We start from the raw sequence: 144,179 nt of genomic DNA, 5'->3' as shown, positions 1-144,179 counted from the left end.
TCTGCTATTCTATGCATGCAAATAATATGATAGTTTATACAGTGCGTCCCAAAAAAAACTATACACTTTTGAAATGGCTGCCAAATAAAAAATGTACCACTTTGGGGGAAAAGACTTATAGATATGGAAAGCCTATAAAGTCAACTTTCAAATGACACCAAAAAGTTGGAAAACTATTCATGCTTGAGCGAGCACTGCCCACTGAAACAAAGGGTATGAAAATTAGGGTGGGCTGGAATTGGCCTTCCAATTTCTTTCAGGTTTTTTTGTTTGGTACTTGCAAAGTTGATGGTTATTTGGTGAATTAAAGATCAGTTGTGATCAGTTTGTTGTTTGTGAAAATTTAATGCGTTATTAAATTGAAATTTAATGCATGAGTGATCATGAATTGGGTGCAGCATTTTTGTCTTATCATGTGGATCTCAACAATGTGTTCACGATAGTCAGAAGAGGGGGTAATATGACTTAGGTAGGTGAAGTACGTTGATGGGATAAAGGTCAACAGAACATTTAGCAACCCCTCTCTCAATCTCAACCCCCCGCTTCTCTCCTCCTGAGAGACTAAGCTCAGCTCATGAGCTAGGCTGGGCAGGAATTAGCCTTACAGTTTTTTTGAGTGGTTAGTCCTTTGGAACTTGTTAAGCTAAATAAGTGAGTGAGATAAGTTTTGGTTTCTTAGGCAAATTTCATGAGTTACTAAATTGAAATTTAATGCATGAGTGAACAGGAATTGTAATTTTATTGTAGCATATTCATCTTGTGAACCTCAGAAGTGTCTTCGTGCATGAGAGTCAGAGTAATGTGATGGTACCCGTTACAAGCAAGAGGGCGAGATGTGCTAAGACTTGGTTAAAAGGGCATTCCTCTTCCTTTTTTTCCTTTTACAAATTAAAAGTCATATGTACCCTCCCCTCTCCACCTCCATTTCCCAGCCCCCCCCCCCCTCTCTGCCTCACTTCCTGCATTGTAGCCTATTCAAAACTTAACTGCCAAGTGACCGGTGGCTGATGGTCAGTTTTTTTTCAATGATTACCAAGAAATTTAATGATTATGATGATTAATGAAATAATTAATTGAAAAAAACTTAATGTTTGATTGATCACATTGCACATTGAATAAGTTGATTTACTGATAAATTGTTGATTAAATGATTGATAGGAAAAAGTTGATGTCCCAATTCAGAATTAATCATTAAATCAACATTCTGCTCTGGACTTTACGCGTACATGACAATAGCCATCAATCTCTCAACAGGAGGAGAGGGCGGGAAAGAGGGAGGGGCGGGGGCTGAATGTTCTGTTGACCCTTATTTCATCAACCTACTTCTCTCACTTAAGTCCTATCTCACCCCCTATTCTCCCGACTCCCATGAACACATCGCTGAGATCCACATGATAAATTTGAAATGCTGCCCAAAAAGAGATCCAAATGATTAAGGTGAAATGCTGACCAAAAAGTGTAATTTGTGTTCACTCATGCATTAAAGTTCAATTTAATAATTTATAAAATTTGCTTAAGCAACAAAAACTGGTCATGGTTGATCATTAATTTATCACATCGCCCTTAACTTTGCAAGTTCGAAAGGATTTGCCTCTCAAAAACGTACATAAATTGGAAGGCTAATTCCAGCCCACCCTAATTTTCATACCCTTTGTTTCAGTGGGCAGTGCTCGCTCAAGCATGAATAGTTTTCCAACTTTTTGGTGTCATTTGAAAGTTGACTTTATTGGCTTTCCATATATGTAAGTCTTTTTCCCCAAAGTGCTACATTTTTTTATTTGGCAGCCATTTCAAAAGTGTATAGTTTTTTTTGGGACGCACTGTATATGACACCTAGGTAGATCCTTGGCATTTGATTGGTTGTTTGATATCGATCATTCGGACCATTTTACAATGACGTCATCGACCGTGCAAATTAGGATCCATTCATCGTGCAATTTTGGATCCATATGATTTTGTCCATTGCACGCGGGCATTGTACACGACATACGCGACAATCAACAGTCCGAGCTCACTCTGCATGATCATATTTTGCATCGAATAAATTTCCTATTAAAATAATCTAGTTTTAAGTGTCATATAAACCAAATAATGAATGTTCCTTCATTCGTGCAATGGACAGAATACTTCATTCGGTGAATGATGAAATGAGTGATCCATTCAACTCGGCTACGCCTCGTTGAATGGATCTTTTCATCTTTCACCTCATGAAGTATTCTGTCCATTGCACTCATAAACATTCTTATTTGTATAATATAAACATTAAGGAACTTTTGATGAAGTTGCAGAGGGGCTTATAACTTTGTTTTACTTTATACCCACCTGTAAATCAAGGTAAATTTGGGTTAAATTTGATGTGCTTAGTTATAGCCAAATATGTATGTCTAGACTTGTCTAGATGTTGGGCACAAAAGAACTAAAAATATTTTTTTCCCGATATTACATCACCTAAATCACTGGTCATAATTCTTGAAGATTTTTTAGATTTCAAATAAATGTGCACGTATGATAGTTTGTTTATAACGGATTTTCAATACACCTCCATCAATTTTTTGATGAATATTGAATAACATTGAAATTATCATATTTGTCTTGCATTACATGTCTAGCAGTCAAACTTTGATTTTACATGTAATGTTTGCTTTTCCATTTCTCCTCTATGCAGAGGTAGTGTAGATGTCCTAAAACACAAATTAAAGCACCAGAGTATTCTGAATAGTCCTTGAAGATTTTCTGAAAGTAACATTGGAATTGACTTTTCAATTCACCTCCACCAGTTTGATGACTAATGAAAATATCACAATAGTCTGCATTCTCATTAACAAGAATGCAAAACATTGTGATGTTTTCATGGTGACTAGCAATTAAGTAGCAGTAAAAATGATGTATACAGGTGTAATCTGTATCTGCCTTCCTAATTCTCCTCTGTGCAGAGGCAGTGCAGATGTCCTGAAACGTCGTCTGAAGCACCACTATTCCAAGGAGTCCCTGAAGGTGGCAGGTCTGTCTACTGATGTACCAATCAGGTTTGACTACCTATGTGTGATTGATGTAGAAGCGACGTGTCTGGAGATCAACCCAGTAGATTACGTTCATGAGATTATTGAGTTCCCCATTGTTCTGCTCAACACAAAGACGTTACAAATTGTGAGTAGTATTAGTAATAATTTGTGGTAGGTCACCATCGTATGACTTATTGATATGATACCCTCGTTCTATTTCTCCAGTTTTATTTGAGTGCCCTGAGCTCCCACATGAAGTGGATACTGGAGCTCTCTAACAAATCTTCATCATGAGATTTGGAATAGATGACTTAAATGCAAGTGTTTAGAAAAATTGATTTTAATTAGTTACAGAAAAGGAGTTTTAAAATTTTGCAGTGACATGCTCTGACAAAAGTGCACATTATATACCCCCTGTTCTTCACGTTTATTTTTCTTTCTTTTTTTTTCACAGGAAGACACATTTGATGCATTTTGTAAGCCTGTTGTCAACCCTCAGCTCTCCAAGTTCTGTTCACAACTCACAAACATCTCACAGGTATATAAGCAAGTTTTGATAATGAATGTTGTCATACTCTTCTTTTTCTGGATTGACACTTAAATATTGCCACGATATGCACCATTTTTCCTTCTTTTTTTTCCTGTATATTTCAATCACGAAGTGTCTTTTTCATTTCCATAATTTTATTCTTCAAGAAGGGCATTTCTATGTTTGTCTGACCCCCCTTATAAGTGGGGGCATTCTTTGAAATGATTTCTCTCTGTTTTTCAATTCAAATGAATAGTAGTTATCATGGCCTGAGCACCTCCTTAAGTGAAGAATGGGGAAAAATTTGGGTCATACGTACAAATACATCGATTATTTCATGGAATTGCCCAGATTTGTTCTTGATATAGTGACATGAAACAAATGTTCATTTTCCTCAACATTGTGTTCTTATTAACACTGTCTCTTAATTCACTCTGTGTGATGTACAGATATTTCAGGTATTCCTAAATTAATGAAGAAAAAATATGTGTAGTGAATAAATGAATTTCCAATCATATTATTCAATATGACTGATATACTGTTTAAGTATATACTGCTTGATTAATTCTGAAAGCATTTTCACTTTCCCAGAAAATGGTTGACAAAGCCGATACATTTCCTGTCGTTTTGGAAAAAGCTGAGCGATGGATGAAACAGAAGGGCCTTGGAAGTAAACACTCATTTGCAATAGCCACAGACTGGTCAGTATCATACCCCATTGACATTGTAATAACAATGTATTTTAAATTGGGAACTGTCCACCATAAAGCTTAATCATACAGCAAATCTTCTTCAGTATGCCCTGTGCTTTAATATAGAATTGATAGATATGCCCCCTTATGAAACAGTTTGACATGTCTTGTGAATTTTTAGGACAATAACAAATCATGGCAGTATTCTGGTGCCAAAGCTTACACGTAGTTGTATGTTCAGGTAATGTGGGGCATCGTAAGAATCTTGCAATCAGTTGCAAATATATTGGGGGTCCCCAAACCAATCTTACAATGAAAAAAAAAATATTTGTGCACAATCCATTACCAGTATAAAAGGAGAAAATTACATGTGCTGGAAAAATCTAGAATTCATAACATTGATAATCATTCATGCATGACAGATCATAGTGCAGGGAATAATTTTTCTGGTATCGCATCGTAATTCGCTCCACATTATTAAAAGACTGCTATGCATAAAGTCTTGGTATAGCATATTTCTACATAGGACTGTACATTACTTAGTTCAGAGCTTTTCTTTTATGGCCAAAAATGCTATTCAAATTTGTAAAGCAAAATTATTCCCTGCAATGTGGAACTGGGTGAAAAAAAAACAATATCTTCTCTTTCCTATACGATTCATTAGATTTTATGATAACCAGGATAGGATTTCTTGATTTACAGCTTAGTTCATCTTCTCTTTTTACAATTACGGTGTTGATAGCGTACAAATAATTACTGTATGTCTTGCACAATTAATTGCAAATTTGCAATTCATTACTCATCTGCTTCTTTCAACAAGGAATGTCAACAACTTGATTTGCTACAGCTTAAATTGATCTATCAAATTGGATCAGAAATTGGCTACTATTAGTTGCAAATATTTTCTTACATCACACCTGACCTGAGGTGTTAATGCTGTAACTAACATATTTGTCAATCCCTATTTAGGGTCATACATACCAAATCTAATTGAGTGAACTTGCTGGTCCACTATATTTTTAAGTCCTGTATTCCTTTACAGTTCTTTGGACATGGACCTGTACCTGAAGCTGCAGTGTCTGGTCAGTGAGATCACCTACCCCCAGTATGCCAAGGAATGGGTGAATATCAGCAAGGTCTTTGCCAACCTCTACAAGACCAAACGGTTACCGCTGAGGGCCATGCTGGACAGTATTGGGCTGGCCTTCATAGGACAGCCCCATAGAGGGATAGACGATGCCAGAAACATTGCCAGGATTGCGTTGCAGCTGATCGAGGATGGTGCGGAGATGAAGTACAATGAAAAGCTGACACCGACATAGCAGAGGGCTTTTTGTTAGATATGAAGTAGAAAGAACTGTTCATCTGTCTTTGGTTACTGACAACTATGTAGCAAAGGGTTTTTGGAGAGTTGTGACATAGAAAGAATTGTTCATATGTCAAAGGCAGCTGGCACCTCTGCCCCGACAGTGGCCTCAGAGCACTTTGAAGACAGGAAAGATAGTAGAGTCAAGCTATTGTTTGTTATCCGTGGTTGTCCCTCCAATCCAGTGTGTACTATGAGTTGTCTGGTTGCATGAGGAGTTGTTATCAAAATGCAGCTTAAAAATCCAACGCAACTTGATTTTCAACCAATCTGATGTGCGTACTTGGGGATTTGCAATTGATTTTTAGTTGCTTTCAAATGCAACTCTTTCTGCAACAGACCCACTGGTGCTATTGTCACTACAGAAGTTGTTTTTCCCATTTCAAAAAAGGTACTTTGAAGAACAATGTCCAATCAAGGAACAAATGGATCTTGGTTTGGTATTTTTGTAATAGTATTATATTAAGGTAAATTGCCACTTGGTCTCCTATCACTCTGTCTGCATTCCTTTTGGTCTCATCCCACATGGTCTAATACTAGTTGGTCCACTTACCATTTGGTCTAATTGCCATTTACCATTTTCTTATATTTTGACTTTAGACTATACCCATATCATATGATATATATGGTATATGAACCAATTTTTCATTTGACAAACTTCAAAATAATTAGTAAACGAAGTAGAAAATAGACCATTCGGGCACTAGATTAAGACAATTAGACCAAGTTAGTGTTAGACCAAATGGTGGTTGGACCAAAAAATTATTAGACTAAATTGATAGTGGACCAAGTGCGTCAAGCCAGAATGGTACGAGACCCACTGAGAATCAGACCATCGGCTAGTATGCCAAGTGGATACTGTAAGAATATCTAGTTTTGAGTTACTTGTAGAAGAAAGAGCTGAAAGGCTTTAGATCAGTATGGCCCATAGATTGGAACACCTCCAGTAATGTGTACTGGAGCTTTTTTTCATAAAACTTGTATTTTTATTGCGATTTATTTTATCAATGTTGAAGATTACATAATGAAGTGTCATTAACTTACAATATCACTGGGCACTATAAAGAAAATTATTCAACTCACCATTTTAATTTTTTTTTTAAAGAGGTAAAGAGTGAAAGAGAGAGAAAGAGGAAGTGGCTTTGTGAGAGAGAGAGAGCATAGGCAAATTTTTTTACTACTACTAGGTTATATCAGTTCATGCTATAGTCAACATTATGAATAAGATGTTTGCACGTTGCAGATTAGTTTAAAGGTTTTAAGCAAGTTTATTTTCTAAACCAAAATAGTCTGAACTTTTCACTTTATTCAATTTTATGTGCATTTACAATGATCTTTTGTGCATTAGTTTTAGTGAGTGTAAACAGTATATTGTTGCCATCATGTTATTTGTTTGTATAATCTTAGTTACATGAGCAGCAATCAGTGACTCTGGAATTCTCTTGATCCACCCGTCTTTTTTATAATTAGTTATGCAAATGATTTTCATTCCAGAAGACCAGACTTTTATCGGTTTTCTCCTTTTATGTATTTTTTTCAATTGATCTATGTATTAGTATTTTCAAATATGCATTTTTAAACCGTTTCTAGTGTTGGAAGGAAAATCGTTCCCCTTGAACATGAAACATGTGCGAGATCGTTTCACTCGTGACTTCTCAGAGAATTACAAGAGATTTCTGAGAATGCACTAAAATCAAATTTATGCATGTTTTTGCATGATTTGATTTGGGTTAAGGGACACACTCATGGGATAGGTTTAACAGTTTCTAACATTCTCTGTATTGGTGAGTGGAGTCAACGTAGTTCAGTGGAACAAGGAATGTACGGAGACTGAAGCTTTTGGTACACTCATGGGAATGCCTTAAAAATTGTGACAAATTTGAAGAGTGAAAAATGAGAAGTAAACTTATTAATACCAGCAGCAATAATTTCAAAGGATTATTAGGATTCCAATAGTGCTAAGGATGAAAAGCTTTATGTGCCATTCTGTGTTTGCTTGGGAAATTATTATTATGAATGTGCTTCTCTTTTTCAATGTTTTTTTTTTAATGGTCGCAAAATAAATACTAAAGGAATATTTTCTCCTGCTTTTGAGGGAAATTTGAAACTATTAATGCATGTCAATCCCCGCACGACGGGTTGAATTGTATGATTAACAAATTGTCCCTTGGCTGGCTAAGAGTAAGTAGATTACAAGTGCCCTGTATTTTCAATTCAGAAGTTACAGGTAGATTTTCCTTAGAAGTTTAAATCATAATTTCTTAAGCATAGACTTCCACTTGGGCTCATTATAGAGAATTTTACCTTGACCATATTGTACACGTAGGTCCTAAGTTGGATGGCTACAAATAGTGAGATTCAGAGTGATATAAACTCAAATATCAAAATGTTTTACTGATATGCATTTATATGTTCAAGTATTGTCTTTTGAAATTGGATATCGTAATATTTTGTATGATGCATAGCATTCTTCCCAAAAAGGACTTAGCATGGCTAAGAATCCCCTAAGATCATCAATGTAAAGAAGAACAAGATGTATTTCATTGATAATATTTTGGTTGATAATATAATGTGACTTATATGACGTACAAAAAAAATAAAGCGCAATTATTTTTTATTGATAAATTAATCATTTTTGTTACTTTCATTTCTTTTTTAAGACATCTCATTTAAGTTTAAGGTGCATTGAAAGTTTATAAGTGGGCTGTGGTCCCGGAACACTCTGGGCTCCATAACTTAAAGCTTAGTGATTAATCATAGGGCTGATTCTACGATTGATTGCATTGATAACTTTGTGTGATCACTCCTTAAAAAAAATCAGCCTTAAAAACAAATGCCAAGCTATATGTTATGGGGCCTTCATTTTTTTTTTGAGAGTGGATGATGTTCCGTTACCATTGTAAGTGGGTATGAGCTATGTTGGTATACATGCTTGAAAATTCACTGCAGTCATCAGAACCAAGCCATTTTTAACATTGCAAGAAAAAATTTAAGTAAAACATGTTTGATCGGTTCTGTAAAATTCTTTCATTTTATGAGTAGCTTATGCATGAGAAGGGTGGATTCAACAAGATGTTTAAAAAAATTTTGTGTGCAGCTTTTTAAGTGACATTACAAGATATATATGAAAAATACAGAATCGTTTCGAAATGTAATTGTAATGTGATTGTGGATTTTGGGTCAGGGACAAATGTTGATGAAAATTTCCAGTTTTCAGAATATGAAAAAGTCAATAAAGCAATTTGAAAACATAGAATTAATTGAAAAACACAAATTTCAGGCCCAAAAGTGCATACATGGAAAATCTGCCCATCAAACCTATTCACAGTGTTGCTTGCATTGTAAACTGCAGTGAGTAAGCTTTATCATATTTATTTTTTAATACTATAACGCCAAAGAAAATGAAACTTGCATTTTAGAAAACAAAATACTAGGGACTTAAGCATTAAATTTCAGCATTTGTGAATAAGAGAAAGATGGCATATCAATATCAACTTTTGCATAATCTGCTTTTCAAAGAAAACAAATCTCAATGGTCAGATATTTCAAGACAATAAAATATTTATTCAAATTGTTTCATAAACAAAGGAATGAACTGTAACAAGCAAATTTACAATAAAACACTGCATTGTTTTAACAAGAATAAATCTCATAAATTTACAAGATATATACAGTACATTATCTATATGGATGCATATTTATTGATATGTGGAAAATTATATTTGATCACATTTATTATACATCTGTTTATTTTCGAACTGTTGAATATCCATGAATACATGGAAACACCAGCAATTCAGCATAACCAGTCTAGTCTCTTCAAGGCATACAGCTTCGATAGATGAAATTTACTACCTTGCTAAATTTGACTAAATCCTTGAATATATTGAACACAATTGACTTTGATTTTATAATAAAGGAATGTAATTCAATATAGAAATAAGGAATGCTTGCCACAAACACTATTCAACTTTTTCTATAGAAAATTGATTAAATCTGACAAGTTACACTAGTGGATGGATTATTTCAGCATAAAGTTAAATCTATTAAATTGTCTATCATCAAATTACATATTTTTCTTAGTTTGTTTATTCTGCCTGGTTTTACAGCATAAAATCTCTATATACATAAAAGGCCACAAATCTGATAAGACCGTTTTTTTTCATCAAGAACAAATGGCAATGGATGCAAATGACAAATTCAGCATTAGCGTGTATTACAATGTAGGATCCAAAGCTTCTCCAAACATGGCGGTTCTGGTGCATCATTACTTGAAATGTTAACAAGAAATTCATACTTCTAAATCCCTGCCAAACTATTCCATACTGCGATTTTTCATCTTTGGCAACATTTGTGAACTGTTGCCTATGCCCATGAAAACCATTTTGAAAAATCAATTGAAAAACTTCATCCTAATACCACTCAACTATATTCAACATCAGGGCCCTGTCTTACAAAGAGTTACAATTGATCCAATCAATCGTAACTCTATGTAAATACATCAATGTCATAATTCTTTTTACAAGAAATTTGCAAAATGTCCTTTGTAAACAAAGTAGAACACACCAAATTGTCAAGAAATCAATGAATTTATGAATATATATCTATTCTTTTAAACAAACATGCATTTTAGATGTTGTTTTTGCTGGCTTTCCATAGTTGCAATTGATTAGATCGATCTCAACTCTTTGTCAGACGGGGCCCTGGTAAATATTCCTGTTCATGACCTTACACTGAAACCATTTCCTCTTTAACAGATCACAAGCAGAAAAAGTCTAGTCTATTTCAAGACATTCTATATAATCAAATCCCATTAACCAATTTTACATCCAACCTTCATTCAGCTGTAAAACATCAGGGGAACATTTCATGAAACAAGAAGTCAGAATTTTCACCGACTATTCATTATAAGCAACCAAAATCCTTGATTCTGATTGGCTGAGAACAAATTAGTCGGTGAAAATCACTGACAAACTCTTCATCAAAGGTCAAGTCCACCTCAGAAAAATGTTGATGTGAATCAATAGAGAAAAATCAGACAAGCATAATGCTGAAAATTTCATCAAAATCGGATGTAAAATAAGATAAGATATTTCAAAGTTTCGCTATTTTTCACAAAACAGTTGTATGCACAACTCAGAGACATGCAAATGAGAGAGTCAATGATGTCCATCACTCACTATTTCTTTTGTTTTTTATTGTTTGAATTATACAATATTTCTATTTTTACAGATATGACATTAAGGACCAACTTGACTAAACCATAAAATGTTAATCAATGGTTATTCCACAAGTTCAGGGAGAAATAAAACTTTGTTTCACAGGACAAAGGAGAAAATAAGAATATTTCATTTTTCATATAATAAAGTACAAAAGAAATAGTGAGTGATGTCATCAGTTCCCTCATTTGCATACCAACCATATAACTGTGTTGTGAAATTAAGCGAAACTTTAAAATGTCGTAACTTTCTTATTTTACATCGGATTTTAATGAATGTTTGTTGGATTTTTCTCTTTTATTCAAATCAACTTTCTAGGGGTGGACTTGTCCTTTAAATGCACTTCTGAATGCTTTATTGCATCTTGGAGCAATTATGAGCACTTCAAGCACAGCCACAGCAAGTGTCCTCAATGTGTGTTATCCCACTTTTTCATTATCCAACTATAGAGGGCAGCATTGGCAATAATGAGTCCAAACAATCTTTCTTCTCATATCTGATATTCTGTGCAGCAAAAACATCATTCACACGCAGTAAAATAGTAATGACACTTCCAAACCCTAACCCCCAAAAAACAGTTAACACTTTGATCTGCTGACAGTCAGAAAGGTGTAGATTGATTATTCTTTACAAAGCAATTTTCAGCTACACCTTTCTGGCTGTTAGCAGATGATTTCATGGTCTCATGACTGTACTCTAACCGTGAAAGGACACTTTATTTCATCATTGTTTTACATTATCCATCCGACTTTAATCATCTTCTGTCAGGAATGCTCTGGTGCCACTATCTGGAGATTGGATCCTTTGTTGATGTCTTCTTAGTTTGACCTGCGTATGGTATAATATTAATGATGATGACGATGATGATCATTATTATTTTTTTATTATCATGATTATTATTATCACTATTATTATTAGTATTATTATCATTATCATTTATATTATTATTATTATTATCATCATTATTACTACTACTACTTCTATTATTATACTAAATTTTTTTTATGTAGCACAAAGTACAAGGAAGTCTCTAAGCACTCCAAGATAGAAAATAAGTGATTAGTATGAGAATAAAGAAAATAATCATACTTCTTTTCACTTACAATATTTCAAAAATAAATATGTAAACCAAATAGCAATTATACAAAGTGATAATTACACGTAGCTCAAGGGGTCATCAGACCTTCTGTCAATTGACCAATGGCCAATGTAACAAAATAGAACATGGAAAAATGTAAAATCAAGGGCACCATAACATGTACAGCTTAGTAGCGATTGATCATGTGACTGATATCTATGCTTAATTGCACTGGGTATTGCATATGATCAATTGTAAAATTCACCCCATAATCTATCACTAAGATTCATGTAAAGGGACCCAGACTGCATTAGACCAAATTGTTTAAAAGCATATTGACCAAATTGCAGCTTACCTGGAGTTGAAGTTTATTAGTGAAGAACATCTTCTTCCATCCCATTTCCTCAGCCAAAGACCTCATTTCATCTGTGACAGCTGTACCACAATGCGTCTCATAGATCTGCTCCCATAATGCCTCTGCACTACAGAGCTAAAGAGAGAGTGGGTAAAGAGGCAGACATTGAGAATGGGAAAAATGTTACTGTTAAAGGCTTATAGCTCTTTTCTGAAAGAAAGAAAGAAAGAAAGAAAGAAAAGGAGAATTACCTCATAAAAACTCTTGCAGGTCTGTGACAGTCTGGCAATATCTTCCAACTCTAGGAATGAGCACATGTAGAGCATCAAAGGTTTGGGAACCCTCATGATATAATCAAAACATCCCTTGGAAAGGAGCATTGTGTAGTTCAAAACACCTTCGCCAAATACTTTGCTAACATCAACTGAAATCAATCAAATACAAATTAAATATGAGTAACTCCTTATCACACACAATAATATCAATGTCATAAATATTCAGAAGAAATTTAAATATACTACTAAATTTAATTAGTTATGGTAACTAAATCGAAGAAAAGAAACACACATCATGAGGCTAGCATTGTCTGTTTTACACATTCAAATAAATTTGCAGCTAATATAGGTTTGATTGGTTGCTTTGAATAAAAAGTTTTTAATTCCATGAACTAAATCATTTTATAGTTAAAACTTAGTATAAAAATCAACAACTTATTACAATAATATACACATAAACAAAACCATGAATATGTGTAGTAAAACAGGCTTTATTGCATGACATGTATTATTAAGTATAAATTGAAATACCTAAACAGAACCTTGAAATATTTTAACACTGATTCAGCAAATTGAGAAAATAAAGAATGATACACCCTGATACCTGCCTTAAATTCTGTTTTAGTTTCACCACTATGATTTAAATACATTTAAAAATGCAAGCATAATGTCATACACCATCCAACTATAAACCAATATACAAAAGAAAATTTTTAATAGTGACATCACACAGCAAATTCAAATAAATTTACCACAGAAATATATCAGTATAGAGACATGTGATAAAGAGTTTATCACTTTGTATAAAATTAGATGAATTATACTAAATCGAAACAAAATATAAATTTCATACTAAATCCAAAACATAATATATCATTCATTAGCATACAGAGATTCTACACTTACACTGCATTCTTTCATCATGCTGGAAGTCTTCCAATGGTTCGATATTTTCACCTGGACTAAGCCTCTTAGCATCATTCCTCAGTGTAATCACCCATGTTCTCCATATCACCTGAACATCAGGGAGAGCAATGTGAGAAATAAATCAGAAATTATCAAGATAAACAGGATGGGGAAACAATTATAAGGCCTGTCATTTAAAGACACCCCACAGGAGCCGTAAACGATTAGAGATAGAAATAAAGTTGGATCAAGTCTCTCAACATAGAGTGTAATGAATGGATGAAAATAATCAGCGCGTGACACTGGCACTGGTCCGACGGTCCCAGACCAGTAAAAATTGCTGTCGGGCCAGTAGCTTTTCAGAAATAGCCAGATTTACTGGTCTGACATGACCAGTAAAAAACATATCAAACTAATATAAATGATATTTTCTCCTCTTTAGTATCTTAAAAAATGGCTTTCCAAAATTGAGAAATGGTTCTCATGAATTGCGTTGTGTTGTGTGTGTATGTGTGTACTGTTTGTTAGTACATTTTTTTTGGGGGGGGCAATAAAAGCAATAAAAGACAGCAAAATAAACAAGTCTTTTTCATGTTTTTCTTTTTTTGGGGGGTGACCAGTAAATTTTAGGTTTGAACCAGGAAAAAATGGAAAAACTGGGTATCTACTGAACTGACTTGAACAGGTTGGACCAGTAGAAAAAAAAGGGTTAGAGTGGAGCCCTGGATGAAATGCAGTCTTATGACTTAGGTGTTCAGGCTTGTCTTTGAGCCTGCAAATGAGCTTTTACTACGAAAAAAAAGATAATAAAGGAGTGATGCAGAGGACACAAGTTTGTTGAAGCACAATCAACAACAAAAACAACATTTTAATAGATAAAAAGAAAATGATAGAAAGGAAATTAAAAGAAAAAAAAAAGAAGAAAATCACAATTTTGACAAATAAAAGATGAAATGTAGACCTACAGAAAAAATAGCAAAAAAAGAATGAGAAAAAGATATAAAGAAAGGGAGAAAAGAAAAGAATATAAATGCAAATTTTCAAATTTAAATGTAAAATAATTTGTTGCCGATTTCAAAACATCGCATGCACCACTCACATGTATTGCGAGGTTAGTATTAGTATACTAACCTCGCACCACGAACCGCGTTTGGCAGTGGATTTCTAACTAGTGGGTCGCGCGTGCTGGGATCTCACTTCTTGGGTCCACAACACACGACTTCTATGGCTTAAATTTTCTGTGCGCGGCGGCATGTAATGAACCCTTGGGTGCGCATGCATGAGCTCAGACCCTTACGCATGCGCATGTAAAATTATTTATATGTGTGAGGAACTCCATTTTGGCTCTAAATCACCAATTTTGAGACTGATAGATCATAGTTTAGAAGCATGGAAAAGTGAAACAATGTGAAACTGAAAAGTAAGAATATTACACTCATTCAATGAACAAGGTTATGATATAACCTTGTTCTCAGTTACATCTCTATGTGTGGCAAAATAAGGTTGACAATGTTTGGCTTTTTTTCTCTTTTTCTTTGGGACAAATGCTTGATTTTTTACACTGACAGTTTCCATTACACCTATTCCTTATACAACTTGTCCCTTAAGTAAATTTGATTCTTTAAATTATTTTTTTCTTAATTAAAAATAGAGATTAAAAAATGAAAATTTTCTTGCCATATTACTTTCCACCAATAGAGGGCGTACACAAAAATATGCCCAAAATTCAAGTTTTTGAGCGCTCTAGTGAATACAAAAATTATTCCCAAGTTACTCATGAAAAACAAATTGCAACTGTAGTCTGTATGGAAATTAGTAATTTTGGTCACAAAAGTGATATTTTAATCATTTTTTAAAGTGTGTGCTCTGTACAGCATTGGCATGCCATAGCCCATAGTCCAACCTGTAGATTCCCCACAGGCAGGGTGGTTGCAGTGAACAAGTGGAATATTATTAATATTACTTTTTTTACTCAGTTGTTGTGTGTCCGGACAGGTTGTGTGTCCGGACGATCAGCTTTAGAAAGTCATTTGGAAAAATTTACAAGCGAAGTTTCATAAATGTTTAGTACAAAATGTTAGGAAATATTATAGAGAACAAAATAGAAGATGATTACAACTATTGAATTCATATTTTTAGTGTAGGCCTAGGCCTAATCCAAAGACAAAATAAAAAGAAGGCTTCAAAAATATAAAGTGTCCGGACACCCGACCCCCCATCCTACTAGTAGGCCTAGTTTTATTTAAAGATCATGATGTTGCATGAATTTTATATTTTCCCCCCATAAAATCCCACCTTTGTCACTTGGAGTATCAGAGCAAGTTTTTAGTCTCGAGTTTCGGGTAGGTGGAGCGTAGTGTAGCGGTAGTGAAGTGGAGTGGAGCCTGCACGAACATCGCTTGACTTGAGGTAACCGACCGTCGACTGGCTAAATAACACACATTGAACTCAATAATATGGGACTGAATAATACTGTTAAACGTGTAGCTCCCATTTACAATCATTTTCTACGCAAACTACGTATTTATATATAAGATATTTAATATCATGAATCTTACTTCAGTTGTGGTTATCTTGAATTCGTGAAAATTCTTTGAAGGTGGAGGAGCTTGGCCAGTAAGGTCAAGAAGGACACCGTCTTTTGGAAGAAGGGACGCCATTTCGCACCAGTCTATTTCTCTAAAATATTTGTAATTCATGACTTTGCACCAGTCTTTTTGCAGTTTAGTACTTTAAATCGGAAATAAAAAAAATAATATTCATGAAATTTAACTGGAATTGAAGATCTGAAATAATTACTTATGATAAAATTAATATAATAATTCATACGAATCAATCTTTTTCTAAAAATGCTATATTTTTCTGTTAAGAGACAGAATCGGTACAAATAGTTATAACATTGCCAATTTTAAATTACACTGTTGTCAGGGTACCTCTATGGGTACCATTATGCAGAGCAAAGTCGGTGTCCCTAATCAATCCTGGCCCTGTAGCTGTCCTGAAAAGACACACCCCTACCCATAGTCGCATAGAGACATATAAATGAAGTCTGCCATCAGTGGAGTACTACGGGGGGGAGGGGGCGGGGGCACAGTGGGCACGTGCCCCCCCCCCCCCCCCATCGGCTGGCAAAAAAAAGGAAAAGAGGGAGAAAGAAAGGGAAACGAATATTCATAATTGGGGAAAGAAGAAGAAGAAATTACATTATATTGTATTATATTATATTATATCATATTATATTATATTATATTACATTATATTATATTATATTGTATTATATTATATTATATTATATTATATTATATTATATTATATTATATTATATTATATTATATTATATTATATTATATTATATTATATTATATTATATTATATTATATTATATTATATTATATTATATTATATTATGTTATGTTATGTTATGTTATGTTATGTTATGTTATGTTATGTTATGTTATGTTATATTATATTACATTACAATACATCACATTGTATTATATTATATCATATGACATTATATTATATTTCATTATATTATATTTCATTATATTACATAAGAAATATTTTTTCATAACTTTATGAAACACAATTTGCTTAATGTGTCCAGGGGGGCGTTTCATGAAAGGACTTGTCGGACGTTTTATCCGACAAGTACTGTTTTATCCGACAGTTACTATGGTAACAGTGACTCTCAGCCAATCATTATCAAGGAAAGTTGTCAGATCTGACAACTTGTCGGACGAAAATGTTGATGAAACGCCCCCCTGGTGTTCGCATTGTCTGCTAATGAGATAAATAATCCTGTTCAATTGGATTAAAGGGGAAGTTCACCCTGACGAAAAGTTATTGTAATTTTAGCAAAAAAAATGATAAAAAATATTGCTGAAGGTTTGAGAAAAATCCAACAAAGAGTAAAAAAAGTTATTAGAATTTTAATTATTTGATTTGTGACGTCATATGCGAGCATCTTTCCTACATATCGAATGACAAAAAAATAAATGAAATGTCATTTTTTTCAGAAAATTGAAAATGGGTTTACGTACCCAACTTCACACCCGTTCCTAAAGAGAAAAAAATAAGTCATCATGCACGAACCATCAAAAATTTGAAATTTATGCATTTTATAATACATAATAATATATGGGGCAGCTGCTCGTTTATGACGTCACAAATCCAAAACTTGAAATTATAATAAATTTCTTGATCTTTAATGGATTTTCGTCAAACCTTCACCAATTTTTTTCTGTTTTTTTTTTACAACAAGGCTTTTCTTCAGGGTGAACATCCCCTTTAAATGGGGGGAGGATACTAAAACATCCCGTTTTCAAGTCAGTATATACACCAAATATATTTCCTCGCAATTTGAGCTTTTATAATTTCATGTAGTGACATAAGGCCTATATGCTTCTTTCAGTTTCATGACTATACTTACAGTGATTGCCCTTTTTAAGGTCTAGCTGAATATAAAACATTTTCAGTCAGTGCTTACGTTCGCATTAGTGGATTGAGATATGTTTGCTATTCTTTGTCCTCTTTTTTCTGGTCTGAATATCAACATTTTGCGCTCTCTCATCGTTTAGGTTTGAGAAATACGTATGGTCTTAATAAATTCCTATAAATAAGCCTAAGAATGTCCCTCTTCAGGTCATGATTTAAAAAATTGCTTATAATGTCCCTTTTTAGGTCTGAATATCAAAAACTTTCAGCTCGCGCGAATATTTAATTTAATTTCATTTAATTTATTTTTCATTTCCAACAATCATTTTACAATAAGTTTTGTTACATTCATCTTGATATAATTGTAATCAATAAAACAAGGAAACTTTATATGTATAATAATCAAGATAACCATTTATTAGGTCGGAAACGGGGAAGCTGCTAAAAAGCGAAGCTTGTATAGAATGCAGCCTCCTATAACATATTCGTATGAACAATGTAAACAGAACACAAATACAACTTTGTAGAAATTCGAGCATGAATCCAGTTGAACGTATAGTTTAAAAACGAAAGAAAGAAAGAAATAGAAAATGAAAAACCGAGATCAATAGTCTCCAGATTCTTGCCCCGGCACTTACAGCGAATCACTGGCGTAAATCCCGGGGGGATGGGGGGGGGGATACATCCCCCCCACTTTTCGAGGAGGGGGGATGGCCTGTACAAACATCCCCCCCCCCCCCCACTTTTTACGAAAGAAATGAAAAAAAAAAACATCACAAGTGATAATTGTTTTATTGGTGAAAATTCTTCCTGAAATACCGCTTAACAAATAAAACAATATTATTGAATCATAAAATGCAAATAAAGAGCCAGTTCACCATTTCCAAACGAAATACTTATGTCCTTATCATAACATTGAAGAGAAACTCCCGTTTCTTCCAATTCATCAATGTTGGGGTCTCTGGGAAGGGATTAAGATGGAATGTCAATTCTTTTTTAATGTAATCTCTAATAAAACCATTAAACCATCATGGGGTAAAAAAGATAATAATATTGGAGGGGTATTTGCCATATGGACATACAGTGGCGTAACTACAGGGGGGCATGGGGGGCACGTGCCCTCCCAATCGGCTGATCAAAAAAAAAAAAAACGGGGAAAAGGAGAAAAGAGGGAGAAAGGAAGAGAAGCGTATAGTGGGAAAGAAGAAAATATTATTCATTATAATGTTATATTATAATTATGTTATGTTACATTACATAAGAAATATTTTTATCATAACTTCATGAAACATAATTTGCCCAGGGCCTACGTCTTCATTGTTCCTGGTGCTTGTATTGTCTGTTAACGAGATATATAATCCTGTTGTACTGAAACATCCCGTTTTCAAGTCAATATAAACCAAATATATTTCCTAGCGCTTGAGTTATCATTGTTTAATGTAGTGACATATGCTTCTTTTTCATGACTCAAAAGGTGATTGCCCCATGTTAAGGTCTTCTTATATATGAAACATTTCCTGTCCGTGATTATGTTCGCATTAGTGGATTGGTGAGATATGTCTGCTCTTCATGAATTCCTAAAACCAGTCCTTAAAATGTCCCTTTTTCTGATCTGAATATCAAAAATTTTCAGCTCGCGCTTCGCGCTAGCATCATTTGGATATTGAATTACGTATGGTCCTAGTTAATTCCTACAAAGAAACCTTAGAATGCCCCACTTCAGGTCTGAATTATCTAAATTTTCAGCTCGCGCTTCGCGCTCGCAATATTTGATTAGTGAGATGCGTATGATAATCATGATTGCAATGACTACAAAAAGTGTTTCATGTGTTCAGATGTAATTCTTATAAACCAGCAAGTGCTTGGCACTCGCATTAGATGACTATGGTGAGATATGCATACTCTTAATGGATTCCTAAAATATATTCCTCAAAATCTCGCTGTTTGCCGGGTCAAAATATACGAAAACTTCAGCTCGCGCTTCGCGCTCGTATTGTTTAGCGAGACAGGTACCTATCATGATTACACAAATTTGATTATAATGTCTCTTTTTAGGTGAGAATATAAAAAAAATCAGCTCGCGCTTCGCGCTCGCATTATTTGATCAGTGAGATGCATATCCGTTTAATGGCATTGTCCAGAAAATGTCTCTATTAGGTCAGTATAACTGGCAACTGAGCGCGCTCACTCAGTGATTATACCGAGGTTTTTACCTGACTGCTAAGAAAGCACGAATGCCTGTGAGAAAGCAACCAGGGGACCAACGGCTTAAGGTCCTCTCCGAGGGACCTGGTAATGAGGATAAATGCCTTACCAAAGGGCACTAGCGCACCTCTTGGGAATCGAACCCGGGTCACCGGAATCCGAAACCCCCGCTCTACCGACTGAGCTATCGCGCCTCCTTGATTCAAACATTTTGCTGGTGCCCCCTCCCCAATGCCGTGACCCACGGTACGCCACTGTGGACATATCAATGACAATTCCTTGCATATCTAAAAACATGACTGCAAAAAAAAGCCAAAATATTTCAGTCATCCCCCCCACCCATCAACACGGATTTACGCCAGTGCAGCGAATATTACGGATCAACAGGAAAACGAAAAAAAAAACATTAGTCACGGTTCGTAATGCTGAGTAAAACAATTTGAAAAAATATAATGTATGAGTGATGAAGAGTTAAATAAACTAACGAGTATCTTGGAGAAACTTTTTTAACTTAAATTTAAAAGAATTTAGGCTTGGAGAATCTTTTATAGTAATATTAAGAGTGCCCCAAAGTCGAGGGCATTCGGAAGTAAAGATTGATTTGGCAAGAATTGTCCGGGGTAGAGGTAAATGAAATTCATCGGATTGACCTGTAGGGTATTTATGGATAGCTTTGTTTTTTTTAAATGAAGAATTAAAGATTGATGGTAGCATATGGATCTCCAAGACATATAAAAAAAATAACACGCAATGCCTTTTCTGTAAAAGTAACATTCTTTCTAGATATGATGTATGTGTATTTCCCCAGACAATTATCCCGTAGTTTAGATAGGGTAAAATTAATGTTGAATAAAGCATTTTTAGGGAGGAAGTTGGAAGAAAAAAACTTTACCTTATTAATAACACCAATATTACGTGAAATTGTACGGCATATAGAATCAATGTGTGTTTTCCAAGATAAATTGTTGTCTACTATCAGACCTAAAAAATTTTGTTGAAGCAACCACTTCAATGTCAGTATTGTCCAATTTGATATCGTATGGTAATTCATCTAAAGAATTGCTGAAAGCATACATTTTGTTTTTTGCACATTGACAACTTATTAGACCTCATATTAGATCTTATCCATTGTACTAGATTATATAGTGAGATACGTATCATGTTCATAATTACAATGACTATATACAAAAAGCGCTTCATGTGTTTAGGTGCATGTAAAAAAAAAAAAAAAATCAGCTCGCGCTTGGCGCTCACATTAGATGACTATGGTGAGATATTTTTCATAAATTCTTTAACAAATCATCCTTAAAATGACCTTGTTTGGGATCACTAAATACAAAAGTTTCAGCTCGCGCTCGCATTGTTTGTTTATAGTGAGACAGGAAAGTAATCATGATTACAAAAATGTGCTTCTCATGTCCCTTTTTTAGGTCTGAATATCAAAACTTTTCAACTCGCGCTTCGCGCTCGTGTTATTTTATCAGTGAGATACATATCCATTATGGTGGCACAGTCCCTTTGTTTTCTAAAAATTACTAGGCCAATTTCATTACTAAATGTCGACTATAAGATTTTAGCAAAAGCTCTCTTAATAAGAATAAAAAAATGTTTTGCATGAAATTATTTACATTTATCAGGTTGGATATATAAAAGACAGAAACATAGGAGAGGCAGTAAGGTTAATAGACCACATTATTTTTTCATAATAATATTCCGGGGTATTTAATGGCAATAGACTTTGAAAAGGCATTCGACTCTGTGTCCCAATCCTTTTAACATAATATTTTACGTCATTTCGGTTTTGGAGTATAGGTGTAGGTGGATTAAAACATTATATAATAAAGCCTCAAGCTGTGTTTTTAATGGAGGCATATCTATAGAATATTTCTGCGTTGAAAAAGGTGTAAGTAAGGGGAACCCCCTCTCTCCCCACTTATTTATATTATGTATCGAGGTCTTAGCTCATTCGATGATTCGATTCGTAAAAATTCCACCATACGTGTAATTAAATTTGGTGATTTTGAGGTTGAACAAATACTTTATGCAGACGACATGACCCTTTTTGTAAAAGACCCATTATCAATAGATAACATAGCACAAAAACTTTGAAAAGTTTGAAAAAAAATATCAGGTTTGTAAATAAATAAGGACAAAACTTTTATATGGCTATTAGGCCCCCTCTCAGAAGAAAAATTAGAATGCATTTTGGTAAAGTAGTCGTGTGGTCCAGTGGTTAGAGCATTGGACTCATAATCGCAAGGTTGTGAGTTCGAATCCCAACTCTGCCATTGTCTCCACTTTGATAAAAAGGCCCGAGAGTGATATCTGTCGTCTATAACGTCAGCCACTATTACTGATTAACCTAGACGTAAAATGTTTCCTAGGTAATTGGTTATATACCAGCTTGGCGTTTTCTCACTCTAATGGGAAAAATACAAATGTTGAGAACATTTGCACTCTCAAAAACGTCACTCACCCCAGTACCACCGAGGGGTTTTCATGATATTGAAACGTTAATGTTTTAATAGTTTATGGAATGGGAGAGACAAAATAAAAAGGAACGTTATGTGCATGAATTACGAAAAAGGAGGGCTTAGAATGACATGAATGATAGATTTTCACATATTTGTATTTGCACAAAGGATTATGTGCTTGAAGAGGCTCATACTAGGAGATTCGAAAATAGGATGGAGACGATTTTTTTTTAAATAAATAGGACACGTGACTATGGAGGTTTACTAATACTTTTTAGTAACATATCTTTAAATTTGTGCAGATTGTCCCTACCAAGCTTTTACAAAAACATGTTGGAAATATGGGGTGCTACGAAAGAAATATTGCTTAAAAAGGAAACGTCAAAAAGAAATGAGATATTCTCCAATAAGTTTACACATTCGGACTGACATATGTTATTTGAAGAAAGTTTATTTCTTAGAAATATTTATAAATTACATCATCTAGTTGATGACAAGTGTAATTTTAAAACATCTAGAGCCTGCATGAGGATGGGGTTAATAGAAGATGAGATAAGATATCTCCACACAATATATGAAAATATTCCAACAACATGGAAATGTCTCTTGAAGAAAACAAATACATGCATGGACACAGCTTTAAATTTTGAATTTATGTTTCATGGAAATATGAACGCACTAGCAAATATTACATCTAAGAAAATCTATAAAGCTTTGTTAAACATGGAATCTGAGAGGTCGTTCGCTGTTAAAAACATAAAAGGAACATGTATATGAATTTTCCGAAAAAAGAGACTGATACAATATATTTAAGACCCAGGATAGCTACCTGAAATAGAAAATTAAGGGAGTTTCAATTTAAATTGTTATACGAACTTGTATATACTAAAAATGTTTATTTAGATTTAAATTATCAACATATAATCTATGGTCGTTCTGTGGTAAATGTAAAGAGACATATCAACACATATTCTTCGCCTGTGAATACTTTTAGAACTTTGTGGACAGTGGAGAGACTGTGGTCATTTATTTAAATTACGCCAAATTGAAATTGTTAATTGGAAGGATATTCATATTGGAGTTAAGTTTTTTGATATAAAGGAAGGAACATATTACTAAATCATATTACCTTTCTAATTAAATTTATGATCTTTGAGCATAGTAAAGCTAAAAGAAGACCCCCGACCACTCAAGAGATTAGGGAAAAAATATTGGAAAATGAAAAGGAGGAGAAAAGAATAGCAGAGGCATGTGGAAAATTATCGGGTCACCTGAGGAAGTGAGATTTCTTTTTCACTTCATCTGTTCATGAAGACGAGGCATTCCGAATTCATCTATTTCTTAGACTAAACTTATGACATGCACTTATTTTCATGACAGCTGCCATGACACTTATGCGGACAGATGAAATACATTTGATCAGGGTGGATGTGTGTGTGTGCACTCGGGGGGGGGGGGTATTCGTGCGTGAATGTGTGTTGAATGTGGTGGGGGAAGGGGCTGTGACTGTGAGTGTGAGGGAGAGGCCCGAGGATTATGCATATTAAATCTTCTCTCATAAATCTTATTAGTTGTATTCTAATAATTTACAGGATTAAAGATTTGTGTGTGTGTGTGATTCAGAAATGGTAAATACTTTTGTTCGTTTTTAGGTTGTACTGCTTTATATTAAAAATATATATCATTTATGTGTATAAATGTAAGAGAAAAGAATATATATTCCTTGGAAAAAACCGCATACATTCGTAATTCCGAAGCTTCGTTATTCCGAAGGTTCGGTTATTCCGAAGGTTCGGTTATTCCGAAGGTTCGTATTTCCGAAGGTTCTTAATTCCGAAGGTTCGTTAGTCCGAAAACGAAATGAGGTTCGTAATTCCGAAGGTTCGTTAATCCGAAAACGAAATGAGGTTCGTAATTCCGAAGGTTCGTTAGTCCGAAAACGAAATGATTAACGAACCTTATTTCGTTTTCGGACTAACGAACCTTCGGAACAACGAACCGTATTTCGTTTTCGGAGTAACGAACCTTCAGAACAACGAACCTTATTTCGTTTTCGGATTATCGAACATTCGGAAAAACGAACCTTCGGAATAACGCCACAAATGTTCGGATAAACGAACCCTTTTACGTTTTTGGATTAACGAACATCGAGGTATAGGCAATTTACGTGTTTCAGAATTACGAACCTTCGGAATAAAGAACCTTCGGAATTACGAAGTGTAACCGAAAAAACAACAAAAATTAAGAATTTATTCATGACATTGTTTTACTTCATTTTCGTTAAGAATTGTCAAATGTATAGATGTGTTGATCAGAATAATTGTACGTTCAAACTAAGCATTGTAATTATGGTGTAATTTGATTTGATGCCGTTTTGAATTCATGATCATGAATGTAATATTTTACTATGTTCAAATTTGTTTGATGAGAGAAGAGAATAAAAGATTATAAAAAAAACAGTCCTTAAGATGTCTCTGTTAGGTCAGTTTACCTGGCTTTGCGCGCCCACTAAGCGACTCACAAATTTTGCTGGTGCCTGGTGCCCCCCATGCCGTGACCCACGGTACGCCACTGATGATTATGATGATAATGATGCTAGAAGTGATGATGATGATGATTAGGAGATCTAGGAGGAGAATTATTTATTTGATGATGAGGATAAAACAACAAGTAAACATTGCAAAACAATGAAGTGGTATATATACAGACATTGGATTAATGCAAGGGATCATTGTGATGATAAAGACAGACGGTGGTGGTGACGACGACGACAAAGATGATGATTATGATGACGACGACGACGACGATGATGATGATGATGATGATGATGATGATCATAATGATGATAATCATGCAGTGACAGGTGTGATGATGTGGATGGTATAAATGGGCATGATGATGACAATAATGGTGTGGATAACAGTGGGTGGTGACGATGGTGTAATCTATCCAATGGGTTGTGATGATGATGATGATGATGATAATGATAACAGGTGTGATGATGTGGATGGTAATAATGGGCATGATGATGACGATAATGATGTGGATAACAGTGGGTGGTGTAATCTATCCAATTGGTTAATTGTAATGATGATGATGGTGGTGGTGATGATGATGATGGTGGTGATGATGATGATGGTGGTGATGATGATGATGATGATGGTGGTGGTGATGATGATGATGGTGGTGATGATGATGATGATGGTGGTGGTGGTGATGATGATGATGATGATGGTGGTGGTGATGATGATGATGGTGGTGATGATGATGATGAGGATGATGCTGATGATGATGATGATGATGATGCCGATGATGATGATGATTTTTATAAAGAAAAAAATGATAATCAAGACATGGAAGTAATGAGGCAATGATGAAAATGATGAGGAAGATGAGCAGGGGCGGTATTCTGAAAACGTTCTTATCTTAATTTTGTTCTTATCTACGTCACGTTCTCAAATTGGTATTCTGAAAACGTTCTTATCTTTTTCTTATCTTTTGTTCTTATCTTTTTCTTATCTTGCTTTCCATCCTATGCTGAGCGCGTAAATTTGTTACACGCGCATAATACCAAAGCGCGCTAAAAAGATAAGAACAAAATAAAGATAAGTGGTATTCTGAAAACATTCTTATCTTTTATCTTTCTTATCTTTTACGATATTTATGATAATATTTAAGATAGCTAGAGGGTTATCATATCTCACGATGTTCGCGTTCTTTCTTGCTAAAAAAAGATGGCCACTGGTAATAACATGTATTCTTTCCATCCTTTCTTTTATTCACCCTTTATTTTGTTTTTCACCTTTTTTCTATCCTTTTGTCTTTCTTTATCTATTTTCAATTTTTCTTCCTTTCTATCTGTCTATCTTCCTTTCTTTCATTCTTCATTTATATCTTTTGCTTTATTCTTTTGAATTTTTTAATCTCTTCCTTATTCTTATTTTACTTTGTTTCATTTATTCTTCATCTTTCTTCCTTTTTATTTTTCCTTTTTCGTTCTTTTTCTTTCTTTCTTTGAATTAACCTTTCTTTCGATTTCTTTCTTTAGTCTTTATTTTTGCTTTAATTTCTCTTTCATTGTTTCATTTTCCTTTTTTCTCTCTTCCTTCACCTTTTACATTTTTTTGTTCCTTCTTTTTCTCTTTCTTTTTTTTTCTTTCACTCGTTTTTTCAGTTTTTTCAGTTTTTTATTCCTTCATTTTATCCTTTTAATCTTTTTTGGGTCCTTTTTCGTTTTTCCTTTAAGTTTCTTTCTTTCCTTTTCTTCATTTAAGTTATTTTTGCTTGCTTTCTTTCGTTTACTCTTTCATTATTTTCTGCTTTGTTCCTTTCATTTTTTTTTCTGCTTCATTCTGACCCTTTTCTGTCTCCTTTCTTACCTACTTACTTTCTTTCTTCCTGTTTTATTCTTTATTCGTACCTGCTTTATTTACTTTTTTTCTTTACTTCCTTTCTTTCTTCCTTCCTTCCTTCCTTCCTTCCTTCCTCCCTCCCTCCCTCCCTCCCTTTCTTTCTTTCTTTCTTTCCTTATTGTGCACGTGTCTCGAAATAATAATCAGTCATTTTTAATGCGTATAAAATGCCTATTTCGCGCAATGCGCCAGAAACAGTGTTCGCGCAGTGCCCATGATACTCTCTTGACATAAGGAACGCTTCTATTGGTTAAACTGACAATATAAAGCGCATTTTGATTGGTAATATCCTAAAAAATGGGCGTGTTGAAGATAAGAAGGAGGCAGTCCTTACAGAGATAAGAACGCGTTAAGAAGATTTTCAGAATACCGATTTGCAATGATTTTAGCGTCTTCTTATCTCAATGAGATAAGATAAAAGATAAGAACAAAGATAAGAACGTTTTCAGAATACCACCCCAGGAGAATTATGTTGGATCAATGCATTATAATTGACTTTCGGTGACGATGAAGGGGCGGCGGAACGTTTTTTTTTGGTCCGGGCCCTAGTACTATATGTCAAAATTAAGGGGCATTGGCAGCAATAGAGATATTTTTACCTTCACTTTATGTTTCTGCCTGCACATTGCAGAATAGTATACAGTGTACACAAAGTTCTGTATACAGAGAAGGGGAATTCTTCCCCTGGAAGTGATTTTGGTTGTTAAACAAAACAATTACCCCACGAATTGTATTGTTTTGTCGCTATCAAACATGTTGAAGTGAACCAGGACCCTGGGAACTATTCTTTTACTGGGGGGTGCTGATGTAAATATGACAAGCAAAAAACAAAGTTTTCACTACAAAATACAGGTTATTTTGCTAACATTTCTCCACTTTTTTTAAACACCTACCAGAATTCCAGGGAGTGCTGCTATAGGCCTACGCGCAGCACCCCCAAGGAAAATTTTGGGGATGCTTTCCAGGGCCATGAAATGAACATGAACACAGAGCAATGTTATCACAGAAAATGAATGAGAACGCGTTGCATGCCTTTTCTTTGAACAAAGTATTATTAAATTCTATGACGCGCCCCGTTAGAGGCAAAAATACATCACGTAATCAATTAGAAAATAACAGAACATAACCATCAGTGACGAATGTACCGAATGTGCATTATTTCAAATCAGGTTTCAAGGCACTCATTTTGGGTACATCAAACAGAAGAACTCAAAAATTTAGGGGATGTGGGGGTGAGGTGGAAAAACAAGAAGAGGTCTAGTTTCGAATGGATGGATCGAAAGATCAAAAATGGATCGAAACGTGGAGCGTTGTGGCCCAGTGGATTATAGTCTTCTGACTTTGAAACAGAGGGTCGTGGGTTCGAATCCCAGCCATGGCGTAGTTTCCTTCCGAGCAAGAAACTTATCCACATTGTGCTGCACTCAACCCAGGTGAGGTGAATGGGTACCCGGCCGGTATAGGAAGATATTCCTTGAATGCTTGAGCGCCTAGGCAGCTCAGCTAAAGCCGGGGTAAGGGGCCCGCTGGGAGAACAGTTCTCGGAACTGAAGTGGATACCCTGGGTAAATATACCTGGAGGAAATATTCTAACTTGATAGGAACAAAGGAAAGAGAATCAACTTCAGAAAGAAAAGAGTGGCACTTCACAGAGGGTATAATTCTGTGGGATATTTTAATGGGGGGCAGTTATAAGTCCCCCCTTGTACTCGGCCTCCCTGCCTTCGCCGCCCCTAGCAGCGAAACTGCAAATTAATTGTTGGTTGCCACCTGGAGGAGACATGAGTTTCACTGAATATAAAGATTGAAGTATTAGACCTATGGCTGTGTGTATTTAAAACAGAACTTAATTTTTTCCTCTGCAAAGTCTCAAATTAACCCAACAAAATGAGTGTTTTCTTTTTCTTTTTAATAAATGCAAAAACTCTAGTTACATATAAAAACATGCAAATAAAAAGATCCCCTTTTAAAGTTGCATTACTCATGACATGTTACTTCTCACTCCCCCCATCCCCCCCCCCCCCCCCAATTATCAACTATCTGAGTCTGACCAAGGAGATATCACTCTAGAGTGATATCTCCTTGGTCTGACTCATAGAGATGTATTACTAGTAGCGTTCCTCACCTGCTCCTCACCTGCTCCCGGTAAACTTTTGACCAATCGCAGACCCGGGTCGCAGACCTCGGTTATACCATGGACCTATTACATGGTTATACTAGGGAATTCGGTTCTTTAAGCCTAAATTGAACCCCAAACTACGTCCACTACAAATTTTTATAAGCCTAGCCTGTTATTTCATAATTAGCATTAATACATGTCTCCGACATCGCTACCCCCCCTTTTTTTTTTTACTTTCAGATTTTTCTCGGCCTCTGGCGGACCGGCGGGCTAGCCCGCCCGGGATCGACCGGCCGGACCGACCGGCAGCGCATCGCAGGCCAATTATTGCGCAATTGCCAGAGACTTTTTTGACCGAGCACGGAGACCTGATAAATCATCTTTTGGTTTTGGTATCGAAATGGCAGAACTTATTTCGATCAAGAGTGTGGAGGACTTTGGAAAAGAAGTAGAACAAACTGTTAGGTATGCATTCAGTTTCAGTTCTTTTGACAACCATTTGAAAAAAAAAAAATGCTTTCCTACTTCATCACCATGATCACGTTCATTGCCCCATGTGTTCATTTTCATGTCTTGTTCAAGTTGCGATTGTGTGTGACTTCTGAAGTTGTGACACCTGTTTAGTGTGTGCAATTGTGTACCCTCACTAACTTGACTGAAAGATAACTCAGGTGAGGGTAACAACACAAAATAAAATGTTCACATAATTGAGCAAGCCTAGCCCAGGCTTTTATTATACAGAATTATAAAACTGAGTGTCTATGATTGACATATGACTGAGATTGAGAACGATTTTTATTCTTACTAATTTTTCTTACTCTTAGTAAATCTTACACTGTCCAACGTACTTAGACTCTAAGTTTAATTATAAAATATCGCACACTTGATTAACCTTAACGTTTAGCATAATTGGACCGAAACAAAAATACAATCATTAAACCAAATACAAATCATGTGTATTTCTGTGGTACAGATGTTGAATATCAATGTCATAAAAAATAGAATTGAACAAAATATGGTGAATGGAAATTATTTACTTACTACCAGAACTTTGTTTTTTTGCCAAACATCGGACACAGTTTCCAATTAGATCTATCGGACATGTAAAAGTTAGGCGCTGCGATCATTTTTGGCAATTTTAATCATGCTCTAAACCCCAAAATAATTGCTTGATAAAACTTATTTCAGCTGCTCAAATTTATGCTGATTTTTATTATTACTCTCAATAATTTTGATATATCGGTAAATAATATTTATTTACTTACCAAATGGACCTCTTTCGGCTCTAAACATCAGACGCCTATGCTCAGCTGTGAGCTACTTTGTTCTAAAAAGCGAGTGCGTATGTGTTAAAAAACATTGATAATAATTACTTCTTATTAAGCGCTTTTTCAAAAGTTACAAAGTTAGCAAGGGTCATATTCTTTGGAAGTCAAAATCATGGATTTTACCCCTGGATTTAACCCCTGGAATATTTTTTTTGAGCAGCAACCTTGGTCTACTGTGTGTGTGTGTGCGACTTCAATAGAAAGTAAGTTCATGTATCACATGCATATTGCATGCAAGTCCAGTGCAGGACCCTGTAGTTGTGTGGAGGGAGTTGACGTAATTTTTGTCCGATATTTGGGCACTTAACTCCATCTCAATTCTCATCTTCCAAACAATTTTTCAGGAATTACATTTATTTTAGCATTAGTAAGTTACAAGGCCTAATCACTAATGTCAACAAATGTTAACACACCACAAAACACACCATAAACATTGTAACACACTAAGCCTCAAAGCCACTATTACATGTACTCGCCACAGCACAGGAGAGTCCCGATTTCAACTCCAAAATAGCCTTTGAAAATCAAATTTTGCTCTTGAAAATTAGAATCTGCACCATATCTCCAGTGCACATGGCGCTTAGCTCAGATTTAAAAAGTGTGATTGCTGAAAAATGCGCTAGAAATGAAGAAATTTGTGGTTTTTGTTTTAAGGTTGCCTTAAAGCCATTGTTACATGTACTCGCCTCAGCACAGGAGAGTCCTAATTTCAACTCCAAAATCGACCTTTGAAAATCAAATTTGGCTCTTGAAAATTAGAATCTGCACCATATTTCCAGTGCACATTGCGGCTTAGCTCAGATTAAAAAAGCGTGATTCCTGAAAAATACCTAGAAATGAAGAAATTGGTGGTTTTTGTTTCAAGGTTGCAAATGTTCTCACGAATTTAGGACTGAACAGTATGTTCAAAATGGCAAATCAAAATCAAAAGTCAACTGCATTGAATTTGCACCGAAGTAAATTCAGCTGCATACTAGCGTGTTGCCTTCAATCATCAGGGGCTCTGAGCGAAGGGCTGCTGTGACTTCCAGGTTGCATATCAAGTGCGGAGCCGCGTAATCCAGCGGCGCTTCCACACATCAACTTTTGATCGCTCGATGTGCCATGTCGAACAAAGGGCTGTTAGTGTTATCAACATTACTAGGTTTACAGTTAGGTTTAGGGTTAGTTTTTTTTCTATGAAAGCTTGAATCTGGCACTTTATTTTTTTCAACATGTCCGAGTTGCCTTAAGTGCTGAGTTGACCTTTATCCATTTGCAAAGCAACTCCAATATCGGAGATTGTCTCCCTCATTGGAGAGAGTCTTCAACAATCAACCATGTACCTCAGTCGCTGCAATCAAACAATGTATTGAAAACCATTTACTACCCGCAGATGGTAAAAAACTATAAGTAAACTTTTAATTTGATGATAATCATTCCGCATGTTCTGACAAAATGATTCTCAAAACCCAAATTTTTTTGGGAAATGCTCGATCAAATTTTTTCAGAAGTGCATTTAAAAAAGATGTGCTATTGTTTACTCTGCTATCTTTTATTTTGTCATGTAAAGTGATCGCCATTCAGGCAATTCAAAGCATGCAGTTTTTTTATTGCCTGGTTGAGTATCCGCCCATTGATATTGCTCAACTGCTTCCCATAAAAACAGAACAAAACAAAACGCCCCAACATTATCCTGTTGTGTTCAGAAGGAAAGTTCTTACATCTGGCAATTCTCTTCTGGGACAGAATTGTACAATTACCAAAATACTTTCAAATGATTGATGATGAAACCTATTATTTTTGTTGTTGTTCTCTGTCAGTGGTCTATTGGTGGTTCACTTCAGGGCGCAATGGGCCCCTCAGTGCCAGCAGATGAATGAGGTCATGCTTGAACTGGCCAAGGAACATCCACAGGTTCGCTTCTCAACGGTAAGTCTGCCTTTGTAACATCACCCTCTAGGGGGCCTTGGATCATCAATGGAGGGAGCTGTTTACAACTGGAAGGAAGGAAAGTGACACTGTCTACATTTATACATGAATCTAATGTCCTCAGTATTGAAACCCTGTAGGATGTGGTATCCAGATAAGGTGTAATTTGCCCAAATTGAATTTTAAGATTTTGAAAAAGCTCATCCACACAAATACTTGATTGATTGTAGAGGAATTTCATTGAGAGTTTCAAAAAAATACGGAGAAAACAACGTTTGAAGTTCAGGGCTCACTTAAGCATGAGATGTACACACTGCAATTTTGGTGAAACGTCCAAGCAGTCCTCAAAAAGTTGTGTTTATTGTTTCCTATTCATCTTAAAACTTGTAATTTGATAGTATAATGAAGGAGAATTAATCATATTGCATCAAAGTTTCAAAGCCATGATAATATCATTAGCTTTGTTCAAAAGAGATTTTTCCTACTGTGTTTTCAAACGAAACTTCACTAGTAAATAAAACATACCACAGATTATTATGAGTGGGACTGTAATACAGCCAAAGTGGTTATTGTTCGCTTATCTCAAGCATGTCTGAGGAACCTCCATGAGAGATATTTTTCTCTCTATTTTCATATTTCATTTATTTTTTAGGTTGAGGCTGAAGAACTTCCAGAAATTTCTAAAGAGTACAGCATCGCTGCAGTCCCCACGTTCATTTTAATCAAGGTGAGTCATACAACAAGTAATTGTTTGCATAATTCCACTCTAGCCCTCTTTCTCTCCTTTCCCTGTCCCTTTCTCTCTATTCCCCTTTCTCTTCCCCCTCTCCCGTTCTCTTCCCTTCCTTCCAATACCCCCCCCCCCAACACAATTTCCCATAATGGTCATTTAGGAAAACGGACCAACTCAAGTTTTAATGTTTGCTGCTAATATTGGTACAATTGTTCCACAGTTTCCTATCCCATATGTCATGACCACATCGTAACACGGTCACTGGTGCTGTCAAAGAGAAAGAATAATTAGTTGCGAATATGTATTGAAAGGCTCTATGGGCCATGTATTTGACTATATTATGTTACTGGCCTTGCAAGCTTGAATTTATGATTTTATTGCTCAGATTTCATTTTTAGTTTTTAGCCATTTGTTATTAGATTTATGGAGGAAACAAGATTCAGAATTGTCATTTTCATGGTTCTTTTAAAGTTTTTCACCATTTGCATTAGCATTGGAACAAGAGGGTGTTTCATAGTTATCATGACATTTGCTCTGGCGACAACTGCTCCGCTTTAAAATTCCACACACAAAAGAAATGACCAACTTTAACTCGGGGGGGGGGGGGGGGGCCAGTCAAATATATTGCTGTACACACGCGTGACCAAAAAACGCGTTTAAAGGGGTGTTTTTTTTCAGTTTTGGACGCGGTCCGCGCGTGGACTCGTTAAGGGTATCAAAAACACCGATTTAAAAAAAAAAGGGTGGTTTTGAAAGACTGGTCAATGGTCAATCGCGGGGTCAAACGTATTTAGGGTATGTTTTTTCCCTAAAGCTTTTTTTTTTAAAGACTAGCCAAACGTGTTTGGGTATGTTTTTTTCCCCAAGCTTTTTCAACGAGGTTATATTTTGGCGACAACTTGTTTAGGGGCCAAAATGTGTAAATAAACCCCGCGAAAAACTTGTGTAGGGGGTTATTTGCACACAGAGAAAAACTAGTTTAGGGGGTGTTTGGAAATTCCTTGGTCACGCGTGTGTACAGCAATATATTTGACTGGCCCCCCGGGCTTTAACCCTGGATTTAAGACTATACCCTATCCTAAACTTAGACCTAACATAAAACCTTATTGCAATCCTAACCCTAACCCTACATGTATATCATAGAAGAAATCAAGCCTGGAGCAATTGTTGGCAGAGCAAATGTGTCACCGTTGTAGTTTATGACAATCTTTGAGTGAAAATCACTGACTTTGTTTCATGAAATACTCCCCTGGATTTATTGCTTGCTGACAGGTTCTTGGTTCAAGATCTATGAATTTCATTATGATCTTTAAAGGACTAGTCCACCCCAACAAAAAGTGGATTTGAATAAAAAGAGAAAAGTCCAACAAACATAACACTGAAAATTTCGTCAAAATCGGATGTAAAATAAGAAAGTTATGGCCTTTTAAAGTTTCGCTTAATTTCACAAAACAGGTATATACACATCCTGGTTGGTATGCAAATGAGGGAACTGATGACGTCATCCACTCACTATTTCTTTTGTATTCTACTATATGAAATATGAAATATTTTTATTTTCTCCCCCTTGTCATGTGAAATCGAGTTTTATTCCCTGAACATGTGGAATTAACATTGTTTAACATTATGTGGTTCAGTCAAGTTCTACATTATTGTCAATTCTGTAAAATTTCAAATATTGTATAATTCAAACAATAAATAACAAAAGAAATAGTGAGTGATGGACATCATCGACTCTCTCATTTGCATATCACTGAGTTGTGCATATAACTGTTTTGAGAAAAATGAGCGAAACTTTAAAATGTCACAACTTTCTTATTTTACATCCGATTTCGATGAAATTTTCAGCATTATGCTTGTTACATTTTTCTCTATTGATTCAAATCAACATTTTTCTGGGGTGGACTTGACCTTTAAAGACTTCACCTTTTGCATCAGTATGGGAACTGGAAGTGTCATTGTCTTTCCATCATATGTGGCATATCAGCCTCGGCCCTGTTGAAGTTGCCATCATGGTAACTTTGCCGTCCAATGGTAACTTGCATAGAACCCTTGATTCTGATAGGCTGTTGATCAGCGTTACCCTGGTAGTTACCATTAGATAGCAAAGTTATCATGATAGTAACTTTTATGCAACGGGGTCCAGTAGTGTTCAATGTCATATTTATGGTTGCAAACGTTTCCGTAGTTCATGTAACTTTGAACTTCCAGTTGTAAACTTGATATGAGTGCTTGTTGGATTGCATTTTTATTTCTTATCATCTTTTACAGTTGATTTATGATTTTTTTTCCTTCTCTTCTATCAGGGAAAGAAAGAAGTAGACAGATTAGACGGAGCTAATGTACCGAAGCTTACCAAGATGGTCCAACACCATGCAGACCCCAATGCCAGTCCTGTCATGTTACCAACATCATCACAACCACCTCAAGAGGTTGGTCTTTAATGCCTTGTTTACATTTACTATGATCATCCCCGAATATTTGTTGCATCTTAAGTGGCTACAGGCTATTATTTTATGTGTTTACATTGAGTGCAGCCATTGTATGATTTCTTGTTATGGGCATCGAAGATGGCTAAGGATAAAGCCGAACAGAGGCCCTACAAAGATCGTACAATGTCTCTACGCTGTTTGTTCATTAAACCTATAATTTTTTAAAGGGTATGATCCTTCAATTTGAAAAAAAATTTATATAACTCAGAGATAAACAAAATTGTAGACCCTACAGTAACCGTGAATCTGTATGGAAATTGTACAGTAATCTTAAAATCATATGCCACCCTAAAGAGATGGTACGTTTAGCAGAGTATGATAACCGCATAATGAATCATGAATGTATACTCGATGTAAACGGGTCATTAGTGCTTTAAAGGGATGAGTTGATTTATCAAAAGTAGACAAATTTGCCTCTGACAGAATTAGAACTATGCTGTATGTTTTCTTGTGTATACTCAACAAAACTTGAACTTTTTAGAAGAAATGGAAGTCATTCATCTTCTAAAAATGCATCCAGTATCAATTAGGGTTCACTATTACCGTGCTCTGGATGCTTTAGACCAAGGAATAAAAAAAAAACCTATGTGATTTCATGCTAATGTTTTCATATCTGTAGCTGATGTTGTATCCTCAGATGATTTCATACTTTTCAGTCAAGTATGCACTATGCATATGACTACCTTCCATTTGTTGACTAATAACAAAAAAATTTCCGAACCATCTTTATGTGCAAAATATGTTCAATTTGACTCCTTAACGTTTTCTTTAAAGTCCAACAGATATTTGTGTCTCTACAGAATAATGATTCTAAAAAAATAACCCACAACGCTTATTTCTCCCTTCTGCGTAGGACCTTAACACAAAGTTAAAGAGACTCATAAATGCCGCCCCCTGTGTTGCGTTTGTGAAAGGATCTCAACAGGAGCCAAAATGTGGCTTTAGTCGGACACTGATGGGACTATTAGATGAACGTAAGATTGACTACAGTACGTTTGATATCCTGGGCGATGACGAAGTAAGGCAAGGTAAGAATTTAGTTAGATAGTTAATCTGTTAGTTAGTTGGTAGGTTAGCTAGATAGAAATTTAGTAAGTAACCAAGTAATTATTTAGTTAGTTCATTAGTTAGTTACATAATAATACCAGTAGTTACTTTGTTTGTTTGTTACTTAAATAATTTTTAGGGTAGTTCTAGGTAGTAAGTTTGTTTGTTGATTGGTATGTATTAGTTTCATTATTTCATTAGTTAATGATGTATAGGTGTATAATTTTGTTGGTTTATTTTGTCAATTTATTTGCATTTTTTTTTTCATCTTATTTTGCTTTATGTATTTTTTTTAATTGATATTCACTTTTTCCCACCTTTTTTGTCCTTTGAATGGTGAAGCTGCTTGTATGTGAATAAATAAAATTACAAGGTTAAAAAGTAATATCTTTGTTATTTTCTCATGGATTTTCACCATAGCTTTGTTAGTATTTTCCTTTTTATTTGTTTTACAACCCACCTTATGTCAGGGTAAAGTTCCCTTTTAATTTTCATTCATACATTTGTGTTTGCATTTGATTCCTCCACAGGATTAAAGAAGTATTCTGATTGGCCAACGTTTCCTCAGGTGTATGTAAACGGGGAGCTGATTGGTGGACTGGATATTATCAAGGAGCTAGATGCTAGCGGGGAACTTGACCAGACTCTTCCTAAGAAAACAAACTTAGAAGACAGGTTAGAAGACAGACCTGATTCTCTAGTCTCTCATTATTATGACTGAAAAAATACTTGCTTGAAAAAAAAGGTGACATGATACTAGTAATACATAAATGCAGCATGATAAAACATGTATACAGAATTGTGGCTGTACACCAAACAGATACAAGCTGTCACCGAAAAAAAAAATGTATGAAGAAACTTAGAATCTTCCCCTTTTTAAAAATTTGTTCGTCAAAATTGAATTTAAGGATTAAAAGTATGCAGGTATTACTAGGTTCGGATGGGTAAAAGACAAAGGTTTTTTTTTTTTCCTTCAGATTAATCATGATAATAACTATAATAATCCGTTTCTGTATAGCGCTTCATAAATCGGGTGTATTGTCTTTGTGCAATGGGCCTGTGCTGGTCAGAGTAATACAAGTGAAATATTCATAGCAGTAACGATAGCAACATTCACAATGCATATTACGTATCCTTATTCCATTCAACATAATGTTCTAGGTGCTTACCAATCATATTTATCGTGTGTCTTTACTCAGATTAAAGGGACTGATCAATCGATCGCCGGTAATTCTTTTCATGAAGGGACATCCTGGTGAACCTCGCTGTGGATTCAGTAGGACTATCACTGCAATCCTCAAAGACACAGGGTATGTATGCTAGGCCCGTTTCGGGTACACGTGTACACGTGTACACGCACGGTCAAGTCAGTGCACGTGTACTAAATTCCATCACCGTGTACACGGTAGCATCTGCATAAAGCTTGCATGGGACTACAAAATCAGTGAACAAGCTCACAGCCTCACATTAAATCATAGTTCTCAGACACTGCACATATTCTAATTACTAATATGTCAATATATTTCAATTAATCTAGAGTGAGTTCACTTCCAAAATCGCCGATTTAATCCACATACATTCTGGAGACTCAAGTTTTTGTACCACGAAATGGGTCTGCTCCGCCTCCGGTCTCGAAAGTTTTGCTCAATTACACTCATAGCCAATTTGAGAATCACCAATTGCAACAGCGATCATTGCTACAACTTACGTGTTATACGCTCGTACACATGTGCTACAAGCCTACAAACAAACGCTCCTCAAATTGGCAACAAAATAATGAAAATCAATCGATAACTTCAGTTACACTTCATTCTGCAGCGATCTGTGCATGCACGTACGGTACAGTATACAAAATGCGCATCCAACGAGCGTCGGCGCTAGCAGGGCCCTGCACTGATTTTCTTTTGCATTCTTTATTAATTTAATGCGCTGCTAAGCTGAGTAAACTTTTAATTTGCACCAATTTTTGTGGATTGATACTTCAAACTTCTCTGGTAAGCTTTAAAACCGTGACTTAGGCTATATAGACCCCCTTTTTAATGACATGTTGATGCAGGTCCGTGTCGACATGAAAACAACTCGCTCTCAGAGTGTTTACAACGTGTACACGTGTACACGACCGAAAAACACGCCGTGTACACGTGCATCAAAAATGGACTTTCAAAACGGGCCTAATGTATGCTAACACTTGGGGTTAGTTTCATAAAACTTGTTATAATAACAAATTTACAATAGCCGTTAAAAGCTTCTGAAATCCTTCAATCCGATTGGCTGATAGTAAGTTTGTTATAGAAATTGTGCATTTATTGTTATTATAGAATGGGTATCATGCATAAGTAATTATTATACAACACATGGATAGATCCTTGACAGCTGATTGGATGAAAGCGTGTCACGTGACATTCAGAGGAATCAGCTATAGCACGCTAAGATATGCTAGCCGTGCTATAGTCGACTATTGCACGCTCGTGCTATAGTCGACTATAGCACGCTGAAGTAAATGAGCCAGCACTGCAAGAACCCTGGGCACACTGAACCCATGGTCATGCCCCGTACACGTTAAGTGAATACGCGCATACGTAATCACGTTTTCGTATCTCTGACCGATGTACGTAGCACTGCGCATACACGTTGCTAAGCTGAACACAATGCGCGTACGTACGTTGCTAAGCAAATTATTCCCAGGGTACGGCTGCGTACCTTCTGGATTTCCTTCTGGGTTTTATGTAATTCGTTCACAAATTGGACTTCATGGATCTATGACTTTATGGATCTATGTTGAAAATACTTGACTCTCCTGGGATTACTGGAGTAAATCTACTGACGCTCAAAAGACAACATTGTAAGCAAAATAAGACCTAACGCGCGTTAGTCATAGACTAGACCTATAGATCTAGCCTATATAGATCTAGTCTAAAGTAGCTATCGGTGTTGTATAAAACAAATATTCAATGTTGTATTCGTGCGACGTTCCGAATATTACATTCGTTGCAAGTTGAAACAGTCTATTCAACTCCGCTTCGCGTCGTTGAATAGACTGTTTCAACTTGCACACTCATGCAATATTCGGAACGATCGCACTCATCAACATTGAATATTTGTATACCGATGCATGGCCAGCCATGCATACGGTAAATTTGCCATGCGTCCGGTAATTACTTATGCATGGCAAATTTACCGGATGCATGGCTAGCCATGCGTCGGTAATTACCAATGTATGGTTGTAAAAAAAATTGATTTTGAGCCCAAAAATTCAACCATTCTATAAAACAAATGATACACAGGTTTGTTTGTGCATCGGTAGGATCAGTGAGCATGCGGTAACTATGGAAACTAGTCTAAACCCACTCGGCTGCACCTTGTGGGTTTAACAGTTCCGTAGTTACCTTATGCTCACAAATCCTACCGATAAACTCAAATATGTGCATCATTTATATATAATGTTTTTATGTAACAGGACACTAGTTTTATCCCACTCTTTCTAATTTCTGTTTCTATTCATCCTGCATAGTCTAATCACATTTCATTTACTAATGTTTAAAAACATGTTTTCAGTTATGAACAATAGCCATTCAGACTTACAATAGAAAATTCAATTTTTTCCACTTCTCAAGAAACTGAAAGCACAAGTTACATTAATTATTAATAGTTTTACCCATTTTATATACATATTTTTTAATTTCTAGTTCAGCTATGCTCAATCGTGTCAAATACCCGCTTGGTCTGACACAACTTTCATAAGACTATGAGGGATGATGTTGAGCTTTATCCCATAATTTCTAAAAAATATGCTAATGTTGGTACCTCAGTCTTTTCAAGGAGTTTACTAGAAAGGAGGTTATACCCCAAAAGAAGATTATTAAGTTTCTCAAAGGAGAGAGTAGGGGGGGGGGAGAGGTTCTGTGTCTAAGAATTCTAAAACCTACCGTAGCCAGACATAACTCCAAAAGTATTTATCTTGATATTGCATTATATCATTTTTTTTTTCCATGCATGCTATATTCATGATCATGATGATGATGATGATCCACAGCAGTTATATTGCGCCATATATGTGTTAAAAACATTCATAGGCGCAGGCTCATCCAATAAGTTAATCACTACACATCTGCCGAAATGAGTGAGTTTTGAGAGACGGTTTAAAGAATTCTATGCTGTCAGTTTCACGAAGTGAAGAAGGGAGGGAGTTCCAAAGGCGTGGAGCAATAGAAGAAAAGGCACGGTCTCCAAATCCCCTTAGAAGAGTGACACCAGTACAAGAAGAGCACATGCCAGGACGTACACAGCGTTCTATAAGGGAGGTCACGTATCCTGGAGCTAAACCATGCACAGCCTATTCATGATTAAAATATTATCATTCTCAGTGCTTGTTCAATTTTGTTTATCTTGTAGGATCAAATATGATACATTCGACATCCTCCAAGACCAAGAAGTTAGACAGGGGTTAAAGACGTTTTCTAATTGGCCAACGTTTCCACAGCTTTATGTAAACGGTGAGCTGATTGGAGGATTAGATATTGTTAAGGTAAGCAATGCTGAATTTGGAATATGTTGAAAGTAGTGCTGTAGCTCGGATCACCTTCCGAACTGAATCCCGCCGAGTTGAGCTGGTTCGGTTCGGATATTACGAACCGGGCTACACTGCCAAGCTCTCTCAACCCGGAAAATTAACCCGAATGCTTTACAACTTGTTTCCGTCATCGCGATAAAAGTAAAAATCCATTTAATTGTTGAACATCGATCTATTCACCTGCAAAGTTAGAGGCAGACTCAAGCCAAGCCTTACCGCTCATTCATAACTTTAATAGGTAGTCCGGTCCGTCCATGCATGACGATTGGCCTAAGTACTTGGCTCTGTTTTTTTCAGCCCGTTATAATCCAGCATAAAGCAATCTTTGCAATCCATGCGCCCCTGCGCTGCCGGCCACCCTGGGCCTGCGCATATTCTGTGTACATGTGGCTGTGCGGCTATACTGTGCCGTTGTCACAATGTATGTATTATGTGTCCATATAGTGTACAGTGCACGTTCAATGCGTGTGTATGGAGTTATGTGATTGATCACCTGGTCAGGAATGGTTTCAATCACTTGCTTGATCGAGGGCCAGGTTGTCATGTTTACTTTAATTTTCTTGGTTTTGTGAGCTACATTTAACTGTCATCGGTGGTGGTCATAAAGAAGTCCGAATGAGAATTATGTTTCCTTCAAGATGATTGTGATGACAAATGACTTTTTTGTTTCCATGTTGTGCCCGAAACTACCCCCCCCCCCGCGTTACAATGGTATATTTACGGCGTCTGTTTATTTACAATTCAGTCACCGCAGTGTGATGTGGTGTGACGTGATTCAGCCAGTTATCAATTTCGTTGATGAAGAGAAGAGAGAAAGAAAACTCGAATGAATGAATGAATGAATGAAGGAAGGAAAAATTATTTGAAAATGACTGATATACAGTTTGGATGAAAATCATTTTAAACCACTTTTCCTTTTAGGCTCCCACACACTACGGTCTTGTATTAATTTCCCCAGACCCCAGCTATATAAAGTGTGACGGAGTGAAGTGAATGAAAGCATTGGATATTGAAATGATGCGATTGCAAAGTTTTAAAATTGGTACAAGAATGTTTTGAAAGAAACTGTAGAAGAAAGACCACTCAAGATTTCAAAAGAAATAAATTTTATTCCTTCTTATTTTATTTTGATATCGTGGACAATATTGCAACAAATAAATCTTACCTATACAAAAGAAAAAGAAATACATGTTGAAAATTAATGGGATTTTTTCTTTCTCCAGAGCGAAAGATGAAAAGGAAGTATGCAATATATCCCAATGCTCTTCCTCGTCTTATTTTTTTAAAACAATATTTTAATCATTTTGTGATTGGTTTAGTTTCATTGACTCATGAAAAAATCCCCCTTCCAATTTTCTGATCACTATTAGCTGTTAATAAAGTAATAAAGTATCCCAAAAGCCAAAACCCATTTCTAGTCAACTTTGGCTTCGTTCTACTGGAATTTTCATCGCCCTTGGTTATAATTTATTGTCAAAAACAATGTCTGGAGAGTATCTGGAATTAGGTCACCACGAAGAATAACTTCGACAGCCGGGTATAATAAACAATGTGGTTTCGGCTTTCGCACATTCCAAAGCATGTTGATCTTTCATTCAAGACCATGTGCTTACGGCCGGAGAGTGATTCCTGTAATTGACAGATGAATGAACCAATCACAGCTCACAAAGACTAAAGTTAACTGTTATTGGCTGGTTTGGATGTGTTGGTGCGATTATAGATGGGAGTGGTCGTATTTCTTGTTTAATTTACGCGTTGTACTACTGGCCTAGCGCTCAGCCAATGGCTGATGAACAGAGATGCGAGTCAACGTACACGTATGTTGCACTATTATAGCGAGGGCCAGGGCGGGAGCGGAGGTGCGCAGCGGATGAGGAAAAAGTCTGAATTGCATGTCCTCAAGCTACGAGTCGAGCGAGTACAGTGTTGACAGTAGAGAGTTTGGTGATAGATTAATTATAAAGACAAAGTATTGGCATGTGGCGTGTAAACAAAAGATAAGATTTTCGGGTGTGTGTCCTCTTTTGAGGACAAGGTCAGAGGGGTGATGTCAGTCACAGTAGTTACAGTCAAGTAGGTCAAAACATTACATTTTTTTGCACAACGCACATCAAATTAAACTGGTCCGGGTTACCGAGCCAAACCGAGACTTACTTTGATTCTAATAAAATTTCCGAGCCGATTTCGGGCCGAGTTGAAGGCTCCGAGCTACAGCTCTAGTTGAAAGTTGAATATATCTCACTGCATGAATGTGGGTGGTACGTTTCAGTATTGGGATTATTTCAATGGTCACATCCCCTTGGTCATAAACAGAGGTATATTCTCCAGTACCTATTACAATTTCCTTTTCCTTCTTCCACTCTTAACCATATTTGCTTTTGCAAAGATTGACCATTTGAAAATTTGATTTGGATTTCAAATATTGAGTCTATTTTGAATTATTAGATATATAGATTTATTTTTTACATTTAGACTCTTATAGACAAAATTTTCATGTTTCAAAATTAGATGTATAGTAAATCTAATTAAATGTTCACCTGCCAGTCACTTTGATAATTATATTACACACAAAACTCGTATTTTTTAAAAATCTGCCCCCCTTACACTTCTCTAACCACATTACCCCACTTTGTCTTTTTCAAACACGCACATACCTTTCTCTCTCTCTCATGATATTACCATTCTATTTACCTTCATCTCTCTTTCTCTTTCTTCCTCTCTTACTTTCTCCCCCTCTTGTTCTCAAACTCTTTATTATTATCTTTTTTTTATTTCAGGAACTGCAAGAGTCAGGAGAATTGGTGAATATATTACAAGGGTGAATCATGTTCTCTTCCTGTTTTGGTAATTAAAGCCATCTGTTAAAACTCTGGTGGTTCTGCTATTTCCATCTTTGTCTGTCTCGTCATAGCCACCATATGTAAATACCATCCCATCAAAAGGAGAAGTTAACAAACAGGTATTAAGGTTCCAACTTTTGGAAAGTATTTTGTAAAACCTGCTTTTAATATTTAAAAGATCTTTTGAATGACTAGAGTATGGCAAGCCAAGTGTATTTACTTGTTACTTTTAAAGGTCAAGTCTACTCCAGACAAATGTTGATTTGAATAAATAGAGAAAAATCTAACGAGCATAATGCTGAAAAATTCATCAAAATTGGATGTAAAATAAGAAAGTTATGACATTTTAAAGTTTCGCATATTTTTCTCAAAACAGTTATATGCACAACTCAGTGATATGCAAATGCGAGAGTCTATGATGTCCATAACTCACTATTTCTTTTGTTTTTTATTGTTTGAATTATACAATATTTCAATTTATACAGAATTGACAATAATTCAGGGAAGAATAAAGCTCGATTTCAAATGACATGGGTGAGAAAATCAGAATATTTCGTATTTCAGATAATAAAATACAAAAGAAATAGTGAGTGCGTGATGTCATCAGTCCCCTCATTTGCATACTGGCCAGGATGTGCATATAACTGTTGTGTGAAACTATAAGCGAAACTTTAAAATGTCATAACTTTCTTATTTTACATCCTATTTTGATGGAATTTTCAGTGTTATGATTGTTGGATTTTTCTCTTTTTATTCAAATCAACTTTTTGTCGGGGTGGACTTGTCCTTTAAGTATGATAGCAATAGTTTTTTATGTTGACTCTGACAGACAAACAAACAAACGAGCATACATTTTGTTGTAAAGTTTATATTTCAATCAATGTTAGATTTCTGTTGGAAGTTTACACTTTACAGATCGATTCTGGCTGTAGCAAATTAGTTTACAGTTCCTTGTTATAAGAAGCAGATCAGCTATTATTTGCAAGATATAAATATACGATCGATAACAATTTTTTTTTGCAACACCCCATTAGTGTCTCTTGACACGCAGTTATTGTGAAACCAAAATTACAATTATGATTGCAATTACCAACAGGAGAATGCCTCCTCAGTCACTTCAATGTCATTCATTTGCATACTCTACAAAGAGGAAGTCTATACAATCACGCACCAAGGTCTGACAGATAGAGGAAGATTTGAGGGTAGGGTGAAAAATCAACCATTCCCCAGAACATGAAATAATGTTCTCCAATGAAAGTCATGATGATAATAGATATTCAGTTCATAGTTAAAGAAAAAAAAAAGTACTGTATACAGGATTTAACATGTTTTTTTTTTACAGCACTCTTGACTTGAACAGGATTTCTTTGAAATAATTTGAAAGAATTCAATTATTCATGTTGATATATGTTATATGTTCTTCCAGTCGATACTTTGATGTTTAGACTTGTTTTAATTCTTATAATATTAATTGCAGTCTTATTAGGCAGTTTTAAGTGAATTAAAACGCAGTGTAAAAGACCACAATTGTTCTGATTTAATCAAAATATTGCCCTATTCATTTCTAAGAATGTTAATGTTCTTGTTGTGTTGTCTGTATTTTTTGCATATCCGTTGTCTTAAATTGTTGGGGGGGGGGAGTGGGGGAGAGTGAAGTATAGAGAGAGAGGGCCACACATCTGCCAAGTATTCTGATTTATTCAGAATTTTATCCTGTTTAAATAGTCTAAATCATTTAGATTCATGGGTCCGTATTCTGAAGTCGGGTTTAACTTAAACTCAGGTTTAAAGTTGTGGTTTAAGTATGGAAAGCCAATTGTTCCATAAATCACTAACAGTAGAGATATCATACTTCAGCTCATTTGGCTCACAAATCATTCATAATTGTCTAGGAAGTATAAAAAGATTATTTCTTTACCATCGATGAATCAGGAAAGAGGACAGTAAACATAAGAAACATACAACTTAATAAATAATTTTGATACTTTTGGCTTCCCATACTTAAAACACAACTTTAAACCTGAGTTTAAGTTAAACCTGACTTCAGAATACGGGCCTTTGTGTTTCTAGTGCATTTGCATATTTCTTTGACTATCTCATATGTGCAAAATTCAAAGCGGTATTTTGCTTGAAAAGTGAAATATACCATGGGCCCGTTGACTTTTGCCATAAAAAAAACTCTGAATAAACAAAAACTCTGGCAAACAAAATTATGCCATTGAAAATTACACATTAAAAAACTCTGTCAAAAAAATTGCCAGAGTTTTTTATGGCAAAAGTTTTATGCAACGGGCTCCATGTGTCAACATGATTTATTAATGTCCTGCTAATGTTTGTGTAAAATACATTTCTGCTGGTACAGCATAATATTGCATACATTGTTATTCTTGTTTGATAGTACCAAAGGTTAGTACTCCACTGGGAGGGAGGGAGGAAGAGAGAGGGAGAGAGCAAGATGGGAGGGAGGAATGGGAGAAAAAGTGAGAGGGAGGGATAGAAACAAGAGAAAGGAGGTAGTGGGAGGGAGCAATCTAGATGGAGAGAAGGGGGAAATGAGCAAGAGAATGGGGAGAAATTAAGGAGCAAGCAAGAGAGAGAGAGGAATGTCAATATTGAAGAGAAAGGAGGAATGCAGAGAGAGAGAGAGGTGGGGGAAAGGCGAGAGTCATATTTGAGATGGAAATAGTGATAATAGTAATAATCATTATTATGATAATACTAATTTTAATAATGCTATATTGACCCAGGGGAGCCCCTTCTGTTCCAAAACTATTCTCAAAGTGGGGCCTGTTTACAGGGAGGGAGGAGGATTGCTGCTGTGCAACACCTTGGGGCACAACCAATAGCATGCATAAACCTTTAGTTTTCTTTCCAAATGCCCCTGCTTAACAATTCCTCCCCCAATATTTTCTCTTGAACCTGCCCCCCCCCCCTGTCACAGTCACTCTTCAGACAGGTACATGTGTATATTGAATTAGACAGCGGTAAGAATACTATCAATTACATATTTGAGATGCCATAAATGTTTGTTGACAAGTCACCCACACTATTTATAAACATACAAGTAGATGCAGATATGCCTCAGCAGGGTTTGTTGATGTATAGCTAGGGAATGCCCCTGGCTAGCTCATTGAATCTTAATGAGCTGCCTCAATTCACTCTCTACACTCTACACCCCCCCCTCCCCTCAATCTCTGAATTTTTGTATTTTCCTCTTTCTCTCCACCTCTGTATCCCCACTTTTATTTTGATATATATTTATTCACGACCACCCTGAAATCATACTATCACTATTTTATTTTTCTCTGAGAAATATCAAAGAAAATGATGATGGTATACACTACTGAAGGTGCCAAATCATGAAAAATGTGCCCCTCAAAATATGAAAGGGTCATTTCTGGAGAAAAGGGTGCCCATTATTAGTTGGTTTACTTTTTGAAAAAAATTATGAGAAATGTGGTATTGTGCAATCTTGCCATATCAGGATGAAGAGTTCTTAATTATCAAATTGAGTACTCTATTTCTTGAGGTTTAGAAATATGTTATATCTCATCTCCTGTGTTTTAGGATATTGGAAGTATTCTCCCCCTTTCCACGTCTTAGAACACTGAATAAAATCTAAATTTAGATATCCTCTGCTTATGACCATTATTTAAACCACAGTATTCTCAACGAGAAATGTCTAAATCATCCCTCTTCAATCATTTATCACCATGACAACTGTATCTCTGTACTCCACAAGTACCACAAATTGTACATTTCATGAAATAAAAACCATCTCTACATGTAGCTATTAAACATCAAGGATTTCCTTGAGTGCTTATTTAAATAACATTCTTCACAAAAACACCCTTTTCCTGCAGGGCTTATCCAGGATTGATAAAATATGGGGTACAAAATTATTTTCAGTTTGAATCATCCAACAAGTAATTTTTTTTTTGCTTAATTGGAAGCAATCGCTCCCCGAAAAGATGAAAATAAAAAAGGGATCTCTTCATAGAAATGGGGCACTTCTTGTGAGTGCACAATATGAGACAATTATGGGCAAAAGGGGGACACATGCCCTAACCCCCCCCCCCCCCATGGATACACCACAGCCATTTTCCCATCTCATCTGCAGACTTCACAGGTAATAATGATGGTTGCTTAGCAACAGGTTATGGAATGACTGAAGGCCTCATCAATCTCACTTTGCCAATCTGGATTTTTCATCATCTAACCATTACTATCTTCACAAGGATGCATTCACACCACTCCAATCAGAAAAAAAAAGTATATACCTCATTCAGGCCATCACCCATGCCCCATCTTACAGAGGGCCCGGTACCAGACATAATATTCAAACTCAAATTATGATTGAACTAAATTTGTGTAGTCGAGAGATAGGAATTTTAGATTGATGACCATCTAAATTTTATTGAATCGATCCAAACTCCTTATCATACTGGGAATTCCTTTTGCACCTTCACACCTGCCTGGGTAAAGTTTTCTTGTGAGCTTGCATCAAGACTGTCTTCTGCATTGACATGGCAAATTGTGCCATTCTTCATTTGCCTAGCATTAAAAGTGCTCCTTTACATATATGCTTTTACATTTCAATTTCTATGCCATCTGGGAGAAATCCATATTAAAAAGCACCTTCTTATCAACAGGTATTTTCATTTGGGGGATATTACCAATATGTTCCATTTATAAACTGGCAAGACACCAAGTTATCCAACATTTATTTGATGATTTGGGTAGAATTCTTGGTAAAAAAAAAAAACTTGGTATTTTGTCTGATTTAGGGGTTATGAATGCATCCACTGTCTGGCATACAAAGGAGGGCTTCTTCAAACCAGCCACCATCAGGACCAATTGGTATAAATGCATTAGTTAGGAATTGATCATATTCAGATTAAATGGTGCAAATATTCCATGAAATGTACCTCTGCCTTGTAACATTATAACATAAATTGTCCAATTCTTTGTAGTGTATTAAGCTGATAGTAAATTATATGTAGTTAAACCAAGGAGATATCTCCTTGGTTAAACATCAATTTTAACTATTGATTACAAGGGCTTCAGTTGGGGCATTCCTCCCATATTGGGCATGTAGTGTAGTGTAGTGTAGGGAGCGCATACATTCGTAATTCCGAAGCTTCGTTATTCCCAAGGTTCGGATATTCCGAAGGTTCGTAATTCCGAAGGTTCGTTAGTCCGAAAACGAAGTGAGGTTCGTAATTCCGAAGGTTCGTTAATCCGAAAACGAAATGAGGTCCGTATTTCCGAAGGTTCGTTAGTCCGAAAACGAAACGATTAACGAATCTTATTTCGTTTTCGGACTAACGAACCTTCGGAACAACGAACCTTATTTCGTTTTCGGATAAACGAACCATCAGAACAACGAACCTTATTTCGTTTTCGGATTAACAAACCTTCGGAACATCGAATCTTATTTCTTTTTCGGATTATCGAACCTTCAGAAAAACGAAGCTTCGGAATAACGCCACAAATGTTCGGATTAACGAACATCGAGGTATATGCAATTTATGTGTTTTGGAATTACGAACCATCGGATTAAAGAACCTTCGGAATTACGAACCTTCGGAATTACGAAGTGTAACCGTAGGGAGAACAGCAGACCCACCCACTCCCATTCCCATCCTCTTGATCCTACACACTGACAGAAAATATACATGTAACTATTATTCAATATTTTGTGATCAGGAGAGCATTTCATCAGTATTTGTAGTTCAACAAGTTGCCAGGGCCCTGTCTTACAAAGAGTTACAATTGATCCAATCAATCTCAACTGTATAGAAATCCATCCATACCACAATTTTTTCTACAGGAAATTTGCACAATCTCCTTAGTAAACAAAGAGAATCACACTGAATCTTCAAGAGAACGATGAAAGTATGAATACATAATCAGTTGGAAAATATTTTGAACAAACGTGCATAATAGATGTTGACGTTGCTGACCATCCATAGTTGTGATTGATTGGATTAATTGTAACTCTCTGTAAGACGGGGCCCAGATCTGACACTTTTCCTTGATTTTGATTAGCTTAGAAGCACAGCTGAGCTCCTGAGGTAACTGTTGGACAAAAGTTGTTGGATGAAACATCTGACAAAGTCCTTTAATGAAACGTTCCCGGGGGACACACGCCCCCTCCGCTCGCACCCCCAACACACAAACATACTCTTTCTCCGTAGATTTCAAGATTTTTCAAAAGAACCAAACATCTAAAGTGAACCACAATTATCCAATTATTTAGTCTCACAAGGTTTGTACACAAGCAAAAGTGAAACATTTTATTGCAATTAAATCAATTTCAAAACACAACTTCAAATGCACTGAATTAAAGGTAATCATGATTGAGTTGTACATACAGAGTGCAATCGTTGAATATTACAGATAATAACAATCATTTCATACATAGAGATGTCAAAACCATCTCTACACTGAAAACTAAGCATTTGATATATTTCAAATTTCATCAGCAAAAAATCAATAATGCTTTGTTGACTAGACGGAACCATGCATTCAAAGTTCTCTTCATTCTTTCCCAAATATTTACTAAATACCTGTCCTAATATGATATTTTCACCCAATTTCATTTGAATTTGGTGGCAAGTGTACAGATAACAGTGAGTATATTGTGACAATTTGATGATCGGATTGATCAATGTCCTGTTTCATTAGAGTGGCATTTCACAAGCTGAAGCTTTATATTAAGCAACTGAAATCCGGAAATTTGATTGGCCAACTTCAAATTTGTCATCCAGTGACAGGTTTCATGAAACAGGGCCTAATAATGAGTGGTGCTAAACGAGCAGAATTTATATGAATACAACACTATTCTTCTTTATCTTTGACGACAAAATGAGGTGTAAAATACATAGAACACGTAAAGGAGAATGAAACCCTTGAAACCAGCTGATTCCATATCAAAGAGAAAAATCAAAGAAACATATTGTTGAAAGTTTGAGGAAGATTGAATGAATAATAAGAAAGTTATGAGCATTTGAATATTGAGATCACTAATGCCATGTAGATCCTCCTATTGGCAATGCGACCAAGATCTGTGATGTCACACACGTACAACTCCCTCATTACTTTAGTACTTATTTCACTTAAATTCTCACTTTTATAGAGTCTATCACAAGGTGAGGTGTTCTCTTTATGAGAGGACAAGTACAGAGGTTTCACAACACTATATCATTGATGAATCGTTTGTCATATGATTAGAATGAGCAAAAAGAGATGTTTTGGGGTATATTTTCAGTGTCCAAAAGGGGAGAGTTGTTCATCTGTGACATCATAGATATTGGTCGCATTGCCAATGGGAGGATCTCCATAGCATTAGTGATCTCGACATTCAAATGCTCATAACTCTTCTATTGCTAGTCCTATTTTACTCAAAATTTTGTTGATCTTATTCTTTGATTTTTCTGCTTTCACAAAAGCTAACTTGCTCCAAGAGTTTCATTCTCCTTTAATACAATCAGAAATTTATAACATAAAGCTTAGTGATTGATCGTGTGACTGATTTTACGATTAATCATACACAATAATGAATGCAATCAATTGTATAAATCAGCCTATGATCAATAGCAACACTTTATATAACAGGGTCTGGGCACCGTCTTACAAAGAGTTACAATTAATCCAATCATCGTAACTCTATGAAAATCCATCAGTGTCATAATTTTTTCTACAGGAAATTTGCAAAATGTCCGTTGTAAACAAATGAGATCACACCAAATTGTCAAGATATCAGTGAATTTATGGATATACATTCATATCTAGATTTTTCTTAAAATAAACATGCATTTTATATATTGACTTTGCTGGCTTTCCGTAGTTGTGATTGATTGGATCAATTGCATTTCTTTGTAAGCCCGTGCCCTGGTTTGATCATCATTAATACATGCTCTTTGGAGTTCCTTTTAAGCCAAGCTTTCAAACTTAAATACATTTTTACACTTTAATTGCACGAACAAAAAGAAATAAATTATTTTGAAAAGCTTTTTTAATTGCTCTGTCTACATGTACAATGAGTATGTTGTGATAGCACTACATTGATGTACAGTCTGCTGTCTTCACTATCAACATTAAGTAAATACAATCTATATCACCTCAAACAATAGATAATATAATATAGGTAAATATAATCACTTATTGTCTAATGATCAAAGGAGGGCATTTGAAAATAAAATGTGAGATACAACCTGTTTCTCACCAAACTGCAGTAGAAGGAGGCGCTACATGTACAATAAAGGACATGGTAACTAATGTACATGAATACTTATTTTAAAAAGGTAATAAATCCACTTTTACAACTTTGATTTGAGATGATGAAGATTAACACACTGGTTGTGTGTGTACATACACTGTATGTGTGGAAAATGCCACATATTGTTTGTTGTGAAAGTGCATTTAAGATTTTTTTAAATCTACATACACAAACAAGACATTGGGTGTCCTACATCTTGAATTCCTAACAGGATTGAAAACAAACAATTGAATGAAAAACTCAGCCAGTTAAACTTCAAAGCCTTTAATAACCAGATGCCAAAATATATCAAAGATAGCCTTGCTTCCCATAGACCAACTCGCCCTAATCTCCGTTCATCTAAAGACCCACATTTGCTTGCCATACCCAAAACTCGTACAAAAACAGGTGATCGCACATTTAGTGTTACTGCTTCTAAAGAATGGAACAACATCCCCACTTTCATTAAATCATCAAACTCTTCAGATCAATTTAAGAAACTTCTAAAAACATACCTCTTTTCCGATTAATTTCTTTTGCGTGTATTTGTATTGTAATTAATATGTACTTTTGTTTTAAATCGTTTGTAAACGCTGTGATATAGTTAACTATGGAGAGCGTACTAAATGCTAGTTATTATTATTATTAATGCAACAAAGACGCGTTATGTCGTGTCCAAGCATGTACCTCAAGATTCTGTTCAAGGATTCCATGTATACATACTGTACACAATGTTGTAGACTTCCAAAGTTCAGGTTTAAAGAACCATGGATAAAATGAAGTGGAAGAGGAGAACTACTAATGTAGGGAGACAATGACAATGAAGGGAGGGTGAGGAGGAAAGATTCAAAGGAAGAGGAGGGGGGCACGGAATAAAAGAGAGGAAGGAAAATAGGGGGAGAAAGAAAGGGAGGGGGAAACGAGGAAAGAATAGGGAGGAGATGGGGAGAGGGAGGAGGGGAGAGGGAGGAGAGAGGGGGAAGAAAAGGGAGGAGATAAGGAGAAGGAAGAAGACAAAGAGGGGAAGAATAATTTAAAAAGAGGCAGACTTGACCATTAAATATTTTCTTTTGTACAATCCAGAATCGAAATACAAAGGTTGTTGATATGAAACCCTGTCATTATCTTCCTACTAAAGGGTCATTACACTTTGTGGATATAAGTAGATAACAATGTGATTAAACAATCATTAATTATCAACATATCTATAAATGCTAACAACCGTCTACAATGGTATGAAGGTTTTAAAGGAGACCTGTGCATAAACTGATGTATATGTATATATAGAAATTCTCAAAGTACATGTAAAAGTTGAAGAATATTAATGGAAACCATTCTCACTGAGAATGACTAAGAATGATCATAGGTCATTCAAACTTGAATGACAAACCTGTTTCAAATTGTTCAGAGAAAGATTCTATATTAAGAGTTGTTGTTTCCTCAGCTAAATGAGCTAATATCAATTTTACAATTCATTTTAAGATGATGTTAACACCTCCATGTCAAACTATTTTTCCTTTGTATGAATGGAACTAGCAGACAAGGATATTCCTCGTCTATGGATGCACGTAAAATGGTATTAGAAGATGCTTGAGCTCTCAAGCGTAAACTGTAATGACACACTTGCATGTCTTTAAACATAAATATGCACAATATAATGTGTTTGTAAATGTATAAGAAGCGGTGCAGTAAAAAATATCAAACATTCACAGCTGAGCAGCTTAGGAGAAATGATTGAATATTTTCAAGCCAAATTGTTGTCTCTAAAAAAATTTGAAGAATTAACAGACTTAACTATGGCAGAGTTGCCAATATTTCTATGCAAGTATTGCATGGCCTGTCTCTAACTTCCTAAAACTGCAACTGTGGTGCAATACCCAGGTATCTCTTGGTACCCAGGGGCCGGGACGACTACTATTGACATTAGGGCCGTCTGCACCATCCAGAGTTTTCAAATTAGCGCGCTATTTCTGATCCGGCAAATTATCCCGATCTGAACAATCTCGAGATTATTTGCAATGGAGACGCAGTTATTGCGCTAGTTCGTAGGATTAATCTCGAGATTGCAATCCCAAGTCAACTTGGGATTATTTGCAAAATAGCACGCTATTTTACAAATTATCGCGCTAATTCGTAGGTGCAGACGTAATCGGGATTATTTATTCATGGCGTCAGACCATATTGCATCGATGCCTCGCTTGAGCAGGAATCGCTCTTCTTGCGATGGTGGAGACGGGGTTTCTGGAATCTCGAGATTAATCGCGAAGAGGGCCGATCGGGCAAAAATCTCATAAAGCGCTTCACAGATTTATTACCCTATTAATCAGATTCTGTCTTGCACACATTATATTCCCTTTCTCCACTCCCTGGGGAATATCCAAATATTCCAACATTTGACACCTGGGTGGAGAGTGGCAAAGTGTGGATTAGTGCAAATTGCCTGATAATGCAAGGCTGCACAAGAGTCAGAACCACTAATACGCTAAATAACGCTTCCACCGTGCGGCTCTTGATAATGAAAACACACCCATGGTTTGTCTCCGCTACATATCCTGCCGTTTATATACCACTTCACAGCTGACACTTCACAGATGTACGGGAGCTGCCTCATCTGGTTAACTCATCTCATCCAATTACATTGCTCAGCTAATAGAGACAAATGGCTAAAACAAATATCATTGATTATTTCTCAGCAAAGCTCTGATCACTTGCCTCAACTGACCCAATTATGAAGTGTCACCCAGTTGGATGTACAGTACATGTTTAATAAGGACAATCACATGTGTACAGTCAAATGAGATAGAGTGATATCTCCTTGGTACAATTGAGCCTTGAAGTTAAACGGGAAGTTCACCCTGACAAACTTTATTATAAAAACAGCAAAAAAAAAATTAACAAAAACATTGGTGAATGTTTGAAGAAAATCCATCAAAGCTATAAAAAAATATTGATTTTTTAATTTATGACATCACATAAGAGCAGCTTTCCATGAATCATATATTTAAAAAATCAAGTGTCATTTTCTCAGAAAAATGAAAAATTATGGGGTCTATTGTACCTTCAGTGTATCAATACTACATGTATTAACAGTAACAGTATCATGAACCAAAAAAAGATTTGAAATTTAATCTATATGCATTTTATATGTTTATATGACATAACATATGGGACAGCTGCTCACATATATGATGTCACTAATCAAAACCTTGAAACTCAAATAACTTTCTAAATCTTGAATAGATTCTCCTCAAACCTCCACCAATATTTAAAAAAAAAAAATTTCTTGTATTTTTAGAGTAAACATTTCGTTAGGGTTAACTTCCCCTTTAAGGTACTGAGTCACACCTGGTCCCTGTTGCATAAAAATTACTATTATGGTAACTTTGCTATCCAATGGTAACTACCATGGCAACAATGCTCATCAGCTGATCAAAATCAAGGAATCAATCAAAGTTTACAACTGGCTGACAAAGTTAGCATAATTATAGTATAGATTATGCAACAGGTCCCATGTTATGCCAATGTGTGGCCAGTCCTTTTCTAAATCCTATTTCACTGATGATTCCATTCTTGATATATGTTTAACGACACAAGTTTTTAAGAAATGTCGGAAGAATTCTCGGTAGTAAGAAATAGTAAAGGAAATGGCTAGATATACATGTAGCCTACAAGTATGACCGTCAGCATACACTGGCTAAAACAATCAAGTGTGTCAGCCTCTTTTCTACAAAACAATCTAAAATCTTGAATGCTGTTTAGTTTATAAACTGTTTACACAAAGTAGGTACAATATTCCCAACACTAAACAGTAATCAAAACAAGAATATAATACAGAATATACAATTTTGTACTGATTCAAAATTTGTAATTGGTGGTGGCAGTGGTTAGGGGAGAGATACTGTACATGTGTATGTACATGTACTGGTCCTTATTCTGAACTCTGGTACATATACCATGGACCTACATGTAGGTACATGCTAAAACCATGGTCTGAATCCGTGGTTTACATGAAGCTACGTGTATGGATAGCCACATTGATCTTGATGTTCAATGCATCAGCACATTTTATTCTCTCAGCAACTGAAAATTCTCTCTGGCAATAACAATGCAATACTATTTTTCTTCATATTTAAAGCAGAAAAAAAATAGTCATAGATTTGAGAAAGACACATTTTAAATAGGGTGTAACAGCTGGACGTTAGGACGTTTTTGCCAGCATGCTGACCCACTGTACTGTATGTATGGCATGCTGCTCGGTCATTAATCAAATTTCTTGATGTACCCAAGAAATTATTAGTGAAATTAACAGATAAATTTTAACGAATGGCAATTCTTGATATAAAGAATTCTATTCATTGATATTCAGCATCAAGAATTGTACTTATATCAATTTGAATTCATCAAGATACTCCTTCCTGATATCAAGAAATCATCTAAACTAATTTGTTAGTTAAACTAACAAATGGAAATTCTTGATATCAAAGATTTACCAAGAAATAGGATTAAATGATGAAATGGCTTGCAATGTACATGCATACATCAGTTACGTTCAAATGTGACAACCTCTCAAAGGCTTGATGGCTTTTATGCTTTTGGCTCCAGTTTATAGCAAAGATCTCTAAAACCAGAATTTAAAATATGGGCCATTGTAATCACGAATGACTTTTCTTTTGAGAGCTTTTTTTGACCAATGACTATTCATTTCAATACCTATCCATGCTCTTATCCATTCAAAGTCCTAAAATAAAACAAATTAAGGTGAATTTGACAGCTAGTTTGAAGTACATAAAAGTTCGTCGACATGACAGAAATTTTGACAGCGGAAATGAACAAAACAAATATTAATATGACCGTTACATTAGGCTAATTTACACTTAAACCATACATGTATGCCACTACATCAAGTGCTCTTTAGTCCTCCCCAATATGATTGTGCATACTCGTTACTTGTGATGGGCAATGAAGTGCTGCAGCAGCTGCACGCATCTTTTTTTTAAAAATAATAATACCTGATGACCTTGAAAGCATGAAATAACATTGTATACAGTGTACGCAAAGTTGAATTTGGTATCAAATGTTATCAAGGGTCATCTTCAAATTGGAAAACTGAACAATATAGGTCTGTGGATAATCAGTCTGAATTAAATGTATAGGCCTACACAAATTCTATTACACTCTCCTTTTTTAAATACATGTACATAAAGGCTCTACATACATGTAGGCCTACTACATGTAGCCCAACATGCAAATGTCAACAGTACTATTATACAGTAAAATGAATCAGGACCAATGCATGTACAAAGTACATGATATACATGTACATAATCTTATTTCTCAACAAAAATATACATGTATGATTTGTTAAATACATGTACGAACATAAAAAAAAAATTTGCACAATAAAACCAACCCCATGTTCAGACCAAAGCGATATGTTACTTTATAGGCAAGGCTCCACACTAACTCTTTATCTTGGTGGCCCGATCGGTCCACCAAAATCATAAATTTCATATTCTTGGTGGCCCAAAAAGCAAATTTGGTGGCACTACAACAATAGAGAACATTACAATTTATCAAAACTTTGGTAGCCTGACTGGGCCACCAATTGCAGGCTTTTAAAGAATGTTGGTGGCCCGACTCTCATTTTTGGTTGCCCCGGGCCACTGCTAGTGTCGAGCCCTGTTATGGGCCAGACCAATCAAGGCTATCATCATCAATCGTTTTGGAGTCCAATTCATGACTGTACATACATGTAGCTACATGTAGCATTGATTAGCCATCACCAGGAATGAAATGTGATAATGCCACTTTAAAGTGAATGAGTGACATGCCATGAGTGATATGAACTATAATAACATAACCTACATTGTAAGCAATGTCTTCCTTCCTCATTTTCATTCTTCCTGTTATGGACCATTTTTCAAACATACCACCTCATCGATGTACACATGTTTTGCACGGGATTGCATGTGTACATTTACATCAGTGTTCTAGCTACAGACTTCTTAGTGGTGGTCGCAATTTCACAGCAAAGGCTAAGTTTTTCTTTCTTCTTTTTTGGCAGAATCACATGCAGTTGTTTTGATGCCTTTTAAAGTGAATGAACATCATTTAACTAATATTGGCATTGGCATTTCTTTGAAGATAATGCTTTAATGTTGTAAATCGTGCAAAGGAAACAAGATTAAAGATGGAAATCAATGCAAGTACAATTCTTCTCTGCACAGAGTTCTGTTTGAAAGACTTTCCGTTTGAAATTAGTGGTGGTCAGAAGTAGTGTTTATCATGAGTGGTGGTCAGAAATCATCTATATGTATACCGGTAGGGCCCCTAACACTGCGGACCACCATAGTACATGAACATTAATGCTCAGCATACATCATACCTTATGCTTGGGATACTACCCAAATATTCAAATTATGATCAGTACATACATTACATTTGCTCACCAATGACTGAACATATCACCTTTTAAATCATATTTTTCAAAAAAATAAAGCTATTTTTAATATTCTGTAAATTATACACAATGGGACATTTCAGCAAGAGAGAGCTTTACATCTTGAACATATTTTTTGAATTAATTATTTCATATCAGTTGTGGCACCTGGCAAGTGAGGCATCTTTTATTAAAGCTTTCAGATTATTAAGATCAATTTGGCATTTTTCACACATCAAAAATCAGCACAGCAGGGAAAGAAAATAATTCTGTTATGTTTCGCTTATTTTTTTTTAGAATCCCCCTCCCCCTTCAAAACAATATTTTTCAGCAACAAGCAATGAGCTACATGTAGCAGATGATCTCTAGGTTTAGGTATACCATTGCATTTATAAAATTCAAGGTGACGCAGCTCTAGGAAGTGCATTTAGATATAAGCATTTCAATTAAAATAACAAGAGTTGCTGCAGTTTGATGAGCAATGCTCATCAGACTATAAATATATCAATTCATGAATGCACAATACACTGACTACAGTGTAATGTAGAACACTGTAATTGCGATTTGTAAGCTGGAACTTGGAAGAAACCAAAATTGGGAATATTTGTTATTCAGCATTATCATCTTCAAGTCAGCCTCAATTATCTTTCAATTCAATGGCAATACATCAAATGAAATTGCATCATGTAAAATGTAGTACATGCACTTAATTTCAAGACATTGGAATTTACCAAATAGAACTTACTGCAGATTACATGGTCGACATTACTGAAACATCTACATGTACATGTACAAGTAAATATTTTTCTAAATGTATGCATGTACAGTAATAATACAATTTTTACATTTTCAAGTCATTCACAAGTACAAAATTTAACATTATACTTTATAAACATCTACACACATACATGTATGCATTACTGTATAAACGGGATCAAAGGCCATCATAATATGCATACACATACATGTACGCATAATGTTGATCATTAACCCTGTCATATCCCCATTACATAATAAATCATAATATTAATATCTACATTAAAGAAGACTTAAAGGCCAAGTCCATCCAATATCAAGAGGAATAGAGTACAATTAGACAAGCAAAATACTGACGATTTCATCAAAATTTGATACACATGTACAGGTAGAATGAGAAATATATAAGATTTTATAGTTTTGCAATTTTATCTGTACATATTTAACAGCGAAATGCATCATGGTTGATGTCGATGTGCAAGTGCTTATAATGTATGTCAAACACTATTCTTTGTGTACAATTGTACCATGTAGTAATTTTGGTACATTTCAACTACATGTACATGTATTAAAATATTTCACTTTTCTTTGTTGAACCACACATTTTTATGCTGATTTCACTGGTTCAATGAGGAGTCAGATTACATTTTTTACATTATTTGAGCCCCCCAAAAATAAATATCACATTATATGTACATGTACAATTGTACATACAATGTACAAATACATTGTGCAGACTAGTGATAACAAATATCTATAGTGTGCATGTAACATTTTGTAATGTGCTAGTGGTAGTTATATTATTTTTTCAGGAATTTGTTTCAAATCAAATTTTTGTTCAGGTGGACAAAACCTTATAAAGCTACAGAATACATATATACGAAAGCCTCTAAAATTTGATCAAATGCAGGATAATAGATATACTGGCAAGCCTAATGGACAATGGCATTTTTGCAAGAAAGCTTTTGCACTATAATTATAAAGAAAGGTCCAATCTGATGGGGTGTACTGTACTTGTTCAAATACAAGTAGATTTAGATTATTCCATTTTCAAATCATACCTGATTATATTTCATTTCCGCAAACTTTCCAATTTGAATGTGATTTGAATGGAACCTCACTTGCAATTTCAATTAGCAATTTCATCTTTAAAAAAATATTTGAACATACAGCAACTTTGTACAAAGTACATGTACAGCATATCAAGTGGTGATGCACTGAGCCTTTTAAGCTACATGTACTCTTCACACAAATATCTGCTGTTTTATTTTTCTAAAGATTTACCATCATACATTTCTCTAGAAAAAAAAGACATAAAAGAATCTGAATATTCACATTATTTAACTCACTAAAACATTAGCAGGAATGGAACTGTGCAAGCTCTTGGAGCAATTTTGGTCTTCAGGGGAAACACATGCAACACCTTTTGACATTGAGTTGGAATCTTCTCCCGAGTTAACTGTTGATACTGACCTAGATTCTGATGGGGAATCGGTGGTAGCATTTTGAGGGCATTCTTGTGAAGGCAGTACCTTGGCGCTGTCTGTAGCTGAATCAGTTATAGCTGAATCAGCATCCCCATGAGCACCCGGCTGCGAACTGTCTTGTTCCTGGTTGGTGGGCTGTTGGTCTTGACTTACGTTATCACCAGACCCGCTGGGATTGGATTCCACAATAGCACTGTGACACAACGGACACTTCTCCTGGACATAGAGCCACTTCCGCAAGCAGATACTGTGGAATAAATGCTTGCAAGGGGTGATGCACGCTGACAGCATCTCTTCATAACAGATCGGACAGAGATCTTTCCTGGAGGACAACTCTGCAGGGTCTGCCTTGGGGAGATGGCTGATCTTCCGCGATGCATTGCGACGCTTTATGAAGGTATTCCATCCCGCTTGAGCACGTTGGTACACGTTGAAGTAGGAGTGCACCACGATCACTAAACCGCCAGTGAGGTTGTAGCTGGCATTCATAGATTCCAGCCCTCCATAGCAGAGGACAAAAAGGGCCAGGAAAAACTCTAGAATATGGCACAGAGATTGGATGCTATAGATGACATCATCCAGCGATTCCCAAGGTGTTTCGTAGCGGTGATCCACCATAAAGAGGGCATAGATCAAGACTGAACCCAACGTCTGAATAGCTGTCAGCAAGCAACTTGACACAATGATTAAAAGCCACAGCTCCATGTCAAAAATAGTGAAAACCATGTAGCTCATATATAGCGGGACACACATCAAGGCGAAACTGAGGGCCAGAACTTTGACATGTTTCCCAACACTGCGATTGTTGGATGCTCCAAGAGACAACAACACAGGGTTGGTCAGTTCATGGATAGATTGGATTGTAGACGAGATCACAATAAAGAGTACAATACTGAGGAGGAGGATTTTCTCAAACTTTTTCAGGCTGAGAAGGCCTGTCTGCATTGCCAGCAACATAAGAGTCACCCCTTCTGTCCATCCTCTGTGCAGGAAATCCCTATGTTCTCTCTCACTGAATCCCTTCAGGTACACCTTGCAGAATGTAAGCACAATATACGCTGTGTAGGACACTGTGAAGCTGAGCCCAACCAGGCTCCAGGGGCTGACGCAACAATCCGCTACAGATGCAAGAAGGATCAGAACCCATTTCTCCTGCACAGCCATATGGCTTTTGTTGGCAAAGTATGAGTAGAGCTGGTACAAAAATATGGTTATCCAGAACACCAAGTATATGGCAGGCACAAAGAACCTGTTATAAAGGGCCAAAACGACACTGACAATTCCATACAACTCGATATACTCCTGCAAGGTCTGCAACCCAATGAGAGCCAGGCGGTATGGCACCAGGATGTGCCTCAGGGTAAAGACAGTGACGACTACCATACAGATGATTTCTGCAATTGCGTGCATGACCACCGCGAATGGCACTGACAGCCCGCAGGCTCGCGCAAGAAGCGGTAAAAGGTATGACGCAAAGGCCCAGATGTGCCTCGTCTTGAGAAGCTGCGAGCAAACCACGCAGATCACTGTCTGGAGACTGATGAACATGAAGAGCTGATGAATGCTGGAGGTGGTGTTGTAGATAGACTCGTGACTGGCAGGGTCAGCGTGGGCTTGTAGGGCAAGGTAGTGGCTGGAGAGATGGTGGGAGGCAAGGATCAGGATACCAACGATCATGTGGACATAGAACTTGAAGAGCATGTGCAGCGGCAAAGCATGCAACAGAAGAGCAATCAGATAACCTGTAGAGCAAAGGAATGAGAAAAAATTGGGGGAAATCATTAACTAGCCTATGGTCCCAATAATAAAAAGTTGGTATGTTTTGAAAATAAAAAATAAAAGTACCACAAATATTGGCATTTGGATTCACTGTTCTGCTTTAAAAGCCAAGTATACCTTACCATTGAAACTAGTGGATGAATAAATAGAGAAAATGAAACTACAATATGTGGAGCCAATTTATCACTTGTCGATTTCTACACATGTACTTGTGTCCAAGTGAATGGAGTTGGAATGAAATAATTGATGCGTGAGACTGAATACAGCACTGCTGTACAATCTCAATGGTGGTTCCCAATTCCATGATAACGCCAACATGATAAAGCCTTAAAGGTTCAAGTCCACCTCAGAAAAATGTTGATTTGAATCAACAGAGAAAAATCAGACAAGCATAACTCTGAAAATTTCATCCAAATCGGATGTAAAATCATAAAATTATGACATTTTAAAGTTTCGCTTATTTTTCACAAAATAGTTACTAGTATATATGCACAATTCAGTCACAAGCAAATGAGAGAATCAATGATGTCCCTCACCCACTATTTCTTTTGTTTTTTATTGTTTGAATTATACAATATTTCTATTTTTACAGATTTGACAATAAGGACCAACTTGACTGACTATATAATGTTAAACAAGGGTAATTCCACATGTTCAGGGAGAAATAAAACTTTGTTTCACAGGACAATGAGGAGAGAATTGGAGTATTTCATATTTATAATAATAAAATACATAAGAAAATGTGAGTGAGTGATGTCATCAGTTCCCTCATTTGCACACCGACCGGGATGTGCATATAAACTATAGTGTGAAATTATTAAAGTGAAAATTTAAAATGTCATAACTCGCATTTTAGATCCGATTTTGATGAAATTTTCAGTGTTATGCTTGTTGTATTTTTCTTCCTTTATTCAAATCAACTTTTTGTTGGGGTGGACTTGTCCTTATTACTCTTTGTGCGCTGGGCCAAGAAACCCTCTGTGCTTAATTTTTTTCAGGGAGGGAAACAATGCATTGTTTGCTTGAGCGTGAATTTATAGATAATCATGTATTAAATTTTAGTATTTGTTAAATAATAATTTTTATCTATAAATTGTTCTTCAAAACGGCATTTTGTAACATCGCTAATCAAAGGTACGTCATAACAAAGCAGTTCAAGGGTCAGACCTATTGTATTTGCTTTATTGACAAACGGATCGAGGGATCTACACGAGATCGGTCTGGTAAGAAACCTTAAATTTTTCACCTTTTCATTAACCAAGTTTTAATGCGTATGAAGGTGTAAAAATAAATATAATCAATAACATTTACGTGATATTTATCTTAAAAGATGGATTTTCTAGGGAAATCCATCTTTGTTTTGATGTGTCTCTTATACATATATGGCAGGCGGTTCAAGGCTCCATGATGAAGAAGTATATGTCAAAATATTAAAAAATATCATCATGGAGTCCTCAACTTGACTCAAGGCTATGTCAGAACAGTGTCAACATGATTAAGTTAAAGCGACCTTTCATTGACAAATCATGGGGAAATCAAGGCTTATCTCAGAACAGAGAAGGGATTCAAGTCTTTCACTCGGCTGCATGCATGCCTGGGGTGTTATGTAATAGGCGCCGGCATATATGTATGAGAGCAATAGTTAGTAGACTAACCAACCAGAAGTCCCGGGGGGCCACTTCCATTGACGAGTGGATACCATGCGCGACCACGGGGTCTCGAAAAGCACCCTAAACACGTATTTTCCATATTCTGAAAATGCACCCCTTAACAAGTATTGGCGTGTGAAACCTTACCCTTAACAAGTATTGGAAACAAAACGTATACTCTTGACAAGTATTCCCTGTAAATTAACCCCTAAACAAGTACAGCGATATGTCACAGGTCCGTCGGTCGTCGGGTTTACCTTTACACATCATTTAGTTTAGTATACGGCCCCACCTTCCACACCTCGCGCAAATCGGACTCTAAACACATAGTGTTAGGGCAAAAAGGACATCCTTTATAAAACATTTAATTTTGCTTTATCATCCCCGCAAATTTGACCCTAAACACGTAGCTTTCCTAGCGAAATAGATACTTTTTTCATTATTTTTGTGTTTTTGACACCTTTATCACGTTACATACGTAACGTGCCCTATCTTGAAAAAGACATCCTTTTTACATGTTTTTTGGGTCGCGCATGGTATCCACTCGTCAACGTAAGTGGCCCTCCCGGGCCAGAAGTAAACTGCATGTTTTCACTTTGAAACATGTAACTTCACAGAGGTTATTTATTTTGGTTTAGCAATCTAGAGACCTGCTATGAGTCTAAGAATTGGGAGCCCATGTTGGGGTTGTTGGTAACTGGAACTGCGATGATCCGAAGTAAATAACCATCACAAGTTCGGTCAAATTCGTGCTGTCCGAACTTTTATCTCATTAGTCCGACGGGCGCTCATGACGGACGGATTATATTATGCAAGTCAATTGGCCTTTTGCAAATTTCGTATTGATTCAATTTCCCCATGATTTGTCAGTGGCTGGGGCCTGTTGCATGACGAGATGAGCGATACGTAGGAACGTCCTAGGACCATTCTTCCGAGATAGGAAGATTGGCGACAAATCAGCGCTTTCCTTTTCACAAAGGCAATTTTGTCTTCCAAGTCCGCGACATCGTTTGATATTGATAGTATCGGAAAAATATTTAGTCTTCATCGTCACCTGAACCTTTTATTTCTGAATGACGACTTTACATAAAATCCGATATTTCAATAAAAGGAGATCAAATAATGTTTTATTTATTACTGCATGTAGAATTGATGTATGGAGCTTACTTTATGAGGTTAAAAGAGAAAAAACTTTAAGGATTCACAAACATAACTAAATAAAATCGAAATTTTCATTATTTCCCTTATTTAGAACACGGTGTCTTTTTAGAGACACCTTTTATTGATATTTTAACGAAAGAGACCCTTGTCCGACATAAAAATTGATTTAACTAAGTAATTTCGACATTTATGAGTTCAATATTCTGTATTTTTATAGAATACTTGTATATAATGATAATTTTGCAAATTATGCGTTATTATGTTATTTGTTGAGGTAAATATAGGGTTTGAATGGAGTAAACAAAATCAACAGTGTCTGATTGTATGAGACTAAAAAGGAAAATATGAGAGGCTGCGTGTGAAAAATCTAATTTATTTATTTTATTTGTCAGATATAACGCAAGAAATACAAATGTGAGTGTTTAGAGTATAAACATACCTCAGTTGCATTATGAGTAACAGAAGAAAATGAAAATATGAAAATTGCTGCAAACATGTCCAAGTGGATAAAGTAGTACTTTGCAATAATAATTAAAACATAGAAAAAGGTGTGAATCAATCTGCAATGGAAAAATACTTTTACAGAAATAATGCTAAATATGACAACGATCATAAACGCTGGTCATATTTAAAGATGATCACTTAATTTATGGAAGTTTATATAAGAATATAAGGTTTAAGAAATAACATAAAAGATTTAAAATGCGCCTCTTCGTATGGACTTTCCATAATCTTTTCTTTAATGAACTTATCTTCATTTGTAATGATTGTGATGGATTCGTAAGCTATAGGCTTAATCTGTATCTTAAATTCAATATTAGCTGCAGGTTTTTTGTTTTGTTTCACTGTTTCAAATCCAACAATTAATTTTCATTGATTAAAATAAATCTCAGCAAAAAAAAATAATTATAATGAAAATAAAATAAAAATAAATAAATGATTTAGCATGTTTAACATCTTAGTTTTGTTTGTCTTGTTTTTTTTTGCTGAATGTTATTGAACACGTTTTTTACCTTACATAATTTCTTTTAAAGAAATTTGATGTTTATCTTTAATGAGAAAGCATGACTGGGGTCGGCTAAAGAGATATAGTGCCGCCCATTTCAAGTATTTCAAGTTTATTTTTTTAATAGAAAAGGGGTGGGGATAAGACGGAGGGAGAATAGAAGAAAACATATTATTTAAAAAAATATTTGGCCCTATACATTACCCCCGGGAATAATACATGTACCCCGGAGAAGTTAAAATGACATCCGTTTTTGGTCGTCCTGCCGTGCAAAAAGACGACCTGAAATTGATGACAACTATAGCCCCCATATAAAACATAACTTGGCGCCATCCCAGATAAAATGCATCAGAGTGCAACAAAAAAAAATGTTTAGAGGTGATATGTCAGTGTGGCTTGCCGTAAATGCATTTTCTCTCAATGCCGACGGTGGCGGGCAGTGTGCAAAGAAGATCATGCCTACGTAGGACATGTCTGTAGGTGTCTTTCCAAGGACCATTCTTCGTATCGCCCAAATCGGCTTTGTGAAACAGTTGAGCGATATCTCGTTCTTACGTAGAATGGTTCTACGAAAGACCCTTTCCTGCAACAGGCCCCTGGGCCCTTTAACATGGTCAAGGGAAATCATCTTCCAAATTAAAATACCATCATGATGGTAATTGAGAATATTCTTACCAACATATTGAGCACCAAGAGTTAATTTCTCAGGTGCAACTCCAAGCTTTTCCACCACTTCATTGTTCAGCACATCGCTATCTTCAATCAGTTTTTTAGCCCTCGAATGGTAAAGAGATTCCAGAATAAAAACACTCGGGAGGCGAAGAACAACATTGGAAAAACGAAGAAGATTAGGTTTGCCGAGATCCATGTTGGTTATTTAAGTGTTATCTTGTCCTAGAAACGTAATAAGTTCGATTTTGAGTAGAGAGTGGAATTAAGAAATGGCACATGCTGAGAGTGAGAACACCAGCATCGCGACGGGATTAGCAGGGCGTGTGCATTCACCTTGCCCGTTGCTTCGGCCGGGCAGAGACTGGTTTGGACGTTTGGTTTCTTGTCTCACTGGAGGAGTTGTCCGACGAAGCCGAAGGTCGAAGTTCAGTAAACTAAAACTACGGTCACTCTGATTCGGCCGATCACTACTTGATTCACTTGAAAATTATACAGAAGCGAGTTAATACAAAACCTCTGAATTTCAGGAAGTTTCTTTGCGTGGAATCAATTAATGCACCAAATGACTTCTTTTATTACACCTCCTCTCCATCACGAAAATTGACAATCTTGAGATGACAAATAGGTAGGCACTTATGATCCAAGTTTGAAAGGAGACTCGTAAAATGACGTCAGTCTCGCCGATGAATATTCATTAGATCGTGGTCGTGCGTGTTCAATACACACTGCGTGCAGGCATGCAGATAGTTATATGCGAGGAACTTTGGCTCCAGAGACAAGTTGTCAAATAACGTGTGTGTGTGTGTGTGCGTGTGTGTACCATCGGCTGGTAGTATGCCATGCTGTCTAAGACTTCAAACGCGTCGGAGAGAGTGCATGGCAATTCGGTAAAACGAAGTTTCCCATATAAAGAGATAATAAAATAACACTATGTACAGTACGCCCGGGGGGGCCACTTATATTGACGAGTGGATACCATGCGCGACCAAAAAAAACGCGTAAAAAGGATGTCTTTTTCAAGAGAGGGCACGTTACCTACGTAACGTGATAAGGGTGTCAAAAACACAAAAATATTGAAAAAAGGGTATCTATTTCCAGTACGTTGAGAGGCAAATGTCAGATCAGGGGAGGCAGGAAGAATAGTGTAGAATAAAAGGTATTATATATAGCCAAATGATCTAGGTGAGGGAAGTGAACAATGATGTTTTAAAAAAAAAAGAATGAATATATACCTTACCTGAATATTATGGTGAAGCCAATTTAAAAGGAGGTGAGACAAGTTTCAATGGAGGTTTTAAAAAAGAATAAACTGTATTATGGTGAAGCCAATTTAAAAGGAGGCGAGGCAAGTTTTAATGGAGGTTTTTAAAAAGAATAAACTGTATTATGGTGAAGCCAATTTAAAAGGAGGTGAGGCAAGTTTCAATGGAGGTTTTTAAAAAGAATAAACTGTACTACAAATTATGGTGAAGCCAATTTAAAAGGAGGTGAGACAAGTTTCAATGGAGGTTTTAAAAAAGAATAAACTGTATTATGGTGAAGCCAATTTAAAAGGAGGTGAGGCAAGTTTTAATGGAGGTTTTTAAAAAGAATAAACTGTGAAGCCAATTTAAAAGGAGGTGAGGCAAGTTTCAATGGAGGTTTTTAAAAAGAATAAACTGTACTACAAATTATGGTGAAGCCAATTTAAAAGGAGGTGAGGCAAGTTTCAATTGAGGTTTTTAAAAAGAATAAACTGTACTACAAATTTAAAAGGAGGCGACGCAAGTTTCAATAGAGGTTTTTAAAAAGAATAAACTGTACTAGTACAAATTATGGTGAAGCCAATTTAAAAGGAGGTGAGGTAAGTTTCAATGGAGGTTTTAAAAAAAGAATAAACTGTACTACAAATTATGGTGAAGCCAATTTAAAAGGAGGTGAGGCAAGTTTTAATGGAGGTTTTTAAAAAGAATAAACTGTATTATGGTGAAGCCAATTTAAAAGGAGGTGAGGCAAGTTTCAATGGAGGTTTTTAAAAAGAATAAACTGTATTATGGTGAAGCCAGTTTAAAAGGAGGTGAGGCAAGTTTCAATGGAAGTTTTTAAAAAGAATAAACTGTACTACAAATTATGGTGAAGCCAATTTAAAAGGAGGTGAGGCAAGTTTCAATTGAGGTTTTTAAAAAGAATAAACTGTACTACAAATTTAAAAGGAGGCGACGCAAGTTTCAATAGAGGTTTTTAAAAAGAATAAACTGTACTACAAATTATGGTGAAGCCAATTTAAAAGGAGGTGAGGTAAGTTTCAATGGAGGTTTTAAAAAAAGAATAAACTGTATTACAAATTATGGTGAAGCCAATTTAAAAGGAGGTGAGGCAAGTTTTAATGGAGGTTTTTAAAAAGAATAAACTGTATTATGGTGAAGCCAATTTAAAAGGAGGTGAGGCAAGTTTCAATGGAGGTTTTTAAAAAGAATAAACTGTATTATGGTGAAGCCAGTTTAAAAGGAGGTGAGGCAAGTTTCAATGGAAGTTTTTAAAAAAGAATAAACTGTACTACAAATTTAAAAGGAGGCGAGGCAAGTTTCAATTGAGGTTTTTAAAAAAGAATAAACACTACAAATTATGGTGAAGCCAATTCAAAAGGAGGTGAGGCAAGTTTCAATGGAGGTTTTAAAAAAAGAATAAACTGTACTACAAATTATGGTGAAGCCAATTTAAAAGGAGGTGAGGCAAGTTTCAATTGAAGTTTTTTAAAAGAATAAACTGTACTACAAATTTGAAAGGAGGTGAGGCAAGTTTCAATGGAGGTTTTTAAAAAGAATAAACTGTATTACAAGTTATGGTGAAGCCAATTTAAAAGGAGGTGAGGCAAGCCTCAATGGAGGTTTTTTAAAAGAATAAACTGTATTATGGTGAAGCCAATTTAAAAGGAGGTGAGACAAGTTTCAATGGAGGTTTTAAAAAATAATAAACTGTATTATGGTGAAGCCAATTTAAAAGGAGGTGAGGCAAGTTTTAATGGAGGTTTTTAAAAAGAATAAACTGTATTATGGTGAAGCCAATTTAAAAGGAGGTGAGGCAAGTTTCAATGGAGGTTTTTAAAAAGAATAAACTGTACTACAAATTATGGTGAAGCCAATTTAAAAGGAGGTGAGGCAAGTTTCAATTGAGGTTTTTAAAAAGAATAAACTGTACTACAAATTTAAAAGGAGGCGAGGCAAGTTTCAATGGAGGTTTTTAAAAAAGAATAAACTGTACTATAAATTATGGTGAAGCCAATTCAAAAGGAGGTGAGGCAAGTTTCAATGGAGGTTTTAAAAAAAGAATAAACTGTACTACAAATTATGGTGAAGCCGATTTAAAAGGAGGTGAGGCAAGTTTCAATGGAGGTTTTTAAAAAAGAATAAACTGTACTACAAATTATGGTGAAGCCAATTCAAAAGGAGGTGAGGCAAGTTTCAATGGAGGTTTAAAAAAATAAACTGTATTATGGTGAAGCCAATTTAAAAGGAGGTGAGGCAAGTTTCAATTGAGGTTTTTTAAAAGAATAAACTGTACTACAAATTTAAAAGGAGGTGAGGCAAGTTTTAATGGAGGTTTTTAAAAAGAATAAACTGTACTACAAATTTGAAAGGAGGTGAGGCAAGTTTTAATGGAGGTTTTTAAAAAGAATAAACTGTACTACAAATTATGGTGAAGCCAATTCAAAAGGAGGTGAGGCAAGTTTCAATGGAGGTTTAAAAAAATAAACTGTATAATTATGGTGAAGCCAATTTAAAAGGAGGTGAGGCAAGCCTCAATGGAGGTTTTTGAAAAGAATAAACTGTATTATGGTGAAGCCAATTTAAAAGGAGGTGAGGCAAGTTTCAATGGAGGTTTAAAAAAAAATAAACTGTACTACAAATTTAAAAGGAGGTGAGGCAAGTTTCAATGGAGGTTTATAAATAGAATAAACTGTACTACAAATTATGGTGAAGCCAATTTAAAAGGAGGTGAGGCAAGTTTCAATGGAGGTTTTTAAAAAGAATAAACTGTATTACAAGTTATGGTGAACCATATAGTATTAAACAAAGCTAATTCCACATGTTCAGGGAGGAATTAATCGTTGTATCACTTGACATTGAGGAGAAAATTAGAATATTTCATATTTCCTATAATAAAATACAAAAGAAATAGTGAGAGGATGACGTCATCAGTCTCCTCAGGTGCATACAGACCAGGATGTGCATATAACTGTTTTTTTTAATTAAGCAAAACTTTAAAATGTCATAACTTTCTTATTTTACATCCGATTTTGATGAAATTTTCAGTGTTATGCTTGTTGATTTTTTCTCTTTTTATTCAAATCAACTTTTTGTTGGGGTGGACTTGTCCTTTAATGTAATTGTTGTAAAACAGTACTAAATTACTCCATAACAGTATCTCTTGTGAAAAAAATATTTGATTTGTATTAGGTCTACTCTGTGATTGTGTAGTTATACCTTGTTTCAATAAGTTCATTACAAGTTGAACATTAAACTACATCACACCAATGACAAAAGGGGTAGAAGCATAGTTTTGCAACCTTTACTTAAAAGTTCAGCTCTTTCAAGAAAAAGCTAATCTTCACCATACAAAATGTGAATATGGATTGTTTAACAACTATATACAAGATTATGTTCTGCCTTCTTGAAATGGTTGCAGGAGGCTTATTCCAGCTTGTGTGGCTAATTTTATCTCCCGACAACTTAACCTTAACTAGGCCGGGCTTTTAGGGCTGTTCAGTGGCCAGGGGGGGGGGGGGTTGATTCCACCCCCCCCCAAGACCTCGGTCGCCGATGGCGCGAGTGCCGCAAAAATTTGCACGCTGGTAGTGTGCGATGTGATCTACAAGGCTGTATGATAAAATTTTCAAAAATAATGAGATTTTATTTGATATGAGTTAATTATGCTAATTTATGCATAAATCATACTTTTTGTTCTAATTCACTAAATAAAGCTCCTAGAATGCAAATTTTTTGTAAAATTATTCTTTGTAGCATTCTTAACAATCTCAATTGAAAAAAATTTGTTTTGGAAATCAATTTCTTATGTATTTCATTGTTTTATAAATTTCTTATGAATTTCTTTGTTTTTCAACCTTTTGTTTTTCTTTGTTTTTTTCACCAGATTTATTGCACAACCTTTTTGAAGCATAATTATGCTAAAATCAATTGATTTCAGCTGTTTAAAGTAAAAATAATCATATCTTTATGACTAAGATGAAAAAACTCAATTCGCATTGACTTTGTATATAAAATCACGTTTAGGAACAATTTTTGGTCAGATATGCACTTACAAAATGTTGCGTAATTTCAGAACCGTGTACATGGGGTCGTAAATTTGGTCTCAAAAGATGCGCAAGACTTTTTTTTGCAAGTGGTGCAGTCAAAAAAATTTGCGCGGCGGAATGATCGCAGAAAATGTTGAGGGGGGATTTGATTCAACCCCCCCCCCCGGCCTGTTTAGGGTTAAGAATAGTTGGTCTAATCAACTTTAGACTTGGTCTAAGTGTGTATAATTGAGTAGAGACGATCTGATCAGATTTTGGGGTTAAAAGTCAATGACTCATCAAATACATAATATATCCTGTTCTTGCCGTAACTCAGTAAAGAATCATGGATGGGATCAACTTCATAATCAAAGTTTAGCTAAGGATCTGATTATATTGCAAGATTACAGATATGCAGTCGTTATATAAATTCAAATAGTTCATTTTCATATTAACTGTACAGTTGTCAATAGGGTGAAATTCAAGCTTGGTTCCTGAATGCACATTTAAGGCAGATAATCTCAGTAAATAGTAGTAGTTCAAGTTCATAGGTCACAGACATCAATATACATGTATACCCAAAATATCTCCTATTCCCAAGTCTTATAGAATCATTTGAGGGTTCTACTTCCAATATGGCTTATCTGTGCATATGACTGGTGAAATGTTAGCCCATGAGGTCAAAGTGCATGGTATAACAGTATGTCCTCAAAAAGCGTATTCTTTCTTCCAAGTGATATTTGTGACTACAGATGTTTTGCATATGTAATGAGCTTGATGAAGACCAAAACACAAGCCACGAGAGGATTAGGATGAATCTGCACTCTGACTGATAACTTTTTAATCTCCTGAATTCTTTGAAAGGATCAATTTGAAAATTACCTCTTGTGTGAGTGAAGATTTTTAGTCAAATTTCTATTGTCAGCAAGGTCATGTTAAAAATGTAAATATATAATATATTCTTGGTCTAGCAAAGGCAGTGCCATAAATTTTGACTGCATGTAGTTGAGAATCCATCTAGTTAGTCATAAAACATCAACGGCTAATTGTATCCATTCAACTTAGGGTTTCTTATTCCTACGATACTTGCTACTGTTAAATCATGGAGAATCACCTGTGTAAATAATGATACATTGTTTGTTAGCATTAATCGGCATTGAGGCTGATAAATTTCTTTGATAACTATTTGATGCAAGATTATATGACCTTTGTGTTTTATTCAGTATTTTTAGACTGTCTCATATCATTTTGAACATAATTTGCGACCATTTGTGCTGCCCACTCAACAGTCTTTGTAGATGTTTGTGCAAAAACTTGATTAGAATGCATGCCGTTATCACACAGTACTTGCTAACTTTTATTACCTTTTATCATGATCCTAGGCCTGCCAGTACTGAAAATAAACGTATTTTAAACTGTATTATAGCGTATATTTTTATTTACTCAAGCTGCAGTTGCTTTCCATGATCATGAATTGGTTTTATAATACTTGCTGTTAACTAATGTAATTGTCACTTGTTTTTTCTAACAGCGAGAATATATTGCTATATGTGTCCAGCCACCCCAATACCAACAATAAATACATTGATTTAAAGATTCTCATTGATCTTGAGCGATCACATCCTAAGCTGTAAAATGATTTATCTTGTTAATATTGATCAATAATATCCCTTGTACTTCATTGAATGCAGAAGAAGTTTGGTGAGAGCTTCAACAAATAAGAGAACAAGATTTGGGGTTCACTTAAGCATGCGATGTGTAATATGTAGTTCAACTACTTAGCAGTGAGCAAAACACGGATATCAAAGTCTTGTATTTTGTCTTCAACTTTTACAACCTCACATTTTGACAGTATGAAGAAATTTCTTTTTTTTTTCGGATAAACCAATATTCTAAATATGCGTTTGGAAAACTGAATTACTATTTTGGTTATTTTCTACGAACCTTCCCTGGCAACTTATTGTTGATATTTGGGTGGCTGGCCACATTTGTTTTGAGAAAAAATATCAAAGAGTATATGGAAAAAAAAATATTTATGTAAAAAAGCTTGCCTAGCTGTTGGTATTTTCTTCTATTGTACTTTGTCATGTAACTCTGGTAGATTTCATTTCGTTACACAAAATGGGGTTCAGTATTCAGAAAAACCATTAACCTTGCCTCAACCACAACAGTACTTGCCAAACTGGATAAATCAACATTATATCAAGCTGTGTAGAAGAACTTAATGATCATGTAGATACCATTAAGTGCACACATATATAATGTCTTTCAAGCTGTATGACAAAAATATTCTTTTCCATCCAACATCAGCTTCTACTATTTTTTAAGGTTAGTTTTTATTGTCATGTTGGCAAATTGTGAAATAGTTCATGTTGAAATATGTTGTATTACCTGTCATGCATTTGTAATGTTATTTTTTTAGAATATATTCTGTCATCATTTTCAGTACATAAAAGTTTATTCAATGTATGCCTTTACCAAAGTTGGCCATAAGCACAGTGGGTACCAACTATCACTGAAGACAACACAACAATTACTCAAAATATATGTATAGCCTTATGAATGTACAAGTCAATAAAATCTACTATGACTACATAGCTTTTTTTTGTGCAACACAGTCATATTTCATTTGGATCAATTCAAAATTGAGTGGTGTTTTGGGGGTAATGCTATGGTAACTGCAGTTCTGTTGTCCTCTGACAGTTGGTGTTGTAAGGATGTGATTGGCAGTGTGTGGACGTCATGTTATAAGAGAAAAAAGAAAGTTAAAGTGAGAGTGTTGGCTTTGAAATGGACTCAACCTATGAAAGTTAAAGTTTGTGCTGCAGAAACTGGTGTGGTAGTGGGATGATAATGATGATGAGGAACAGGGCCGGTATTCAATGCTACTCTTAAAGCCACAATTTCAAGTATATTTTACTCAGTATTTTGCAAAAGTAAAATACTTATCCATCTTTGGTATTCAATTGCATTTTTTTTTGGCTAAATATTTTGCTTAAATGTAAGTCAGCCATCTACTAGACTTAAGTCTACATATACAAAAATGATACGCACAGAAATACATTCACACATTTGGCACTATTTGCCTCAAAATTTATAACATCACAATGGGTATTAGTATTTAGTTCAATTTGGATAAGGTAAATTCTGAGATCTGATCTGCATACAAGTTTAAGCATTTTGATAAGCCAGCCAAATTGCTAAGTAAAATACTTACAAAATCAAAACTTAGAATTTAATAGGCGGCCGAGGTATTATTTTCTTCCAGAGGACATGTACAGATTTCTTGTTGACAAAGGATGACATGATGATTATTTTGCAAATATGGCTTATTAAAAAATATATTATGTATATTCCATTTCAGTGACAATTGCATTTTTGGGGAGGGGATATTACGTATTTGGGAATGGAAAAGTTCAAAATTAATGCAAACTTAACCTATTTACGCAGGGGGGGGGGGGGGGGCTCTGAGCTCTGCGATTTAAAAAAAAAAGTCTTTTGCATGTTTTGAGACCAGTTTTGCGAAGCCCGGGTACTGGGTTCTGAAAATTACCAAACAATTTGTAAGTGCATATCAGACAAAAATGGCTCAAAATTGTGATATTTGTGTACCACGTCAATGGAATATGCGTTTTCAACCAAAATTCATGAATGCCTAATTGTTTTTAGTTTTGTTGAACTAAACTGATTTATTTTATGCTGTTACGAGAGTCCGAGCATCGTTGAAAAAAAACAATGCAATACAAAGGTAAAAACACAAGAAATACATTATCGAAGAACACCACAAAGAGTTTCTAAACAAAAAATTAGAACATTTGGAGCTTTATTTAGGGAGTTAGAGGAATAGGTATAGTATACTAATTATGCACAAATGAGCATAATCAATTAATAGCAATTTGCATGAAATAAATAACTACACAATTTTGTGGATTATTAAAAGCAATTGCGATCTTTTTCTTCACTATTCATTGTTTTTAGAAACCTCATTGTAGACTTGCCTCATGCACCTCTCAAGATGGTTTCATCATTTGAATTATATTCTACACTTATCATTCTTTTAAAAAAATCATTGTAGACATGCCTCACCTCCTCTCAAATTGCCTTCACCATAACTTGTAATACAGTTTATTCTTTTTAAAAACCTCCATTAACTAATTGCCTCACCTCCTTTTAAATTGGCTTCACCATAATTTGTAATACAGTTTATTCTTTTTAAAAACCTCTATTGAAACTTGCGTCGCCTCCTTTTAAATTTGTAGTACAGTTTATTCTTTTTTAAAAACCTCCATTGAAACTTGCCTCACCTCCTTTTAAATTGGCTTAACCATATACAGTTTATTCTTTTTAAAAACCTCCATTGAAACTTGCCTCACCTCCTTTTAAACTGGCTTCACCATAATACAGTTTATTCTTTTTAAAAACCTCCATTGAAACTTACCTCACCTCCTTTTAAACTGGCTTCACCATAATACAGTTTATTCTTTTTAAAAACCTCCATTGAAACTTGCCTCACCTCCTTTTAAACTGGCTTCACCAATACAGTTTATTCTTTTTAAAAACCTCCATTGAAACTTACCTCACCTCCTTTTAAATTGGCTTCACCATTGTAGTACAGTTTATTCTTTTTAAAAACCTCTATTGAAACTTGCGTCGCCTCCTTTTAAATTTGTAGTACAGTTTATTCTTTTTTAAAAACCTCCATTGAAACTTGCCTCACCTCCTTTTAAACTGGCTTCACCATAATACAGTTTATTCTTTTTAAAAACCTCCATTAAAACTTGCCTCACCTCCTTTTAAATTGGCTTCACCATACAGTTTATTCTTTTTAAAAACCTCCATTGAAACTTGCCTCACCTCCTTTTAAATTGGCTTCACCATATACAGTTTATTCTTTTTAAAAACCTCCATTGAAACTTGCCTCACCTCCTTTTAAATTGGCTTCACCATAATACAGTTTATTCTTTTTAAAAACCTCCATTGAAACTTGCCTCACCTCCTTTTAAACTGGCTTCACCATAATACAGTTTATTCTTTTTAAAAACCTCCATTGAAACTAATTACCTCACCTCCTTTTAAACTGGCTTCACCATAATACAGTTTATTCTTTTTAAAAACCTCCATTGAAACTTGCCTCACCTCCTTTTAAACTGGCTTCACCATAATACAGTTTATTCTTTTTAAAAACCTCCATTGAAACTTACCTCACCTCCTTTTAAATTGGCTTCACCATAATTTGTAGTACAGTTTATTCTTTTTAAAAACCTCTATTGAAACTTGCGTCGCCTCCTTTTAAATTTGTAGTACAGTTTATTCTCTTTTAAAAACCTCCATTGAAACTTGCCTCACCTCCTTTTAAACTGGCTTCACCATAATACAGTTTATTCTTTTTAAAAACCTCCATTGAAACTTGCCTCACCTCCTTTTAAATTGGCTTCACCATATACAGTTTATTCTTTTTAAAAACCTCCATTAAAACTTGCCTCACCTCCTTTTAAATTGGCTTCACCATAATTTGTAGTACAGTTTATTCTTTTTAAAAACCTCCATTGAAACTTGCCTCGCCTCCTTTTAAATTTGTAGTACAGTTTATTCTTTTTAAAAACCTCCATTAAAACTTGCCTCACCTCCTTTTAAATTGGCTTCAATGATAATTTGTAGTACAGTTTATTCTTTTTAAAAACCTCCATTGAAACTTGCCTCACCTCCTTTTAAATTGGCTTCACCATAATACAGTTTATTCTTTTTAAAAACCTCCATTAAAACTTGCCTCACCTCCTTTTAAATTGGCTTCACCATAATTTGTAGTACAGTTTATTCTTTTTTAAAAACCTCCATTGAAACTTACCTCACCTCCTTTTAAATTGGCTTCACCATAATTTGTAGTACAGTTTATTCTTTTTAAAAACCTCTATTGAAACTTGCGTCGCCTCCTTTTAAATTTGTAGTACAGTTTATTCTTTTTTAAAAACCTCCATTGAAACTTGCCTCACCTCCTTTTAAACTGGCTTCACCATAATACAGTTTATTCTTTTTAAAAACCTCCATTAAAACTTGCCTCACCTCCTTTTAAATTGGCTTCACCATAATACAGTTTATTCTTTTTAAAAACCTCCATTGAAACTTGCCTCACCTCCTTTTAAATTGGCTTCACCATATACAGTTTATTCTTTTTAAAAACCTCCATTGAAACTTGCCTCACCTCCTTTTAAATTGGCTTCACCATAATACAGTTTATTCTTTTTAAAAACCTCCATTGAAACTTGCCTCACCTCCTTTTAAACTGGCTTCACCATAATACAGTTTATTCTTTTTAAAAACCTCCATTGAAACTAATTACCTCACCTCCTTTTAAACTGGCTTCACCATAATACAGTTTATTCTTTTTAAAAACCTCCATTGAAACTTGCCTCACCTCCTTTTAAACTGGCTTCACCATAATACAGTTTATTCTTTTTAAAAACCTCCATTGAAACTTACCTCACCTCCTTTTAAATTGGCTTCACCATAATTTGTAGTACAGTTTATTCTTTTTAAAAACCTCTATTGAAACTTGCGTCGCCTCCTTTTAAATTTGTAGTACAGTTTATTCTCTTTTAAAAACCTCCATTGAAACTTGCCTCACCTCCTTTTAAACTGGCTTCACCATAATACAGTTTATTCTTTTTAAAAACCTCCATTGAAACTTGCCTCACCTCCTTTTAAATTGGCTTCACCATATACAGTTTATTCTTTTTAAAAACCTCCATTAAAACTTGCCTCACCTCCTTTTAAATTGGCTTCACCATAATTTGTAGTACAGTTTATTCTTTTTAAAAACCTCCATTGAAACTTGCCTCGCCTCCTTTTAAATTTGTAGTACAGTTTATTCTTTTTAAAAACCTCCATTAAAACTTGCCTCACCTCCTTTTAAATTGGCTTCAATGATAATTTGTAGTACAGTTTATTCTTTTTAAAAACCTCCATTGAAACTTGCCTCACCTCCTTTTAAATTGGCTTCACCATAATACAGTTTATTCTTTTTAAAAACCTCCATTAAAACTTGCCTCACCTCCTTTTAAATTGGCTTCACCATAATTTGTAGTACAGTTTATTCTTTTTTAAAAACCTCCATTGAAACTTACCTCACCTCCTTTTAAATTGGCTTCACCATAATTTGTAGTACAGTTTATTCTTTTTAAAAACCTCTATTGAAACTTGCGTCGCCTCCTTTTAAATTTGTAGTACAGTTTATTCTTTTTTAAAAACCTCCATTGAAACTTGCCTCACCTCCTTTTAAACTGGCTTCACCATAATACAGTTTATTCTTTTTAAAAACCTCCATTAAAACTTGCCTCACCTCCTTTTAAATTGGCTTCACCATAATACAGTTTATTCTTTTTAAAAACCTCCATTGAAATTGCCTCACCTCCTTTTAAATTGGCTTCACCATAAGTTTATTCTTTTTAAAAACCTCCATTGAAACTTGCCTCACCTCCTTTTAAATTGGCTTCACCATAATACAGTTTATTCTTTAAAAAAACCTCCATTGAAACTTGCCTCACCTCCTTTTAAATTGGCTTCACCATAATTCTTAGTACAGGAGCTTTTTAAAAACCTCCATTAAAACTTGCCTCACCTCCTTTTAAATTGGCTTCAATTCACCATAATTTGTAGTACAGTTTATTCTTTTTAAAAACCTCCATTGAAACTTGCCTCGCCTCCTTTTAAATTTGTAGTAGTTTATTCTTTTTAAAAACCTCCATTGAAACTTGCCTCGCGATCACCTCCTTTTAAACTGGCTTCACCATAAATTAGTACAGTTTATTCTTTTTAAAAACCTCCATTAAAACTTGCCTCACCTCCTTTTAAACTGGCTTCACCATAATACAGTTTATTCTTTTTAAAAACATCCATTGAAACTTGCCTCACCTCCTTTTAAACTGGCTTCACCATAATACAGTTTATTCTTTTTAAAAACCTCCATTGAAACTTGCCTCACCTCCTTTTAAATTGGCTTCACCATATACAGTTTATTCTTTTTAAAAACCTCCATTGAAACTTGCCTCACATCCTTTTAAATTGGCTTCACCATAATACAGTTTATTCTTTTTAAAAACCTCCATTGAAACTTGCCTCACCTCCTTTTAAATTGGCTTCACCATATACAGTTTATTCTTTTTAAAAACCTCCATTGAAACTTGCCTCACCTCCTTTTAAATTGGCTTCACCATAATACAGTTTATTCTTTTTAAAAACCTCCATTGAAACTTGCCTCACCTCCTTTTAAACTGGCTTCACCATAATACAGTTTATTCTTTTTAAAAACCTCCATTGAAACTAATTACCTCACCTCCTTTTAAACTGGCTTCACCATAATACAGTTTATTCTTTTTAAAAACCTCCATTGAAACTTGCCTCACCTCCTTTTAAACTGGCTTCACCATAATACAGTTTATTCTTTTTAAAAACCTCCATTGAAACTAATTACCTCACCTCCTTTTAAACTGGCTTCACCATAATACAGTTTATTCTTTTTAAAAACCTCCATTGAAACTTGCCTCACCTCCTTTTAAACTGGCTTCACCATATACAGTTTATTCTTTTTAAAAACCTCCATTGAAACTTACCTCACCTCCTTTTAAATTGGCTTCACCATAATTTGTAGTACAGTTTATTCTTTTTAAAAACCTCTATTGAAACTTGCGTCGCCTCCTTTTAAATTTGTAGTACAGTTTATTCTCTTTTAAAAACCTCCATTGAAACTTGCCTCACCTCCTTTTAAACTGGCTTCACCATAATACAGTTTATTCTTTTTAAAAACCTCCATTAAAACTTGCCTCACCTCCTTTTAAATTGGCTTCACCATAATACAGTTTATTCTTTTTAAAAACCTCCATTGAAACTTGCCTCACCTCCTTTTAAATTGGCTTCACCATATACAGTTTATTCTTTTTAAAAACCTCCATTGAAACTTGCCTCACCTCCTTTTAAATTGGCTTCACCATAATACAGTTTATTCTTTTTAAAAACCTCCATTGAAACTTGCCTCACCTCCTTTTAAACTGGCTTCACCATAATACAGTTTATTCTTTTTAAAAACCTCCATTGAAACTAATTACCTCACCTCCTTTTAAACTGGCTTCACCATAATACAGTTTATTCTTTTTAAAAACCTCCATTGAAACTTGCCTCACCTCCTTTTAAATTGGCTTCACCATAATACAGTTTATTCTTTAAAAAAACCTCCATTGAAACTTGCCTCACCTCCTTTTAAATTGGCTTCACCATAATTCTTAGTACAGTATTCTTTTTAAAAACCTCCATTAAAACTTGCCTCACCTCCTTTTAAATTGGCTTCAATTCACCATAATTTGTAGTACAGTTTATTCTTTTTAAAAACCTCCATTGAAACTTGCCTCGCCTCCTTTTAAATTGGCTTCACCATAATTTGTAGTACAGTTTATTCTTTTTTAAAAACCTCCATTGAAACTTGCCTCGCCTCCTTTTAAATTTGTAGTACAGTTTATTCTTTTTAAAAACCTCAATTGAAACTTGCCTCACCTCCTTTTAAATTGGCTTCACCATAATTTGTAGTACAGTTTATTCTTTTTAAAAACCTCCATTGAAACTTGCCTCACCTCCTTTTAAATTGGCTTCACCATAATACAGTTTATTCTTTTTAAAAACCTCCATTAAAACTTGCCTCGATCACCTCCTTTTAAATTGGCTTCACCATAATATTCAGGTAAGGTATATTCATTCTTTTTTTTTAAAACATCATTGTTCACTTCCCTCACCTAGATCATTTGGCTATATACAATACCTTTTATTCTACACTATTCTTCCCTTTAAAAAAACCTGATTGTACTCCTGCATGCCTCCCCTGATCTGACATTTGCCTCTCAACGTACTGGAAATAGATACCCCTTTTTCAATATTTTTGTGTTTTTGACACCCTTATCACGTTACGTACGTAACGTGCCCTCTCTTGAAAAAGACATCCTTTTTACGTGTTTTTTTGGTCGCGCATGGTATCCACTCGTCAATATAAGTGGCCCCCCGGGCCTACTGTACATAGTGTTATTTTATTATCTCTTTATATGGGAAACTTCGTTTTACCGAATTGCCATGCATGCACTCTCTCCGACGCGTTTGAAGTCTTAGACAGCATGGCATACTACCAGCCGATGGTACACACACGCACACACACACACGTTATTTGACAACTTGTCTCTGGAGCCAAAGTTCCTCGCATATAACTATCTGCATGCCTGCACGCAGTGTGTATTGAACACGCACGACCACGATCTAATGAATATTCATCGGCGAGACTGACGTCATTTTACGAGTCTCCTTTCAAACTTGGATCATAAGTGCCTACCTGACAAATAACTAAATAAATGAAATCACAGATGGCGCTAACACTTTATTTTCAACAGTGCCGTTAAAAATAAAGTGAATTTCGTTGGTGTTCAAAATAGATAGGTACTCAATTTTTTTAAATACAATTGTTCATTTGCTCGGCTTCTGAAAATATTGTTTAACTACGCTGTGGGTATAAAAGCATCTGTTCTTATCGGTGCTAAATTCATTCCATTCCTCCCCCTTCTTGTTCATCATAACATACAACAGTAATATTATTTTTAATGAAAAAGAGCATCTTTTTCGGGGACATAATGTGCTACTTTGTCTTACCTCCCGATCTTCTCTTTCTCTCGCCTTTACCCCCTCCCCCGTCTCCCTCTCTTATTCTCTACACCCTCTCCACCTTACTTATTCCCTACCCCCTCTCTTCGTCTCTCTCTCTATATATCTCTCTCTCAAATACCCCTCTTGTTTTCTACCCCTTTATCTTTCTCTATATATCGCCCATTCTTCTTCACCCCCTCTCTCTTCTTCCTTACCCCTTCTATCTCTTCTCTTACCCCTCTTTTCTTCTCTACCCCCTCTATCTCTCTCTCTTACCCCTCTCTTCTTCTCTACCCCCTCTATCTCTCTTTCTTACCCCTCTTCTTCTCTATATCCCACTCACTCTCTTCTTTTATATCACTTTCTTCTTCCCCACTCCTCTCTTCTTCCTTACCCCCTCAGTCTCCCTCTTACCCCCTCCCTCTCGTTCTTCTGTAATGATCCATTGGTTTCAAAATAAATTTTATAGAAATACCAAATTCTCAGACAATTCTAGTAACAACAAAAGCAAATACACTTGATTGGCAATTTATACCATTTGTGTTTAATAAGTGTAATATTTACAGCTATTTTAACACAAAAAAACACATGCAGCATAAGGATGAATCAAAAGTTCCTTTAAAGACAAAATCCATGAGAGTTGTAATCAAGGTAAAGTAATAACTGATTTCTTCTGCTAACAGAATATGGTCAGCTTTCTTTGGTATCTTTTGACACAATTCACATAGTTTAAATAAAATTTTGAGGCAGTGTTAAAAAAAATAGTGACTAAGGCATTTTCAGTGTACACCTTGAAGTTAGATTACACTTTATTAGTGTAATATTAACTTGAAGCAATGTTATTCATGGGAAATTAGATACCATTTGAGTGGTTATCCAGAAAACATACCATTATGGGTGTAGAGACTTTACGGAAAACAATCCTTGTGTGATTATTTTAAGTTCCAAACATTGCATAATAAGTTGAAATCACAAGGTATCTATCTCTCCGTAGTAAAACATACTTGAGGTTAAAGGAAAAATGTATAATTATTTCCCGAGACACCATTTGAGCTGACTCCAAAGATGTAACTTAATGACAGTTATTTCCATTTCTATTCACAATTCAGGGATCAGGGAATTATATCTTCTCCCCACCATGTAAGCTGAAGATTTTAGCTGGCTTCACTGATGTAACTTTATCACAAGCCTTTCACAATTCTGGGTTCAGCAAAGTTTAATTTACTTCCTATGGATAATGCAGGGTCTGTTTCATAAAGGATTGTTATTCATTGTTACAATGACAAATGCAAGATTTCTATAACAAATTTACTATCAGCCAATCAGAGTGAAGGATTTCAGTGGCTTATAACTGTTATTGTAAATTTGTTATTGTAACAAGTTTTATGAAACGGACCCCAGATCTTTAAGAATTAGCTAGTCCCTTGATGTTACTTTACTATAGTTTTTTCCAGCTCTCTTTACAATACTAGGAACAGCAAATTACAATTCTCTCCACATATAAAGACAATCATTTTAACCACATGTAGGTCAAATAACCATGGATAGGAAAATGTGATACAGTACATAATTTCAATATAAAAAGTTCAATTCATCAGATCTATTTCTACTCAAACAATGAAGTACGTCTTTATGATCAATGATTAAAAATGATTTTTCTAAAAAAGCATGTTGTCAAGTTATCAGAAAGACCAATATAGGAATGTTTGTAGAAAAACATATCAAACAGAGTTGTAACATTTGCCAGGCACACTTCAAGATTTAATACGTGGTTTAAGTACTTTTGTGAATGCAGGCTTAAATAGGAAGTTCAACTGGTTTCGTTAAAAAAAAAATAGACGGATTCTTGACTGCACAATGCACACAGTCAGAATTTAAATGTATGCCTCATACATTGCCACTGTAAAGATTATTTTACAAACTTAACTTCTTAAATCGTCAAATTAAATGACCTTGTTGATCTTGTGACCCAAAAATGTACGTGATCGGATCATCCTTACTCAAATATACATATATCAGACAAGTTTGAAACTGATCCTCAGATACATGTAGTTCTTCATTTACCATAAGACATAATTTTAGATATATAATGTTCCATGTGACCTTTGACCTTAAAAATCCCAAATCTATAAAAATGTTGCCCCTCCCATATGCATAGACGAGCCATGCTTGGAGAACAAGATATAACAATGGATGACCTGTGACCCTATTACCCTAATACGGTAATTCTTATCCGATCATTTTCACTTGTAATTGGATGAGTCTGACGTTGATCCCTCAAACGACAAACATGCAAAAGTTGATTAATATTTACATTTATTGTAATTATATTTTTTTCAGAGCCAAGAATTCTATTTGCCATAATCCAAATAAAATTTCTGATGTGCAGTTAAACTTTGTTTCATTATTTTTTTTTGCTAAAAAAATTGGCATCTCATTCACATTCTAGTGGTTTGTTAATAATAAATGAGATCTGCCCCCAAAAGATGCGCTTATCTAATCCAGCCCTCACAGTACGCTCTCAGGATGGCAAGGCCATTTCGTGAAAAATAGCTTTAGAATCACTATTAGTAACAGGGAATTTCAAGAGCATTAAGACAGTCGAGTTGGACGCCCTCGGCAATCGCCTTCATCACCTTGGAGTTAAAGCAAGACTTGGGACCTGTAACACAAAGCTTAGGAATTATCGTGGAAAAATATCTTTAAAATTGATTGCATTGAACACAAAGCACAATCAATCGTGAAAATCAAGTGTACAATCAATCGCTTACCTTTGGGTTAAGGGACCCTGATCTAACCCTAAATCAAATGGCACATGAGTTTGCAAAAAAGTTGACCATTCATCGGAAAAGAAGTTCATTCTCGTGGCATCAATTTGATCAAAAAAAATTGTCATGTACGTGTTCAGTATCATTTTAAGAGAAAAAAAAGGATGCACATTTTTGGTCGAGATTTCTCTTTCACAGCAATCCGTACACATCTCCCTGCAAAAAGCCGTGCATGACCTCCAGGTTACGTTCTGCAGCCAATCGCTGGCGCATACGGTTATCGTACTGAAGGTTCGGCATCTGGTATGGGTTGAGGAAATGTCTAGCGTCTTGTGGGTATTGGTGGATGAAGGCTTGTGGATTTGGGTATGGCATGTACTGTGGCTGAGGATAGTAAGGACGGGGTGCAATCGGTCGACTTGGAAGCCAGGACTGTGGTTGGTTTTGAGGATAGAAGTTTGGATGTACGCTGTTCTGATTGGGATAAGGCTGGTATCGGCCACCGGCTCTTGGTAAGCTGCTCTTGAATGAATGCCCTGGTGACCTTGGTCTTGACCTTGGCAAAGGAAGCGAATCCTTGGGAATATTACCAATGTCTATAGGCTCAAGCTCTACAAGAGGGGCAGGCCTCGTTCCTCCAAGGGGTGGGGTGTTGGTACGAGTTGGAGATCTGTCTCCTTGGTGCCTCTTACCCGAATCAGCCCGATCTTCTGATCGGTTTGAAGATCGGCTTGAAGGACGGCTTGGTGGACGGCTTGGTGGACGTTCTTGTTCAAGGGGGCTTCTAGAACTCCTTGGACCATTCATTTCAATTGGACTCCGTGATCTTCTGCCATCTTTGTCATCCTTCACCTCAGAAACCAAGACAGATCTACCATCATCCTTGTTAAAATCTTTCATGTTGTCAGCATCAGAAGGCCTTGCCAACTTCTCACCAGACTTTTCTTCCAATCTAACAGTGCTCGTAGGTTTGTCTTTGCTAGATGTGGAGTGACTGATGTTCTCTTTTGTTTCCGTGAATGCTGGTGAATCAGTCTTCCGGTCGCCCTGCTCCAATGCCTTCCGAGAAGCCTTTTCATCTTCTGTCTCAAAGTCAAAGTAGAGGTTTTCAGGAAGCTTCAATGAATCCTTACCTCTTGGACACCCAACACCCCAGGACACTGCGATGTGGGCCAAGATCAAGTTGGAGATCCTCCGGTGAGCCACATAGTTCCAGTGCACACCATCCCCAACCTGTCGATGCATCTGATTATGGAAGAAGTAGTTCAAATCAAGAACGTCAATCTCGTAGCACTTCGCCAGCTCTTTGGCATAGTAGTTTGCCTTGAGGACATCCAAGCGCATGGTCTTGCTAAGATCCTTCAGCTCCGGAAGGAGGAACCCTCCTTTGATATCACGAGCTACAGGCAGGGCGGTGTTCCAGATGATGAGAGTTTCAATCGGGAGGATGCTGTTGAGTTTGCTGAAGGTGGTCTCTATGTTGCGCTTGAAGGAGGTCATGCAGTATTTTTGGCCGTAACGGGAAACGTCCCAAAGGCAAGAGTTCATGATGACCACGTCAGGCACAGGCTCTCCCTGCAGGTCTGGAAAGATGATGTTCTCCCAATATTTGTTGAAGATTCTGGTGATGAAGTAAAACCTAAACACATAAAAGAAGAGTAACGATCCATTTCAATTTCTATGATGACTGACAGGATACATTTCTGTGTTCATTTAAAGTGAAGTTGTATTTAAAAGTAATAGAATTATTAAATCAATTTAAAATAAAAATATGAATAGATAGATTCAACAAACAAATTCATAATCACTAAATGAAGGGATAAATAGAGAAAAATCATGTAGATGAATAAATCATAGACATCAAGGATTCAAATGATAATATGAACAAGTGAAAAGCCTCTGGTAGCCTCCCTGAAATGACCTTTGACTTTGGCCATATGACCTGTAACTCATGCAGAATATTCAATGATACTTGTTTACTCTTACGTCCGCGTTCCATGAACTAAATCCATAAATCTCCAAATTTATGGTGGCAATTCAGCAAATACCTCCAATATGTTGAAGTTCATTGACTCTAAATGACATTTGACCTTGGTCATGTCTAAGTTCTTAGTTCATTGACTCTAAATGACCTTTGACCGTGGTCATGTGACCTGAAACTCAGACAAGATGTTCAGTAATACTTGATTACCATCTCGTTCTGTTATGCAGGCTAGACAAAACTGTAAGAGCATCAGTAAAGCAAGAAGTGTTTCTCTTTAATTGATAAAAAATCTCCATTAAATACATCAGTTTTCCTAGGATCTCACCTGGGGACTTGCAACTGTTGCAACTTTGCCATTATGGCAACTACCATGGTAACATGGCTCAGCAGCCAATCAGAATTGAGGTTGCCATGGTAGTTGCCATAATGGCAAAGTTACAACAGTTGCAAGTCTTTTATGAAACAGGCCCCTGTAATTCTACTAGTTCATCCTTTTAATGCACATGGGATTCATTGTTTAGTTAATATTTTGATACTTTGTAAATTTTCACTAACAATACATGCTATCTGGGACGACAGTTGACCCGACCCACAAGGAAAAGCATGCAAGCCTCTCATAATGAACATAATGACGCATATAATATGAAACACATGAATTGATCAACTATGAAGATGGTATGAATTACAGGGCCCCGCCTTACAAAGAGTTACAATTGATCTAGATAATCGCAATGACATGGAAATCCATTGATGTCATAATTTTTTCTACAGAAAATTGGCTCAATGTCCTTTGAAAACAAAGAGAATCATCGCTAGAGGGTATTCTTTTGTCTCGCAATCTACTATGGTCAACAAGGAAATTCGTGATCACTCTCAAAAAAAGTGTTCACTAGCTTACAAGTTCACGAGCTTTCGAGTGCCGCTGCAACTCTTTATCAAGTGACGAAAATTATCTGATAACGTAGTCTATTTATACTAATCCCCAAGACCGTACGCACGAACGAGGGAACAATAGGTGGGCACACATTTCAATCGCGAATTCAATTGCGAATTTCCTAGAAAGCTAGTGAACACTTTTTGCGAGAGTGATCACGAATTTCCTTGTTGACCATAGTAGATTGCGAGACAAATGAATACCCTCTAGCGATTATTTCAGTCTGCAATAATGAACCTATTTAGTAAAGAGAAGACAGGGCCCAGGAGTACTTTGTTCTATCATACAACTTACATGCTGGCAATCAGTTAGTGAATCAATAAAACATCAAATCAATACTGTATTTGCCTGACGAGATGATAATCGGTCCTGTAATAAAGCTGTTTGACTTCTCTATTTGTTATTATGCATCTTACCACAATACCATTGTTCATGACTATATCATTAATGAAATTACTTGATCATTTAATCAATCAATCAATCAATCAAAACACAATCAATTACCTGACTAGATGAAAATCGGTCCTGTATTGTCTTACTTCTCTATAATTGATGCCATTATGCATAATACCTCCTTCCATCAGTACATCATTCATGAACTTCTTCTCACCCTGAACAAAAAAAAAAAATCTGATTTTATTGGGTGAATATCAAAATTCATTTTTTTTTCATTTTACTGGGGAAAGATAGCATTTTATGAAATTTTTCAGCATGGACTAAAAATTGTCAACTCTTTTTTTGTGTGAAATCCTTGATTTCTGATTGGCTGGGAAGCACTGGATTAATAATAATTCGCTTTTTTATATAGCGCTTAATACATCGAAACGACGTGTCTAAGCGCTTTACCAGATACATGTATATTATTACCCCGGTCATTGGATTCTATCAGTCATCCTCCATTCCTCCACTCCCTGGGGAGTAATTATTTATTGAATTACTGTGGTAATTATCAGAGCTGAGAACATAGACAGTGTGCCGACAACTTTCATGAAAACATCCCCTTGATTTATATTGTCCAGTATTGTGGATATTTGATTCTCACTGTGGATTAGCACAGGAGATTAATTATTTTTTGTTTTAAGTAATGTATCTGAAAATAAATTGATAGTAATAAATAATGTTTCTAGAAGTTATGAAGATGTGAATTGGCACTGAAAAGTAATCATTTTCACATTACCATGGTGTTGCTAATTAAGGTAAATTAATTTCATACTTTACAGCATAGAACTAAAGATGTTGATTCAATAAAATGGACACAGCATCTTTCTCCAATGTATTTTACACTTATAGGGCTCCACATCAAAAGTTACTGGGCCAAACAACAACAAAAATCCACTGACAAGTGTTATAAGCTACTGAAATCCTTGCATCTGATTGGCAGAGTGCAAAATTGTAAGTGAAAACCACTAACAAGATGCTTAATGAAACACTCCCCTGGAGAGGGAACATGGAATATTTCAGTCAGTGATTTTTACTGACACTGTTATAAGCTCCTGAAATCCTTGCACCTGATTGGCTCAGAGCAAAATTGTCAGTAAAAACCACTGACGAGATGCTTCATGAAAAACTCCCCTGATGGTAATATAAGAGTTCACCTCAAGTGATTTTAAAAACCTTCCATCAAAGTAATTGCTTAATGTGACAAGTCTAATGAGGCTGTAAGAAGTCTATTCCAAACAAGAACAAGCTATAGCACACATTGGCCTGTATTCTGAACTCTGGTTTAAACTAAATTCTGGTTTAACTACATGTATGGAAAGCCAATTGTGGTACAAATGTTTGTTAAGTACTACATATCCAGTTTATCAACTAATTTGACTATCAAATCATTCACATCAGTCTGGGAATGATAACAGAAGTATTTTTCTGCATCATGAAAGCAAGGGAAAATAAATAAAAGAAATATATGAGAGTTTTTTTTCCAGCTTCCTATATATAATTTTAGCAAAGAGTTAGTCCATGGGCTACGTTAAACCGCAATTCAGAGTACAGGCCAATGTATAGAGGTACATGTATGTATTTCTAACAAAATGTAGTGATAACAGCGTTTCTGCATTGATATGATAAAATGGATGACTAACCTTGGCCTTGAGATCTTGCGATGACAGGTATTCATTACCCTGTAACAGAGCAACAAGGTCCTTGTAGATCCCTCGCTGGACTGGATGTGGAAAACAAATATGTTTAAACAATGTGAAGAGTGTGAATTGAAGCCACAGGGAATGGAGAGGACAGAGAAATTTATACAGTGCATCCCACAAAAAATGAAACCGAAATTTAGCGATGATTTATTATAACTTTAAAAATCATAAATAAAATAGACAAATGACCTACCAATGTAAAGCTTAGAATCTACTCTTTCATCTGAAATTACTTGGATTATTCCTCATTCACGCATGAGTGAGTAAAAAGAATTTGAAGAAAGGATACCAAAACTCATTTGGCGGGGGGTATCTGAATTTCAACAAGTACACCACATGCCTAAAAAGTTCAATATCTGCTCTTTATTTGACACCTTAATCATAGAAAATGGTCTAGAAGTAAAAAAGTTCTGTTCCCTTGAAACAATGTTTGTTTTTCCATAATTTCATTAAATAAACATGTTTTCACTGGTTTCCCACAGAAGCTATCGCATGGTTAACAAAAGAATTAATGCGTGGCTGATCATCAATAAAACGGAGTGTCGAGTGAGGCTGAACGCTAGCCTGTAAAACTGCTTTCATTTTATGAAACTATTGAAATTCAAGACTTATTTAAAATAACCAGAACTTTGTTATTTCTTGACCATTTTCTGTAATTCAGGTATCATATTAAAGAGCAGATATTGAACTTTTTAAAAATGTGGTTTTCTTTTTGAAACCCAAATACAGCCCGCCAAGTGACTTTTTGGTATCCCCACTTCAAATTGTTTTTGCTCACTCATGCGTGAATGAAAAATAATCTAAATAATTTCAGATGAAAGAGGAGATTCTAAACTTTACAATGGTAGGTCATTTGTCTATTTTTTTGTGATTAAGTTATGATAAATCTCGGTTTCGTTTTTTGTGGGACGCACTGTACATAAATATTAAAGGCACTTGGAAGTTGGGGCATAATACAAGACTCTTAGAGATGAGTGGTTTTTACTTTCTTTCTTCTTAAAAATCTGAACCAAAGTTTATTAAAGTTTGTGGAAGTGGGTCCTGAAAATACACCCTAACTTTCGCATGCTAAGACTTTAATGTTTAAGTTTTACCAATATTATTGTAAATAGTAGAGATTGGAAGTTGGAACTCCAAAACTGAAAATTCAATTTACCGTGTTTTGGGATTTATTGCAGTCGATCAGGGAAGCTTGAATACATATAGGTATCAATCATAATCATTACTCAAAGTGCAATGAGGAGAAGTGCATAACTTTGGTCCTCTTACCAGTTTACAAATAGTTTGAGCTTGGCAAATAAAATTTATCATTTTTTAACATGATCATACATGAACCAATCTTTCCATCTGAAATTACATTAATTATACACAAAACAATGGTGCTAATTTGATAACCTAGCTTTTAGTGAAACTGAAATTAATGATGAGATGAAAGTTCACTTACTGGAATCTCCCAAGATAACAACATACTTGTTGTGAAGGAGTTTTGTAACGTCTTCGTTGAGGAAGAGGGTAAGAGGTGGCATGATTGCTTCTCTCTAGCTCTGGAAAAAAAGAAAGAAATTGCAACATCAGATAAAAAATCTTTCATATTATTTGGTTGTTCAAGGGTAATAATAAATAATAATAGTCAGTTCTTGTATAGCTCATAACACAATATGAATAACGTCTCTATGCACTTCCAAAGGACTTGGATATTATTACCCCGGCTGTAGCTCAAGCAGCCTTCAAGCACTCAGTGCATTTCAAGAAATAAATTCCTGCCAGGTACCCATTCACCTCACCTGGGTTGAGTGCAGCACAATGTGGATAAATTTCTTGCTGAAGGAAACTATGCCATGGCTGGGATTTGAACCCATGACCCTGTTTCAAAGTCCGGAGACTAATCCACTGGGCCACAACGCTCCACAAGTAGTGTAGTGTAGTGTAGTGTAGGGTAGTGTACTATAAAACTGTGGTGCATAGAAATAAATAAGAAGTTTGTTTTCTACTATCTAATGAAATGTACATGTAGGTTTACTCTACCTTGAATGACATTTAATGAAGGGTAATATAATTTAGGACTTCATGTTTTCACAGAAAAGTATCCATAATTTCCAGAAACAATGATTTTATGAGATTGTCTTTTGAAAAAAAAATTGAAAAATAATTATCACCATGTACCAGTGTAGATCTAGATCCAGTTCATTTACATAATTACAACTTTATGAAATCTAAGCTGAAAAATGACCACACTTGAAAACCACCAACACAGATAATCACCTATGGGACAGTGTATTACTTGGGATAAGGACTCAACATAAATATTTTTCAATATCTACGCAAATTACACATTTTACACTAGAATCATTTTGCATATTGTTTATCTTTACACATCGACACTTGGGTGGTACTTTTAATGGATATTGCTCAAACTGATTTTAGATTATTACCATAATTAGAAGTCATATTTTGACCAAAGCATATGTTCCTCCCTCATCGTTACCTACATGTATGCCACACTTCTACTACAATTTCAGGTTATGATCTTCATGTAGCTTTCTGATATCAATCAACAAATTTTTAAGAGTTCAAAAGTTCATTTTTAAAGAAAATAAAAAAGCTACCAAAAGCTACCCTTGATAAAGAAAACAAATAAAGATTCAAATTTTTAACAAAGAATTAATGGATGGAAAAATTTTTATGATCATTACTGTTTTAAACACTTCCTTCTGTAAGATTAGAGTGCTAGATGATAATTCAATTTTTTTTAACCCTCTAACAAAGCTTAGACATGCTGTTTAAAAATACGATCAAGATATCTATGGTAGATATGAAATAAGTGCTTTGCGCATATTGATGTTACAGTATCTAAAAAGAGAAAACAGTTCTGCTTTATCTTCTCCCCCTGAATTTCTAAAAAATATATAATCAAATACGAAAATGTGCCCTGTGATACATGTATGACACCTTAATTAACTATAAGTTAACTGGAGGGATCAAATTTATTGACCCCCTCAACAAATTTTGCGACTACGCCGTCGCATGAATTTTTTTAGGGTGCCTCTTGCTTACTTTTTACAATATAAAGTCTTGGGCATATTTTGAGATCTTTTGGCAGTTACAAAATTATGCAACATTTTGTAAGTGCATGTCAGACCCAAAATTGTTCAGAAATTTGACCTTCATGAACAAAGTCAATGTAAATTGTGTTTTTCAACAAAAATCATAAATGTATGATAATTTTTAGTTTTTGATGATTTAAATTGACTTATTTTATGCTAATAATGATTACAAAAGGGTCCCTGATAAATTTCAAAGAAAAAAAACCCAGAAGTTTGAAAAATCAAAGAAATACATTTACAAGAAATTCACAAAACAATAAAATACATAGAAAATTAATTGTTTTGGCATTTTTTTTAGATATTTGTTAGGAATATCAAAATATCTTAACCATAAAATTAGCTTTCTTCTAGCTATCTAAATTGAGTTAAAGGCAAAAACATAACACTGAAGTTCAGATGCTGCCCACAATTTTCTAACAATTATTTCCACCTCTATTTTACTATAAAATCATACGTACATTTCAGTATTCAAATGATTTGGATTTGAGATCTCATTCTTATCCAATTACAATTTTCTACCCCATGTGCAATACTGATCAATCGCGACGGAAGAAAAGGATAATTTCCAAATTGATATGATTTAATTAAAGAGTTTAATAACAAAAATTTTAAATTCCAGGCGTTTTCTGGAGTTCATAAATCTACTGAATCAATCAAATTTTAAAGGTCAGAAAATACATGTAAACACTCTGGAAATGTTATTCCTTCACTGAAATTTAGATACTACACACAATTTGTTTTAAAAAATATTTACAACCCCTTTCTATAACAAAGAAAAAATCTCCATAGAGTTTACATAGTGTAGATTTGAGATATCTCATCCTGATCCAACTCCTGGTACAATTTTCCTCACTTGTGTAATTAGAGCAATAATAATATCGATCATTTGCCACAGAACAAAAAAAGATATAATTTCAGAATGTACATGCAATATTTTTTTTATTTTGTGAAGCATTTCAAATAAAAAATAATTGAAAGATAGAAAAAAAAAAGGGTGATATGAATGCGATATAATTTCAGAGTTGAAAAAAAAATTGTGGGCTTCAATTGTTTTTGGAGTTCACAAATCTTCTGAACCAAGCAACAAAATTTAGGTTTGAATGTCAGCAGGATTTGTTTTGAAAGCAAAAAATCACAAATTTCAGTTCAGTTCGGACATTGCAAAACAGCTGTAATACAGATACTTTCCTGAGCCACAATTCAAAAAATCAAAAATATGCTACAAACTATAATAAATTATCATTTTGCATGTTCTTCAATTGAAAATTAACAGTGAGACAGCTGAATTGTTTTTTACATGTAGGTATAAGACTCTAGTTTATTTTGCTGTTTTTTATTGCTTTTATTGCCCCCGGCCCCCCCCCCCAAAAAAAAAAACATACAAACAGTACACACACATAGACACACACACATACAACATAATTCATGAGAGCCATTTCTCAAATTTAGAGAGCCATTTTTCAGATGCCAGAGCCATTTTTATAATTTACAAAAGAGGAAAAAAATAACTATATCAAGGACAGACCTGTACCAGTATTAAAAATCAAACAACACAAGAATTTGGAGTAATTCACTACAGTCAACTCTTCTTTTTGTGCTTTCCTTGAATTTTTACTGAATAAAGATCAAGAAAATAGGAGAAAACCTAATGAAAAGCAAAAGGAGAGGTGTATCCACCCAGATACTACATCCCAGCAGAAACTAGTTAATATATTTAAGAGTACAGATCTACATGTAGGCCTAACACCCCCCCCCCCCCTATAACCCCCAAATCAGCTTGTCTATGGACCCCATCCCCCCACTGACTAGTATGGTCCTCTAGTAAAACTAAAAAATAAAAAAAATCACCTGTTTACAGTACACTCTAGCTGACTAATCCAATCTCCACACATCAAATCCAAGGAAGGGAAACTAAAGCACTTTACCTCTATACATGTACTGTAGTGCAACACCTTGCAATTATCATGAAAGAACTGTCAAAGATCCCCCTCACTAAACTAAAGCCAAGCCATTAATGAACCTCACCTTAAAGAGCATGAATAGAAGATAACAAGCCCCAAACAATGGGATTGCCAGAGCAGGGGATTAAGGGATTAAAACTACAATAGAGTGGACGTAGGTGTATCATATTGTTAAAAGCATATGGCTTTTGTTAAGCGTGTGGTCATTCTATTCATAAGGCCATAAACAGGTCCTTCACAACATTGGCAGGATTGTTTGTAATTTGAAGAAATTGGTTGTGTGCAGTACTATGATTGATAACAATAATATATAGTATTTCTAAAGCGCCAAATCCACATTATTTACTCAAGACGCTTATTGATGCCAGCATTATGAAGAATAGGAAAACTTTTATTACCTAAACTTGTATTATCTAATAAATAAACTCCCTTATTCTTACAAATCAGTGCCCAGATTATTTGTAATTACATTCTTTACAAGCCCTCTGGGCCTGGGTAAATTGCCACGAGTCTAAAATCACTTTCTCTACTTTCCATTTGGTCTCATACCATGTGGTCCTGACATGGTCTAATCACAATCTGTGTACAACTAGTTCTTCTGTAATTCTTGAACTGCCATTTATATTACTACTATTTGGTCTAAAAATTGTTATTTAACCCATTTCGTCTGATTTCCTGTTGGGCTATATTCACTGAGTACATGAACCTTTTATGTATAAAAAATCTATGAATAGACGGTTTCATGAACCATTATCATTTGAAAAAGTGCAAAATATAAGCAGATACAGAGATTAAATGGCAGATCAATTAAGTGTGTAAGTTGTACTTGAATACTAAAAGGAATTAAGTATCAAACAAGACAAAAGAAAATTCATACAAGGTCAGTTTTATTGATAATACAAAAAATATCCAGGCATATTATAAACATGAAGACTGAAAGCTTCACTCTTTTGTCAATTCTGCTGGACGTCTGTGTTCACTACACCTCCTACATATTAAGGAGAACCAAAAAAAGGACAAAAATGTTTCATAATTCTTTGAAATTGAAGGAATTTCAGCTACCTACCAGACCTGTCAGTGTCATGTATTTTATTTAGGGGTATTTAATTAGGTTCCATGCAGTAATTTAATTAACTTACGCACCATTTCATTTTCACTTGAATTCTGATAAGATAGTTAAAATGATATCTGACTGAGTTCTGACAACCTTAAATTATTGTTATATCTCTTATACATTCTAAACACAAACAGAATAACAGCAAAAATTCACACCTCCAAAAATCTAACGTTAATAAAAGCCGTAAGTAAAAAATAATAATAATCTACCGGAAATATTGATTAACTGTTATGTTAGATCTAGGCCTAATTCATAATTACCAAACAGACTTTTTTTACCCTGCTGCAGCCAATTCCAATGGGCAATGCTGCACATCATTTTTTTTTTAATTCTCATCTTTTCTGTTCTAAATTGTATATCTACACGAGATTATAAGGCAAAATCGTGATATAGGCCCCGCTCGAGAAAAACTTGTAATCGATCATACCTCAATATCTAGGTTGCTAACTTCAGCTCACTATATATACTCGTGATATAGGCCCCGCTACTGTGTTGAATGGCTTAGAATGTCCGTTCGCGGGGCCTGTTTCACGAGTATAATATAGGCCCCGCTCGAGAAAAACTTGTAATCGATCATACCTCAATATCTAGGTTGCTAACTTCAGCTCACTATATATACTCGTGATATAGGCCCCGCTACTGTGTTGAATGGCTTAGAATGTCCGTTCGCGGGGCCTGTTTCACGAGTATAATACTATAATCGTTATATAGGCCCCGCACTACGGCACTTCAGACACTCCAACACAGTAGCGGGGTCTGTATCACGAGTATATTATTAAGCTTGCATCCTAAGATAGTCGCGAAACTGGCCCCGTCCAATGCGCTTTTCCCAGCATTCGCACGTGTGTGGGGCTCGGATGACGGCTATTAGTATACTCGTTATCGAGGCCCCTTGCACTGTTATATCATGGAAAATAACGTGGTCCTGGGGCTTGTTTCCCCGGCCGGTGAGAATTATCATGGGCGGCGCTGGAGTGGGGGGGGGGGGGGGGGGAGGGCCTCCAATTTATTTTCCAAGTAAACAAGGAGAGAGAATAATAAAAATGTGTATGTATCTACTTCTTCAGAAATTTATTTGTCAATTTACTTATATATTAATATAGTTATTAACTTATTTATCAATCTATTTCTATTGATTAATTAATGTATTTTATTCATCATTTAATTTATTTGTTTTCAGTTGATTAATTAATGTATTTATATTTATTCATTAATCATTTAATTCATTTGTTTTCAGTTTTTTTTCTTCTGCGATGTATATAAAGAGTCAGAGGTATCATTCGTTTTTAATTCTTTGTATGTGTGGAAGTTCATTTATTTATCAATCTATTTTAATTGATTAATTAATGTATTTATATTTATACATTAATCATTTAATTTATTTGTTTTCAGGAAGTTCATTTATTTATTTATTTATCAATCTATTTTAATTGATTAATTAATATATTTATATTTATTCATTAATCATTTAATTTATTTGTATTAATATTTTTCCTTTTGTGATATAGAGAGCCAGAGGTATCATTCGTTTTTAATTCTTTTTATGTGTGGAAGTTCATTTATTTCAGTCTATTTTAAATAATTGATTAATTAATGTATTTATATTGATTAATTAATGTTTTTATATTTATTCATTAATCATTTGATTTATTTGTTTTCAGTTTTTTTTTCTTTTGTGATATAGAGAGTCAGAGGTATCATTCGTTTTTAATTCTTTTTATGTGTGGAAGTTCATTTATTTATTTATCAATCTATATTAATTGATTAATTAATATATTTATATTTATTCATTAATCATTTAATTTATTTTTATTTTTATCTTTTGTGATATAGAGAGTCAGAGGTATCATTCGTTTTTAATTCTTTTTATGTGTGAAAGTTCATTTATTTATTTATTATCTATATATTAATTTATTATATATATATTTTTTTTTGTTATCTGAGAGGCGTGCGTAGGCCTAGGTCTTATGTTGATACAGGCTCGTGCATTTCATTTATTTTTATTCATTCTGTAAGTTCTTGTGGATATACAAAATGATGACGGCAATCATTGTAGAGCTCAGAATATCTACTCTTTCACCTGGTATCCTCAGAAGATTCCTCGATCATTCAGGCATGAATGACTTTAACAATTTGAAGAAAGTATAGATATACAATCTAAATTTAAAAATAATCGTTTACCTTTTTTAAATAGTCGTAGTTGAAGGGTGTTATAACCTTATTTTTTGTTACATAAAAGGAATATATATTTTATTTAAAGGTCAAGTTCACCCCAGAAAAATGTTGATTTGAATAAATAGAGAAAAATCAAACTCGCATAACGCTGGCAATTTCATCAAAATCGGATGTAAAATAAGAAAGTTGTGAAATTTTAAAGTTTCACTTATTTTTCACAAAACAGTGATATGCACAACTCATTTGCTTGCAAATGATACAGTTGATAATGTCCCTTGCTATTTCTTTAGTTTTTTTATTGTTTGAATTATACAATATTTCAATTTTCACAGATTTTACAATAAGGGCCAACGTGACTGAACCATATATTCCACATGTTCAGGGAGGAATTAATCATTGTTTCACTTGACAATGAGAAAATTGGAAAATATATTTCATATAATAAAATACTAAAGAAATAGTGAGTGGGTGGCGTCATCAGTTTCCTCATTTGCATACCGACCTGGATGTGCATATATAACTATTATTTTGAATTAAACTAAACTTCGAAATGTTATAACTTTCTTATTTTGTATTTGATTTTTATGAAATTTTCAGCGTTATGATCGTTCGATTTTCCTCTTTTTATTCAAATCAAATTTTTTGGGGTGGACTTGTCCTTTACATTAATTTTTTTATTCATGTATTTGTTTGTATTAAACTTTTTGTTTTATTTGATGTTAGACGAACAATTATCGTTAATTTCTCTTTTTTGTGTATGGATTTGATCTCTCTCTCTATACCGTATATTATTATATATATAACAAACCATATTTTGTTACCTTATAATACCACTGAAGCCAATACGTGAAACGTTTATATATATATATATATATATAGAGAGAGAGAGAGAGAGAGAGAGAGAGAGAGAGAGGGCCTAATACATTACTATTTCAAGTTCTCCTTCGTATTGCTTCACTTATTCATTTCCTGGTTTATTCATTTATTCGTTCATGTTTGTGCTGTTTTGGGAAAAAATGTTGTCTATTAATTGACACGATAGGCCTACCCCGAGAGGGGGCAGTATAACCTGACGTAAAGTTGATGATAATTAAAGCAGAAACTAGAAAAAATATTCTTAAAGGTTTGCTGAAAATATATTTTTTTAATTGCCACGCATTTTGGTTAAGAAGTTCGCTATTCTCCAATCAAATATTTCCATTCTCACACTTTGATTAGTGTTTATTAGATTAAATTGTATTCTACTCATTAATGTAATGAATGACTTGCTAAGATCAATTGTAATGTCACTTTCACCTGCCCAGTAACCTGCACAATCAAGGTACTAATGGATAATTTGTTTTTCTGTTCCAATCATGAAGAAGCGAAAACGAAAATCAGCCCCTTAGTTTGGGTTTTTTGGAAACACATAAACGAAATCACAACGAGAATAACGTGTTGTGATTTGGTTTTTGTATGTCAAAAAACAGAAAAATTAAATTAGAAAAACTTTTGTGCTTTATCTGATTTCTCATTCTAAATTTGTGTATTTATATATATAAAAAAAAAAAAATATCAGAACATGCCACGATTCGTGACCTCACTGTCAACTAAGCATATGTATGATGCAACTGCATGAAAAACAGCGCCTATAGAATTGTTGGATGTCGCCTAGCAACAGGATACTATGTTAGTGGTAATTAAACTACATGTAAATCGATGTAAAATATTGATATTTACAGATGAATCCAACATGACCAAGCAATATCATTTTGGTTATATATCCTAAATATAATGCTAATCAAATAAAGCTAATTTCTTACCCTCCAGAAACTATTAGACGAAACTGACAAGTTAACAAATGTCACTTAAACACAACAGTCATATCATTTCGTCTTCAAGAAATATTATTTTACAAACAAAGAAGTTTATGAAGCATGATCTGATTATTAAATCAAGAATTATGTAAATCTCAAATATAGAGAAATAAAAAAATATCCACGCAAATCATGTTCGATAAACGATCAAGCAGGGCACTGGGAACGATTTTTAGTAGGGGGTGCTGTGGGTTTTGTTTGAAAAAATGGCAAAAAAGAAGAAAAAACATAACACTCCAAGATGATGGGGATTTTGGTAAAAATTATTGCTCCTAAATAAAAAAGAATTACAATCGATTATAGACCTATAATTTTATGCTCCCATCAATTCAAAGAACACAACGGTTCAAGGAAAACGTCAATTATACTAAAATCATTTAAAATGCATTATTATCCTTTGTAATGGATCAAATTCAAAAAGGAAAGTTAAGCGTTGAACAAGATGCCCCCCCCCCTCCTCTCTCACTCCTACATGTCAGCAGTGTTTAAAAACATAACCTTTTCGTGTCGATATATATCAACAAAATTCATCTCGAACTTCGATTGCATTCGCATCCTATTTTCAAGTGTGAAAAAAAAATCAGCTCGCGCTCCTCTTTCATATCCTGTTCATGCGTCACTGTAAAGTCCTTTTCCTATTTTCAGTTCAGTAATTAAAATATTAAATAAAGGTTTGTTGTTTAGGGTTAATAAGAACTTAGTGTGCTCCATTCATAGCTTTTAACACATGGATTATAATTATTTTTTTTTCACAGTTAGCGGTCTCGTTTAGTTCGGCCGTATAGTCATGGTAGGCCTATCTTGTTGGTAAATATTAAAGTAAAATGTACTTAAACTTCCATATCACAACGCCCCCCCCCCCAAAAAAAAAAAAAAAAACACTTACCTTTTCCTCTTTGAGTGGCCGACCAGGGATTTCATGAATGGCAATGTGTCCAACCGGCCTGTACGGCTGTACCCCCGCCCCTTTAAAAATACTGAACCCGTACATGTGTGTATATTTTTTTCTGACGCATTCAACCAGACAGACCTATGCGCCACCAACTGTCTTCTCAAATTTGCGCTTCCCCCCCCCCCCCCCCCCCGCTACGAAATCTCGGATCTGGGGGACACATTAAACTCCTAAAATAAAATAACACAGATAAGGAAATAGTAGAATAATCCGTGCATGAAAATAAATTATAAGAACACATTTAGACACTTTTCCGAAATTATTAAATCTTTTAATAAAATCGGGGGCGAGGGTGTATGTATTAGTAAATAAATGAATACCATATAGGCGAAGAAAAAAATGCAATATTTGGATGGTGAATTAATGAAATGACGATCGATCAATAAATGTTTTTTTATAAATAATTAGTTGATGCGATATGCCGTTATTTCAGGCCTACTACCATGTATATCAGCAAACAATCGAAATCCATCATTTTTAAAACCATGCCATCAAATACAGTTACAAACAATCTTCAAGTGGATTGATTAAAATGAAAGCAGGATGAGAAAATAATTTAAGTTGATAGGTTAATTAGATGAAGAAATACTGGGATATCAATGAACGGTATTAGTAAGCTTTTAAAAAAATAAAAGATTAATAAATTGATATTTAGGTAAAAGAGAAAACGTACTTAACGTACTTAGATAATATAGATAATGATAGGCCTATCCCCAGTTGTGGGGGCCGGGAGGGGGATAAGTCTCAGTAAAATATAGATTAAATTAATTATAGCGTAGATATCCCTCAAGCAATAATAAAATTGACCAAAAGAAAATTAATACATTTTCCCCGAATGAATATGCCTATTCGTTTTCTTTTCTGAACTTAAAAGGATGAAAAGCGGGGGGGGGGGGATTTATGAAAGGAATGAAAAAAATACAAATTGATAATACGCAGGAAGCCGGATGAATGATTCAATATTGAATAAGAGAAGAAAGCAGATTTGAAAAAAATGTACATTGACTTCTTACATCCAGGTGATTATAAATAGATTATGATACATGAATGAATAAATGGATTCATTCGCAGCAGTACGTCAAGTGAAAGATTGGGGGAAATTATACAAGAACTATATAATTTAATTATTAATGACACCCCTCCCCGCAAAAAATAATTCAAATGAAATGCTGAATAAAACGAGGTTATCAAATAACTAGCAAATACAAATTACGATGGATAATGGAACAAAAATAACTATATATAGGCCCAACGTTACATCGAAAACACTCCCAAAAAATTAGCAAATGAATGAATCATTCACGGATTTATCAAAAGTTATTCAGAGAGCAGATCTTTAAAAGCAAAATATTAGCAACACGAGGGCGGCGTCAGGTTGTGAGGGGCCTGGTTGATTTTTCTCTGAAAACTGGAAGGATAACATCATGCCTAAAACAAGTCACTCATATGGATCCTACTCCATTGTCATGCAGAGTTTTTATACTCACTTCTTTATTATTCCCCTTGTTTTTTTGAAAATAAATTGGAGCCCCCCGGGCCCCTACAGCGCCGCGCATGATATCACTCACCGGGGAATCAAGACCCACGACCACGCTATTTTCCATGATATAACAAGTGTAAGGGGCCTCGATAACGAGTATACTATAATAGCCGTCATCTGAGCCCCACACACGGCGAATGCTGGGACAAGCGCATTGGACATTACAAAAAAACTGAAAACAAATAAATTAAATGATTAATGATTAATGAATAAATATAAATACATTAATTAATCAATGTAAATACATTAATTAATCAATTAAAATAGATTGAAATAAGTGAACTTCCACACATAAAAATAATTAAAAACGAATGATACCTCTTACTCTCTATCTCACAAAAGAAAAAAAACCTGAAAACAAATAAATTGAATGATTAATTAATCAATTAAAATAGATTGAAATAAGTGAACTTCCACACATAAAAATAATTAAAAACGAATGATACCTCTTACTCTCTATCTCACAAAAGAAAAAAAACCTGAAAACAAATAAATTAAATTATTAATTAATCAATTAAAATAGATTGAAATAAGTGAACTTCCACACATAAAAATAATTAAAAACGAATGATACCTCTTACTCTCTATCTCACAAAAGAAAAAAAACCTGAAAACAAATAAATTAAATGATTAATTAATCAATTAAAATAGATTGAAATAAGAGAACTTCCACACATAAAAATTATTAAAAACGAATGATACCTCTTACTCTCGATCTCACAAAAGAAAAACAAACTGAAAACAAATAAATTAAATGAATAAATCCATTAATTAATCAAATAGATTGATAAATAAATATATAAATAAGTTAATAACTGTATCAATATATTAGTAAATCGACAAAGAAATTTCTGAAGAAGTAAATACATACACATTTTATTATTCTCTCTCCTTGTTTATTTGGAAAATAAATTGGAGGCCCCCCCCCCCCCCACTCCAGCGCCGCCCATGACAATTCTCACCGGCCGGGGAAACAAGCCCCAGGACCACGTTATTTTCCATGATATAACAGTGTAAGGGGCCTCGATAACGAGTATACTAATAGCCGTCATCCGAGCCCCACGCACGTGCGAATGCTGAGAAAAGCGCATTGGACGGGGCCAGTTTCGCGATTATCTTAGGATGCAAGCTTAATAATATACTCGTGATATAGGCCCCACTACTGTGTTGGAGTGCCTGAAGTGCCGTAGTGCGGGGCCTATATAACGATTATAGTATTATACTCGTGAAACAGGCCCCGCGAACGGACATTCTGAGCCATTCAACACAGCAGCGGGGCCTATATCACGAGTATATATAGTGAGCTGAAGTTAGCAACCTAGATATTGAGGTATGATCGATTACAAGTTTTTCTCGAGCGGGGCCTATATCACGAGTATGCCGATTATAACATAATCATTGCACATTCATTAAAAAAAAACACAACAAACGCAAACCCTATTCAAAAATGACAATGAGACTCTGAGACTGAGTGACTGACACTTGTCTTGACACCACGCGAGTTGAGCTTTGAAGCTGGATGCCACTTGACACGGGGACTTTCCCCGCTCAGCTGCACGCCCTGATCCGCTTGACGAGCGAGCTGCTCTCCAATTTTATCCCTGGCCCTGCATCCTTTTCCTCATTCGAATGAAACGTTGACAGACAGTGGGAAAAACAGATAACGTTGCATGAACAAGTAACAACAACTGCAACAATCTTAGAATTAAAAACGATGATTACCTTACAACAAAGTGGAGATGATTTAAAAGAAGAATTGCAAGTTCGAATTTCGTGACATTCGAGCCGAAACAATATAGTGAGCATGCGCGTTTGACGTAATCGGATAATTATGAAGAGCTCACTTGCGCTTGCAAGAGGGTTAGGTCCATTTTTCATCAAATTTGATTTTCATGTCTAAATGTATAGATTTTAGTAGCTCTATAAGATGATACCAAAGAAAATTTGAAATTCCCATTAAAAAGTGAACTGAAATGGCAAAGAAAAAAAAATAGTTTTTTTTTCTTCAAAATTAAAGGAGAATGAAACTCTTGGAGCAAGTTAGCTTTTGTGAAAGCAGAAAAATCAAAGAATAAGATCAACAAAAGTTTGAGTAAAATAGGACTAGCAATATAAGAGTTATGAGCATTTGAATGTCGAGATCACTAATGCTATGGAGATCCTCCCATTGGCAATGCGACCAAGATCTATGATGTCACAGATGAACAACTCTCCACTTTTGGACACTGAAAATATACCCCAAAACATCTCTTTTTGCTCATTCTAATCATATGACAAACGATTCATCAATGATATAATGTTGTGAAACCTCTGTACTTGTCCTCTCATAAAGAGAACACCTCACCTTGTGATAGACTCTATAAAAGTGAGAATATAAGTGAAATAAGAACTAAAGTAATGAGGGAGTTGTACGTGTGTGACATCACAGATCTTGGTCGCATTGCCAATTGGAGGATCTACATGGCATTAGTGATCTCAATATTCAAATGCTCGTAACTTTTTATTATTCATTCAATCTTCCTCAAACTTTCAACAATATGTTTCTTTGATTTTTCTCTTTGATATGGATTCAGCTGGTTTCAAGTGTTTCATTTTCCTTTAAGGCCGGGGTTAGGTCCATTTCAGTTTGGTTGCAAAAGGGGTTAGGATCACACAGATTTTTTTTTGGACAAGAATATCTTTAACAATATGAAGACAGGTAGATTTCTTCTATACCCAATTTTATGTTCTCATGGTAGGGTATCATGAAAATTCAGTTTCGCATAAGAATATTGCAATATGGGAGAATTTAAAAAAAATGATTTTCTTGGAGTGGACCTAACCCCTTTTGCAACCAAACTCTTCTGAAGAACTCATTTGTCAAAAGGGGTTTGGTCCATTTTTAATGAATTTTATAGTTTTTTGTCTCTAAACCTCAAATTTTTAGTCGCTCTGATGATAGCAAAAAAAATTTGAAATTCAAATGAAAACGTGAATAAAAGTGGCAAAGAAAAATTAATTTTTTAATCAAAAGAGATTAGATTAATTTCAGTTTGTTTGCAAAAGGGGTTAGGTCCACAATGATCATTTTCAAAACAATATATATAGAAAAAGAATTGAAGACAGGTAGATTTATTTTATACCCAATTTTATGTTCACATGATAGGGTAGTAAGTCATAAGAGTATTGCAATAAGTGAGAATAAAAAAACAAGGTTTTTCTCAGAATGGTCCAAAGTGGACCTAAACCCTTTTGCAACTAAACTCTTCATATATAAGCTGATGGGGGGGGGGGGTATTTTGACTGTCAAATTATAGAATCTGATAACTTTCCTTAATTTTGATTGACTAATACCCCTTTCATAGTGCCCTCTTCATTTTTCACCGGCGAACTTCTCCGCCTCGCATTCCTCACTTCCCCGGCGAAGAAAAAAATGTACCCTTTCGCACTGACATTTCTTCCCCGGCGAAAGTCAACGGGCGATTGCAGAACAAACGAAAGAAAATTGTAAACATTACTTCTTACCTATTACAAAAAGGTATCAAAAAAATTAATTACAACATATTTTGGAAGTATTACGATAAAAACAAACAATATCACCTTGTTTTTATATCTTAGCGCATTTTATACATGTAAAAAGTGCTTTTTAATAAATATTGTTAGTAAAAAAAAAAAATGTTCGAGGGTATCTACTTGGCCATAGCATTCAGCTGAGCTTGCAACTATCGCGCGCGGAATCTCGGTGCAGGGGACTTTGGGAGAGAACAAAATTGACCTCTGACGTCATTAAAGAGGAGAAGTTCTCCGGTTTGCTTTCATACTGGCCTTTTCACCGGCGAACTTCACCGGTGAAACAGTTTCGCCGGCGAAGTTCTCCACCTCTAGAGGTGGAGAAGTTCACCGGCGAACTTCACCGGTGAAGTTCTCCTGTGTACCTTTCATACTGGACACTTTCCCCTTCGCTGGCGAACTTCGCCGGTGAAAGGCGCAATATGAAAGGGGTATCAGGAACATAGTTCCTAACTGTCGACCGGGAGGAAAAAAACAGGTGTTGTCTGATAAAACACCGACAAATCGAGATTGAGGGGCCCCGGTTGAGGGGATCCCGCACCCACCCTCCCCAGGGGCGGCGGAACCAGGGCGGAGGATCGGGGGGGGGGGAAGTCCCCCCGAATTCCACGTAGGAACTGAAATGCCTTTTTTTTTTTCAAAATGAAATGTGCCCTTTTTCAAAATGAAATACCCTTTTTGAAGTAAAACATAATACATTTTAGGTTAGAAAATCACACTCGCATCATTATCGTTTAGTAGAAGGTTCTCTTGTTCTTCATGGTTACAAAATGAATAGAATGTTCAGTTTTGGAATATCACACATTTTTGGCTCGTGTTTCGCGCTCGCATCAATTATTGTTTATTAAGGTACTCATTCTGTTCCTGGTTACAAACAGTGCTTAGAATATCCAGTTTTCAGGTGAGACAATAAAAATTTTCTGGCTCGCGCTTCGCGCTCGCATCAATAACTGTTCGGGTAAGATATTCATCCTGCATGTTCATACAAAAAACGCTTAAAATGTCCAGTTTACAGGTTGAAATAGTATATATTGTTGGCTCGTGTTTTGCGCTCGCGCCAATTGTTTATTAAGGTACTATCTGTTCCTGGTTAAATAAAATGCCTATAGAATGTCCAGTTTTCTGGTTAGAATATCCAAAATTTTCAGCTCGCGCTTCGCGATCGCATTATTCGATTGATGAGATATGCAGCCCGTATCCTATTCATGAGTCACTTAATGCAGTCTTTAAACGGTTCCTTTTCTGGTCGGTATATTTAACATTTCAGCTCGCGCTTCGCTCTCGCGTTAATTCTTTAGTTGGAATCACGATCCGTTTTTCAAGATTATAAAATTCTGCTCGGAATGTTTACTTTTCATGTCTTATTACATGAAATTTCCAAAAGTTTGAGTCCCTAATTCGCGCTCGCAACATCTCGCAAGGATGCCCTGATATTAGGTTTATTATATTGTCCAAAAAGCTAGTTTTACAACTTAGGATCCCGGATTCGGATTTTTTTTCCAAAACCGCTCACTCGCTCGCGAAAATATAAATCCTAAATATATACCTTATCAATCAGAAATTACACAAAAAAAAACAACCTTGCTCAACTTAATTACTACAGAACACACAACGTTTTCACACAGATGATAATCTCATGGTGAAAATATCTGTTTGCGCCAAAATGCCCTTTTTGGCATATAAGTGCCCTTTTTAAAACTTTTTTTCAAGAAATTCTTTATTTCATTTCCATTCAAAACACAATACACAGTAATATAAATAATATAAATCAAGTACAATTTTACAGACGAACATTCTTACTTCGTAAAACAAAAAAAAAGTATAATATTGAGCATAAATTGCCCCCCCCCCCAAACCCCCCCCGAAAATCCGTTCCGCCGCCCCTGACCCTCCCCAATATGGTTTTAAATTATTTACACCAGACCTACCCCCGGAGCTACCCTATAGCCGGTGGGACCATACCCCCCCCCCCCCAAAAAAAAAAAAAAAAAAAAAAATGAAGAAAAATACAAATGGGGAAGCGGCTCGATCTATAGGTTAATTCTTTCTTTTATTCTGTCGACATATTTAGTACAAGGGCTCACTCACTGCACTATCCCGCGTTTTTTTTTCTTAGCCATGGAAAGGGGGGGGGGGTGGGGGGGGGGAAGGGTGGATATTTATAGGACGGGTTGTTTTGTCCTTTATCAAACTATATATTTCTGATAACTTTGCATTTATTTTGTATTTCCCTCTCATGTATTTATTTTTTTCTAATTTGATTATCTGTATTTATACTTTGTTATTTTGTTATTTGTTGTGTTATCTATTTTTTGAGGGGCCCACATTGTACAAGCATTGCTTTTTAGTGGGTCCCCCCCTTTCCATCTTAATTTAATTTCTATTGAAAAATTAGTATACATATTTAAAACCTACAATGTGTTGCCGAAATTGTCTAAGTGTTTTTTTCACAACATATGTATCATTAATTTTGTTTGCAACGGATACAAATATTTATGTTTATATATGGTATACAATTTGTTTTTGTTTGATGGAAGTGAAATAAATAAATTTGAATTTGAATTTGAATTTGAATTTGAAAAAGGAAAGCGGGTTATTTTATATACTGTATATAAACCTAAATCCCTATATATGAGCGATCTAAGCTGCAGCGACCCATATTTTTTTTTTATAGTGCAGCGACCCGATGAGTATATGGAACTGCCCCCCCCCCCTCCGAGTGATCTTGAGTGACTACGATCCCACCCCCTCTTTATCTCTCTTTATTCAATCACTCCTATAATGATTTCCCTCCCATCACCATCAATCTCTTCCCTCGATCACACGCGGTACCGCAATTAATCTCATCACTGAGCCTTTTTGTTTCAATCTCTCATTTAAACTCTGACACGATGAAAAAGGAATGCATGTATCTATTTTTATTTACAATGTTTATTTCCTAATGATCACAGACAGATGATAGTGTAACGCGTAACCTTGGCATTATTGTTAATCAGTGCCTTAAAAATCACAGTAAAATCCCATTAAACATTAATTAACGCAAGGGAGGGGTGGTGCTGAAATCGCACTCTCCTATATTTCTTGTGTAAGTAGGCCTATGACATCTTCAGTTTTTGCAACAAATTGAAGTTTGTCATCCCTCTCAATCGTTCCTTCTTCCTTGAATGTCCATCTTTGAAACCCCGGAAAGTGACGAGGGGGCACACGTCCTCTTGACACCCCTTTCATACGCCATTGAAAGTTACACAAATCAAATAGCAGCTTCTTTTTGCCCCACTAAATCAATTGTGGCGTCACAGTCATGATCCAAAAGGGAATCAAAAAGTGTTATTTTTTTGTGGTAATTTTGACATTCGAAGCAGGGCATCCTTGCATAAAAGTGGCTATCATGGTAATTTTACCATTCAGTTGCAACTCCCACGGAATTCTTGATTTTGACTGGCCGTTGAAAATTGTTACCACGGACTTGTGCTAATTATGCTATCCAATGTGGACGTCTATGATAATAAATGTAGGACAGCCTGTACAAAAAAATCAGGCAAATTCGAAATAAATTGCCTAATTATTTGTTCTAGAATAATTCACACGCAAATGGCATTGGTCTCATCTTTTGGCAGTTGGCATCCAATTCATCGGCGCCGTTCGGGCAGTCCCTGACGCCGTCGCACATCTGACACTCGGAGACGCAGAGCGACGCGGGGCCCTCGACGTCACCCTCGTCGTAGCAATGGAAAGAATCAAGATACTCGCCATCGACCTCCTTCTCCAGCTCGTTGACACAGTATTCTACGTGAGTGGAATAGAAAAGTCGGAGAAAAGTAGAGAAATAGTGCTGCACATGGTGGGTGTCGATTAGTAAAGTGTTTGATCCACACTGTAACCAGTACTAAGATAAATGTTTCACTGTAATCTTCAAATTTGAATCATCAGTTCACATTATTAAATAAGGATTATCATAAGACCTAAACTGTTAAAACCGCCCTAGTCCTGGGACTATATAATCCATGATTCATAATGTGGGAGTATAGAACATTGGGGATCAATGTTTGTCTTCTTGGCAAAATTTTTTGAGCAAGAAAAAAAAGAAGATTAAATCGTTATAACTTGCAACAACAGTTACTGTCACAAATTACATCCCCCCCCCCAAAAAAAAGGAAATGAGATTAATTCTAAACAATACTTATTATACTGTTTGAAAATAGATTTCCTCCTTGATAATTGAATTGAATTTAATACCAAATATCACTGTCAGGTACAATTACAAGGAATAGTACATCACAAGTCATATAAACAAAACATTTGGTAATTGGAGCTAACATAATAGCAAGATGCTAATCGAGGTTAGCCCCAAATAATGTTATTATCATAGTTTAAACAATAGATTGAACTAAATCTCAATATTGTACATCAAATTCAGTACTAATTCTACTTATTAATGTTGCAGAAAATTTTGATCATTTTAATAGTGGCGGCACCAGGATAATTAGAGTGGGGTGGAGTTGGAGGGGCAAGTGGATGGCAAAGGATTTTTTCTTTTGGGGGTGGGGGCAAATGAGGATGATTACTCTACATTTTTTCCCCATTTTGTACAGATTTCGGGGGGGGGGGGGCAGGGGCGACGGTTCCCCACCTTGGTGCCGCCACTGCTTGATAACGAAAGCAACCAATGAATGCTAGCCCCCCCCCCCCCCCTTCGGGCATATGCAAGCTACCCCTTCACCTACCTTTGTGCAATTTAGTACATTCGTTGAGCATTTCATCGGAACCGTCTTTGCAGTCTAATTTCGAATCACATACTCGGTTCATAGGATCGAAGCTTCCTGGTCGTCGAAGACGCATTCGCCCACCAGATCGATGACCACGGGGTACGCATTCCGCCCGATCAGCATACGCGGAGGTCGTACATCGGAAGACGTCGAACCCGGCTTTTATCAGGACATCGCAGTTGTCTGAGAAAGGGAAAGTATATTGTATAAAATATTTTGGAGACAATGTGAAGATTTGGATTCGAATATTAATAAGTGCAATTACAATTGCAATGTTCATCATACTTGCAAAAATGAAAATAAAAATGTCCTCGGTTTGTCATGTAGCCTACTATAGTATCGGTACATGAATTTCCGAAGATATTAGACATGACTGTGATTGGATTGAAAGTCTTTCAATTCCGTTTGTAAAAACTAAATACCTGGATAATTATGGTGTATATCACTTGCGTACACCACCTTTTCCATAAACGTGTAGGCCTACAAAAAATTAAGAATGACCATCTGATTGTCTCATTTTAGCATGTGGTTAGCCCCCCCCCCCCCGACTTTTGAAACCGTTCTGCGGCCCCTGTGGAAGGATTATCATTCGTTATTTGGAGCGGATATCATCTTATCCTTTCATTCAATCAATGCCATATTTTCGCCCATGGCAGTTTATCTAATCGGAAAATGTGAGAGAAAATATGCATAATGATACACAACACATACCACTAACTAGTATTTCATTTCGAGGTAACGCTTGGACGCACTGGAGAACAGCAAACGTCGAGACGATGGCCAGTACGAGGTCCAAGTCCATGACGTGCACCAGGGTTGAGTGGTTCAAGCCTTTCAAAAATTACCGGTCATCAACTGGAAAAAAAAGAAGTGTATTAATACATGTATAATTTTGTTTTCCTTTTAATACCAATAAAAATGTATTATAAAAAGATAATCAGATACACACTTATCACTGTCAAGAGAGAAAACATATTATTAATTGTCCTGGGTTCACTGATAAGGAAATGATTTAAAATACACTCTGTTTTGTTCAATATAACTCTATTGTCGTTGTTTATTTTTTATGGCGCTTCCATCATTTAAATATCGCCAATCCGGTCAGAAAATGAATCAAATTAATCAATCCCCATCATAAACAGAATATCACTCCCGAATGGATGCAAATTGAGTAAAAATCCACACACTTTTCACTCTGTTTTTTTTCATGCGGTTTGCAAGAATAACAAGAAGAAATTACATTTCATATTTTTTTTATAAAAGGGGGTTAGGAGAGAGGGAGGAGAAACAGAGAGGGAGAGGGGAGAAGAGAGAGAGAGAGAGAGAGGGGGGGGGGACGAGACTGGGACTGAGTTGGACGCAGGGTTTACCAGAGGGGGCACTTTTCGACAAAAAAAAAGAACTAGAATGATGGGGAGAATGGGAGTGCAGACCCCCTCCCCCCCCCCCCCCCGTCATGCTGGATGTAAATCTCGGGTGAGAATCATTGAACAGAAAGATTGCTCTTCAATTACGTCACATTTTCCCTCCTTAACACTAAAAGGACTGGGGGTCATGATAACTCCCCTCGACGCTTCGCGCGATAAAAAAAACGCAAAAGGATAGCGCCGCAAAATTGTATGACTTTTTTAAGTCTCGCGCAACTTTTGAGACCAAATTCGCGACATACGGGTATGGCATCGCGACGCCACATGACTTTTTACGAGACAATGTCATGCCGAAAATGGCTCATTTTTATACTTTAATTGTGTATAAAGTCTATGGGAGATGAAATTCATTAAAGGGTGATTATTTTTCGTTGCAATTGGTCTGCTTGATTAATTAAAGGTTTAATTTAGTTGTTGAATGGTCTGTAATAATTTCGATTAAAAACAATGAAAAGCAAAAGATAAAAAACAAAGAAATACATAAGAAATTCTGAAAACAAAGAAATACACGAGGAAAAAATTGACTTTCGCAATTTTTCTTTGTGGAAACATTTAAATTAGATTACAAAGATGACAACTGGAAAAATGAAAATGTGAATGTTTTTCACGAATGAATTTGCATATTTTATTCATATTAAATAAAAAAATAATTATTTCCAGATTTTTTAAAAAAATATAGCTTGTAGTTTATGTGGCAAAGAACGTGCGTGCCAAATTTCGGCGCGATCATGCGAACCGACGGCCGAGATCAGAAAGGGGCCATCAAGTCCCCCCCCCCCCCCCCCGTCCTCAATGCCTCTAAAATCGCCCAGTCCTTTTAGGGATAAATTTTGTATTCAGTACACATAAAGCGACCTTCTCATTAAGAAACCGAAGAACTCTTGACAACAGAAGTACCATATAAGCGTGAATGAAAGCTATTTTGAGGATTACAATAGCCGTAATCATTATACCAATAATGAATAGAATCCTAAAATCCTTAGGCCTTAGTATATTAAAAGATGACCTTGTTGAAAATAACCGTGAATCGGTAAAGATTAGGAGTGAAATTGGAAAACGATATTTTAAAGACAAAATACATAGACTGCCAGAGAAGTATAAAGAGGTTAAGAAATTAATAAATTGATAAAGAAAGGGGGCAGACAAGGGACAGGTACTATAGGAGAAGAAGAAGAAGAGAAGGAGGAGAAGAAGAAGAAGAAGAAGAAGGAGAAGAAGAAGAAGAAGAACACACGAGCTCCCCCCTTGACCCTTTTTATTGCGGCCTTTTTCTAGTTTGAAAATTTACAAATCTCTCTTTCTCTCTCTTGGTAAGTGCGATATAGTCGCTTGGCTTTTTAGCTTATACTGTTTTTTTATTAGTATTCATTTGTGTAGACTTACCGCGCCCCCCACCCTCCAGAATAAAATTAAGAAGACCAAACTGCTTTAAGTCCGTGTTTGTTCTAAATGAATAGCAATACTTGATGCTAACTGAACGCCAGGCTGAAAGTAATCCTTGTATTGGTATGATATACAGACAAAATCGTGACATCCCAGCAGGTATTAATCATGTCTAGATATACGTCATACGGATTACTACGCAGTAATTCAACAAATAGAAATAAGCTTCTGAAGTTATCGTGAAAGGAGAGTAGCAAGGGGCAGAGTGAGGTTGGAAGAGTGAAGAACCCCCCCCCAAAAAAAAAAAAAAAAAAATTGTTATCGCACCAAAAGTAAGCTAAAACGAATTAACAGATTGATGTTCAAATAAAGACATTATCCTTCACAGCGAAGACCTCTTTGTGTGAATAACTTTGCACTTGTTTTGTAATTATGCTTACATCAATATGATTTCGACCTTTTTGTTCCTTCTCTTTTTTCTTTCCTGTATACAAACGCATATATGAATAAGTCGATTATATTTTCGTCATTTCCAACTGTCCAAGGGGGATCCACACTTTACAAGCCTTGCTTTTTAGTGGAACCCCCTCATTTCCATTTATGCTCAATATTATACTGGTTTTTTTTTACGAAGTAAGAATGCTCGTCTGTAAAATTGTATTTGATTTGTATTACTTTATATTACTTTGTATTATGTTTTTAATGGAAATGGAATAAAGAATTGAATTGAATTAGGCTTGAAGCATTGGCCCTTGTCTGATTTTTACTTTATCCGTTCAAATCACATTATTTTCAGCCTGGATTGCCCGTTAAATGCCCTGTATCTTGAAGAAACGATCAATATATCACCTCCGCAATCAGTCTGTTTAATGGCAGGAGTTCCCCTGAAGTAATAGAGCTCGTTGTGAAAAAGACGCGGAAAATACAAATACACTTCAGTATTCCATTAAATAAACGTTATTTTCCTCCCATCTTAACAGCTTTAATCCCTATTGTGTTTACACGAGACATCAAACAACCCCGTGAAACGCTTTGATATTGTCTTTTCTAGCTCGTATTATGAAAACTGTCAAAAATAAAAGGCCCTCGGTCACCTAAATCAAATACAGCGCGGAAGTGTTAAAAGGGTCCAGCAAACAGAGACTCAACCTCTGACTTAACACCATAATGGGACGCCGTTTCTTATGCAAATCACATACAGAAACGGTTCCATAGACATTCTTTTTGCGTTATAAGGTATCCTATTAAAGCTAAGTAATATACATGCCGAATAGATAATAGATATACATTGTACTACAAACATGACAAAGGAGTTAAAAGAAATTTGAGGGTCGTATACAAGTGCATATCTTACGCCAGTATATAGAGGAGAAATCATGGGGAGAAATCTGGGGTGGGTTGATCGAGTTAACCCTTAGAAAGATGTATATCGACCAATACACGATTTTGAAAAGTTATACCAAAAAGTACACACAGAAATAAACGACAGATGTGAGTCTATAACAATTCCTCTACTTGCGCGAGATATGCATTTTTTGCATACCTTATCCTCAGTATTGTGCTTTTGTAAAAGTACGTATAGGTAGGGGGGCTGGGGATATAATTTATAGTAGAAAAGTTAGAAAGACGATGGGTTCTATATAATATTACAAGTTAGAAAGGGAAAAGTAGGAGATGAAATTGGTGGTGAGTAAATACGCAACACTTTATTAGACTCGATGATGAGTCAAACCTGTAAGAAATTTAAAAAAAGCTGATGAAAAATAAAAATTCACACAAAATAATTCGTGCATGAGGCAACCAAAAAACACCGATCGATACAATATAGACTATAGCCCATCATGGACCGAAACATCTATTGTTTTCTTTCATGAAAAGACAGATATATTAACCAACAATCAATATAGATTATTGAATGAAATAAGAACTTCGGATAAAAACCCGAGGTCAAATACCACATCATGAGTACAATGACGAAAGAAGAGTAGTGATCTATCAACATTGCTGCACTGTGAAAATGCTGATTAAAAATTTTAAACACGTTGTTTAAAGCCCGTCACTCTAACAATTATTGTTTAAACTTTTAAACAAGTTGTTTTAGATACTAACTCATACAGTGAATCGAGCTACACTCCAGTTGTTAACAACCATGTATAATCATGTTTTGTTGTCCATTTTGCATGTCGTGTTTTGTACCCCTATTTTGTTAAACAATATTATGAATTAAAAATAAAACAAGTAAAAAAAGACAATCCGGAAACAGTGTATGAAACAAATCCGACCAACATAATGGTAGATGCTCACCAACAATTTTTGGGAAATATTTTGAACGTTTGCCAGTCGATCAGAATTTATATTCACTAACACATGAGTTATTCCTTGATATAGAATATGAAAATGGCGCAGAATATGGAAAAATAGACATTTAATTTCAAGTATATCCACAATAAAAAACAACGGCAGCAACAGCAACAACAACACGTCTCACGGAAATAAAGCAATAGCATGGTGAAACTTACCTCGTGAATTTTTTGTACTCTCCTCAAAAGACGCTTTGCAGGCGACGACTGACGAGCGAGCGAAGAAACATTTTTATTTGTATTCTTCGAGCTGACTTATTCATGAGACAACCAGGGACCGAAACAAATCGAATGACCAATCACATCAGGTATGTGGGGTAAGAGGGGGTAACAATTATAGCATCGAGGATGGTCAGATGGGGGGTATATAGGGCATCGAGGACGGGAATTCGACAACAGGACTCAGGAGCGGATCAGGGCCGAGGGGGAGGGGGCACACCCCGTAAAAATGAGTGATGGCCCTCTCACCCTTTTTTCTTTATTTATTTGTCTTTTTTTCTCTTTTTTTTTCTTACCTTCTTTTCTTTCTTTCTTTCCATTTTTCTTTTTTCTTTTTCTATCTTACTTTCCTTCCTACCTTCCTTCCTTCCCTTTTTTTGTTTTTTTTGCCTGGATAAGGACAGTCGAATTATTAGAGGAGACAACAATGTCAGTAATCCATGGATACAAATTGAAGGGGGGGGGGTAATCCGTGCAAATAGGGTGGGGAAATACACGTAGGACCATCACTCCAGAAATCACGCCTCCCCCCTCTACGGAAAGAAAGGGGACAGAATGTTAGCGCAAATTTCTATATATTTACCCCCCTTCTACCCCTTTATTCCCAGCCTTTGTCGCTATGAAGAATGATTTTAAGGGATATTCCACTATGAAGTAGACCCTGTAAGTCAAGAAGGTCTATCAATAGCATGAATTCTAAGCTGACGGGAGTAAGACGAAAGCATTACACAAACATGTGATTTTAAGTCAAGAGGTTTGGGATGGGATGAGTGATGTACTCAAAAGGGATTTAACCCTGCGAGTGTGAGCTGTCTGGGATAGATTTATGCTGAATTATGCCGATTTATACTGTATATAATTTATTCTCTCCTCTTTTTTTCTTACTCTATTTCTTCTTCTTATCCTCTTTCTTTTCTTCCTTAGATTTTTCAATTTTTTTTTCTCCTCATCCCTCTTCTTCTTCTTCCTCTTCATCTTGTCCCCATCCTCATTCTCCTCCACCTCTTCCTTCTTTTTTTTCTTCTCCTCCTTCTTCCCCTCTCTATCAACCCTCCCTTCAACATCTGTTATTTTTAAATTTAGCTGCCCCAACTTATAAACACAGAATCTTTACAACTGGAATAATATTGATACAAAATATTCTTTATTTTTTATTACACATGCATATCAATTCAGAATCAAAAACATGAAAATCATACACACCTTTCTCCAACTTGATTTTACCTTTTGGAATAGTTTAGTACTATATGTGCCAACACTTAGTGTTGATCTCTCAAATAAACAACAAAAAATAATAAAATAAAAATTGTAATAGAATATGAAACAAGTCCACAATTATTCCACACAATCTGTTTTCATGCTTAATGATCTTGAAAAATAATGATTTAGCATTGTCAATATATAGGCAGTTTAACACAGGAAAAAAGTACCTATAAAAGGTACTAAACATCAGAATTACCTAGTACATCGAACAAAACAATTTCTCAAAGGGGATTATATATGTTTTTTTTATGTTTTGATGATATCATCATTCTAAATAGGAGCAAAGGAAACTATAACATGTGAGGAACAACTCAATATGATAAGATTCAAAATTATACCTAATAATTCTGAGTTACAAGAGCATAAAAATCAACAAAGAATGAGAGAAATATACATTTGTTTGTGTTTTCAATTTCTTATGTTGACTAATTTTTTTTTTACGTCTGCATTAGGATATCAAGTACAATTTTGATGAATATGAATCAAAGGTTTACTAGGTTCATGTGCAATAAACTAAAATAAACATAGTTCTAGTACATTTCCATTAAATCACAATATCTAATATATTTCATATCTCGTCAGGATTTCCAAATCATATTTCAAGTCTAAATCAAAATGTAGGCTATATATTTTTAATCTAATACATATATTTCATATTTCAAAACATCATAACTGCCAGTGAAAGATATGTTCTTTGACAGAAGATAAAATGGAAAGAAATAAGAATATTAAGGGGCAGAATAGGAGAGAGAGAGGGAAAGAAAGGGGGACAACACATAGATAGGAATGGAGAGAGACAAACACATATGGACAGAGAGAGAGAAATGATATGAGAGAGATAGAGGGGGGGGAGGTAGAGAGAAATGATATGAGAGAGAGAGAGGGAGATAATAGTGAGAAGAGAGGATGGGTGGGATGCAGGATACAATTTTAAAAAGAAATGATATAAACAATAACATCACACCAGCATTAGTATTTTCATATATCAATATTTTAACATACATATATTAAATCACATCTTAATATAAATGTCACTTGTATATAATCTCCATCATTTATATATACAGATACAAGTACATTATATGCAAAGAGTATAAACAGATTACACATTATTGCATCCATAGTAAATATCATGCTACCACAAATCCTTAAAAAAATTGTGAGGAAAAGAAAATACTTGATATAGTTTTTCACTTCGTTGTAAAGAACTTCCAACCATTTATCCTTAACTCGTTGGCAGCACATCTACAAATATCACTTAAAAAGATCACTTTCTCACAAAATATCAAAATTACATTTCATATTGTTAACATACACAATATCCGCTCAATATACATAGTTATATCTATTTTTATATATTTTTTGTTTTATTTATTTCTTTTTGGTTAACTACTGGGGTAAAGAAAAACTAATACTAGGGGGAAAAAATAAATTTGCATATAATATGATTACTCTGGGGAGGTATCATAAGAAACTTACTTGCAATTGATAACAAATCAATTGTAAATAATACGAAATGGTTATAGACTAACTGGAAATTCGACAGAACGGTAAATGGGCTTATTGGCAAATTAGACCAAAAGTCAGACTATGATTAGACCATGTTGGATTAGACCAAATGAAAAGTACACCAAGCAGGTGTAGACCAAATGGCAATTTGCTATCAGAAATGATTATTCACATCTGGGACTGAACCTAAAACACCACCTTCCGATAGTCCGATAGACATTGCCAGGCCTTGAACCTCGAGCCTCTACATCAGATCGTGGAGCGGGGCTTGCAACTAAGCTAGTTTTCGGACATGCATATTTTAAAATCCAAAATACAGTTTATGTATATAACCATCCATTAAATATACAACATAGGAATGACATAAAGATAACCAAAATGAAAAATGAATATAAAGAGTTGTAGAATAACCAGAATATAGGAAATAATAGCATATATTTAGTACGAACATTAAACATTTGACTCATGCTTTGTACAATGCAACATAGCATTCATAGTCGATAGTCCATTAAAGTATAAGGTCCATTAAATAAACATGAAAAATTCAGAAATGCCCCTATTTAAACAATACTACCCAACTTTGGGAATAGGAAGCAAGTGAAACATCAGTCAAATTTGAGTCATTGTTGTTTCTGAAACACCCTTTGTATGTTGCACATTCAGGCAAAATTTGGGGAAGAAATGATCGTTAAAGATGGAAAGATGGAAAGATATTAAAGGGGAATCCAACCCAAATAAAAACTTGTTTTTATAAGGAAAAGAAAATCAGACAAGTTGATAGGTGAAAGTTTGAACAATAAAGGACAAACAACAAGAAATTTATGAATTTTTAAAAGTTGTAAATATCGGTAATCACTATACCCATGGATACTTCAAATTGGCCGCATATGGGATGTCATAGTGATGTAAGGCAAGGACTACTCTTCCATGTACTCCAATACATATTATGGCTAAAATGTAATTTTTCCAAAAAGTTTTATTTCAAATTTTTTTTTTCTTTCATGAGGACATTAAACAATATACTACCTGGGTTATATTTATATTACTGCCCCAGGGGAATGGGTACTTAGGAGAAAACCACAAATCCCTGATAATAAAGTACATGGCCTATGGGAAAGTTGTCCTTGCCCCTTGTCATAATTTACTTACCTAGTTGCCAATTTGAAATCTACATAGTATTAGTGATCTCAATTTTAAAGCAGCTATAACTTTCTTATTGCTTGTCCGATTTCTTTCAAACTTTCACCATTCTGTTTAATTTATTTTTCTCCTTCCCAACACAACATTAATGGCCAAGGCTGGATTCCCCTTTAAAGAAAATATGCTGTTGAATTGCATTGATGCCTAAATTGCTCATTTACAACAAATGATACTTTTTAACTTGCTTCCTTTTGCCAAAGTACGGCAGAATATATTAAGAGGACTTTAATCACAGGCAATAAAAGATGAAACCTACATGGTACACTTGTATTTTGAAATCTATGAAAGGGTAACTCTGAAATAACATCAAAATACTATCATTCAAAGGGGATTAGGACATAAAGGAAAACATGAAAAGAATAAAATAGTGCTATCTTAGGGTAGTTAAAGGGTAATTTTCAATCATTAAATGCAGGAATACGGTCATGTGGTCCAGTGGTTAGAGCATTGGACTCATAATCGCAAGGTTGTGAGTTTGAATCCTCACTCTGCCATTATCTCCACTTTAATAAAAAGGCCCATGAGTAATATCTGTCGTCTATAAGGTCAGCCACTATGACTGATTAACCTAGACGTAAAATGTTTCCTAGGTAATTGGTTATATACAGTTTGGCGTTTAGCAGCAAAATGCTGTCCTGCTGAGTTCCTACGGGAGTTACCATAAACAGAAACTTTAATATTGAAATTATAACATGGGAACACATCCAATGCCTTGCACCTTAACACTACAATCTTATTGGGCTTTGATTTTTTTCAATGACAAATAACTTTGATATTCAAACAAGGGATACTTGAGTTGATCTGTTGCCCCACGATGCGGCAAACTGAGAGATCAACTTCTACAGCGATACTCTACTAGCACGAGGATCAACATCTTCCGTACTAAGGGATACTTAATTTTCACAATCCAAGATTCTCAATAATGAAAATACATAAATCAGACTTTCATATTCAAATATGGATGACAAATATTTTTCCTAAAAAGAAACAGAGCATAAACAATCATATTTCTTATAAGTACTTAGAAACTTTTTTTTAAAGATTAATCTTATAAACAGTGAGTAAACCTGCAAAAATAACAAAATTCTCTGATCTGCAGTCATTTTGTAACCGTTTCATGTACTAAACCTTTTAACAGTAAGCTATTTAAATATATTTTCAATTGTCAGTAACTTATAGGGCAATTCCATACAATAATCAACCTTTTTGTATGTCTGACCCCCATTTTTCTCAAGATTTACTTCACTTCATAAACTGACCAAGTCATGGTCATTTGAGAGCATTACAGACTGTCAAAAGAACAAGAAATCAGAGACAGAAAATTTCATGAGGGTCCTACATATAGGGGGTCGGACGTACATATTTTATGGAATCGCCCTATACTAATTAATTGAGGAATATAGCAAGTATATTTTACTCTAATATTAGCTAATTTTCAAACTATTATTTTCTCGTATCAAGGCAAGTTCAAGTTAGAAGCCTATGCATCAGAGATTCTACGTCTCAGGAATCCCACAAAAAGAGTCATGAATTTGGGAACACTGGTATGCCTTTGCAATTATATATCAATGAAATATATTTTTACACTTTTCTCTTATACAAATCAGTCTATAATCTATATATGAACAAAATTTGTCACATAAATCTTACCATTTCAGGTCATCATTAGTAAAATACTCATGAAAGTATCATGAAACAGAATAAACGTAAACTTTTTCAGAGAGAGAATATGTGCTATGCAGAGCTTGATAGAGGTCAAAGTATATGATATAGGCATACATTCAATGATGTCCTAGAATCATGCATTTAGGGTGAAAAGAGAAAGAATGAATATTCCATACATGGTGCAGTGATTACCTCACTTTTCCTGGCCAAAAGGACATGAAGCTGAGGGGAAGCCAGTTAGCAGTGCTCTATGGATGCGACTTTAATAGGTTTTTTTTTCTCCAGTTTTCCCCCAAGATTGCTGATAATCCTTAAGAGTTAGATGGTTACATGGATCCAACTTTATTACAGTTATTTCCAGTCATTCTCATAATTTTGTGGTCAGCAAATTACAATCTACTCTCCCATAAGAGTTAGCGATATGCTTTCAAGTGATGCTAGTCATAGCTGTTTTCATTAATGGGTTTGATGTGCAAAAAAAAATTGAATAATCAAATTATTTGAGTCATGAAATATTTTCTTCATATATTTCTTTTTCAATCATGTCATTTGCCTTTAGGAATCAATTCAACATGATCTCTGACTAAGCCTGCAGTGCGAGTATTAAATGCGACACAGAAACCCAGAGAAATTTCATTGCACTCATGCCTAAACTGAAAAAAATTGTTCCAATGTGCTTTACTGTTTTCGGTCAAATCTAAATTGAATGCCGCTATTTAACCTTTATACTGCCCTAAATTGACAAAACAAAGCAACAAGTGTAATTTCCTAGAAAAGAGCAAAATGTGTCTGTGCTTTACATAAACCAAAATGCATTAGCATGATGGTTTAAAACTAGTCATATCTCTTATCTCATATCATAGTTTCAGTGATTTTCAATGAAATTTTGCCAAGACATCAACTTGTAAGTGAAAACATATTCATAACTCAATTTTGATTAGTATGTCACTTGCTTCCTTTTGTCAAAGTACATGTAGAGCATTCTATATCTCTGTGATGTATAAGTCTTCAGTCATCACAGATAGGTTTAATTATGTGGGGGTTTTATTTTCTCTCTCTAGTGTATATGCCACTTAAAAGATGATTCCCTGAATAAAATTCCAGGTAAACAATTGTAGGATTGATGAAATACATGACCTATATATTGTATCCTCTTGAGGTATTGCTTACTAAATTATATATGCTGACACAGTAAAACCTACAGGATTGTGCATCAGAAACAGCTCTTGACCCTTTCTTTCTAAATATTGCAAGCTTTGAGTAAATCATACATTCTCTGTGAGGTTTCAGTCATTGAGGCAACAGGGGACTGTTTCATGAAGTATCTTGTCTCTGATTTTCATAGACAAATTTGCTCTAAGCCAATCAGATGCAAGGATTTCAGTAGCTTATAACAAATAGTGAAAAGTCACTGACTGATTTTCATGAAATGCTCAACTGGAAACAAATGTAGAATTTCTATCTTTTGTGTATAATATAGATACATCATAATCTACTGCCATAGAAATGTCCACAAATAGTTCAGTCAGAACCTATTGGATGTCTGTGAACTTGCACATCTGATATTTTGATGAAGCGAGTACTGGAGCCTCTGAAATACTCCATTATCAAGGAAATTGGTAGAGCCATTTGGAATGGCATCTCTGGAATACTCTGTAGCCTAAGGGTTGGAATGAAGCCAGCTTCCTTATCTGTCCAGAGTTTTGATAGAAACTGCTTCACAAGTTCCTATCTCTGAATTACACAGCAGATTATGAGTGGGGTGAAGCCAGTTTCTTCCCAAGGTCTAGGAAACCCTGAGACTGGCATTCTTGAAATATACTCTGTCCAGTCCCAGACATGAAAACATGGGATTGAACCTGACCTGTTGCACAGTCCCGACAGCAACTGCTTCACTAGCTTCCAGACTGATTGGCAAGGTTGGACGACAAGTGCTGCATGAGGATCTGGCCAAACTTCTTCTGGTGCATGTCGATGCTGCCGACGTGCTTGAAGAGCTTGTCGCTGTCGATGGTGACAGGGATGTTGGTGAGGAACTGTGCAGCCTGGATGAAGTCCATGTTGAGCAGGACCTCCTCATAGAGGGATAGGACACCTGACATGTCAAAGACACAATCATAATGGAGTTAGTAATCATCGTCATCATCAAGAAGTACATTTAAGAACTAATGACACTATAAGATTTTTAACCAACCCCCTAAACAATCAACAAAAGTAGCAATAAACAATTGTAATATAATTTAACCTGCTCGAGTGAACACCTGTCTATTGGGAACAAAAGTTTTGGCTTTTTTTAAACGAATGAAACCACTCTCCTAAATATTTAACATCATTCAAACATAAATCTTGGTCACCAAAGTAGCAATAAACAATTGTAATATAGTTAAACCTGCTCGAGTGAGCACCTGTCTATTGGAGACAAAAGTTTTGTCTCTGTTTGATGATTTTCTCCATTAATTTAAATGATGTTTTGAGAAGGGCACTTGATTTTGATGTAGCTGGTCAGAGGGGAAAGGGTGACCGAAGAAGACATGGAAAAAGCAAGTGGTGGAGGAGAGTAGGAGGGATATGTTCAGGAAGCCGGATAGAGTAAAGTGGAGGGAGGGGGTGAGGGTGATATCTAAAAGCATGTACTGCAGAAATCTGTCCATAAAGGCCCCCACATACCTTACGATTGGTCTGCAAACCCGATTTGTGAATAAAACGTAGTAGAATTTGATGCTAATATTGAGACATGGAAAATCTTATTGTGTAATGTTTTAAATCATTGTACGAATACCTATGTTCTAATTTGTGACTATGCTATCATCCTTATTAAAAGAAAAGCAAGTTTCATACCTAGTCTTAATGTTATGGCAATTGTACGATTGGCTACGATTTGAAACTAATTTGGCCTATACTCCAAAATAAAGGCTTGCAATAATCCAAAATTTGTTATATTGGTATTCTTTCAGTTAATTTGAACCTGAAATAAAAAGATACTTTTCATTCATTTTCAGGAAATGACCAGTTATAAGTTGTGCACGGTGGCCTGAAGACCCATTTTCTATTCCCCTTTGGGTGATCATTATAGACAGGTCTGACCGTACCCAATATGTGATGGCAGACACTCACCTAAAGCCGTTCTGAAGAGCAGTTCTTCCCCATCTCTGAAGAACACATCCCAGACCCTACAGGCCACGTCCAGAGGTAACGACTTACTGTACAGAGTGTACATCCTGCATGGGCAAACAATGATAGCAATTAAATAATTCTTCAGCTATTCTCTTCATTTTAGTAATAATAATAGGCATTTATATAGCGCCATCTTTCTAGAAATATTCTAATACAAGGCGCGATGTTATTATTATTACTACCCCTGCTTTAGCTCGAGCTGCCTTTCAGCGCTCATGCATTCAAGGAATTAATCCTGCCGGGTACCCATTCACCTCACCTGGGTTGAGTGCAGCACAATGTGGATAAATTTCTTGCTGAAGGAAATTACGCCATGGCTGGGATTCGAACCCACGACCCTCTGTTTCAAAGTCAGAAGACTAATTCACTGGGCCACAACGCTCCACATATTTCTACTAAAGCTTCTACTGAATAGCATCATTTCATGGTTCACATCAAACAGTGTGTAACTTCATACCTAATATTCACTTCACAGAAATAGGACTGGAACTCTGTTTCATAGCAGATGGTCATACACAGTGGGGGCATTTGAAAGAAATTTTGAAAACTTCATTTTTTTCCTGAAAATTGTCACAAAATTCTCCATAAGTGTTGACATAATTCTTCAATTTCCCTTGAAAAAATTTAAAATTCTTTGTAATCTTTGAAGCTTTTTTTTCTAAAATATCATTTTTCTGTTATTTTTTACAATAAACTTCTTGTGAGGGTGACCTTCAAATTCAAGCAAATCTACCAGTCAATGATGTGGAGATGTGGTTAAACCAAGGAGTTACCCTTGGTAAAACTTAAGCTAATCATTACAGACTCTAAATTGGCAATGCATTGAAAACAACAAAATCATTGTTTTAAAAAAGCAAATTGGCAACACTCCATTGACATTTTAGTATTATCATACAATTTGACGGATGGTATTATCCCTATTCATTATCTTAATGTAAAAAAAAAAAAAGAATATTAATGACTGTTCGAAATTGAGGAGTCAAGGCAGATTAAAACATACCAGTCAATGATGTATAGGTCTGGTGAGATGCCAAGTTCATCAAAGTGAGAAAAGAGACGAGGGAGACTGTCTTGAAAATACTCCTCAAAGGCATTGAAGTAGGATTGCATCTGTGGAAAAAAGGGGAAAAAAATGATGGATCAATTAATAATAATATTGATAATAATTCTTATTCACCAATGGAAGCAATTCAGCTAGTAGCTGTCTTTCCATTTGGCCCCAAATTTTCATAATGCAATATGTATAACCCTACTCGTACATCGAGTACTACAATGAGGTAGGTCACATTTGATAAGCCTTTAGTATGACTCAGTTGAAGATTGAACCCATGGCCTTACGTTTATGAGCCGGGCGCTCTACCACTCAGTTACCATAAGAGGTTTGTGATTGTATTTTCTTTGTTCTGTGCATTTTTATTTATTTATCTTTTTTTTTAAAGGATGATGTGGTCAACCATTGAGTAATGATTTTAAAGCATGGCTCACAGCTTTGCATTTTAAGCTGCGTATTAATGCAATGCGCAGCCTGACGCAGCAAAATATTAGGTTGCAATCACACTTTTGCGTACAAGCTCGTCGCAGCTCGTACAGAGTTGCACACAGTCAAGAGAGGTGATGCGAGCTAGAGCGAGGTAGTCGAGGTAATCAAACAGAAACGCTGCGTTAATGCATGCACAAGCTGCTCTCTATTGCTCGCTGCTTGTACTCGCGCGTCCTTTCTAGAATTTGCTCGTCGCCGCTCGTCTTTCTTTGTATGGATTTTGGTTGCGTTCAGTGGCAGATGTTTGAAAATGTCAAACATCCGAGCTAGAATGCAAGGACTCTGCGTTAGTTTGCACATTGAACTCGTATAAGCTTGTTATGTTGTGTTGCCTTTGCCTGCCGCTGTCTGCATTCGGGCAATACGCAGCAGAATGCAAGCTCAAAACGAAAAGGTGTGAGCCAGACTGAACAGAATCCAAAATCAGTGAAAACAGTCAAACCATTCACAAGAAGCAAAATGCTTATCATTAGGAGTTGAAATTACTGGGGGGCTGTTTCATAAAGCTGTTTGTAAGTTAAGAGCGACTTTAAGAACGACTGGTGAACCTTTCTTACGCGCCAAACCATCGCCAATGGCGTATACCATTTACCAAAAGAAAGGATCACCAGTCGTTCTTAAAGTCGCTCTTATCTTACGAACAGCTTTATGAAACACCCACCAGGTTTCTTCTATTGATGAAAATCTCACAGGTTTGAATTCTAGAAATCTCTAACTTCTCTGCAAAGACACTAAAAAAATATCAATAGTTAAAGAGAAAAACTAGAAGGATCGGTAAAAACTTACAACTTGTTGATCAAGCCTAAAGAAAGCTAGCTGGCAAGACTTGTTGAGTAGGTTGGCGAAGCAAATGAAAGCGTCAGCTACGTCGAGATACAGCAGAAATACTGCTGCTATGAACGACATCCCTTGCACCTATTAATTAGAATTAGAATTAGTGAAAAAAAGAACATAAATACTATGAACTTAATTTTGGAATTGATTTATTTAGCATTTTGAAAAACGTGATTTCCTCTTCTGAAAAGTATAATTCATCATTTATGATGATGATGATAATAATAACAATAATAATAATAATAATAGTAATAATAATAATAATAATATTAATAACAATGTGACTTATAAAGCGCTAAATCCACTCCGTAGAGTGCTCAAGCTGCATAAAGAGCTAAGATTTAAATAAGAGTTTTGAGAAGATTTTCGACTGAGGTACATTTTTTTGATGTCTTCAGGAAGGCTATCCCAGAAAGTTGGGCATGCATAAGCAAATGATCCTATTTCCTTATACTCTGCAAGTATCTGATTACTTGAGGTAACTGTCTAAATTTAGGAGGTTACAAACAAATGAAAGCATCAGCCATATTACACCAGAAATACAGCGGATAAGAATGACATCCCTTTCAACTATCAAATTAGAATTAGTGAAAATAATAATAGGAATGAAATAAAATTGATTTCCTCTTATTGAAAGTATCATATATTATTTCCTGATATCTGATTTCTCGTGGTTACTGGTTGCTTTGCTTTCCTTATCGGGCTTATAACATCATCATACTGCTAAGTAAAGGCTTGCGATCAATCAAACTTGTAATCTTATTCTAATACTTATTCTCAACCCCAAATAAGATCATTCTATTTGATTATATTATGTGAAAATAAGCAAAATGCTGCTCCTTCCAAAATCAGGTCATATATCAGTTGCATGGAGTGTGGTGACCTGAAATCTCACGGTCTTTCCCGAGGTTTAACTTACATATCCCACATCTGGTCTGTAGCATGCATAAGCTCCTAACACACCATGAAGTAGATCGAAGTAAGGACCTCCCTATATTCAAGAAAAGTGAGAAATGCATTACTAGTATACAAAAGATGAAAATAACAAAATGTATACGTTCTTATTAAATTTTTCCATGACAGAATAATTCACTGAAGAGGCTTCTTGACACACCAGGGGCCCGTAACACAAAGCTTAGCAATTTTTGTAGAAATTTTTTTTACATGATTGATTGCATTGCTGACAATGTACAATCAATCGCGAAAAGCAAGCATATAATCAATCGCTAACCTTTGGGTTATGTCGGCATACATGTATTTTTGGTCCTTTTAGAACTGTAAAGCCTCTGCATTGAGAAAAGTTTATCAAAATATTAAATTCTTATACTTTTATTGCCTATCAAATTTGTATTTCAAGTAAAAATATCATTCATGTTCAAAATGAAGTGCCTATACAGTAACATAGATGAAACAAACACTGATAGAGTCATCACTCCTGAATATGTGAATATCTCCATGGCTCATACAAATTGGATAATGTAACCAAACCATGACGAAAAAGTAAATACACTGTACCGTTTCTGTTGATTAAGCTCCTAAAATAGACATTTCCAAACCATGAAATTGGAGAATGATGCCACTTCCAAACACATAATGTAATCATGAAGTTAGCATTTCATCGTTGAAAGCTACATCATTAATGTAATTGTCCTTGAACAATTTTTCTGCAACCTAATTACATGAGTATTCATTAAAGAGATTAATAGAATGGAATGGAGGGGGGGGGGGGCTGGTAGAGCTGTGAATTACCACTTGGTCTAATATGGGCTAATTGTCATATAGGGGCCATTCTATAAAATATGTACGTCCGACTTCCTATATGTGGGACCTTCATGAAATTTTCTGTCTCTGATTTCTTGTTCTTTTGACAGTCTGCAATGCTCTCAAATGACCATAACTTGGTCAGTTTATAAAGTGAAGTAAAACTTGAGAAAAATGGGGGTCAGACGTACAAAAAGGTTGATTATTTCATGGAATTGCCCATAGTCTAATGCTCAGATGGTCTAATTTCCATTTCGTCTACCAACTTTTTGCACTTTTCAAAGAAAAATCTGGTTTATGTACTGTTCATCTAATAAAGTGGTGTTACATCGGGTGGATATTCTACAAAATAAGTATAGGCTATCCGGAAATTAGACAAAATGGAAAATGGGCTTTGTGGCAATTAGACCAAATGGTGGTTAATGAACTAGGATTAGACCATATGGGATGAGATCAAATAGTAATTAGACAAAATGGGTGTAGACCAAGAGGCAATGTTCCATTTTGTATACCAACCAGAATCTTTGTTACCAACCCCCTTTCCATCCTAAAGTTCTGTATTTTTACCATCTTCCCTCATTAATGTAACACAACTACTAAAAGTAGAATCAATTTCCCCACCAACCCTTTTAATAGCCCCACTTTATACTCGGATGCACGATTGAACATGAATTTGCACTTGACAGCAATGTTTGCATGGCTGCCATACAATGCTCGGGCCTAGCTCATCACATAATCAGCATTGGCTCTCAACGGTTCTTCACACATGTCCGATCAGTAAAATACCTGTGAATTACGAGAGCTTGTTTAGGCCTCAAAATATCTAATAATTTATTTGAAGCATTAAAAACTGCTTCAACCAGATAAAGTTCTCCAACTTTTAGGCTTACAAGAAGACTAAAGAGTGTTATACTTAAATATAGTTATGCGTTATCCTATCTCTATCAGGAATATTACAAACACTTCGCTATTACATTGGGTAAAATAGGTATTCTCAGAGTAAGATACAATTCCTAATTAGGGAAGTATTTCACAAAACAATAGTCACTGATTTTCAATAAACATTGTTATAAGCTACCAAAATCCTCGCATCTGATTGGCCTAGAGCAAATTTGTCAGTGAAAATCACTGAAAACATGCTTCATGAAACATTCTCCAAAGAAATACAAGGTATTTTTGCTGATTGGGAAGGTGTAAATGCCACTCCCCATTCCTCTCCTGTTTACCTTCTGAAATATACATAAATGCGGGAATGTCCTTGCTACATCTAGCTTGATAACATCAACGCTGTTCTCTCGACTAGCAGCATGAACTAGATAAGGCAAGAGAGAGAGAGACAGAAAGAGGGAGATAAAATAGGTTAATCATGATTACAATTAGCTTGACGAAATTCATCTACACTGAAGGCCTCCAGACAATAAAAAGGGAACATTAGGTAATTGTTTTCCTATTTTTAAAAGGCATGAATATTTAATTACCAGCCTAATTGATGAGAAAAGGAGGCTATGGACTATAAACCAGTATGCCATAATTTCTATTGCATGGTTGGCTGGTTTTAATATTCAACACATCATCATAAAGAACATGATGCCTTCATTACCATAAATCAAGTCTTTTCTAGCAAAATTATGAAACTAGGCAATCAATAGGAAAATTCTTTTAAATCACCTAGATAAAGACAATGATTTGACATCGCATCAATTGATTTTGTCATCACTTTTTTTCAGAACTTTTCAAGTGTGAAATACTGTGTAAACTTCTTTCATCAAATCTATTAGAACTAGCACCAATTGCACACATTTTAACAAAAACATGTTGGGTTCTCTTGGGTAGCATTTGAATGAACATTGTTTACCCTAGATACGCAGTTTTCATTGGCATTATTTCAAACCGAGGTTTAGGACAAGCGATTTTTGATTGGTTGCAAAAATAAACGTCTTTCAAATAAGAACATCATGAAATGCTGGAAAAGGTATGCTGTGAAAGGCAATTCCATAAATCAAAGGCGTTTTAATTTGAAGGAGAGCAAAAGAATTCTCAATAATGATAAAATAAAAGGCCTTATTCTGGTTCAGGTCCCCCATTTAAGACTTACAACTACGGTAACTTTGCCATTATAAACTACCATGGTAACAGGACTCAGCAGCCAATCAAAATCAAGGTTTCCATGGTAGCTGCAATAATGGCAAAATTGCCATAATTTAAGTCTGAAGGAAATGAGGCAAGGATATGCTTGACATGAAATCCAATGTGAATTTTACATGTATTTTTTTGGTGGGTAGGCTTGAAATAAGGAGAAAAACATCTCTGATGAAGGAAAAAATGGTTGAACGTTGGCCTGCAACAATCGTTTTTTTTGTGTGTGAACGTTTTGAGAGGTGGTTTATGATTGGGATTCTAGCTCAAGTAAGTCTACTGAACGCACCTTTAAATGTTTTGAGCAGCATGTTGTTCTCTATAACTGAATTTGTCTGGGTTGAAATGAAATCAGAAGGGCCTGACTACAAGCCTCCAAATGTCACTGGAATTTTGATTGATTGGACAGGGAAAAGTTATGTTCAATTCCGATTCCTTCCTTCAATTCGATAATGCATGGGACGTGTGGAGTGATGTTTTGTACAGAATTAACACTTACCTTTATCAAATTATCGTGGCTACTTTGCAGTAACTATCACTTTTTCTTTTCAATTTTGTTTCTCAATTTGATAATATCCACATGGAAATGTTAGGTGTTTTTTCTTATTGAAACATTTATATCAAACAGTTAATTTACATCATACAAATGCCAATGGATCATGTGCATCCACCGAGTAATGTGAGTAAAATTCCATGAATTTGCATTAAAAAAACAACCTTACATTTCATACAGAATTGAAATGAGATTAAACTTACTCTCTTCAAGACCAATGCCCTCTGATTCTGATTCACTACACATCTTGATTTTGTCTTTGGCACGGATAAGGAAGATTTCAAATAATTCTAAAAAAAACAAAAGAAAGAATACAAGACAACAAATGAAAATGACAATTATATGAATTATGTGAAGTTTTACAATGCAGTTATAAAGGTTGGTAAATTTAAAGCTGAATACACCTGAAAGACATTTGAAGTCACATGAATTCCAGACCAGTATGGGGATAATAAAGACACCCAAATGCGTAGTCGGAAACTCAAAGGAAACACACTTCCTCTACGACTCTTCTAGAGGTTAGATCTTAGAATCCAGAAATATCCCTTTTGTATTTTTGACATTTTCCAAACTCTTACAAATGCCTTGTAGAATTTTGCAAAGGTAAATCAATCACAAATGACTAATCTTTAGGGATTGCACATGAATGTGTACAAAATACTCCATCCGCCCTCGCATTATAAAAAGCCTGTAACTCATGAAAGTAATGTAATGTGTAGAGGAGAGTCGCTACCTTTGCACATTTAGAACCCACTGCATTATTCGTAAAAGAAAGAGTAGGGGGAAATCCCGGTGTAGCAGTCCAACTGCACTAAACCCAATCAGTTATATATGACCTGCGGGTAATAGGGATTCAGTTCGCTTTCGCCTCCCAGGTACACATGACGCCAAAATATAATAACTTAGAACTACTAACCGTGAGTGATATTGAGTTCGTTCTTGATGGCCAGCATCCAGACACGCCCTCTAATACTCGGGGGAATCCCCTGCCACCATAGTTCCCTTGTCTTCTTGTGCTTCTTACTGCAAATATATAATACAAAACAAAACAAACTTCTGTATTAGACAATATCTCAAGAGTAAAATACACAATTTGATACTTATCAGCCCTAAACATTAAACTGTTCTGCCTATAAATATTCAAGCTTTTTTCAATTGTCAATATAAATATTAGGGGAAAATTTTGATGGAATAAGAGATATATGACTACCCCCTCCCTTTCATACACTTGATGTTTTTAAGTACAAACACCTTTAAAAAATATATGGAATACATTTTTAATACTCTAAAAAAATTGCATGTACAGATCTAAATTCTTTATTCAATACTTTAAAAATATATTTGTGAAATTTGAAGTGGCATTTACCCAAATCAATTCTAACAAAATGCTGGCAGAGAATTCAACAAATTATTTCCATAAATCATAAAGGCAAATAGTTTAAATTCACATACTTTTGTAGAGGTATTATTTTCGGAAATGATAACACAAAATCATACTAGGGAGACTACAGAGAGAAAAAACATGCTTTTGTGTCTCATTTTCAGCCACATAAATCATTATAATCTATGGAATTTATTTGTGGTCTCATGATGGATTTATTCAATCCTCAACTAACTACTGAGAACAAAACCAAAGGAAATGGTTACAATACCAGACTGACAGTGAGTGAAAATTTAAAAAAATTTTCATTCAAGATAAATGCATCCCTGAACTTGAATTATAACAAAATTTAGAAGAAGAAACATTCCACTATCCACATTTGACTGTGCATGAATAAATTGGTTTTAAAAAGTACATTAGAATTTCAGATCTCGTATCAATATATCACAATATTGAAACTGAAATATGTTTTATTAAGAAAAACCCGACATGTACGGCAGACACTGCTGTGGATTTTTTTTTCGATGGGGTGGGATTACTTGTATATATATAAAATTTATTTCTCGTTTGTCATATTTTGAGGAGCCCACAATATACAAGCTTTGCTTTTTAGTAGGATCCTCCATTTTCACAAATTATAAATCACAAATCCTTTGCACATGATTATTTTGTATGTAACTTTCTTATAATAGGTCTTTTTCAAGTTGATTTAATGACCTTGGTATATTTTTTTCAGATGTTGACTTGTTATGATTGTATTTATTTGATTTATATTTTGTTGAAAATGATGTAAATGAAATGAAAAAAAATGAAATTTCCCACTTTGACTTGACTAAATTATGTATATCCATCTGGATTGATAAAATATTATGCTGCGAGCACCCCAGGCCGTCATCTAAATATCTTCTTAACCTCTGATCATGCCCCCCCCCCCATGCTGCTCCTCCTCCTCCTCACTGCCCCCTTACCAATCCTGTTTATAGGATTGTGCTTGCTACACTGTATGTAGAGCTTAATATACTACATGTATATCCTTTTACTCTTCTTTTTTGTTAGGAAAGTTGTTATACTTCCACCCCTAATGTTACCCCCTCCCTTTCCCATGAGCATCCTAGATACACCCCTCTACCACACACACCCACATACACACCCTCACACACATGTGATTATCAGTCTAGGAGGAAATAAGTGCATTATGGGTATGACCTCTGTGCATCATTACAAATGCTTTTGAAGTGACTCACTCTGAGTTCTTGTCATCAAATAGGATCATAAACATGTATCAGGTTGAGAAGAGCCATGTGCATGCATGCATAGCTCACATGATGATCATAATGCTAATAATACACAATACTGCCCAAACACAACAGTATAAAAGATGGCACATAAATTTTCATTTGACAAAATGGAAATTAGACCAAACGTACATGTCCTAGACCAGATATAGCATTGACCAAAGGCAATTTTAGTTAAAAATGGGTTTAGCCCATGTAGAATATATATCTAAGGAATAGAAATACTGCTGGCAAAATATATCAACCATTTTATTCACTCTTTCTTCTATTCGAGTTAACATGATCTTTGGTAGGAGTATGCACTTATTTTTGCTATATAACTATAAGTTTACAAAAGAGAACAGACAAACTGATTTATCAGGCTTTATAAATATGGAGTTTGTACCTTGTTCAGCTGTGTGGGGGTTATTATGAAACGGTTCAATCGAAGGTCATAATACATTATTACAATGAGATATACATGTAAACCGAGAAATATCATTGATAGACTATGGTTGGACATGTGATGCGATAAAAGTGGATTAATAATATTTATTTGTACAACATTTCACAGATGTTGCAAACAGCTAGTCAAAAGTAAAAGCGTCCACTAAAAGCACAACCATTTTACCATTTTGTAAAGTATTTTGAACTTTCACCGCATAAAAAAAAACCTTCCCCAAAGTTGCGAATATTTAAAATTTCACATCTTTACATCCATGAAATGCCCATCTATTATCCACATTTCCTTAAAAGTGATGAAATTACTAAGAAAATGAAAAATATTCCTTTCTTCCTTGACTCTGAAAGATTGACTTCATGTAATTCAATTCAGTTCTTTTCTCAACTTGAAAAAAAATACTGTGGAAGCTTTAAGATTTGATTGTTGGAGGAAGTCAATGAACTTTTGTTTTAATGGCCCTGCAACTCCATCAAGCTGATAAAAACTTTTCTTTCAAAGTAAAAAAAAAAGGTCCCTAAAAGCAGAAATACAAATAAGTTCAACTCAATGATTCTGTATTAACTTTTTCTTGGATTATCCACTGGCATAAAATGTATTAAAATAAATCCACCAACCAGAGGCTTCCGCGAGGACTTTTATGGCAGATTATCTTTTGCAGATTGCCCAAAAAGCCAAGTCATTTCCTTCTAACTTTGATTTTTTTTTCCCATAAAAATATTTGTTCACAATCTACAACAAAGATTTTTTCGCACATTCTATTTGCCAGTATTTCACATTCATGATCCATGTGTGAATATAAGAATCATGAACAATCAATAATAAATATGTTTTAATACTCATTTTACGATTATGAATGCAATGTACAAAGTTCAACATTGTGCCTACAAATAAACAATCTTTGATCTCACTGCCTCCAATAACGAAAGGTTACAGATGTTTGCATAAAATCATACATGATAATTTATAATTTCAAATAAGATTAGTGTACAAACCAAAACACACTCTGTGACATAATTTGAGAAATTCTATGTTCAAACAGGGATCCTACTAGAACCATGGTTTAAACGATAAACAGTAATGTAGGCCTTTAGCAAGTTTAAATATAATACATTGTATGATTGCATTCTAGTCTAGATAATAATTCTGGTTATCTTATATTTTTCTTTTTAGGTGATACTGGATACCTACATGTAGGGATAGCTATAATTATATATGAATATTATGTCACTTTGCCAAGTTCTAAAATCTTCTTCTTCAAGATGGCTGGCAAATTCCAGGAATGAGGATTTCATAGTCAAATTTGATTGGCTCATTTTCCCAGCATCTATGTAATCATAGATGTGTACTCCAGGGTAAGTGACGACTTCATTTGTTAGCAGACTTTTCCATCATGGACATGTATCACACATTATTATGTACAAAAGAATTTCTATATCTCTGTGTTTTTTTTTCCTATTATAGATTTAAAGTACTTCATACTGCGGACTCATTGGTTTTTTTGCTAGGATTGTACTTATTGTGTCATTATTAAAGGCTTGCATGTTTCGATCATGCTACCCCAGAAAATACATGTACGTTCTCCAAAAAATGGAAGTCCTGTGCAAAAAGCCTAAGCACTACATAAAAACAATTTGTGTAGTCCAAAAGCAAAATAAAAATGGAAGGAAAGTGCAATGTGATACCAGGAAACATTTCCATGCATAAGATTGTATGTATGCACACAATTTGCCTACTGTATTGGAATCAGTTTTAAATCAACTCGACATGTACATATAGGCCTATTATACAAAAGGAATATTTTTTTTCTAATTCACAATACAGCTTGCCAATTGTCATCGTCAATGTCATTGTGATCGTGGGTGGACTATTCCATACGATATAGATTTACCCCCTACGCCTCTTCAATATTTTCAAAGCAAAGCAAATTGGCCACTTGTTTACCATCTGTCCTTTATTTTTCTGAGTATAACATTATGAGCTATTGTCCGTTGTTTTTTTTTATTATTCTCACACTGTGATTATTCTTTTGTGGGGGTTCCACGTAGGCCCTATTGCTTAATATCAGGGTCAACATGAGATAAAAAGAGAATAGAAATCCACAATGGCCTCTGCCCCTTTTTGGGTTTAATAGTTTCTCATATTAACTAACTCCATTAATCAAATAATTTCATGCCCCCTCTTTTGGTGGCGATGGCCCTTTGTTCCTATATTTTTTATCATTTCTTTTTTTTGGTGGGGGGTATCACTTCTAAACATCAACTTCTGGATCTGCTGCTGAAAGCCACTATTAAAGATTTCTTTTTAAAAAGCAATGAAGAAAATGAAAACAGTGGATTTGTAAAGATTTCTCTAAGAAAATTGGATGATAAAAAATCAGTGAAAAAATCTAAAAATTCTGCTGGCGTTCAATAAAATACAGCCTAAAGATAGCCTACTAAATTTTTCATAGATCACCAGAAGTTTCCCACATACATTTACTGACAAAATAACTAGTGAAACAGAAGGACGATTGAAAATATTATTTTAAAAAATAAACCCAGCTAACTTGGATATGTTGCTGACAAATTCAATATCAATGTACAGGTTATTGAGGTGGCTTCGATGAATCGGGAAAAAAATAGTCACATGACTAGCTGCAAAACTGCAGACAACTCCCCCTTTCTATCAATTGCCTCGAGTATTAGGATGCGGTTTCACACCAACCTAATAACAAAAATACCAAATAAAATGACCGTGTGAAAGCAAAATAGAATATCTGGTGAAAAATGTCCCAATTAGCATACTTTTTGGAATCACAAGAACTTTAATCTCTGAGATTATTGCAGTGTGAAAACAAATTTAAAATAACAGAAATAGGCCTACAGAAAATTTTGATATGTACATACATGTACAATGTAACGAGGCAGGCAGAATGTGTATCATTAGTTCAAGTAAGGATACAAGGCTTTGTATTCATATATATGACAACTTTAATCTGATTCAGGTATTGTGTGAATGCATAATTATCAGTTATTTTGAGTTCTGAATAAGTTCTCATTATTCATAGATATTTTTGTGATTGAATGGGTGTGATAGAACTTTTTGATGGAGAGTTGTAAAAAAAAAATACACACCCACATGAACAGTTTACTGTAAACAAAGGCCCCTGTTACATCTGAAAGTTTCCTACCCGAGACCCGACCGAGTCCACTTGCAACCTTGACTGGATTATTGGTGGATTAGCTTCGCGAACGGACCGAGTCCGAAATGTGGTCTGTTTACATCACAGCGTTCATTCCCTCCCCTATCGGTACGGTTTCGAGCGGTATCCGATTGCTGACACCAAAGGGCACTCTCGATCTAGGCTCTGAATAATTTGCGCGCGCTAATTGAAGTTGTTTACATTTCGTTATTCTGGAAGCATGCTGATGATCCCAGCAGTCGTTGAAGATATGATCGATTTGAAAAGAATACGTTTAAAGTGCTTCCTTCTTTCCACTAAAATCAAAGACTTTATCAATCACAATTCACATGTCAAAAGCCGCAAAACATTCGAAGAACGACGGGGCTGGGGAGGGGATAGCGCGCTATGACGTAATTTGACAGCTGGCGAACGGACCGAGATAGGTTTGAAAGCTTGTGTGCGTTTACATCTACGAATCGGTGGACCGGGGCCGGCCCGATACCTACCCGAGACTACCTCTTGATGTGGTCTCGGGTAGGGTCGCTAAAAGGTGGCCCGAGGTAGGTTTGGGATGTTTACATCTGATTTCTTTCCGACCCGAGGTAGGCCCCGGGCCGGCCCGAGGTAGGGAATCTCTCAGATGTAACAGGGGTCAAAGTCATCAAAAGACTTCAACGTTTTCAAGAGCTACTTTGCATTTCAAGTTCTTGTCTACAATTGAATGAAATAAAAGTGGGGAGATATTTTAAATGTATCCAATACACATGTAAGTGCTCTATCATTATGAAATTTTACAAGGAAACAAAATATACTAGCTAGTATAATTCTCTATTATCTAAGGGTGTGCTCAATGTTGGTTTCCAAATTTAAACGGCACATGAATCATGATTGAAAGCGTGATTACAAAACGCCGATATGATGAGAAACAAAGTAAGTGTTCAATGTCCTCCATTCCTAGTCGTAATCATGATTCGAAGGAAAATCGAAACATTGAAAATATGCGTTTGTAAACGCGATCAGCTCAGATTTTACGACCGTCAGCATCTCAAGTGCAGCACTGAAAGCGTTTTGAAACATCTTTAAATTTTCTCTCCCAGTGAAGGTCTACACACACAAATGCCAGAATTGACCTTTCTTGTGATGGGTCAAACTGCGCAATAAAGCTGCACTGACGAAAGTGGGAAATTCAAAGACAATCGACATATAATCAGCTTTATATTTTTGACACTGAATGGTGCACCACTGATCGTGTTTGTGTTCGTTGTTTTGTAATAGCATTTTCAGTCATGACTCATGCCCGAGGGGGGGGGGCACTCACATACATTGGTGGTACGGGGACGTGCCGCATTGATGACCCCCTTTTTCAGACCTAATTTTCAGTTCTCAAGATACTCCGGAATGACAAAAGTTCCATTGAGAAGCTGGCAAGATGCCCCGCTCGCAAGACCCCGTTACGAAACATCTCAGTTTCCTAGCCCTGCCAAAATTGTCCAGCGCGAGCACCATATGCGAGAGCTGCACACACGGCTTCATAACTCCCTCTGCTAGCAGCTCCAAGCACCGCTAGCGCCCACCATGCGCCCAGATATATATGCACAGCGCTAGCGTTCACCGTACCTACTGTACCGCGATCCCATTCCCTAGACCGTTTTTCATACCGCCCGGTAGGCCTATATATTTATTTCCCAAGACCCTGTATTTTACCCTTGTGGTCAGTTCCTTAGACACCCATTTCAGGGTTTCGTGAGGCACACCCCTATCAAAATATAATTTGAGTGCCCCCCCCCCCCCCGGGACTCATATTGCTGTTTAAATTTGAACACACCTGATTGGAAGTGATAAGATATTTTATGTGTTTATCATATTTTATGTGCTTGCAAGAAATCAGGTTAGAATAGATAATAACAATTTCATTTTCTACTTTAGAAACCATTAATTAACAAATAAAGTTGAATGGATTTAGATGAATTTTGTTTAATATACCCTGGTAGCTCAAAATCTTTAATGAAAAACATTTCTTTAGGACAGATTTAATATTTGATCTGTCCACAAAACATTTTGTCAAAGTTGAATCAGTAGCACTGGCAATCAAATTGAATCAATAGCATGTAGATTTTAATCCAATTATTTCAAGACCTACTCTCTAAATTCCTAGGATTGAAAATAAATCCAGATCGGCTAGATTTAAACCTTGTTGATTTAAATATAAATCTGAAAGATTTGAATTTAAATCTTTTGATATATAAAAGTTAATCCTTATGATTTAAAATAAATTTATTATTTGGCTGGTCACTTTTCGCAGCCGATCTGGATTTATTTTAAATCCTGATTCATTTTAAATCCTTGGAATTTAGAGTGTATTCATTCACCTAACACTGATTATACCCCCACCACCCATCCTACATGTACCATACTCTTTGATTGTTAGACAACATACATGTAAAATGCAAAACAGAGATCTAATAAGAATATAATTCATTTAAAGTAAATTCAGTACGGTTGAATGACTTTGACATTTTAATATCACTCTGACGATACATACTTTGACGGTTTAGCCTGGATACTCCCCTTTTTGCCATGGACTTTGCTCCCTTAACCTGTTATAGTCTGTTACAATCTATTAAATCAAGACTTGTTGTACTTAATACACAATTCAACCTGTACCATTGTTTTATCTGAAGATTTTCCCAACTCTCACATGTATTTCAACATGTCTATTGAATACAATTGTGTGTACATGTATTACGTATGCTGCAGATCAATGTTCATTTGTTTTTTTCTAGGGGAGTATTTCCATAGCTTACATGTCTTTTGCATTTCAAATACAGGCCTTTTTTAGTGTTACTTTTTTCAAACTACATAAATTCTTATAAACACACACAGCCCTTGTGTATGATGCACCTATTTCTTTTTTCTTTTTTTTTGCATTATTGCAATTGAAACTAACTCTTGCGAAACAAATATTATTTGATTTCTTTCAACATATAACAGGAACTGGATAAATAGTGCATAACAAATTACTCTCACTTCCTGTTCTAAACTATTTCAGTATAAGTACACACTTAGCACATGTTTGGTGATTAAACATTGTGGCCCATATTATTCTGAAGTCTGGATTAACTTATAGGTCAAGTCTACTCTACCCCAAACAAAACAAGTTCATTTGAACAAGTGTAGAGAAAATAAGTCAAGCTCAGTACAGAAAATTTCATGAAAATCGGATGTAAAATGGGACAGATAGGGCATTTCAAAATTTTGCTTATTTAAAAAAAAAAAACCAGGAATACAATGTGTACATTGCCAGTATTTAAAGCAAACGATGGAGCCCATTATGTCATATACCCACTTTTGTGTACTTCGTTAAAACATATGAAATATCCATTATTCCAATTTCTATACATGTACACAACACTCAAAATTCAAAACTCTAGGAATAAATGTCAGTCTATGGCCCTCTCATCACCCAAGTTGTATTAAAATTGTGTACATTCGTACTTACATGTACATCACATCTACTAAATTAATGCACGGACATAGAAATAAAAAAGTTCCTAATATTGTTAAATCCCTGTGCCTCTTAAACTGATACTTTAAAAGCAATACTCACACTTCATCCCACTTCGGTAAGATCTCATTCTGCCATACATGAAGTGAAGATTTGATTCCATCTTCGTACTTCAGCTGCTGGGCCATCTTCTTTAGCTTCAGCTTGTACAGCTTCAGTTCTGGAATAACAAAAAAAAAATTGTAAAGGATTTAATATACATGTAAATCCAGATCAGCCGTGAATAATGACCAGCTGAACATTGGATTCATTTTTAATCTTAAGGATTAACGCTTTAACCTAAAACAAGTTTTATAGTAAAATCTTTTGGTTTTAAATTCAAGCCCATAAGGCGCTAAATTCAAATCTGAAATGTTTAAATATAAATCCAAGGTTCAGCTGGTTCACAGCCAATCTCCTTGAAATCTAAAATGTATTATGTTTGTACACGTATTCATATAGCTCAGTGGCATACCTCTCTTTGAATACTTTGAAATCTTTAACTTAGTTTTTGTTTCTTCGTACTTCAAATATGCATGTAAATGTGAGAAGGATTTTTTTATTTATTTTTTTTTTTTTTAGTCCAAAGTTGGGGGTGCGGTTAATACACGGGTGCGGTTAATACACCGTTACTTACGGTATATACTCAACTGCACTTTAAGGGGAAGTTAAACCTGAAAATAGTTGGTTTTGATAAAAGCAGAATAATTTGAGATATTGGTAAAGGTTTTATGAATAAAATCCATCAAAGAATAAAAGAGCTTCCTGTAAAGAATCTTTTACGCTTTTAATCTGTGACATCATATGTGAGCAGCTCCCCTGTATAATATTAATGTCATAAATTCTGATTTTTATTATAAGTGGAACGTGATTAATAAAATCAGTTTTCTTATAGAAGGGGATATGAAATAAAGTCTGATGATACATGTATATATCCGCCACAAATAAAATCACTTTTTTAAAGAAAATGAGCTGCTTACCTGTTACGTCACTAATCAGAATTTTAATAATTCATATCTTCCTTATACTCTGACAAATTTTCATCAAACCCTTATGAATATTATTCTCTAATTTTTCTGCTTTTAGTGACAAACATATTTTCAGGGTGGACTTCCCTTTAAAACATGGTATCATATTACTGCGGCCATCACCGAGCCGCCACGCATTCAAGGATTTAACCCTACCAGGTACCAGTTTACCTCACCTGGGTTGAGGGCAAACAATATGGATAAATTTCTTGCTGAAGAAAATAACACATGGAGAAGGAATCAAACCTCGACCCTATGATTGAAAGGCATGAGTACATGAACCACTCCACCAACAACTGGAAGAAGGATTATC

At 35.3% G+C, this 144,179-nt stretch overlaps 7 protein-coding genes across 14 annotated transcripts in view; 2 read left to right on the top strand and 5 right to left on the bottom strand.

Moving 5' to 3' along the window:
- LOC129273634 (3'-5' exoribonuclease 1-like) overlaps positions 1 to 8,218 on the top strand; it is an 11,297-nt gene extending 3,079 nt beyond the window's left edge. The window contains exons 3-6 of one of the 2 annotated variants that reach the window (XM_054910700.2): positions 2,934 to 3,147; positions 3,457 to 3,540; positions 4,123 to 4,232; positions 5,266 to 8,218. In XM_054910700.2, the coding sequence (XP_054766675.2) occupies positions 2,934 to 3,147; positions 3,457 to 3,540; positions 4,123 to 4,232; positions 5,266 to 5,545 (688 nt within the window). In that variant the 3' untranslated portion in view covers positions 5,546 to 8,218. Of the gene's footprint in view, positions 1 to 2,933; positions 3,148 to 3,456; positions 3,541 to 4,122; positions 4,237 to 5,265 lie in introns of both variants that reach the window. The other variant, XM_064107251.1, reaches the window with a different exon arrangement.
- Positions 8,219 to 8,496: 278 nt separating this feature from the next.
- LOC129273633 (F-box only protein 36-like) lies at positions 8,497 to 16,422 on the bottom strand. 2 transcript variants are annotated; one of them, XR_010295208.1, is made up of 6 exons: positions 15,981 to 16,119; positions 13,423 to 13,531; positions 12,493 to 12,665; positions 12,242 to 12,376; positions 11,152 to 11,636; positions 8,497 to 10,587 (listed from the first exon to the last, which is right to left on the bottom strand). XR_010295208.1 is itself a non-coding variant. In XM_064107252.1 (6 exons), exons 2-6 carry the CDS (start codon positions 16,119 to 16,121, stop codon positions 11,559 to 11,561), a joined length of 636 nt encoding a protein of 211 aa, XP_063963322.1. In that variant the 5' UTR covers positions 16,122 to 16,152; positions 16,340 to 16,422; the 3' UTR covers positions 9,655 to 11,558. The 2 variants fall into 2 exon arrangements, 1 of the variants encoding a protein (XP_063963322.1); XM_064107252.1 differs by adding an exon at positions 16,340 to 16,422 and having other exon boundaries at positions 9,655 to 11,636; positions 15,981 to 16,152.
- Positions 16,423 to 29,187: 12,765 nt separating this feature from the next.
- LOC129273632 (glutaredoxin-3-like) lies at positions 29,188 to 46,357 on the top strand. 2 transcript variants are annotated; one of them, XR_010295211.1, is made up of 10 exons: positions 29,308 to 29,534; positions 32,200 to 32,308; positions 32,961 to 33,035; positions 35,348 to 35,473; positions 36,387 to 36,561; positions 37,111 to 37,255; positions 37,780 to 37,890; positions 40,973 to 41,105; positions 43,928 to 44,225; positions 44,784 to 45,614. XR_010295211.1 is itself a non-coding variant. In XM_064107298.1 (9 exons), exons 1-9 carry the CDS (start codon positions 29,470 to 29,472, stop codon positions 43,970 to 43,972), a joined length of 984 nt encoding a protein of 327 aa, XP_063963368.1. In that variant the 5' UTR covers positions 29,188 to 29,469; the 3' UTR covers positions 43,973 to 46,357. The 2 variants fall into 2 exon arrangements, 1 of the variants encoding a protein (XP_063963368.1); XM_064107298.1 differs by having other exon boundaries at positions 29,188 to 29,534; positions 43,928 to 46,357.
- An 11,955-nt stretch (positions 46,358 to 58,312) lies between these two features.
- Positions 58,313 to 67,843, bottom strand: LOC129273630 (RING finger protein 145-like). The gene is made up of 2 exons (XM_054910695.2): positions 67,206 to 67,843; positions 58,313 to 62,677 (listed from the first exon to the last, which is right to left on the bottom strand). The coding sequence occupies exons 1-2, from the start codon at positions 67,396 to 67,398 to the stop codon at positions 60,789 to 60,791; spliced, it is 2,082 nt and encodes a 693-aa protein (XP_054766670.2). The 5' UTR covers positions 67,399 to 67,843; the 3' UTR covers positions 58,313 to 60,788.
- A 15,820-nt stretch (positions 67,844 to 83,663) lies between these two features.
- LOC129273631 (uncharacterized) lies at positions 83,664 to 105,487 on the bottom strand. Of its 5 annotated transcripts, none has more exons than XM_064107695.1 (5): positions 105,155 to 105,487; positions 92,414 to 92,513; positions 90,910 to 90,989; positions 89,333 to 89,439; positions 83,664 to 87,549 (listed from the first exon to the last, which is right to left on the bottom strand). In XM_064107695.1, exons 2-5 carry the CDS (start codon positions 92,493 to 92,495, stop codon positions 86,103 to 86,105), a joined length of 1,716 nt encoding a protein of 571 aa, XP_063963765.1. In that variant the 5' UTR covers positions 92,496 to 92,513; positions 105,155 to 105,487; the 3' UTR covers positions 83,664 to 86,102. The 5 variants fall into 5 exon arrangements, with proteins under 5 accessions (XP_063963765.1, XP_063963767.1, XP_063963768.1 ...); XM_064107697.1 differs by lacking the exon at positions 105,155 to 105,487 and adding an exon at positions 97,579 to 97,733; XM_064107698.1 differs by lacking the exon at positions 105,155 to 105,487 and adding an exon at positions 96,007 to 96,089.
- Positions 105,488 to 110,136: 4,649 nt separating this feature from the next.
- On the bottom strand, positions 110,137 to 117,500 carry LOC129272995 (low-density lipoprotein receptor-like). Its single transcript, XM_064107496.1, has 4 exons — positions 117,319 to 117,500; positions 112,701 to 112,844; positions 111,948 to 112,172; positions 110,137 to 111,009 (listed from the first exon to the last, which is right to left on the bottom strand). The coding sequence occupies exons 2-4, from the start codon at positions 112,789 to 112,791 to the stop codon at positions 110,795 to 110,797; spliced, it is 531 nt and encodes a 176-aa protein (XP_063963566.1). The 5' UTR covers positions 112,792 to 112,844; positions 117,319 to 117,500; the 3' UTR covers positions 110,137 to 110,794.
- A 6,655-nt stretch (positions 117,501 to 124,155) lies between these two features.
- On the bottom strand, positions 124,156 to 143,015 carry LOC129272493 (TBC1 domain family member 12-like). The gene is made up of 9 exons (XM_064107350.1): positions 142,902 to 143,015; positions 133,930 to 134,036; positions 133,217 to 133,303; positions 131,551 to 131,636; positions 129,483 to 129,554; positions 128,516 to 128,644; positions 127,190 to 127,299; positions 126,130 to 126,233; positions 124,156 to 125,110 (listed from the first exon to the last, which is right to left on the bottom strand). Exons 1-9 carry the CDS (start codon positions 142,985 to 142,987, stop codon positions 124,911 to 124,913), a joined length of 981 nt encoding a protein of 326 aa, XP_063963420.1. The 5' UTR covers positions 142,988 to 143,015; the 3' UTR covers positions 124,156 to 124,910.
- Positions 143,016 to 144,179: the final 1,164 nt, after the last annotated feature.

The sequence above is a fragment of the Lytechinus pictus genome, chromosome 12 (assembly GCF_037042905.1).
Source record: "Lytechinus pictus isolate F3 Inbred chromosome 12, Lp3.0, whole genome shotgun sequence".
Taxonomy (NCBI): Eukaryota; Metazoa; Echinodermata; class Echinoidea; order Temnopleuroida; family Toxopneustidae; genus Lytechinus; species Lytechinus pictus.
Note: the sequence above shows the minus strand (reverse complement) of the source record. Positions and strands in the feature narration are given on the sequence as shown.

Coding starts and splice junctions, on each gene's coding strand:
- LOC129272995 (XM_064107496.1), bottom strand. CDS start 112,791: ATGGACTTGGACCTCGTACTGGCCATCGTCTCGACGTTTGCTGTTCTC. Junction 112,173..112,700: donor AAATGAAATACTAGTTAGTG/GTATGTGTTGTG, acceptor TCCCTTTCTCAG/ACAACTGCGATGTCCTGATA. Junction 111,010..111,947: donor ATGTACTAAATTGCACAAAG/GTAGGTGAAGGG, acceptor CCACTCACGTAG/AATACTGTGTCAACGAGCTG.
- LOC129273631 (XM_064107695.1), bottom strand. CDS start 92,495: ATGCCACCTCTTACCCTCTTCCTCAACGAAGACGTTACAAAACTCCTT. Junction 90,990..92,413: donor TGTTATCTTGGGAGATTCCA/GTAAGTGAACTT, acceptor TTCCACATCCAG/TCCAGCGAGGGATCTACAAG. Junction 89,440..90,909: donor CGCAAGATCTCAAGGCCAAG/GTTAGTCATCCA, acceptor TTTTTTGTTCAG/GGTGAGAAGAAGTTCATGAA.
- LOC129272493 (XM_064107350.1), bottom strand. CDS start 142,987: ATGGCCCAGCAGCTGAAGTACGAAGATGGAATCAAATCTTCACTTCAT. Junction 129,555..131,550: donor ATTTATGTATATTTCAGAAG/GTAAACAGGAGA, acceptor TCTTGAATATAG/GGAGGTCCTTACTTCGATCT. Junction 128,645..129,482: donor ACAGACCAGATGTGGGATAT/GTAAGTTAAACC, acceptor TCTAATTAATAG/GTGCAAGGGATGTCGTTCAT.
- LOC129273633 (XM_064107252.1), bottom strand. CDS start 16,121: ATGAATTACAAATATTTTAGAGAAATAGACTGGTGCGAAATGGCGTCC. Junction 13,532..15,980: donor TCAAGATAACCACAACTGAA/GTAAGATTCATG, acceptor CCTGATGTTCAG/GTGATATGGAGAACATGGGT. Junction 12,377..12,492: donor CCTGCAAGAGTTTTTATGAG/GTAATTCTCCTT, acceptor CTCTCTCTTTAG/CTCTGTAGTGCAGAGGCATT.
- LOC129273630 (XM_054910695.2), bottom strand. CDS start 67,398: ATGGATCTCGGCAAACCTAATCTTCTTCGTTTTTCCAATGTTGTTCTT. Junction 62,678..67,205: donor TCTTGGTGCTCAATATGTTG/GTAAGAATATTC, acceptor TTTGCTCTACAG/GTTATCTGATTGCTCTTCTG.
- LOC129273632 (XM_064107298.1), top strand. CDS start 29,470: ATGGCAGAACTTATTTCGATCAAGAGTGTGGAGGACTTTGGAAAAGAA. Junction 29,535..32,199: donor GAAGTAGAACAAACTGTTAG/GTATGCATTCAG, acceptor GTTCTCTGTCAG/TGGTCTATTGGTGGTTCACT. Junction 32,309..32,960: donor CACAGGTTCGCTTCTCAACG/GTAAGTCTGCCT, acceptor TTTATTTTTTAG/GTTGAGGCTGAAGAACTTCC.